Source organism: Ornithorhynchus anatinus, chromosome X1 (genome assembly GCF_004115215.2).
Source record: "Ornithorhynchus anatinus isolate Pmale09 chromosome X1, mOrnAna1.pri.v4, whole genome shotgun sequence".
Lineage (NCBI taxonomy): Eukaryota > Metazoa > Chordata > Mammalia > Monotremata > Ornithorhynchidae > Ornithorhynchus > Ornithorhynchus anatinus.
In genome coordinates, this window is record NC_041749.1 from 1,106,362 (window position 1) to 1,250,540 (window position 144,179).

A 144,179-nucleotide genomic window follows, 5' to 3' on the forward strand; every position below is an offset into this window, starting at 1 on the left:
TGAGATCACCCAGCAGCAAGCGGCAGAGCAGGCGTTGGAATCCCGGTCCTCTATCTCCTGTGTTCATGCTCTTTTCACTAGGTTATTTCCTATCGAGTTTATCTCATAACCCCATTAAAACATGTCCTTCGTCTTGTCACCGAGGAGTCACAGCATTTCATTTTTGAGCACCCACTGGGTGCAATTCACTAAATGTAAATAGTAATACTAGTGCTTGAAAAGAACAAAATAAGTAAGTGTCCAGTTCCCTCTCCATGTCAGAGGTCCTACATTTCCCACTTAGGATTCTTTTTCTTGACCACTTCTCTGCTAGAGGGAGAATTTCCAGTGCTCCAGTGATCAGGAGGCCATGGTTTATATGAAAGTCTATCTCCCCCTCTAGAGCGTGAGCTTGTTATGTGCAGGGAATGGGTCTGCTCATTCTCTTGGACTGCAATCTCCCAAGTGCTTAGTACAGTGCTCTGCACATAGCAAGTGCTCAATAAATACTACTGATTGATTGGGTTCTAGTCCTGTGTCTTTGCCTAGAGTTGGCTGACATGAGGGAAGCTTGCAGCAACTACTGAGATGACCAGCTGGTACCTCTTCTGCCTCTCTTCCCCTTCTAGGGCTTCCTCAGAATCCTCTACACATCAGAATTGTGGGTGGTCCATCCTGCATGCGAGTCATATCGTTTGGGTGATCCCTTGTGGGGCATACCCACTTGGGACTCCTTTATCCTGAATTGGGTCCCTAGATTTGACCTGGGCAGATCCTGGGCTAGCAGTTTGCTATATGGTAGGTAAATGGTTAATTCCAGGATGTGTTAAGTGCTTACTATGTGCCAGGGACTGTGCTGAGCGCTGGCGTGAATACCAGATAGACAGTTCAGACTTGATCCCTGTTGCACCGAGAGCTTACGGTCTGGGTGGGGGAGGGAAAATACTGGAAAAAACAAGTAGAGGCACTGTGGGAATTTGGAAATACAAGAATGAAATGCCAAGGGCACAAGTGGACAGGTGGATGGGATCAGGAGTTAGCAGGTCTGATGTTCCTCAGTCTTTCCCTCTTTAAGCTCAATTTGGGCAGAGAATATGTCTGTTTATTGTTCTACTGAACTCTCCCAAGCACTTAGTATAATGCTCTGCACACAGTAGGTGCTCAATGAATATGATTAAATATTCATTTAATGTGCAGGGAATGGGTCTGCTCATTCTCTTGGACTGTAATGAATGAATGAATGAATGAATGAATGAATGTCTCACAATGCCACAACTTTTCACATTCAAGTAATAAGGGATGGTCAGCTGTCTCTGACCCCCAGATCCTGAGGGGACAAGTAAAAGATGGTGCCGGACTGGGTTGATTGGAGGAGTGGGACTTCCTTGGTGATTAGGTGGGGATAGGGGAGCTGCTTTGCTCATTGATGACTAGAAATGAATCTTGCCTCAGATCACCAACTAACGTGAAGGCAGGAGAAGTTCTAAGGGTGGGAAATGATCTAGTAAAACTTTAATTCGCTCCATCTCCTGGAGCCAATCCAGTCCCCAGTTTGGACTCTAAGTCTGCCTGGAAGTTTCCACCAAAGTGCCCACTTTTCTCCTTATGCTCCACACCCTAGGTACTCTTTCAGGGATAACTGTCACCCTAAATGACATCAAGCTTCATTTAGTCTTCATTCATTCATGCAGCAGGGTCATTCTCCCCCTCAATCAGTTATTCGGCACCTAAGGATTCACTTGGCAGTTAGGTACTCAGAAACTGCACTGTGTTTCAAGAAATAAGGCCGCATTTTCTGGAAAATGGAGAAGTTTGAGATGGAGGGTGAGTTTAAGAGTGGCAGTTGTGAGGTATGCAGGGATTGAGGCCATTACCACCACGTTCAGGCTGGGGCTCTGGAGAGAGGAACACCAGCTGGAACTGGAGGCAGGATGAGGTTGGCACCGATGAGTTAAACAGTCAGCTGACTCTGGGTGAGTCTTCCTTTTTTACGGTATTTGTTAAGCGCTTACTATGTGTCAGGCACTGTACTAAGTGCTGGGTAGGCACAAGATCATCAGGTCCTACATGGACCTCACAGTTTAAGTAGGAGAGAGAATAGGTTTTGAATCTCCATTTTGCAGATGAAGAATCTGAGGTATAAAAAAGTTAACTGACTTGCCGAAGCTCACATAGCAGGTATGTGACAGGGCAGGGATTAGAACCCAGGTCCTTCTGACTTCCAGGGCCGGGCTCTGTCCACTAGACCATGCTGCTTCTCACCAGGTTCTGACCTGGGAAACTTCAATTTACCACCAAACTGACAGTTAGCTGCTTTCGTCACTTCCCCAAGGCGTCGGAAGACTCAGAGAGCAGCGGCCACGTTTCGTAGTAGAATACTAGCTGAGGAATATCCCTTTGGAAAATTTCATTTTCAAAGGCATCTCTGGACTCCATTGCAGAGTGTCGTAAATTAAATGGAAATCAGTCATATTTATGATTAGTTGTTAAAGTGTTGTGAGGGCTTCGGATTTATGACTCAGTGCTCCATTCAGTTGTTCTCCGCTCCTGCTCTAGCTCTTTCTACCCTATGTGGAATAAAATTTATATTTGTGGGTGAGATCATGATAAATCTTTTATGAATCACAAGTGTAATTTTAAATGGTTGCAGGCATGGAGAACTATGCCCATGAGATATCTGTTGTATTTCATGGGTTATGGCTTTGTGGAACTGGCAAAAACAAATCGCTTTGTATCTAACACAACTCACATCCTTCTTCAGTGTGCATGCCTGCCTTTAACCCCAGGGTTTGTGTCAGAGAGCCTGCTTGTAATGGGGCTGAAATCAGGGTGCACTTTAGAATATTCTCTTTTTTCTCCCTTCTTTTTAAATATGAAAGCTGTGTGGCCTAGTGGATAAAGCATGGGCCTGGGAGCCAGAGGACTTGGTCTCTAATCCCGGCTCAACTACTTGCCTATTGTGTGATCTTGAGCAAGTCACTTAACTTCTCTGTGCTTCAATTTCCTCGACTGCAAAATGAGGACTCAATACCTGTTCTTCCTCCTACTTGACTGTAAGCCCCATTAGGAAGAGGAACTGTATCTGAACTGATTAATTTGTATCTACTCCAGCACTTAGAATAGTGCTTGACACAGTAAATCCTTATCAAATGTCATTAAAAAATAAAAGAAAACAAAGTACCTCTCACCCAGGACCATTTCTCACTGAGTTAAATTGACATTGGAGAAGCTGTTCCCCCAGAGCTGGAGTTCTTCATGTGCCCTCTGACACTAATCAGTGGTGAAAGCCCAGACGAGCCATGAACGGTTAGCTTGTCCTCTCAGTACTACTATCTGAAGGCAAGTCCCAGACTCTTGACAGCCAACTTTTCTATAGTATACATTGGAGGAAGGATATTTTATATCTTGAATTCTAGTAAAATCATGTATTTTTCTAGCAGGGAGGAAATTAATGTATCAATCATGTTTCATTACTCTTACCCGTGTCTCTATGATCTTATGTACTCTGCAGTTAGAGAGGGAGAGAGAGCTATCACTCTCCCATTCACTGAGAACTCATAGATGGAATTCACTTAAATACTGCTCTCTATGAAGTGCAAAAAGAAAAGAATGAGACAAGGCACCCTTGAAAGAAAGATAAATATAATAACCAAAGTGAATTGTTGTCACTAAAGCGTTTTAGCCTGACATCTGTGTTGTCCGGGGCCCAGAGTTCACATTTAAGTTGTCAGCAGGAAGATGATACAGGGATGAGGAAAGGCAAGGATATTTATTCTGCATCCTTTGGAGAATGCTAAGTCCCATCATCTTTCAAAGTTACTCTCTCAAATACACCCCCTATCTTCAGCCAAGAGTACCGCACAAGGTCTCCACCTCTTGTTTCCAGGCTACCATAACGGGGCTTTCATTTTGCTTCTATGATTTCAAATGATCATTTTCCTCTATTCCCCTTCTCAGGCCTCCCATGCCAATATTACCTTTCCATGGAATGCACATGTCTGGATGAGAAATTCAGTCCACAGGGTTCATTACTCTGGACTGTAAGCTCACTGTGGGCAGGGAACATGTCTACCAGCTCTGTTGTATTGTACTCTCCCTAGCACTCAGTACTGTGCTCTGCACACAGAGGAGCAGCGTTGCCTCGTGGAAAATCACAGGCCTTGGAGGCAGAAGGACCTGCATTCTAATCCCAACTCCACCACCTGTCTGCTGTGTGACCTGGGGCAAGTCACTTCACTTCCCTGTGCCTCACTTACCCCACCGGTAAAATGGGGATTAATATTGTGAGCCTCATGGGGGATCTGAAGTGTGCCCAACCTGACAAGCCTGTAGCATTTAGTACCATGCCTGGAGCATAGTAAGTGCTTAGCAAACCCCATAAAAGAGCAGATGCTCATTAAATACCATTGATTGATTGTTTGATAGATCATTCATTCATTCATTCAATAGCATTTATTGAGCGCTTACTATGTGCAGAGCACTGTACTAAGCGCTTGGAATGAACAAGTCAGCAACAGATAGAGACAGTCCCTGCCGTTTGATGGGCTTACAGTCTAATCAGGGGAGACGGACAGACAAAAACAATGGCAATAAATAGAGTCAAGGGGAAGAACATCTCGCAAAAACAATGGCAACTAAATAGAATCAAGGCAATGTACAATTCAATAACAAAATAAATAGGGTAATGGAAATATATACAGTTGAGCGGACGAGTACAGTGCTGAGGGAGAGGGGGAGGGGCAGAGGGAAAGGGGTAAAAGAGGGTTTAGCTGCGGAGAGGTGAAGGGGGGTGGTAGAGGGAGTAGAGGGAGAAGAGGAGCTCAGTCTGGGAAGGCCTCTTGGAGGAGGTGAGTTTTAAGTAGGGTTTTGAAGAGGGGAAGAGAATCAGTTTGGTGGAGGTGAAGAGGGAGGGCGTTCCAGGACCGCGGGAGGACGTGGCCCAGGGGTCGACGGCGGGATAGGCGAGACCGAGGGACGGTGAGGAGGGGCGGCGGAGGAGCGGAGCGTGCGGGCTGGGTGGTAGAAAGAGAGAAGGGAGGAGAGGTAGGAAGGGGCAAGGTGATGGAGAGCCTTGAAGCCTAGAGTGAGGAGTTTTTGTTTGGAGCGGAGGTCGATAGGCAACCACTGGAGTTGTTTAAGAAGGGGAGTGACATGCCCAGATCGTTTCTGCGGGAAGATGAGCCGGGCAGCGGAGTGAAGAATAGACTGGAGCGGGGTGAGAGAGGAGGAAGGGAGGTCAGAGAGAAGGCTGACACAGTAGTCTAGCGGGATATAACGAGAACCCGTAGCAGTAAGGTAGCCGTTTGGGTGGAGAGGAAAGGGCGGATCTTGGCTATATCGTAGAGGTGAAACCGGCAGGTCTCGGTAACAGATAGGATGTGTGGGGTGAACGAGAGAGACGAGTCAAGGATGACACCGAGATTGCGGGCCTGAGAGACGGGAAGGATGGTCGTGCCATCCACGGTGATAGGGAAGTCTGGGAGAGGACCGGGTTCGGGAGGGAAGATGAGGAGCTCAGTCTCGCTCACGTTGAGTTTTAGGTGGCGGGCCGACATCCAGGTGGAGACGTCCCGGAGGCGGGAGGAGATGCGAGCCTGAAGGGAGGGGGAGAGGACAGGGGCGGAGATGTAGATCTGCGTGTCATCTGCATAGAGATGGTAGTCAAAGCCGTGAGAGCGGATGAGTTCACCGAGGGAGTGAGTGTAAATGGAGAACAGAAGAGGGCCAAGAACTGACCCTTGAGGAACTCCAACAGTTAAAGGATGGGAGGGGGAGGAGGCGCCGGCAAAGGAGACCGAGAATGACCGGCCAGAGAGGTAAGAGGAGAACCAGGAGAGGACGGAGTCCGTGAAGCCAAGGCGAGATAAGGTATGGAGGAGGAGGGGATGGTCGACAGTGTCAAAGGCAGCAGAGAGGTCAAGGAGGATCAGAATGGAGTAGGAGCCATTGGATTTGGCAAGAAGGAGGTCATGGGTTACCTTAGAAAGAGCAGTCTCGGTAGAGTGGAGGGGACAGAAGCCAGATTGGAGGGAGTCTAGGAGATTACTAGTGTGACAATTGCTTTTAATTGAGGAATAAACTCAAATTTCATTCAGTGCTGATTTCCCTGCTTTGGGAACCTAATCTAGAGAGAGGTGTATAAAATTTCTTCCTTTTGGGTTTCCAGGAAAAATCCACTAGAGAATTTAAGATCCCAGCAGGTGAGGTGGAGTTCTGAGTTTAAAATCTCAGAAAATTCTACCTGGGCAACAGTGACCATATTTTTCAGTTGCTGTTAACTGTAAACTTCTTGAGGGCTTTACTACTCGTACTACAACCCAACCCTTGCACTTGGCTCTTCTAATGCTAACTTCATTCATTCATTCAATCGTATTTATTGAGCGCTTGTATGCAGAGCACTGTACTAAGCACTTGGAATGTACAATTCGGCAACAGAGACAGTCCCTGCCCAACAACGGGCTCATAGTCTAAAAGGGAGAGACAGAATGCAAAACAAAACAGCTAACCTTCTCACTGTACCTCAATTTCGTCTAACTCACCACCGACCTCTTGCCCGCGTCCTTCCTCTGGCTTGGAACATCCTCCCTCTTCATATCAAACAGACAATTACTCTCCCCATCTTCAAAGGCTTGTCCAAGACACGTCTCCTCCAGGCGGTCTTCCCTGACCAAGCCCTCCTTTCCTCTTCTCCCAATCGCTTCTGCACCACTTTGACTTGATCCCTTAATTCTTCCCTCCGCCCCGACCTACCGGCTTTATGTACCTAACTGTAATTTTATTTATTTATCTTAATGTCTATCTTCCCATTTAGACTGTAAGCTTGTTGTGAGCAAGGAATGTGTCTGGTACGTTGTTATACTGTACTTTGTCAAGCCCTTAGTTCAGTGTTCTGCACACTGTAAGCACTCAATAAATACGAGTGACTGACTGATAGGCTGACTGAAGGCAGGGATTTAGTCAAATGGCTCTCTGGTACTCTCCCAAGCAATCAGCAAAGTATTCTGCATACAATAAGTGCTCAATACATATGATTGCTTGAAGAGTTGCCATTTGTGATTCACTAACATCTGGTCAAATTTAAACTGGTCCTAGAAAAGCCACAGACTCTTTTCTTGCAGCTCCCAAAGAAAGTTACTGGCCCGAAAGCCAGGTGTGCTGGAGAATGCAGGGGGTAGGAAGAGGTGACAATCACTGCTCCGGCAACCTGGACTATCCTAGAGCAAATTCCATCCTCGTGGTGTTCAGGGGCTCCTACAAAAGAATCTTGAAATGTCCCCAGTAAGATGCAGCTGGAATACCACAAAGATAGAAGCTTCAGCTTCCTGGCCTATTGTTCTCAACTAAATGTTTACCTCAGACCCTTTCAAATCCCTCTCTCCACTTAGGTAATGAGAGGGTCTTACACTACTGAAGCTAATTTACCTGCTTCAAGGCTGAAGGCCGCCTTTCCGCCTCTGGTGGGGACTCAGAGTAGGCGAGCCAAGATACAGGTGCGAGGCAAAGCATGAAACGAAATGTTTTTCTGGGAGACTTTTCGATTAAGGAACGGTTGACTTACTGTGGTACAAAGGGGGACAGTGAAGGAAGCCGGACAAAGGATCAAGCACAGTGCCTGCACGTCGACGGAATCCATTATCTGTGAGGCGGGCTGGATGCTCAGCCTGGATTGGGTCCCATCTAGCTAGGGTTGGGTGCTGTCTCATCTGCCCTGTCAGGCTTCTCTGGTGCCCCAAATTGCAATTTCAGGGGTAGCCCAGATAACGAGAAGGGCTTGCTGTGGAACAATCCAGAGACTCTTTAGCCCCCAGGCACACCTGATCTCTGTAGTTCATTGCAGGCTTTGTCTTGAGAGGAACAAACTCAACCTAACACTCACCCTGGGGGTTCCCTCAGACTCTGACACTGTTCCCCTCAAGTTGAGAAACCCGGCCAGGATCAGGAGGTCTGGTCCAGGATGACTGCATCAGATAACCAGCACAGAGGTGAGTGAGCAGTTATCCACAGGAGAGATGAGTCGTTTAGGCACAGGAAATCTCGCACCTGCACTTCATTACCATGGAAGCAACCTGGTTGGGAAATTTTTATGCAGACCTGCCACAGTTAAATTGATCGATTTCTCACACACATATGATAAAGGACCACTCGGGGAATAAATAATCCCAGAAATTATATTGAAATGTTAAATTTACCTTTTCTAGGCAGTTTTTGAAGTTAGCAATGATTTTATCTATTAGCGTTTACTGTGTGTCAAGTGCTGTGCAAAGTATTGGGCTAGATCACTACTGTGGCTTCATCTACCACCTTTATGCAGATGATACCCAAATCTACATCTCCAGCTCTGATCTCTCTCTCTCTCTCTCTCTCTGCAGTCCCGCCTTTCCTCTCGCCTTCAAGCCATCTCTACTTGGATGCCTTGCCATCAACTCAAACTTAACATGTCCAAAACAGAATTCCTATTCTTCCCATCCAGACCCTTTTCTCCCTCTGACTTTCCTATTACTCTAGACAGCCCCACCATCCTCCCTGTCTCACAAGCCTGTAACCATGACATTATCTCTCTCTAATTCAATCCACAGAGTCAATCTATTACTGAATCCTTTCAGTTCAAAATTCTCAGCATCACCAAAATCCGTACTTTCCTCTCCATCCAAACTGCTACGACATTGACCCAACACTTATCCTATCCCTCTTTGATTATTGTATCAGCCTTCTTGATGACAACTCTGCATCCTGTCTCTCTCCCCTCTGGTCCATACTTCACTCTGCTGCCCGGATCATTTTCCTATAAAAACATTCAGTACAAGTTTCCCCCCTCCTCAAGAATCACTAATGGTTGTTCATCCACCTACACATCAACAGAAACTCCTTACCATCGGCTTTCAAGTACTCAATCACCTTGTCCCCTCCTACCTCACCTTACTACTCTCCTACTACAATCCAGCCCACACACTTTACTCCTCTAGTCAACCTACTCACTGTACCTCTATCTTATCTATCTGGCTACCGACCTCTCGTCCATGTCCTGTCTCTGGTCTGGAACTCCCGCCCTCTTCATAACTAACAATTACTCTCCCAACTTTCAAAGCCTTTTTGAAGGCACATCTTTTCCAAGAGGCCTTCCAAAACTAAAGCTTCATTTCCTCTTTTCCCATTACCTTCTGCATCACCCTGACTTGCTCTCTTTATTTACCAGACCCACCTCCAGACCCACAGCACTTATGTACATATCCATAATGTATTTATTTATGATAATGTCTGCCTCCCCCTTTAGACTGTAAACTCCTTGTGGTCAGGGACTACTATATCCGTTATATTGTTATACTCTCCCAAGTGTATAATACATGCCCTGAAACCAGTAAACATTCATTAAATATGATTGATTACCTGGCTGATCCAAGTAAATTGGATCAAGTCCCTGTTTCACCCGGAACTCAATGTCTGAGGGAGAGAGAGCAGTTTTTATTTTTCCAGTTTTACAGATGAAGAAACTGAGGCCCAAATAAATTAGGTGACTTGCTGAGACTGAGACTCCAGACACCCAATTTTATTTTTCCACTGGGCCATCTTGATTTCTTCCCACTGGGAGAAAAGGAATTAGGTCACAGTGAGTAGCCCCTGGTTGTCCCACTCTCTGGAATAAGGGCCTGAAGAGGAGTTTCCTCTAATTCTCCCAGTGGTGCTGGGAGGTACTATTGATTGATTTGGTGGCCGTCTTTATCCATAAACCATTGGGAAATGATGTGCAGTGAAACCACACCATCACACCAGCGTGTTAGCAGGATGGGACAGACCTGGATCTTGTCCTCCCCAGAGGGCAGAAGTTTCCCAGGTACCTTGGGGGCTGTCCCAGTGGAAACAGAGATATTCCCAGTATGTTCCTCTTGTTTGACAGAAGGAGTATATCCTCTCTGCAAAAGAACTGGAGAAAATCTTCAATTTCCTCAATATTCACAGGCTTTCTCCACCATCATGTTTGCCACCATGGAGTGTTTTCAGTCAGTGGGAGAGGGAGGAAAAGAGCTCATTCCAACAACAGCTGCACACGGATGCACAACAGGGGCCTATGTGAGGTGAGTGCTTGTGAACTTGTGAAATTGTGAACTGAGAATTGTGAACTAAGTGCTTAGTCCAGTGCTCTGCACTAAGTGCTCAATAAATATGATTTACTGACTAAATGAGGAGCCCTCTCCTGGCTTTACTCCCCTGCAGTTGTCGAGTCTGCCTGTAGGTTTGGGTCATGACCAATCAGGCAGTCGGTTGATCAATCAATCAATCGATCAAATTTATTTTGCTCTGACTCTCTACAGAGTCCGGTATCAAGCCCTTGGGAGAATACAGTAGAATTAATATCAGTCAATGAACAATCAGTGATATTTATTAAGCACTTGCTGTGCGGTGAACACTGTATTAAGCACTTGCGAGAGTACGACAGAGTTCATTCAATCGTATTTAATGAGCACTTACTGTGTGCAGTGCACTGTACTAAGTGCTTGGAAAGTGTAGCTTAGTGGAAAGAGCACGAACTTGGGAGTCAAAGGTTGTGGGTTCTAATTCCGGCTCTGCCACTTATCAGCTGTGTGATTTTAGGCAAGTCACTTAACTTCTCCGTGCCTCAGTTACCTCATCTATAAAATGGGGATTAAGACTGTGAGCCCCACATGGGACAACCTGATCACCTTGTAACCCCCCCCCCCCAGTGCTTAGAACACTGCTTTGCACATAGTAAGCATTTAAGAAATACCATCGTTATTAATACAATTCAGCAACAATGAGAGACAATCCCTGCCCACAATGGGCTCACAGTCTAGAAGACTTAAGAGGAAGAGTTGGTGGACATGTTCTGCTTGGCATATACTAAGTGCTTAACAAATGCCACAATTATTATTACTACTGTCCACAAAGGTTTTCCATTGTTCAAAGGAAGGCAGACATTAAAATAAATTATGGATATGTACATAAGTGCTTTGGGGCTGAGTGGAGTGAATATCAAGTGATTAAAAGGTACAGATCCAAATATATAGGTGACACAGAAAGAAGAAGGCCTAGAGGAAATGAGGGTCTAATTGGGGAAGGCCTCTTGGAGGAGGTGTGATATTTAATGTTGGCATTTGTTAAGCGCTTACTATGTGCAGAACACTGTTCTAAGTGCTGGGGGAGATACAAGGTAATCTGGTTGTCCCACGTGGGGCTCACAGACTTAATCCCCATTTTACAGGTGAGGTAACTGAGGCACAGAGAAGTTAAGTGAGTTGCCCACAGTCACACAGCTGACAAGTGGCAGAGTCAGGATTCGAACCCATGACCTCTGACTCCCAAGGCCCGTGCTCTTTCCACTGAGCCACGCTGCAGTTGAGAGAGTGGTGGTCTGTCACATATGAAGTAGAAAGGAGTTCCAGGCTCAGGGGTGGGGGGTGGTGTGAACAAGGTGTCAGGAGTAAAATAGATGAGATTGAGGTTCAGTGAATGAGCAGTCAGTCAGTTGCATTTATTGAATGCTTACTGTGCGAGGAGAGGACAGTAAACAGACATTCCCTCCTTCCTTAAATCCGACAATGACTCTGCCCTACTTCAAAGCCTTATTGAAGGCACATCTCCTCCATGAGGCCTTCCCAGGCTGTCTCCCTTTCCTCTTCTCCCACTCCCTTCTGCGTCGCCCTGACTTGCTCCCTTTATTCATCTCCGTCTCAGCCCCATAGCACTTATGTCCATATCTGCAATTTATTTATTCGTACTGATGTCTGTCGCCTCCCCTCCTCCCTCCCCCCTCATACTGTAATCTCACTGTGGGCAGGAAATGTATCTGTTTATTGTTGCACTGTGCTCTCTCAAGCGCTTAGTTTACTGCTCTGGACTCAGTAAGCACTCAATCAATAAGAATGAATGAATGAATGAATGAAAACTTTCCCAAGCCAGTAGTCACCTTCCCTCCAGTTGACCTGAGTGCGAATTCCCATCCCTCCCACGAGGCCCTCCTTCCCAGCCAGAGACTGGGGAGGGGCAAGGAGAGAGAATAGCATAGGGTGACTGGATATTCCCTCTGCAACAATTCTTCCCTGCTGAAAGATCCCACCTTGGACAGGTCGCTGCCCAGTTTTGGATTCCGGTCCCCACAAATAGATCTGCAGGCAAAACTGTGTTTGAAAATAATTGTTCCTGCTATTGACTGATTGACTAATCTGCCACTTGCATCCTGTAAATGAAGCAGCCTTGGCTAATTGCACCTGACAATGGTTGATTGTACCTACAATTAGCCAATTGTTGTGCAGTCTTTGTACTAGTAGGTAATTGCAGGTGCTAAAATGTAGACCTCACCTTTAAAAATCTGGACCATTATCTCATTTCAGCCACTTACAAATATATAACATTCTTGGCAACAGATGGGAAAAATATATAGGTTTATCTATTGCATACCAAATGATGTTTGAATGGACAAGGACTGAATCCACCTTGCTTTTCTTTTCAATTTTTCTCCATAAAAAATTTTGCGATGAATAATTCCTTATTAGTTCAGTATTTATTTACATTATACTATTACGATAATGGTTTCTACTGAATATAGTTTTTCCTGGATATTTGTCAGTGATCATCAACGGAAAATAGTTGAAATATGGTGGGAACAATTTTTTTTTTGTAATTATTGGCATTTATTTAGGGGCAGAAACAGGACACTGTTACCACCTCTATAAGTAGTAGGTCCAGATTTAAAGAAGGTGTCGGTAAAAAATCCCTTCCCACTTTTCTCTTCCTCCCTCTCTATGTTTGGAGTCCTGAGGATCAATAAATTATATTTATTGAACACTTACCATGTGCAAAGCTCTGTACTCAGCACTTGGGAAAGTATAATACAACAGACTTGGCAGACACATTCCCTGCACATCATAAACTCACACTCTAGAGGGGGAGACAGATGATATAAATAAATAAATTATAGATATGTGCGTAAGTCCTGTGGGGCTGAGGGAGGCGAATCAACAGGAGCAAATCAGGGTGATGCAGAAGGGAGTGGGAAAAGAGAAAATGAGGGCTTAATCAGGGAAGACCTCTTGGAGGAGATGTGCCTTCAGTAAAGCTTTGAAGGTGGGGAAATTGTTCATTCATTCAATCGTATTTACTGAGTGCTCATTGTGTGCGGAGCACTGTACTAAGCCCTTGGGAGAGTTAATAATAATAATAATGTTGGTATTTGTTAAGCGCTTACTATGTGCCGAGCACTGTTCCAAGTGCTGGGGTAGACATAGGGGAATCAGATTGTCCCACGTGGGGCTCACAGTCTTAATCCCCATTTTACAGATGAGGGAACTGAGGCACAGAGAAGTTAAGTGACTTGCCCACAGTCACACAGCCAACAAGTGGCAGAGCTGGGATTTGAACTCATGAGCCCTGACTCCAAAGCCCGTGCTCTTTCCACTGAGCCACGCTGCTTCTTCAGAGAAGCAGCATGGTGGAGTGGACAGAGCACGGGCCAGGGACTCAGAAGGTCATGGTTTCTAATTCTGGCTCTGCCACTTATCTGCTGTGTGACCTTGGGCAAGTCACTTTGCTTCTCTGTGCTTCAATTAACCTCATCTGTAAAATGGGGATTGAGATGCTGAGCCCCAAGTGGGACAGGGACTGTGTCCAACCCAATTTACTTGTATCCACCCCAGCGCTCAATACAATTCCTGACACATAGTAATCAGTTAACAAATACCAAAATTTTATTTTTTTTAGGGTTTTCTAAATGGTATTTGTTTAGCACCTATTACGTACCAAGCAATTTACTAAGTGCTGGGGTCCTATATGGGGCTCACAGTCTTAATCTACATTTTACAGATGAGGTATCTGAGGCACAGAGAGGTGAAGCGACTTACCCAAGGTCACACAGCAGACAGAAGCGGAGCTGGGATTAGAACCTAGGTTTTCTGACACTTTTGACTGCATCCCACACATCTGGGTGAGGAGTGGGCAGACTCTGGCAGTCAGCTGTAAGTAATGGGTCAGGGCCAGTGGCCACCCTGTCAAGAGGGCCAGAGAAAGATCCCAGCTGACTTCCGACCCCAGACCGTTGGGGCAGTTTTCTTCTTCTGATTTACCTCTTTCTCTGGCCCTGCCCATCACTGATGTAACAGAGCAGAGAGGTCCATGAGCAGCTGCTGTAAGGTTCTGGGAAGAAAGCTAAGAATCCATCAGGTTACAGGATTATGAAGTGTTAGGGCAATCTTCTTCATCATCATCATTAGAGCATGGCTCAGTGGAAAGAGCCTGGGTTTGGGAGGCAGAGGTCATGGGTTTGAATCCCTGCTCTGTCCCTCAACTGTGTGACTGTGAGCAAGTCACTTAACTTCTCTGTGCCTCAGTTACCTCATCTGTAAAATGGGGGTGAAGACTGTGAGCCTCACGTGGGACAACCTGATTACCCTGTATCTACCCCAGCTCTTAGAACAATGCTGTGCACATAGTAAGTGCTTAATAAATACCAACATTATTATTATTATTATATTTGTTAAGCACTTACTGTATGCTAAGCACTGTACTATGTGCTGGGGGTAGATAAAAGATAGTCAGGTTACATATAGTCCCTATCCCACACGGGATTCACTGTCTTAATTCCCATTTTACAGATGAGGAAACTGAGGTACAGATAATTTAAGTGATTTGCCTAGGGTCACACAGGAGTCAAGAAACAGAGCCAAGATTACAACCCTGGGCCTCTGACTCCCAGGTCCGTGTTCTTTTCCACAAGGCCATGATGCTTCTTGTGGCTATCTAGTGGCTATCTGGTGGATGTGCTCTGTAGTCACTGCAGCGTGGCTTAGTGGAAAGAGCCCGGGCTTGGGAGTCAGAGGTCATGGCTTCTAATCCCGGTTCTGCCAGTTATCAGCTGTGTGACTTTGGGCAAGTCACTTAACTTGTCTATGCCTCAGTTACCTGATCTGTAAAATGGGAATTAAGACTGTGAGCCCTACGTCGGACAACCTGATTACTTTCTATCTACCCCAGCACTTAGAACAGTGCCTGGCACAGAGTAAGCGCTTAACAAATACCATTATTAATATTATTACTGGAGAAGCAGTGTGGTCTGATGGAAAGAGCATGAGCCTGGGAGTCAGAAGACCTGGGTTTTAATCCCGGCTCCACTACTTACCTGGTTGTTTGAACCTGGGCAAGACAATCAATCAATCAGTCAATCTTATTTATCGATTGCTTTCTCTGCACAGAGTGCTGAATTAATTACCTGGGAAACTACAGTATAACAGATTTGGTAGACACATTCCCTGCCCACAGTGAGCCACTTAACCTCTCTATGCCTCAGTTTCCTCACCTGCAAAATGGGGATTCAATACTTGTTCTCCCTCCTACTTTGAATGTGAGCTCAATTCATTCATTCATTCAATAGTATTTATTGAGAGCTTATTATGTGCAGAGCACTATACTAAGCGCTTGGCATGTACAAATCGGTAACAGATAGAGACAGTCCCTGACCTTTGATGGGCTTGAAGTCTAATTGGGGGAGAGAGACAAGAACAATAGCAATAAGTAGAATCAAGGGGATGAAATGTGGGATCTGATATCTTGCACTGTTAGAGGAGCAGCATGATCTAGTGGATACTGCACAGATCTGGGGTTCTGATCTCACTCCACCACTTGCCTGCTGTGTGACCTGGACAAGTCACTTAATTTCTCTGTGCCTCAGTTACCTCATCTGTAAAATGGGGATTAAGACTGTGAATCACATGCGGGTCAGGGACTGTAGCCAACCTGATTTGCTTGTGCCCACCCCAACACTTAGTATGGGGCTGCGTATGGGGCGCTTAACAAATACTACAATTATTATCATTAAGATTGGGAGCCCCATGTGGGACAGGGACTGTGTCCAGCCTGATTTGCTTGTATCTACCCCAGTGCTTAGTACAATGACTGGCAAAAAGTAAGTGATTAACAAAAACCATTGTCATTATTCTTATTCTTATTTTTATCATTACATAGTAATACCATTATTATCATTGTAATTATTGTTATTATTATTATCAATAACCTATTTTATGCCCATAGCAATCATAATCAATATTGGTTTTGAATGTCACCACTCTCGGTTTGAAATTTCAGGTTATCAGAGTCAACCATAGTAATTAAAAATAATCAGAGAGTAGCTCTGTGCTGGGGGTGGAGGGGTGGGGCAGGAGGAAGAGAACAGGAGTTAACTATCATTAGCATTACAAAACATAATGCCTTTAACAAGGAGAAGCCTTGTGCTGAATTGCTGTTAAACTGAACACTCCAGTTGAAGGAGGATTAGCTACTTACTGAGCAGGTTAGGTAGGGCCCTGGGCTATGACTGGACAGTGGCATGAATGAACCAGCAAGAAACCTAGAAAGGTCCCAGTTTAGAGGTCACTGAGCTCATCATCTTTAAAAAAGGGAGCAAAGTGAGAAGGACCAAAGTGTTTTCCAGGACTGGACTTTTTTGGCCAGACGTGGGAAGGGATAGCCTTCCTCGTGACTCTTTCAGAACTTTTCCTAAACTGGTCTCAGTGGAAAGAATAACAGTAAAAATAATAGTCGTATTTGTGAAGGTTCTTACGATGTGTCAAGCACTGTGCTAACTCATGGGGTTGATATGAGACCATCACGTCGGGCACAACCCCTGTTTATTGCCATTGTTCTTGTCTGTCTCCCCCGATTAGACTGTAAGCCCATCTGTTACCGATTTGTACATTCCAAGCGCTTAGTACAGTGCTCTGCACATAGTAAGTGCTCATTAAATACTATTGAATGAAAGGGTTGGCAGTCTAAGTAGGGTGGGAAACAGGCATTATATCACCATTTTGCAGGTGAGTAAACTGAGGTACAGAGAAGTGAATTGACCTCCCGAAGGTCCTCTGAATCTCAGAACCCAGGAATATAGTTCTTTCCACTAAGTCACGCTGTGTCTACAAGATTCAGTCCCCATCCAGTTGGAGCTCCAGTTGGAGCTTGGTCCAGGTGGATCCCTTTTATAAAATTCAATTCAGTGGGTCTTGATCTTTTCCACCCTGTGACACTGTGATGGCCCCCAGAAATCTCTTATTGGCCCTCTCCCGCTGCACTGACACCAGAACAGCAGGTTCTGTTATGGGAAACAGTTGATAAATTGGAGCTGAGGAAGTGGCTGGAGTCAGCCTCATGTCCCTGGGACAGAAGGAGAAAGGTCAGAGGTCACCCAACCTCTTCCAGGGATCTGGAAGAGGTCCTTATCTTCCCACCCAAACTTTGTCCTTCCCCCATCCATCACTGTAGCCAGCACCACCATCCTTCCTGTCTCACAAGCCCCTAACCTTGGCATTATCCTTGATTCCTCTCTCTCATTCAACCCACATATTCAATCTATCACTAGATCCTGTCAGTGTAACCTCCACAACATTGCTAAAATCCATCCTTTCCTCTCCATCCAAACTGCTGCCAAATTAATCCAAGAATTTATTCAATTCCACCTCCATTACAGCATCAGTCTCCTTGCTGACCTCCCAGCCTCCTGTCTCTCCCCACTCCAGTCCAGTACTTCACTCTGCTACATGAATCATTTGTCTAAAAAAAGTTCAGTCCACGTTTCCCCACTCCTCAAGAACCTCCAGGATTGCCCTTTCACTTCCGCATCAAACAGAAGCATCAAACAGAAACTCCTTATGGTCAGCTTTAAAGCTCTTAAATCACCTTGCTCCCTCCTACCTCACCTGTCTACTCTCCTTCTATAACCCAGCATGTACTATTCGCTCCTCTAATGCTAACCTTGTCACTGTACTTTGATTTTGTCTATCTGGCCACCAACCTCTCTCCCACTCCCTGCCTCTGACTTGGAACGCCCTCCCTCTTGACCCAAAAGACACTCTCCTTGCCTTCAAAGGCTTATTGAAGGCACTTCTCCTCCAAGAGCCTTCCTTGACCAAGACCTCTTTTCCTTTTCTTACACTCCCTTTATTCATCTCCCCTTCCAACCCCACAGCATTTATGTACATATCTTTAACTTATTTATATTAATGTCTGTCTCCCCCTCTAGACTGTAAACTCTTTGTGGGCAGGGAATGTGTCTGTTTATTGTTGGCCTTTACTCTCCCAAGTACTTAATACAGTGCTCTACACTCAGTAAGCGTTAAATAAATAAGATCAATTGTTAAATTTATTGATTGACCTGCATCCTTCAGACAGTTTTCTCTAATTGTCTAGTGCTTTTTCATTGTCACCAATGGTATTTATTGAGTACCTACTATGTAGAACATTGTACTGAGTGCTTGGGAGAGCGCAATATAACAGAATGGGTAGACACATTCTCCCCAAACAACAATCACTATTAATGTAATTACTAAGTTGCTCACCTATCCGAGGGCCAAGCGGAAGCTCTGGATATCAGTTTCAATATTTTTATAGTACACCCACTGTGTGCAGAGCAGGGGACTCAGTGCTGGAGAAAAATATAAAAGAACAAAAAGAAATGAATCCTCTCCTCGAGGATATTATCATTTTATTTGTCGAAAGGCAGTACTCCTCTCACAGATGATTTAAAGATTTGCTTCAGTGGAATGAGGTTTTTATTAAAGAATGGCTGGTTTTGGCTCATTTTACATGAGCTATCTGAGTCAATGCTCTATAATTATGATTCACTTATATGGGATGGAAGAATATATATTAAACACTTGATGAAATTACACAAAGTATAACAGGCTAATTTACTATAGATTCTATTACAGCGATGTTGCATTGGAGGTGATGATATGTTTGAGATGATGGAGAAAGGACATTTTTTGCTTGTAACTTGTAATTTACCGCTCATTCAAATACCATAAATACTAGTTTTGGCAAAAGGGAAATCATAGAATTTATCCACGATATGAAATGTGTGCATTTTCAGCTTAGTAAGAACAGTTGCAACTTCAGTGTATAATTGGTTTTTTTGGAGTTGGGTCCTCAAGGTCTAAGGCAAGACATGCAATTTCATGGAAGCTCCAGTTGTCCCATGAGCAAGCAGCAAAATCATCAGCTGTGTTGTCGACTTGCTTCCTCTACCCCTGCAATATTTGGGAGAACTGGATAACTCACTCCCTTCTCTCTCTCCATCTCTCCCATATGAAAAATGGGGATAATCAAACCTTTCCCAGACAATAAGAAGCATAAGAAGCAGCATGGTTTGGTGGAAAGAGCCTGGGTCTGGAAGTCAGAGGACCTGGGTTCTAATCCTGGCTCTACCACTTGTCTTCTGAGTGACCTCGGGCAAGTCACTTGACTTCTTTGTGCCTCAGTTACCTTTTTTGAAAAAATGGGAACTAAATCCTACTCCTTCCTCCCTAGAATGTAAGCGTCACATGGCACGGTCAAAACTGATAACCTGGTATCTACCCTAATGTTTAGAACAGTGCTTAGAATATAGTAAGCGTTTAATGAATACCATAATTATTAATTATTACTACGAGGAAATGGTAAAGAGCAGAATCTGACCTGATGATTTGTCCAAATGAGAAGAGCTAATATTATTCATGGTTTGTTCTCCATAGAACCCAATTGATATTTGTGACATGGACCCCATCCTAGCCGGCTGTGACTCAGATATTCGGATGGGGCCTATTCGACTTTCACACCGGAAGTTGTTTTCCTGCAGTTTTCACTTTACTCTCCCTTATCCAGGCCTTTCTTTCCATTAATCACACCCAGCTGCAAGCATTATTCCACTAGAGCAGCTCCTCAGCACTTATGTTTATGTGTTTCCATTCTTAGCGTCCTTAAACATTCTTTAAGTCCACATTATACCGCTATACTTATATCGTCTTGTCTGCCGTTTTTCCTGAACTGTCTCATGATCCAATTGTTGCCTTCCAGGAGGGTTCTCTGATGGTACCGTGTGACCAACTTTTACTGGGAAAAAAATTGTCGTGTTGTCCCACGCTGGAATCTCTAGCTCATGACCATATAACCCACCCCATACCCTACTTTTGCCCCATCCTGTCCTGTCTTGCCCCCTCTTTCGTCTCTATGATTGACTGACTGAACCCCGATGCTGGCCGGAAGAGCCCAGCCCAGTCTCCCTCTCTTGCTCAGCAGTGTGGGTAGGAGAACAGCGTGGCTCAGTGGAAAGAGCACGGGCTTTGGAGTCAGGGCTCATGAGTTCGAATCCCAGCTCTGCCACTTGTCGGCTGTGTGACTGTGGGCAAGTCACTTAACTTCTCTGTGCCTCGGTTCCCTCATCTGTAAAATGGGGATTAAGACTGTGACCCCCACGTGGGACAACCTGATTCCCCTATGTCTACCCCAGCGCTTAGAACGGTGCTCGGCACATAGTAAGCGCTTAACAAATACTAACATTATTATTATTATTACCCCAGTGCTTAGAACGGTGCTCGGCACATAGTAAGCGCTTAACAAATACCAACATTATTATTATTATTAACTTTAGAAGTGGTCATAGCATTTATTAAGCACTTCCTTGTGCAGAGTACCATAAACCCATTGTTGGATAGGGATTTCTATTTGTTGCCGAATTGTACTTTCCAAGAGCTTAGTTCGGTGCTCTGCACATAGTAAGTGCTCACTGAATACGATTTAATGAATGAATGCATGAATGACTAAGCAGTGGGAGAGAAAACACCGGTGGGAATTAGACAGGGACTCTGCCCCTCAGAAGGATTGTGTTCAGAGCATACTAAACTAGGCACTTGGAAGTTTACGATAAGACATGGTCTCTGTCCTTGAGAAATTCATGATCTAATGAAGAAGTTTTCAGTCTAATGCCCCAAGGTTTAATACAGGGTTTAGAATGCATAGAAAGCAAATAATATTAATACTAAGAAGGGGATAACTGCTGATGTCTTGTCACCTGAGTCTTCTACAAGTTGCTTTTCATTCAGTCGTATTTATTGAGCGCTTACTGGGTGCAAAGCACTGTATTAAGCACTTGGAGTGTATAATTCGGCAACAGATAAGAGACAATTCCTGCCCAACAATGGGCTCACAGTCTGAAAGGGAAGGCAGCATTGTTCTAATGCAGATTACTTCTTCTGAAACAATCATCATACTGCTACTGTCAAAGAGGGACAGCATTCTATCCACCAATGACAAGTCAGAGCATTTAGAATGATAACACTGGAGGCAGCAAGTGGTGAAAAGGCAAACCCATATCACCAGGCATAGTTCTCTCCATGCATGTAATGATAATACAAATAATAACAATAACAATAATAATGATAAAGGGATTTATTAAGTGCTTATTATGTGCCGAGTACTGTTCTAAGCACTGGGGTAGATACGAGTTAATCAAGTTGGACACAGTCACTGCCCCACATGGGGCTCACAGTCTAATCAATCAATCAATGATATTTATTGAGTGCTTACTATATGCAGAGCACTGTACTGAATGCTAGGGAGAGTTCAATACAGCAGAGTTGGCAGAAATGTTCCCTGCCCACAGTGAACTTACAGTCTAGAGGGGGAGATAGACATGATGACAGACCTAAATGAATAATTTATAATAATTTATAATATGTAATTTAAAGACATATGTATGGGGTTGAGTGTGGGGCGGATGCATATAAAATGCCCAACGGTCACAGATCCAAGTGCATAGAAGACCGAGAAGGGAGAGAGAGCTGAGGAACAGAGGCTTAATTCATTCAGTAGTATTTATTGAGCGCTTACTATGTGCAGAGGACTGTACTAAGTGCTTGGAATGTACAAATCAGTAACAGATAGAGACAGTCCCTGCCCTTTGACGGGCTTACAGTCTAATCGGGGGAGACGGACAGACAAGAACAGTGGCACTAAATAGAATCAGGGAAGGCCTCCTGGAGGGAATGTGACCATAATCATGCTTTGAAGGTAGGGAGAGTGAAGGGAGGAGGAGGGAGCTCTAGGTTGTGGAGAGGACTTGGGAAAAGGGTCAGAGGTGAGATAGACGAGATTGGGGCACAGTGAATAAACTGGTGCTAGAGGAGCAAAGTGTGTTGGGCTGGGCTGTACTAGGAGATCAGTGAGGAGAATCGGATTCGGTGAGCTGATCCAGCGTTGTAAAGCTTGTGGTAAAGAGTTTCTTTTGATCCTGAGGTTGGACGGACAGCCATTGGAGGTTCTTGAGAAATGGGGAGTCATGGATTGAACTTGTTCTAGAAAAATGATCTGTGCAGCGGAGTGAAGTAGAGCCTGGAGTGAGGACAGACAGGAGGCAGGGAGGTCAGCAAGGAGGCAGAAGCAGTAGACAAGGATAGGAGAAGTGCTTGGATCAGAGTGATAGCAGTTTGGATGGAGAGGACAATGTTATGAAGGTAGAACCTAAAGGATTTGGGAACAGACTGTTTGTCTAAGTAGGTAATTTACAGGTAATTACTCCCCATTTTACAAATGAGTAAAGTGAGGCCCAGAGAGTAATCACGATAATAACAGTATTTGTCAAGCACTTAGTCGGTGTCAAGCACTGTACTTAGGGCCCGGGTAGGTACAAGATAATTGGGACCCACCTGGGACTCACATTCTAAGAAGGAGAGAAAACAGATATTGAATCCCCATTTTGTCGATGAGGGAATTGAGACACAGAGAAGTTAAGTGATTTTCCTGAGGTCACACAGCAGACTAGTGGCAGAGCTGGGATTAGAACCCAGGTCCTCGGATTCCAGTCCTGTGCTCCTTCCACAAGGCCACTCTGATCCATTAAGTTAAGTGACTTGCCCAAGGTCACACAGCAATCCATTGGTAGAGCTTGGCTCAGTGGAAAGAGCACGGGCTTTGGAGTCAGAGGTCGTGGGTTCAAATCCCGGCTCGGCCACTTGTCAGCTGTGTGACTTTGGGCAAGTCACTTAACTTCTCGGTGCCTCAGTTCCCTCATCTGTAAAATGGGGATTAAGACTGTGAGCCCCATGTGGGACAACCTGATTCCCCTGTGTCTACCCCAGCGCTTAGAACAGTGCTCGGCACATAGTAAGCGCTTAACAAATACCAACATTATTATTAGAGCTGGTTGTAGAAGCCAGCTCCTCTAACTCCCAGGTCAGGGCTCTTTCCACTATGCCACGTTGCTTCTCATGTAGCAGAACAAAGCCCTGCACAACCAAAACAGATACATGGTTCTCAAAGTGAAGCTGATGATGGTATTTGTTAAGTGCTTACTATGTGCCAAGCACTGTTCTAAGCACCGGGGTATATACAAGGTTATCAGGTTGTCCCACATGGGGCTCATAGTCTTAATCTCCATTTTACAGTTGAGGTAAGTGAGGCACAGAGAAGCCAAGTGACTTGCCCACAGTCACACAGCTGACAAGTGGCAGAGCCGGGATTTGAACTCATAACCTCTGACCCAAGCCTGTGCTCTTTCCACTAAGCTACCCTGCTGATTGAAGATTGAAATGGACACTTTGGAAGGGGATCGGGCCACTAAGCTTAATTACTACTAGACCAGGTAGCAATCACTTTCTGCCTAGAGATATCAGTCAAACTCTTTAGGCTGAATGGCTGGTCTGTGACAGACCATGAAGGATAAAGGAGTTTATCGATGGTATTTATTGAGCTCCTATTGAGTGCTAAGCAGTTTGCTAAGCACTTTAGAGAGTACAACAGTAGCAAGAAGTTTACAATTAAATGGGATGACAGAGCAGAATTACTTAGAAATAGTGAAAGGAGGAGAAGGAACAAGAATGTATAAGAAGTATATAGGATGAATGAGCAAAATAAACAATTGAATGCCCAAAATGAGTGTTACGGTTGAATAAATAAGAAAACAAAGTATTCAAATGGACATGAACAATAAGGGTAAGCATAAATTAGACAAAAGCAAAGGGTCGGCGTTAGGTTAACTGGAATACAATCTTCTTCTTCAAATGCCTTCGAGTTGTTTCCAACCCATAGCGACTCCATGGACAAACCCTCTTCAGAATGGCCCATCTTCTGTCATTCTCGTATGTGTCTCCATAGAGTTTTCTTGGTAACGATATGGAAGTGATTTACCGTTGCTTTCTTCCTCTCAGTCAAAACTTGAGTCTCGGCCATTGCCTTTGATCAATGTTTTGATCACTTAATCATCTGCCTTTGACTCTTTCCCATATCCCATGCTTAGAACAGTGCTCTGCACACAGTAAGCGCTCAATAAATACATTTGAATGAATGAATAAATATCGCTGCTGCCCAGCACAAGTGAATCGACTTTGACGCTTTGGCTTAGACTATAATAGTGTGAATTAATTGGGGAAGGCTTCAGTCAAACAATCAATGGTATTTATTAAGTGTTTACTCTGTGCAGAGTTACTGTACTAAGTGCTTGAGAGAGTACAGTACAGTAGAGTTGGTAGACACTCTCCCTGCCCACAACAAACTTAGTCTATAGGATGAGCGCTTACAGTCTAGAGGAAGGACTTGATGAGGGCTTTGAAGATGGGGAGAGTTGTGGTCTGGAAATTTACGGGGGCAGGGACTTCCAGACTGGGAGAAGAGTATGAACATACAATCTCGCAATCCCGGTGTCATCCTTGACTCGTCTCTCTCGTTCACCCCACACATCCTATCCGTTACCAAGACCTGCCGGTTTCACCTCTACAATATCGCCAAGATCCGCCCTTTCCTCTCCACCCAAACGGCTTCCTTACTGTTACGGGCTCTCGTTATATCCCGGCTAGACTACCGTGTCGGCCTTCTCTCTGACCTCCCTTCCTCCTCTCTCGCCCTGCTCCGGTCTATTCTTCACTCCGCTGCCCGGCTCATCTTCCCGCAGAAACGATCTGGGCATGTCACTCCCCTTCTTAAACAACTCCAGTGGTTGCCTATCGACCTCCGCTCCAAACAAAAACTCCTCACTCTAGGCTTCGAGGCTCTCCATCACCTTGCCCCTTCCTACCTCTCCTCCCTTCTCTCTTTCTACCGCCCACCCCGCACGCTCCGCTCCTCTGCCGCCCACCTCCTCGCCGTCCCTCGGTCTCGCCTATCCCGCCGTCGACCCCTGGGTCACGTCCTCCCGCGGTCCTGGAACGCCCTCCCTCCTCATCTCTGCCAAACTGATTCTCTTTCCCTCTTCATAACCCTACTTAAAACTCACCTCCTCCGAGAGGCGTTCCCAGACTGAGCTCCTCTTCTCCCTCTACTCCCTCTGCCATCCCCCCTTTACCTCTCCGAAGCTAAACCCTCTTTTTCCCCTTTTCCCTCTGCTCCTCCACCTCTCCCTTCCCATCCCCACAGCACTGTACTCGTCCGCTCAACTGTATATATTTTCGTTACCCTATTTATTTTGTTAATGAATTGTACATCGCCTTGATTCTATTTAGTTGCTATTGTTTTTACGAGATGTTCTTCCCCTCGACTCTGTTTATTGCCATCGTTCTTGTCTGTCCGTCTCCCTCGATTAGACTGTAAGCCCGTCAAACGGCAGGGACTGTCTCTATCTGTTGCCGACTTGTTCATCCCAAGCGCTTAGTACAGTGCTCTGCACATAGTAAGCGCTCAATAAATAAATACTATTGAATGAACATAGGCTCAGTGGGGGATCATTGAGAGACAGTTGAGTGAGAGGGGAAGAATGCAAGCTAATGATTACTGGGTGGAGAAAGCCTGGTGCGAGCCTCAAAGCCAATGGAATAAACTTGGACAGTCTTGGATTTGGGGAGGAAAAAGCACCTAGCTCCTCCCAACACTGGAGGAGGAATATTGACCAGGACCTAGGAGAAGAATGCTTCTAAATGGACTCTGGCAGGAAAGACCTTCGGAGCCTGGAACTTCCTCCAACTGGGCAGCTTGCCAGGACGCAGCAGGGAACTCCCCTAACCCTTATAAAAAGCACAGTGGGATTTTTAATGACTGGAATAATGACCCTGTAATTCAGAGGCTTCGCTTGAACACAAGTCATTTCCCCAATTCATTCCCCACCCCATGGCACATTTCCTGGTAAGTCTCCAGACGTTTGATTTTAACACCTATTTTAATTTGGGTATTTTCTAATTTCAACTCTGTGCAGGCTGCTGCTACAGTGCGGCATCTCTTTCTCTCAGACAGAAGTAGTTTTGAGGAGACGATCGAGTTGACGTTAGTTTCGTGAGCACACAAATGGAAAAGAAATATCGGTGCTAGGCTTTCTGACCTGAAAGATGGAGTCAAGTAGAAAACAAATGGCAGAGGGATGATGGGAACAATCTAAAACTGTTATTATACAGTCAACGTGCAGAAATCACTCCAGTTCACTCCACTTGAACTTGGAGCTGTACTTCCCCAATTAGAGGACGAGCAATTGAGAAGGTGCTCAATGTTATAGAAGTGGCAGGGGGGGATGTAAGACCATACTGCTGGATTCTGAAGCTTCGAGACATCTGCTTAACTCTGAAATAGCCAGATTTCCCTTGCAGCATCTCCTTCTATGAAATCTTTTCGTATTTCTATGAAATTTCTATGAAATCAATGAAGGGTTTTCTGCTAGACTGTAAACTCCTTGTGAGCAGGGAACATGTTGGAATGTGTCTTTTATTGTTGTATAGTACTCTCCCAGGCAACAATACAACTATACTGTGTATAGTAAAGTGCTCTGCATGGAGTAAACACTCAATAAATGCAATTGAATGAATGAGTGAAGCAGCGTGGCTCACTGGAAAGAGCACGGGCTTTGGAGTCAGAAGTCATGGGTTCGAACCCAAGCTCTGCCACTTGCCAGCTGTGTGACTTTGGGCAAGTCACTTAACTTCTCGGTGCCTCAGTTCCCTCATCTGTAAAATGGGGATTAAGACTGTGAGCCCCACGTGGGACAACCTGATTCCCCTGTGTCTACCCCAGCGCTTAGAACAGTGCTCTGCACATAGTAAGCGCTTAACAAATACCAACATTATTATTATTATTATGTTGACCAACTCAATTATATTGTACTTTCCACAGGGCTTAAGTATAAGGCTCTGCACACAATTAAGTGATCAATAAATATGACATTGATTTTCCAAAAACGTTGGACTTGTGAGGAAGGGCATCCAGTTTAAGAGGATGTCCTGCCTCTGAGAAGCAACATGGCCTAGTGGGTAGAGGACAGGCATGGGAGTCAGAAGGACATACAGCACTGCTGTGTGATCTTGGGTAAGTCACTCAACTTCTCTGAGACTAAGTTACCTCACCTGTAAAATGAGTACATGAGGAACGTGGACTGTGCCCAACTTGATTCACTTGTATTTACCTCTGTGCTTAGTACAGTGCTTGGCAGAGAGTAAGCACTTAACAAATACCATTAAATTAAAAAAAAGGTGAAATTGGGACTGGAGCTCTCCTCCAGACTTTGGAGGAAGGTACAACACCTCCCTGTTTCGTAGGATGTTCACTTCCAGGGACAGATTAAGTTAGGGATGTGTTGGGGGTTTACAGCTGGAGGAAGAGCAAATACTTCTCTCAAATTTCTTATGGATAATGGGAGTTCATCTGAGGATGATGTGAAGACAAGAGAAACAGAGGAAGGAAGAAACAATCAATCAACTAATAGTATTTATTGATCACCTACTGGATGCAGAGAACAGTACTACTAAGCCCTTGGGAGAGTACAACAGAGTAAACAGACAAGCTCAATGCTCACCAGGAGTTTAGATTCTAGTCAGGGAGACAGACATTAAATAAATTGAATTAAGAGATTTTCTATCCAGTCCCACTGGATGGAAGTTTGAGATTGCAGTTAACCAAATTACGTTATTTGAAAATATTAATTTCATAGGTAACCTCATGTTTCTCATTCAACTCTCGTATTGATTCTGTTGCCAAATTTTGTCAGTTCTACATTTTTTATGATATTTGTTAATCAATTAATTAATTCATTGTATTTACTGGGCGCTTACTATTTGCAGATTTGTTATTTATTATTTGCATTTACTATCTGTACTAAGCACTTGAAATGTAAATTTGGCAACAGATAGAGACAATCCCTGCTCAACAACGGACTCACAGTCTAAACAGGGGAGACAGATAACATAACAAAACAGAACAAAACAAGTAGTCTGATGTATATATCATCAAGATAAATAGAATCATAAATATATACACATCATTAACAAAATAGAGTAATAAATATGTAAATACGCATAGTGCTGTGGGGAAAGTAAGGGGGAAGGGCAGAGGGCGGGAGAAGGGGGAATGGGGAGGGGAGGAGAAACAGAGAGAAAGGGAGGGCTCACCCTGGGAAGGCCTCCTGGGGGAGGTGAGCTCTCAGTAGGGCTTTGAAGAGGGGAAGAGAGTTAGTTTGGCGGATGTGAGGAGGGAGGGCATTCCTGGTCAGGGGTAGGACTTGGGCTAGGGGTCGACGGCGGGACAGGTGCAAACGAGGGAGAGGAGAGGAGTGTATGGGTTGGGCTGTAGGAGGAGAGAAGTGAGGTGAGGTAGGAGGGGGCAAGGTGATGGACAGCTTTGAAGCCAAGAGTGAGGAGTTTTTGTTTAATGCAAAGGTGAAACATGACCAGGGGAGTGACATGCCCAGAGCGTTTCTGTAAGAAGATGATCCGGGCAGCGGAATGAAGAATAGACTGGAGCGGGGAGACACAGGAAGATGAGAGATCAGAGAGGAAGCTGACACAATAATCCAGTCGGGATATTAAGAGAGCTTGTACCAGCAATGTAGCAGTGATTTCCTAAAACAACCCAACATGCGCACTTCACTCCTCTAAAAGCAACATACTCTATCTCATCCCCGATCTGTCTCTGACATCCTACCTTTGGCCTGGAACTCCCTCCCACTTAGTCATGGACAGATGACCACTCACCCCATCTTCCAAGCCTTATTAAAGGCCCATCTCCTCCAAGTGGCCTTCCCTCATGCAGCCCTTATTTCCTCTTCTTCCACTCTTCTGTGTCACCCTTGTACTTCATTCATTCATTCATTCATTCATTCATTGAATCGTTCTTATTAAGTGCTTACTGTGTGCAGAGTACTGTATTAAGCTCTTGGAAAAGTATAATACTTATATTTGCATGCTTTCTTCACCCCTCCCCTCGGCCCCATGGCACTTAAGTACAATCCACAATTCATTCATTTATTTTAATTATATAAATGTGATCAATCATGTTCATATATATGTTAATCATTATGTTAATCAATATTAATTTATATACATTAATATAGACTGTTAGCTTCTAGTGGGCAGGAAATGTATCTACCAACTCAGCTTTACTGTACTCTCCTTAGCACTTAGTACAGTGTTCTGGACATAGTAAGTGCCCAATAAATATAACTGACAGCTCGTTTTACCTCAGAGTTTGCAGCAAAGTTACATCTCCTTCCTCAGTTTTTCTGGTTCTCAGTGAAATTGCTGCCATAATAATGCTAACTTTATGAAACTTAAAAAATAAGTGAGCTACTTCATATGAAGGCCATAACTGCTTTGTTCAACCCAAGCGCTTAGTACAGTGCTCTGCACATAGTAAGCGCTCAATAAATACTATTGAATGAATGAATGAATGAATGAACTGCTGGATCAGAGTCTTTCAAAACAAACATTTGTTTCTCTAAGATGTCTAAGAGAAACAAAAAATAAAGAAACAAAACAATCCCTAATGATACGATATGGCAAACTTTGTTCATGTTATCTTCATTGGAAAATGATTAGCATATATAGAATGTTTCTTTACATTTCCATATGCTAGAACCTGCTTTCTCCCCCTCCCCCACTTTTGGCTTTAAAAAATTGTGCCTGGGCAGGTGTGTCCTGATGAGAAGGCCAGTTGGGGATGTTTTTGTAAAAATGAACGAGCACATTTGGAAGCTATGAAATCATAAAATTGAAAAGTTGCATCTGGCTTTTTTAAAGTGAAAGGAAAGACAAATGAAAGTGACATAATCCCAGCAAAACAAACACCCAGCGTTGCTGCTCTTCTCAATTAGTCCCCAAAGTAGATAAGATTAAAGAAATGCAGGTAAGACATGACTAGGAGGAAAGGGGAAAGCAGAATAATTTAGACAAAGAGAATATTCAAGTAGTGTAGACATTGGCCAAATAAACAGTAAAAGTGATAAGATCTCATTTTTCCTTTCCCCTAAATAACACTAAACACTAGAAAGAAAGGCAACTGTGCAATTCACTCTAGTTTTGCTGAAATAGTACTAAGGGAGAGAACCATATCATGCTTGAACCGCAGATGGCAAGAAATACATTATTTTAAATCCCAAAGGACCCAGGATTCTCACAATGGGATTCACATTTTTGAAATGCAGTTTGGAAACCACTAAATAATCTGCAGAATGAGACTTGGTAAATTGCAGGTTGGGAAAAAGCCATCTAACTTAAGCTTTTTGTAATATGGAACAATCAACATGTTAGATGAAATAACTGTGTGATAGCAGACAGCAGTTTAGAGAGGGGTTTGGCAAAGGGGCAAGGTAGCAGATTTAAAGTTAATATGATTTTGACCTACATGTGAGACATCACTTAATAAAGTAAAGCCCTAATCATTCCTTTCTAAACATCTCTGGTGAGACCTCACTTGGGGTACGGGCAGCCCATCACTGGCGCTTCATTATCAAAATCTTGAGGAGAAACTGGAGAAAGTTCAGAGAAGAGGAGCAAGAAATGATTAAGTAAATGGAAAGATTGATTAATGTGGAAAGATTAAGGGAAACCAAAGTGAATTCCTTGGCTAAGCCAAGACTGATAGAGGACGTTATGAAAAGGGCAGTGCACTTTAGAGAGGGTGCTAGTAGATTTAATGTAATTCAAGGAAATAGAGAAGAGTGAAAAGAGGAACCAAACAGCTAATCAGCAGAGAGGCTTCCTGATGGTTGACATTTTAGTATGGTAGACTAAATCCCTGATGAAAAGGAGGGATCTGGCATCTTGAGAATTTTATATCTCTGCTGGGAAGAAAACGGCACATGCAAGGAGTTAAATTCCAAATGACAAATGTCATCAACCTCTTGCAAATTTCATCAGCAGGTAAGGAATCCTTAACTACTCCAAGGAGCTTAGACATTTAGTGGTCATTATCCCTGGGGGTGAAATTCTGGGAACATGATGAGATATGCAGATAAATCAATCAGTTGGTCAGTCAAGGCTATTTATTCATTCAGTCAGTGGATTAAAGGAGCAACAGATTCCCAGACAGGTAACTTAGATTGGTAATTTATTATAGAGGAAGCTAGAGTGAATAAAATTAAAATACATTTAGAATGATATCAAAAGAAGAGAACTCTGTTGGCATGTGTAACACGGGACTAGTTAAGCCTATTGAAAAACAACTAATTTGAATGCAAGATTGCTTGCATCCCTTCCTTGATTGACCTGAATTACTCAAGATGAAGGCTCCAGTCCTACCATCTTTAGATGGGCCCTGGCTACCCATGAGGTTGGGTTTGGATGCAAGTAGATTTGGGGCATCAGAAATCTTTTCACCAAATGCATGTGTACAACACTCACCCACAGGTGAGCTGAAGATGTTAGTTGGAGGAGAGGATGGCATGACTGGGAAGGAAGGAGGACTAACTGGGGGACCTTTGGGAAGGACTATGAAGGAGGGGAAGAGCTGAAGGAGACCAAACTGAGGGGGATGCTCTTCCAGGCTGGTGGGAAAAGGAGAGAGTAGTGGGTTTTAGGTGGGAGAATTAAGAGTGAGGGACAATTAAGAGGTTTGCTTGGGATGAGCAAAAACTTTAAGGTGGTTATAAGGAGTGAGAAGGGAGCCAAAAGCCTTTAGGAACCTAACTTTTGTAGAGCCTGTAAGTTGATGATTATGTTTTTATTTTAATGGGAAAGCTGGGCAACATTGAAGGTAAAGAGGATAATTCTAGAGGTCAGTGACAAGTTGCATATAGCAGTAATAGATGGGAGGAAGGTTGCATTTCTGTGGTGATAGAAAAACTGGGGTATAGCCAAGGCGTGGGTAGAAGAGTTGGTACAGGTAGGGCAGAGAAGCAGCATGGTATAGTGGATGGAATAGTGGATGGAGCATGGGTCTGGGAGTCAGAAGGTCATGAGTTCTAATCCTGACTCCACCACTTTTCTGCTGTGTCACTTTAGGCAAGTCACTTCACTTCTCTGTGCCTCAGGTACCTCATCTGTAAAAAAGTGAGGATTAAGAGTGTAAGCCCAGTGTGGGTCAGGGACTTTGTCCAACTGGGTTAAGTGTATCTAGCCCAGTGCTTTGAACAGGTCTTGGCACATAGTAAGCACTTAAGTACCATTATTATTATTGTTATTCTGAGGAGAAATGAAGAAGCACAATTAGATGCCAATGAGGGAGCAACTGGCTTCAGTCTCTTCCCTGGAGCCAGTAGTTTGCACTCAGAGCTCTCTCCCACTGGAAGCTCTAGTCATTTCTTCTGTCAGTCTTGTTCTTGACTGTCTTGCTTCACCCTCCTACTGCAGATGCTGTGGAAACATTTCCATTCCCTCTACTTGATTATCTGGTGGAATTGAGATGAAATGTACTGTTTGTTGATAAATATGCATCAAAATTTATTTAATAAGAATTCATTTATATTGTTTATATGATTTATATGGGAAAAAACATGGCCTGGAGGAAAGAGCACAAACCTGGGTGCCAGGAGACCTGGGTTCTGATCCTGACTCCCCAACTTGTCTATTGTGGGACTATAGACAAGTCAGTTAACTTCTCTGTACCTCAGTTACCTCATCTGGAAAATGGAGATTCAATGCCTGTTGTCTCTTCTATCTGTACTGTGATCCCTATATGGCCCAGAGATTGTGTCCATCCCGATACCTTGTTACCTACCCAGGTGTTTAGATAAGTGCTTGACATGTAGTAAGGGCTTAATTAATAATGTAAAAAAAACCCCAAAACAAACAAACAAAAAGTAATGTATAACTCTCTCAACTTCTTCACTTCTTGTTCGGGTTCTTATTTCTCTCTGGAATGTTTTCCCTACTCAGGATACCCTAGTGTAACATTAGGCTTGCTGTTAAGGGCTGTGATGGTTAGCTCTATGTAACTGACTGTGCAGTGCTTCCTCCCTTCGGAGCAGCTCTACTAAGCTACTTTTCCAGGTGATGTTGTTTCCTTCACCTCCACCTTCCAGATAGCTTGTTGCTCCAGGTCCCAACTTGGATCCACATGCAAAGTTGACGTTAGCCAGCTTTGATTGTCACAGTTCTGCCAGAGAGACTGAAAAAATCTTAGATTGGTCCAGAGTAAATGGAGAATGATTTTTGCAGAACTGCATCATTGTGTCTGTCTCCTGACGGGTTCAGAATTTCACCAATTTACAGCTGCAGCCACCCGCAAATGCTGGTGGCTCTGTGCTGCCTCCCTTACCCTGCAGCTGGGACAGGGGACTTTTCCAAAGCCCCAAAGGGAAGTAGCTGAGGGGGCTGAGGGAGAGACTGTTCTAGGGAAGAAAGAGACTGGGCTGGAGGTTGTAGAAACTGGATCTATAATTTGGCAAATATGTGAATTAAAGTATTCTTAGGGCTGACTCTGTCAGCTTCAATGTCCATGGCTCAAAAGCATTATTTCTGTCTGCATGATGTGGTCCATGTTAGCCTTGGTTTATTAACTCATGGTATGTCTGCCTTTTTACAGAATTGGGTAGCACCCAGAACTTTCCGAAAGAATATTCCTTGCAAAAAAAAAGCTTTGCCATGCCAGCCTTTATTTTTGAACTAAAGTAACTCAAATTGACTCATATTTCAGCCAACCTTCCTGGGTATTACATCGATATTAAGTTGGTTTTACTCAATTAATTAAAATTCAAAAATGATGGACCAGTAAATTTAGTTAGAATTAATCATGCTCCATTGAAACAACTAACATCAAAGAAGTCAATCTCAGTTAGAATGCTCTAGATCAATCGCTCTGAAGGCAGGTCGACATTTTAGGAGCTTTCTGAACTGGGGAAGCAGCGGGAACTGGGGGAGAGAGGGCAGGTAGGGAAGTGCATGGAACCATTTTATTTGTTCAGCCCAGGAAGTTAAAATATTTTAAAGAGATGTGAGGAATGAGTGCTCCACTCAGCTCCACCCTGAAGAGATTGAGCAGGAAATGGAATCAGTTCTTAGTGCGAATGAGCTTGACTCTGCAGAAGGAGATTATGTTGGGAGGAGAGAGAATGGGAGGGGATGGGGTGGGGAGAGTTGGCTGGTGGCAGCAGCTGATAGCCCTTTTGTACAGGGTCAAAGGACAAACAGTCCTCTCTAAGTCTGGTTACATGTTCCATTATATTTCTGTAACTTTCCTTCAATGTCTCTGCTGTCCAGGACTCCCCACATGAAAGCTATTTATAATTTTGAACACTATCACATAAAATCCTGGTCAAAAATATTAAACCAATCATTAGTTTGCAGAAATTCAGGTTAGGCCACAGGATCTGCACAGACAGAATTCATATTTAGCATCCTCTACATCCTAGGTATCGCTGCCTCCTCCTACTGCTCCTCAGATTTCCGTTGAATTGCATGCTTGTGTATTCTCTCCTAGCACTTAGTACAGTACTCTGCACACATTAAGCAGGTGGTGGAGCAGGTGGGGGCATTCAAAGAGGGGGAGATTCTCTCTCCGGACACTGGCTGCCCTCTCGGACTCCTGAGCACTGTCAGAGTCCAAGGTGATAGTTAGCAAAGAGGGGTGGTGGCTTGGGATCTCACTACTTTGAACAGGTTAGGAAACATTTCTGGCATCTTGCAGTACACCTCTCAACAGCTCCAACTCCAAGCAGTAGCAAGTTGATTTCATCCCTGGGGTCCCAGGGCTAAGATCACGAGGGGCAAAAGACTTGAATTGACTGTGGGTATGGGGCAGCGCCAGGCAGGGGGAAAGGTTTTGTCTATGTTGTCTGTGCAGGTCCTCTTTACAGAATGGGACTGTGAGACCTCTACAGCTTCTAGGCATTGTTAAAAGGCTTCCTTAAATCTACAGCTTTATTTGAATGAATGCAGAGTGACTCTTGCCTTCCACTCGAGAGTTTCCTTCATCAGATCATAAACCAGTTAAATCCCCCGAGTCAGACACGTTGGAGGTCACCTTAATAAAGGCCCCCAACTGGAAATCTAAAGGACAATTAAACTGTCATACGAGGAAGTGCTTTTACCAACTCACTGTTTACTAGATGGCTCGTAGGGCGAGCCTCCCTTGATTCATTGATTTATACAGAAAGTGTAACCAGGCTGATGCTTTGCCACAATGTGCAGACTCAGGCTCCAGAGATTTGTTGTCCTTGCTGTAACCAGACTCATGCAGGATGTGGATGGAGAGGATTGTGCCTGACACAATGAAGTGTGTAATGATCCATTAGCCTCCTCTACACTTATGTACCTACTTAGACTCGCCCTCAGCATTTACGTATATACAGTTAGTCAGTTGTGCATCTAATTTGAATAGAAAAGGGATTTCGATATCTTCTAAATTCTAAAGGCATCGAACGGGATTGTGTGAGGCCATGTCACGGCACCTGGAACATAATGGTAATTGGCATGTTTTTACCTTCTTTTCCTTCAGATTGCCACCAACTTTCGCGGCAGTCTCTGTCCCCATTCCAAATTATAACTCAGGGCCATTGGAAAGGTGGAAATCACCCCTTTGTTGAAATGAGAATGAGACAGGGTCCTTAAAAGCCAAGTTTGGAAGGCAGATGTATTTGGCCGCTATGGTCATGACCTTTCATGGTCTTCAGGGCACTTAAAGTATCCTGTCTGCTGGTAGATGAGGGGGATGTAATAGAGGAATGAAGGAGTCGATGGTGCTCTGCCACTGTTTATCCTGCTACACTAGTCAGTTCAGTGGTATTCACTGAGCACTTACTGTGTCCAAAGCACCGTACCAAGTGCTTGGGAGAGTACAGCACAACAGCTTTGAAGAGTTACCACTAAGCGCTGGGAACTTCATCTGACCCACTTGTCAGCTGGCCCATTGGTCAGCTGCTCCACTCACTGGCAGTGTGGGACACTGGCGGTGTACACTCGGATGTTCAAAGAAGTTTGGTCTTTGGTCTCACCCATTCGGTTTGTTTTAGCTGTTGAGAGTTAATGCCTTCATGCCCATCATTCCACCAAACCTCCACAGGCCTAAGAGTGTGCTGGTCTCCCAGCGAGTACTCATTGCTCACTGGCTGCACAAAGCTGGTTCCTACCTGACTGGCTCAGTTCTTCCAGAGTTCTGCCACCAACCCCTTCAGAGACCGTTTCCCGGGATAAGTACTTTACCGATTTTGCAGCCACAGGTGATGGGTTAGCAATGTGCCATTTAATATCTGGGAGCATAAATGGGTCCACTGGGGATGATCATCTGGTCATTTATAATTTCTCCGCTACGTTGAAGTACTGAGGATTTCAAATGCAGTCCGATGGATGTAAGAATCTTATAATTGTACTTGTTATAACTATAATAATTATGGTACTTTTAAGAGCTTACTATGTGCCAAGCACTGTTCTAAGAGCTGGGGTAGATATGAGTTAATCAGGTTGAACACAGTCCCTGTCCCCCATGGGGCTCACAGTCTTATTCCCCATTTTACAGATGAAGTAACTGAGGCCTGGAGAAGTGAAGTGATTTGCCCAAGGTCACACAGCAGGCGTGTAGTGGAGGCAGGATTAGAAGCCAGGTCTTTTTGACTACCAGGCCCATGCTGTATCCACTTAGCCATGCTGCTTGGTGTATGGCAAGCACCATACTAAAAGCTGGGGTCCATGCAAGATAATCAGTTGGACACAGTCCCTGTTCTACTTGAGGCTCATCGTCTAATGTGGAGTGAATAGTATTTAATCCTCATTTTTTAGATGAGGAAACTGAGACACAGAGAAGTTAAATGACTTGCCATTGGTCATGCAGCAGACAAGTGGCAAAGCCAAAATTAGAACCCAAGTTCTCTGACTCTGAGGTCTACACTCTTCCATTAGGCCATGCTGCAGCACAAAATGAATTAAAACAGACCAAATAACTGCATTTGTATCACCACCATTTTCAAGGCCCTAATATTTAGTAAATCTGGAAATCCTTGATGACCTCTGGGTGTTACAAAGTATTGCAAATGTGTATTTTCTTACATCACATTGTGGTAACTGATCATCTACCCCAGTGCATAGAACAAAGACTGGCATATAGTAAATGTAACGAAATCCATTTAAAAACAAAACAAACAAAAAAATGGGGAGAGAGGAAAGCCCACATATTTGCAAACAACAGTCTTTTCTATCTGATGTCCTCTTCTCCAGGAGAGAGAAAAAAACAATTCGGTGTTATGCTACGGGTAAGCCTCCCCACCCCTGCCTCCCTCAGGGGAACTCAGACTTCCCTCAGCCAGAGATTAAGAACTGCACTGACCAATGAACCCGGGGCCCATGGGTAAGGTGGAAACACAGACGGGCTGCTGCTCTTTGGAACCAGAACTGTGCTTAGAGCAGGGAAGACTGTCAGGATTACCTTTTCGGGGCACTTGTACATGAGCGTAATCCTCTTGCTTTGGATTCTTGTGTTCTAAGTGCTCCTATTGTCTGGATCTACTTATAATCAATTTTGCTTCCCTTAAGGGTCTGTTCTCCCCACCCCCAAGATTGTGAGTCCCCTATGGGTCAGGGGCCCTGGGGTAATTCACTTATTTTGTATTACAGAGCTCAGCAGAAAGCCAGCATTTACTAAATACAATTTTTACTAGCACTACTGTTCTCCCCCATACTCCTGGCACTTCTCCCTTAACGCTATCCTTTTCACTGATGCCTTCAGGGGATTCCTAAACCTTCTTAAGGAGCTCATTAAAGTGCTTGATAACCCTTAAAATCCTTTATGCTAGGAAGTCCTTTATGTTTAATTCACTGGGGTTTCAACAGGGAAAATTTTCAATACCAATTAATATTATCCAGTAGAATAGAAAGGAGACCCAGCTACAGGACCATCTCTAGGAGGGTCAGGGCCTCGGGCCACTAATTGGGAGAAAGTCCTGTTGATCTGGGCAGAGAAGGGAAGGAACAGAAATTCTACCCTTAATTCTCTCTTCTTTCTCACTGTATACAGTGGAGGGACTCACTGGACACAGAGTTGTAGAGAAGAAAATGAGGCCGGATGCCCTTGAAGGCCAGAGACCTTATCTATTTTTAATCTAAATACTTTTTCCCATCTCTGAGTACCATGCTTTGCACATAATATATACTATTACCACTACAATTAAGAAGCCCCCCCCCCCCCCCCGAGCTTGGTGGAAAGAGCACAGGTCTGGGAGTCAGGAGAACCAGGTTCTAGTCTCAGCTCTGTCACTGACCTACTTTGTGAGCTTGGGCAATTCATTTAACCTCTCTGGGCCTCAGTTCCTTCATCTTTTAAATGGGGAAAAGGTGTCTGCTCTACTATCCTCTTAGATTGTGAGACCTATAGGGAACAGAGACAGTCTGATTTAATGACTTTGATTGTATCCCAGTGCTCAGTCCATAGGAATTGCTTGACAAATGTAGTAGTTATATCTTTATTTGTGCAAATACATTCCTCAGACTCTAAGAAGGTAGCATTGTCAGGAAGATTCACATTTGTTATGTGTGTGACTGAAAAGATCAATGCTTACTATGCATGCACAAGATGGTCACTTGTTAGTAATAGTAGTAAGCATTTATTAAACCCTTATTGTGTGCAGAGCATTCGACTAAACACTGAAAAAGAATGCAAACTTGGGAATTACATATGCTTCCTATGGGAGCGGGGGGGGGGGGGGGGGCACAAAATAAAAATGGGGCAATGGGGGAGAGAACTGGTGACAGACACATAAGGAGAGATGAAACCAAACATTAAAACAACATGAAACAAGAACCAAGCTCAATAGAGTACTGTGGCGAGAGGAGCAGAATTTCAAGCTTTTCATGTCTCGGAATCCACAATCACAACCGTAGCCCCAGTGACCACTCCAGGAGCAGGTGCCACAGTCTTCCCAAGGTTTTTGTGAAGGTGGTTCCAGGCCGTGGCTGCTTTTTTCTGTCCATCAGGGTGGTGGAAACTGTGGCGGGATGCAGGCTTTTTGTTGACACAGTTGACAGCCAGTGAGGAATCTTGGGGACAGTGTGGCGCTGTGGCAGAGGAGGATCCTGAAGGCCCTGGGAACTAGGCTGTGGGGTGGCTAGCACAGAGAGGATGCTGATGGAGGGGTCTAGGGCACAATCAGCAATGGTTTAAGTCCACCCAGGAGGCCCAGTGCTCATGCCAAGGTGGGAGCTGCATCCCAAGAGCTGCAATGGAGAGGTGGCAGGAACTGGCAGGACACTAGTGGAGAACAATAAAGTTCTCTATTGGGTGCGGTGAAACCTGCGATAGAAGTGGAACACATAGTCCCTGTCCCCCAGGGGTCTTGCTTGAACCATTTCATCTTATTGTTCTGTTATTTGTTATCTGGAGCCTCTGGTAATGTTTTCACTTTAGCCTCCTTGTGTCACGATCCTTACGAGAAGGAGCATGGCTGAGTGGAAAGAGAACGGGCTTGGGGGTCAGTGGACGTGGGTTCTAATCCCGGATCCGCCACTTGTCTGCTCTGTGACCTTGGGCAAGTCACTTCACTTCTCTGTGCCTCAGTTCCCTCATCTGTAAAAATGAAGAGGAAGACTGTAAGTCCCATGTGGGACAATCTGATTACCTCGTAACTACCCCAGGGCTTAGAACAGTGCTTGGCACATAGTAAGTGTTTAATACCATAACTATTATTAATTATTATTATTATGAAGCTTCTGCTCCAAAAAGGCAGCTCCTTTCTTAATTACAGTATTCCACGGAGGGTTATCTGTTATAACGGACACCTAGTTTTCAGCGGAAATGCAGCATTGTCTGAGGTTTTGTTTTACTATTTCCCGCTCGCTCTTGTCTTTTTCCCAATTTCAGTTCACCATACAGTGGTAGCTTTGATAACTTGCTGTACTCCTTGCTCCTCAAATGTCCCAGTCTAGCTCTGCTAGGGCTAGGAGACTGACTGCATTCCAGAGCTTCAGTGTAGGTGGTCCTCTTATTTGGCAAAACAACATTTTCGAGAAGTGTTCTGGACAACAGAGTGAAGAATGGTATGGACTGGAGAGAGAGAGGCTAGAAGCAGGATGATCAGTGAGGGGGCCGATTCAGTAGCAAATGCAACAATTATCATTATTGTTGTTATCATAATTATTACTATTGTCATTATCATTCACTAATGATGATGACTGTCATCAATGCTATTTATTGAGTGTTTACTATGTGCAGAGCACTATACTGACCGCATGTGAGAGTACAATAGAGTTGGCAGCTCACAACAAGCTTATAGTCTAGATAGGGAGACACATTAATATAAGTAATTTATAATTTAAATATCTTTACATAAGCAATGTGGGGTTGAGGGTGGGGTGAACATCAAATGCCCAGAGGTCACAGATCCAAATGAAAGAGATGGACTATGACAAGTGGCCAGGCCAACATGGTGGCAGATTGGAGCCGAAGGCAGTTTGGATGGAAATAAAAGGATGGATTCTGCGAATGGTGTGTATAGGAAAAGTTATATTTGGTGACTAAATGATGATATGGTGGTTGAAAAAGGGGGAGAAGTCAAGGATAATGCCAAGGTTATGGGCATCAGATATAGAGAGGGTAGTGGTAATGTCAGCTGTGATAGGAAAGTGAGTTGGAGATGCAGATTTTGGTGGGAAGGTGAGGAGCTCAATTTTAGACATACTGAGCTTGATGTGTGGGTGAGTTTAAGTAAGCGCTTACTACGTGCCAGGCACGGTACTAAGCACTGGAGTAGATTCAAAATAATCAGGTCCCACAAGGGGCTCACATTCTTAATACCCATTTTACAGATGAGGTAAATGAGACACTGAGAAGTTAAGCAATTTGCCCAAGATCACACAGCAGATAGTGGCAGAGGCTGGATCAGAACCCAAGTCTTTCTGACTCCTAGGCCTGTACTCTATTAGCCAAACTGCTTCTCGTGAGGTGCCTTCATAACTGCCACAGTCTGATCTTTTGCCTACTTTCCTGATGATGATGATGAAGGCATCTTTGAGATATGTGGCATCTCAAAAAGAGCTGGTGTCAGTATTTAATCAGGGTGTCCCTTCCTGGCTTGGAGAACTCAGCCGGGAAGCTATCAGGTCCGGGTACTTGGTCATTTTTAATGACTGCTGTGGAGTCACCTTAGTACAGTGCTCTGCATGCAGTAACTGATCAATAAATACGATCGAATGAATCTTCAACAGTTGGGGCCGTGGTATAGCACGTACAAAGATTTGCATATCTACGCAATCCTCCTGAGACTTACATACTTACTACAACAGATAACCTGGGTGCAGAGTGCAGGAGTAATAGCATGAGGAGATGGTAAACTGAAAAATAGCACAATCTGCCGTTGCTGACATTCCCACTGCCAGAAGCCCGTGCAACTGGGAGACTCCCAGAAGCCAGTGGAGGTGGGAACACTGGGCTGCTAGTAGTAATGGCTACAGCTGACATTCGTTTGCTTACCTTCTGCTGCCATGGCTGTTTCTCTGTTTTGCGTTGCACTTCTCATGGTCAGCATTGCCGGAAGCCCAGATTTTTTAGTTCTGCTAGCTTCCACGAGATCTGTACGGGAAAGCCTGAGTAGCCTCAGGTGTTGACCATCGCAAGGGTACTGGTTGCACCTGGCTCAACTTACCTAGTGTTTTTACCACCTCCATTACTCCATTCCAACCTGAGAGAGTGTGTGTGTGCAAGATAGGTCCTGTGAGGGTGTGTAGAAGGTTGTGTGTGTGTAACTGAGATGGGTCTGTAGCAAGCTGACAGAGGGTTAGAGGCTTGGCCCCTCTTTCCCTGCAGGATTTGAAGCTAGGAGTGTAGTGGCAGGGGGCATTGAGGAAGGGGAAAACAGATATTCCCTCCTCTCCACCAGGGTGATGCCAATTTCATAGTAGGTGGTTTGGGGCTTGGGAGGAGGGAGAAGGGCACGGGTCGCTCGTTCCCGTGTCCCTAAGCCAACCACCAGGTCTGGTCCTTCTGACCAGGCTCATCAGGGAGCCCAAGCGGTGACACGGGGTCCGCCTTTCATGGTTTTGCGTTCAGAGTAGTATCCAGCATTTGGAGGACGTCAGGTCGAGGAGACGGAGAAACAGCTGGATGGGTGGGATGGAAGCGGCTTTTTCTGTAGCCAACATTTGTTCTTGCTTTTTAACTGCAGCGAAAAGGTGGGGACTGATCGCTACATCTTTGGTTCTATTTAACCTCTAGCTGGGAATATGTGATCAATCATCCTATGAGCAACAAAAGACTTCTCCCCATAACCATAAATGATTTCCATGTGCAAATCATGGCTAATGTATGCTGTGCTCACAGGCGGGGCGTCAGGTTTTCATTTGGTGGAGCGACTTTCTGCCGTGGCAAAGGTCAACCCTAAGCAATGTAATCTCCACATTTTTCAAAATCTTGAGAAGAAACATACTGTCATGACTCGTGCGGAGAAGTCGGGACTCCCAAGCTCTGTTACTGACTTTGCGTTTGACTTGTGAAGTGATGTGAATTAGCTAAGTGGTAAGTCATTGTGCATCAGTAAAAATTAGAAAATACTACTGGTAGATGTGCACAGCACTAGGAAACCTTTAGATGAAAGAATTATTTGGGACCAAATGATTATAATTTCTGTCAGTTGCTGACTTCTATTTACAAACAGTTAATCATCTTCCTCCCCCTTCTGGATAAGCCAAAGAAATGGCTCCTAAGCCAACCGCAAGCACTGATGGAGGAAATCTGGGTGCCATGGAAATGGCACTTTTAGGAAAAAGTCAATATTGTCACCACTTCCAAAGAAGAAAAATCTTCTCCAAACCCCTTGTTGTCCAACTCACTGTCTAAAAATCCTTCCAAGGCTGAGGGAGAGTTCAGCCTCTTGCATTCCACATTGGCATGCACCTCAGAAATTTGGGAATGATCTTTCTTTTTTTTTGGATAATTCAGTTCTGAAACGTGAAACTCTCTGTGGTTTCTCAGTAGTTCTAAAGAGTTTGATGCATTTTGTTTAAAGTCATATTAAAAGGCCTCAACCCAAGTAAAACAAATCTTCCACTGGAATCCCCATTCCTAACAGCTCTGGAAGTGGAGTAGTCAAATTTGGAGCCATCGTGGCTTTTGGGGATAGTGTAGGGTGGGTGGATGGGGTGGTTTCGAGGTTGCTCACTGTCACATGCTTAGTAAAATATGTGGAAACATATGGACAGCTGATGATTCATCTCTATCTCAGATGCTCTGAAGAAAGCTTAGATATAAATTTTCTGATTTTCAACTCATTTGCTGAGACTTCTCTCTTAAAGAAGTTAGAGTTCATAAAGTATTAAAGTTAATAAGTGAAAAATTGATTATCAAGAGTAGTATTCCTTAAATATAAGTTCTTTTCCTCCTCCAGTCAAGATAACACAATAAGGGGAAAATCATATTTTCATGTAGAATTGCTCACTGAAATTTAGGTAGCTTCTTTAGAAGAGAATAGAATAATGAATATTATTTTCACAATCATAGGTCAGATGCTTCATTAGTCTATGCAGTAATAGAGTAGGAGACCTTATTTAAAGTCCAGGAACTTTTCCACAAATGGACTACAGAACTCATTTTTAAAAAATAAAAGTATAGGATGCAGCCTGGGAAATAAAATGATGACTACTAAGACAGATTTTAATGTTTTTTGCTCAGGGTATTTTGTCCCCGGTTTGGATGGCCTCTTGGCCTCCTGATTTTTGGGTACTAAGCCAAATGTTGAACTGAATTCAGAAGACTCTAAGTGATCGGGTTCCTCATGTCCTTCATTAGACACAGCACCTGGTTAATCACTAACCCAGATGCAACTTGCTTAAGATCCTCGTATTTGGTAGTTTGGAGAATGCTGGATCAGTAATGGGCTCAGGAACTGAGAGCTCTTCAGCTCACCAGAGATTTTGAACCACCATAATGAATCAATCAAATTTTAAAAAATATTAGTTAAGTGCTTACTATGTGACAGGCACTGTATTAAGCACGGGGGTAGGTAAACACTATACTGGTTGGACACAGTCCATGTCCCACATGGGGCTCATGGTATTAAATCTCCATTTTAGAGATGAGGTGACTGAGACCTAGAGAAATGAAGTGACTTGACCAAGGTCACACAGCAATTAGTGGAGTCGGGATCAGAACCCAGGTCCTTCTGACTCTCAGATACTACAATCACTCAATAGCAAATGTTCTCAAGCACTTATTGTGTGCTTGGTAAAGTACAAAATAACAGAGTTGGAAGACATCTTTCCTTTCCAATAAGGAGCTTACAATTTAGTGGGGGGAGACAGATATTAAAGTAAATTTTGTATATGATCAAATGAATCCATAATAACCTTCTTTTTATCCCAGATAATAATAATAATAATGTTGGTATTTGTTAAGCACTTACTATGTGCCAAGCACTGTTCTAAGCACTGGGGTAGATACAAGGTAATCAGGTTGTCCCACTTAGGGCTCACAGTCTTCTTCCCCATTTTACAGATGAGGGAACTGAGGCACAGATAAGTGAAGTGACTTGCCCGGGGTCATATAGCTGACAAGCGGCAGAGCCGAGATTAGAACCCATGACCTCTGACTCCCAAGCCCGGGCTCTTTCCACTGAGCCACGTGGCTGGGAGAGGGGGAAATACATTCCCAAATAGTGATGGTATTTGTTAACTGCTCACTATGTGTCAAGAACTGTTCTAAGCACTAGGGTAGTTACAAGCTAATCAGTTTGGACACGGTCCCTGTCCCACACAGGGCTCACAGTCTTAATCTTCATTTTACAGATGAGGTAACTGAGGCACAGAGCAGTTAACTGACTTGCTCAAGGTCTCTCTCACAGCAGACGAGTGGCGGAGCTAGGATTAGAATCCAGTTCCTTCTGATTCCCAGGCCTGTGCTCTCTCCACTAGGCCATGCTGCTTTGCCAAGACAAATCATTCAGGATGAACCTCTGGTACAGGAGTCAGGCCTTCAGCCCATTCTCAGAAAACTCAACACTTAAAAGCTTCCCCAAATCAGACTCTTCTAGAGCTCAAGCTCCGCCCCCAAAGTGAAAGCTAGTTTCCTCCCAAAATGTTGAGGGAGATCTAGTCTGAACCCATTTGTAACTGGCTAACACACAATATGAGTGCTTACGGGAAATAAGCACTTAATAAATTCAACCATCATGATTTTTTGTTATCTGGAGGCCTCTGCAAGTCAGGCTTGAGCTCACATAGCCTGATTGATATCAAATGATCAATCAGTGGTATTTACTGTGCAATCCCAATCTGTATACCCCCAGAATCATCCATAGGATTTGAACATGGAGTAAATGTTAAGTGGGTTGTAACTGACTGTTTGAGGGGTCAACATACAGAGCTGTTGTCATGTGCATGTTCTTATTTTTGTGAATCTGTGTGTCCTGAAATTCTACCCAGCTCTTACACGGGCATAACGGAAGCATAAAGATGCTTGGCTAAAATGAAGATATTGGGGTTGTCACCCATTCTTCCCACCCTGGAAAGTCTTTTCCCTATGACTCTCAGGGGTGACGCCTTAAGATGGGAGAAGTTGAGAAGGGAATGCAAAGTCCTTCCTGACTGGATGCCTGGAGCCTGAGTTTTCTCCATTCTTCACAGGTCTGTTTCCTTTTCCTTAGCTCAGATGGTATCTGAAACAATGTCTTGAGAAAGATCATCTGACCTCAGGAAACTGAAATTCCATTTGTGAATGTCAAGCCTCATGTCCCAGGACTGGTCCCCCGCTTTAAAAAAAAAAATCTCAACTCATAGGTCTGTATTATTTTATAATAGGAAATAATACCCAGAAGGGCAGATATCGATCACTGCAAGCTGACTTGATCGGTGTACTATCATTTCCCGCCTCTGTTCACCTCTAAGTGATTCTTGCCCATCTAAATTGGCCGAAAACCCAGGGGGCAGAGCAGGTTCTGACATTCAACTGAATAACCCAATTTCTACCTACTAGCGGCTCTTTCCCCACACACCGTGAAAAGGGCAAAACAGAAGAAAAACAAGTAAGATTAACCAGAGCCGGGCCAACTATTAGCGAAAGTCATTGTTTGCCTGCGTTTAAGGAGAAAAGAACACCATTTGGCAGCCTGGGGTTCCTGCCCCCCGCCCCCTCCCTCTGGCTGGCTCTGGCTAACCGTCATTGTGTGAATTGAGCTGTAAGGAGAGAGAGGGAGAAAGGCCAAGAGAGAGGGAGAGAGGGAGAGCTACAGTTGACCAGCATTGATTGCATTCACTGACAAGGGCTAATGGGGAGAGGGCAGGGCACAGCTGTCTGAGCAGGGATCCCATTATCCTTTGCTGGGTATTGATTCTCCCTGTGGGATGTTTCCTTTCTGGCTGTGTTAATTTTCAGAGTGCACATTTGCATGGCTCTTTCCTGAGAGGGCTAGTCAGAGGTACTCTGGCTAAATGGAATGGCCCTGCTTCTGCTTCCAGTGTACAGAGGCTTTGTCTGTGGGGACACCGCCTTACTCTAATTATGCTGTAGAATATGGCACAAGATCTATGCAGAACCGCATTACCACTAATGTACTTGCTGAAAGTGTGGAACAAATTTATCAGAAAACACGAGATGGATTTTAAAAAGTTATTTCTCAGCCTACAAAACAGTAGTCGTCCCACTGGAGCTCAATGCAACCCTGTAAACTCAGGCAGTGGTCTAAATATCAATTGTATTTTTTCAGCCCTTACTGTGTGCAGAGCACTGGACTAAGCGTTTGGGAGACTACAATATAACAGAGTCGGTAGATACTTTTCCTACTTATAATGAGCTTGCAATCTAGTTTATGGTCTACAGTCTAGTTTATAGTCTAAAAACTGGACTCCACTTTCCTGACTCAAATGAAGAGTTCAAGGATTTTCATTTGCCTGTGGATCCCCTCACGTGGTCCAAGATGATTACAAGCCAAAGTCTAGAGGCAAATTGAGTGTTTTCTATTTTACTGTGTTTTAACACATAATACAGCAGGGATTTTATATGTCTATATTGGTAGTCTGTGGTCCGGTTCCACCTTTTTACTACCTGTTCTTCCACTATGTTCAGAGGAAGCGAAAGACAATTGTAGAAGTTTCATCTCTTCCCCCCTAGTCAGACATAATGTATTTCACATTTCAAAGATGTCAGTAATCCTTGGAAGTACACTGAGGATGTATCTTCACACAAAAACAAAGTCAAGATGTGTCAACTGTCCATTTCATTTGATTCCTGTAGATGGATATTTGCTCTAATCTGATCTTTGGGCCTGAATTATCCAGTTTGACTGTTTCCAAGGATCAAATTGAGGTAAAACAGAGCCAGCTAGTGGAGAACCTTGAGGCCTGTGGTCAAAAGTCTTAATTAAATACAAGTGGAAACACAACCTTCTCTGAGATTTTGAGGAGGGGAGAGACATAATCCAGTCCAAGTTTAAGGGATTGAGCGCTGGCAGGGCCCTGTGGCAATTTCAGGTTTCTACTGGGTTTAGGGCTGAGGTCAAATGGCTGAGAGGAAGTAGAAAGTCAGAAATGTGGAACCCTTTATTTTGAGGAGAGGGCAATCTCTGGCTGCTTCTTTTTTTTCCTCTCTCCTCCAGCCTTACTGATGAGTCATGTCAGAGGGGTGGTGCAGCACATGGAGCCATGGGCATTTGGGAGTAAGTTGTTATCTGGATCATTTTATTTTTAAAAAATATGGTATTTGTTATACTATGTGTCAAGCACTTTCTCAGTGCTGGGTTACGAGCAAGTTGATCTCGGTGGACATAATTCCTGCCCTAGAGGGGGCTCATAGTTTAAGTTTTCTGGCCTTTTCTTCCCATGTAGTACACATAATGTCTTCAGTGTGTCAGTTCTGAGTATTTGGAGATGGCTAGTTGTACCCTGAATTCCTTTCCAGTCCCTCTCTGGGTAACCATGACAGACCAGCCATAATCAAATACTCGGTCAAACGTATTGCGTACCTTCAATGTATAGAGCACTGCACCTTATATTGTTGTATTGTACTGAGAAGCAGCTTGGTTCAGTGGAAAGAGCACGGGCTTGGGACTCAGAGCTCATGGGTTCTAATCCCCGATCTGTCATTTGTCAGCTGTGTGACTTTGGGCAAGTCACAACTTCTTTGTGACTCAGTTACCTCATCTGTAAAATGGGGATTGAGACTGTGAGCCCTACTTGGGGCAACCTGATTACGTCGTACCCTCCCCAGTGCTAAGAACAGTGTTTGGAACATAGTAAGCCCTTAACAAATACCATTATAATCATGATTACTACTCTCCTAAGTGCTTAGTATAGTGATTTGCACACAGTAAGCACTCAGTAAATATCATTGACTGATGGACTTGTATTAAATGCTCAAGAGAGCAAATTAGAGTTTGTAGATGTGATCCTTTTCCTCAAGGGGCTTACAGTCTAGCAGAGGAGACACAATGAAATAAATTTCAGATTGGAGGAAGTAACAGCATATAAAGATATGGATATAAGTGCTCCAATGAGAGGGGTTGTGAGTAATTTAAGTGCTTAACTAGCATGGCAGTGCTAAAGTAGCCGTTGGGGAATATATGGTGGGGAGATTAGAAATCAAATGGGGAGGGCTAAACACAAATGTGACATGAAAGGGAGATGTGCTGTCAGAAGGACTTTGAAGATGAGAAGAGCAGTAGTCTGCCAGATGTGAAGGAAAGAGGAGTCCCAGGCACGAGGGAGCGTGTGAGCAAGAGGTCGGCAGGAGGAAAGAGGAGAGCAAAGCACAGTAAGTAGCTTGAGAACAACAAAGTGTGCAAGCTGGAGAAGAGAGTAGATAAGCAGAAGGGAGAGCGCTGCTTAGTGCCTTAGAGCTGATGTCAGGAAATTCTTGAATGGAAAACCCCAATAGACTTTATCCGTGAATGTCTATGGGTAATCTCTGCAGGCCTATGGCTAGTAATCATATTAGGGTAGCGTAAATGAGGCAAGCCTGGAGACGGAGAGAATAACTAGGCACCTTTTCCAGGGATCTAAGTATGGTGGGATGACTGTGCTGTAAAAATGGAGATGGGACTGACCTGGAATTGTAACCAAGGAAGAATAAGCAGGAGTTGATTGCTGGATGCAGGAAATAAGTCAGAGATAGTTCCCAGTTTATACGGGAAAGGACAGGAAAACTGGTGTTGACAATGATGGGAATGTTAGGAAGAAGAGGGAGTTTAGGAGAATAGTGAACATTTTTTGAACTGGTTAAATTTGAGCAGAGATTGAAAATACCCAATGGGAGATATTCCTGAGGCAAGAAAAAATGAGACAAGATAATTGGCCAGACATCTATTTCTCTTCTGCTACCATGTTAATCCAAGCACTTATCCTATCCCACCATGTTTACTGCATCAGCCTCCTTGCTAACCTCCCTGCCTCCCATCTCTCCCCATCCCAGGCAGTACTTCACTCTGCTGCCAGGATCATTTTTCTACAAAAACATTCAGTCCATGTTTGCCCACACCTCAAGAACCTTCAGTGGCTGCCCGTCCACTTCCACATCAAACAGAAACCCCTTATCATCTGCCTTAATGCACTCAGGCAGAGTGGCCCCTCCTAACTCACCTCACTACTCTCCTATTACAGCTCAGCTCTCACCCTTTGCTCCTCTAATACTAATCTACTCACCGTACCTCAGTCTCATCTATCTCACTGCCAACCTCTGGCCCACATCTTATCTCTGACCTGGACCACCCTCCCTTTTCCTCTCTGACAAACATTTACTCTCCCAGCCTTCAAAGCCTTATTGAAGGAACATCTCCAAGACGCCTTTCCTGACTAAGCCCTCATTTCCTTTTCTCCCACTCCCTTCTGAGTCACCCTGATTTACTCCCTTTATTCACCCCCTGTCAGTCCCCTACATACATACCTGTATTTTATTTATACTAATGTCTTTCTCCCTCTCTAGACTGTAAAGTCAGTTTGGGCAGAGAATGTGTTACATTGCTATATTGCACTCTCAAAGTGCCTTAGTACAGTGCTCGGCACACAATAAATGCTCAATAAATAAAATTGAAGATTTGACTAAAATAAAAAGGTTTGGCTTCATTCCCCATGATTGGCAGATTAGTGAACTGAGGCACAGAGCATTTATACAACTTGTTCAAGGGAAGGAATCTCCAAAGAGGCTGTGAATCAAGTCATTTTTTCAGTCAGGCTCCTATTCCATTACACCCTCTGGCTCACTGGCAAGGTGACTGATCCACAGCTTTCTCCCTCTAGCCCAATCTGTAAATCTGAAAGAAAACCCAGATTTCTTTGACCTTCCTGGTTTTTGCATTAGTTTCTTGGCCAATGGATATGTGTGATATTCCACATCGTACAAAGGGCAGAAGGCTATAGTCAATCGAGCAAAAAGAAACATGTAGTGATTTAACCATTATCTTTTTATACCATAACAATGCCACACAAGTCTTTTCCTGGGGCTTTACCCTCTCTGGTCACAGTGACCTCTTTATTCATACCTACGTACGTACCTTTATTCATACCTCCAGGACCAGCAACAGTACCAGCTGGACCTACTGATTGAGGACAACTCTACAGACAATCACAACACCGCTATCTTCTTTACCTCACAAGACCGTGACCCTCGAATCATCTCTTCCATTCCACCCACATATTCAATCTGCCATCACATCCTGTCAGTTCTACCTTCACGACATTGCTAACATCCACCCTTTCTTCTCCATCCAAACTGCTCCTTTGCTGAACCAAGCACCTATCCTATCCCTTCTTGACTATCACATCTGTCTCCTCGCTGACGTCCTGTTTCTCCCTACTCCAATCCATACTTCACTCTGCTGCATGAATCATTTATCAACAAAAACATTCAGCTCATGTCTCCCACTCTTCGTAATCTCCAGTGGCTGCCCATCCACCTTTGCAGAAAACAAAAACTCCTTATCATTAGCTTTAAAGCACTCAATCAGCACGTCCAATCCTACAACCCAACCCACACACTCTGTTCCTGTAGCGCCAGCTTACTCACTATGCCCCAATTTCATCTATCCTGCATCTGATAGACACAAGGGACAGAGCTGGGGTAAGAACCCAAGTCTTTCTGACCCCCAGGGCTATGCTCTATCCACTAGGCCCGCCCCCCTTTCCCTCTGCTTTTCCTCCCTTCCCCATTCCCCCTTCTCATGCCCTCTGCTCTTCGCCGTTCCCCTCCCCTCAGCACTGTGCATATTTGTATTATATTATTTATAACTCTATTAATTTTGCTAATGATGTATATATATCTATGATTCTATTTATCTTGATGATATCTAACACCAGACTACCTGTCTTGTTTTGTTTTCTTCTGGTCTGTCTCCACCGTTTAGACTGTGAGCCCATTATTGGGCAGGGATTGTCTCTATCTGTTGCCGAATTGTACATTCCAAGAGCTTAGTACAGTGCTCTGCACATAGTAAGCACTCAATAAATATTATTGAATGAATGAATGAATAGGCCATATTGCTAGTGGTGGAGTTCTTGGAATATAGTTAAGTGCTTAATGAATACCGCAATTATAAATTATGATTATGCTGATGGGGAAATGCTGAGGAGCTAAACAATTATCACATCTTTCCCATAGCCTGGAACTCCCTCCCCTCCATATATGCTGGACCCCCCCTCTCTCCTCCTTCAAAGCATTACTAAGATCGCATCTCCCTATTTAGGCCCTCTTCCCCATCTCTCTCTTCTGTGTCATCTATAAATTTCAATGAGTGACATATGGATATTTGATATTCGCCCCAACCCCAATCTATTTATTCATATTAATGTCTGCTTCACCCTCTAGACTGTAAGCTTATTATAAGCAGGGAATGTTTCTGCTAATTCTGTTGTGGTGTGCTCTCCCAAGCGTTTAGTGAAGTGCTCTGCACAATTGATTGTTTGATTACAGCACTTCTTTCTCTTCCATTTTTAGGTGCGTAACTCCCTTTCAAATGTATGTTTTTTGTTTAACAAATTCTCAAAGTATATAATGGGTTATGGGAGCACACTCCTTATATCATGATAATTGTTTAGCTTCTCAACATTTCCCATAATCGTAATTTACAACTGTGGTATTTGTTAAGCACTTACTGTGTTCCAAGCACTCCACCACTAGCAGTGTGGCGTAGTGGATAGAGCATAGGTCTGGAAGTCAGAAAGACCTGAGTTCTAATCCTGGCTCTGCCACTTGTCTGCTGTGTGAACTTGGGCAAGTCATTTCACTGCTCTGGTCTCTGTTATTTGTAAAATGGAGATTAATAATAATGATAATTTTGGTATTTGTTAAGCAACTACTATGTCTCAAGCACTGTTCTAAGTGCTGGGTAGATACAAGGTAGTTAGGTTGTCCCACGTGGGGCTCACAGTCTTCAGCCTCATTTTACAGATGAGGAAACTGAGGCACAGAGAAGTGAAGTGACTTACCTAAAGTCACACAGCTGATAAGTGGCAGAGCCAGGATTAGAACCCACGACCTGTGACTTCCAAACCTGGGCTCTTTCCACTGAGCCATGCTGCTTCTCAATAATAATAATGAGTGATGGCATTTGTTGAGCACATACTGTGTGCTAAGCACTGTTCTAAGCACTGGGGGAATACAAGGTAATCAGGCTGTCCCACATGGGGCTCACCGTCTTAAACCCCATTTTATAGATGAGGTTACTGAGGCACAGTGAAGTTAAGTGACTTGCCCAAAGTCACACAGCTGACAGTGGCAGAGTCGGAATTAGAACCCATGATCTCTGACTCCTAAGCCCGTGCTTTTTCCACTGAGCCAGGCTGCTTCTCTAAAAGATTAAGACTTTCAGCCCCATGTGGGACAGGGACTGTGTCCAAGTTGATTTGCTTTAATCTCCCCTAGTTCTTAATAAGGTGCCTGGCACAGAGTAAACACTTAACAAATACCACAGTTATTATTATTTATATTATCTATTACGTGCAGGGGTAGATGTAAGGTGATCCAGTTGGACACATTCTCTGCCCAGACAGGGCTCACAGTCTAAGGGGAAGGGAGAACAGGTATTTAATCCTCATTTTACAGGTGAGGAAACGGAGGCCCAGAGAAGTTAAATGACGTGCCCTAGGTCACACAGCCGTCATGTGGTGGAGCCGGAATTAGAACCCAGATCTGCTGACTCCTAGTCCTCTGCTCTTTTCACTAGGCAACACTGCTTCTCAAAAGCAAAGAAGTCTGGGACATCAGCTGGAATCAAACCCTGGTTAACTGCGTAGAGGGTAGCTATGCTCGCCACTAAACCACCAACGCTGCAGTATTTGTGGAGGGCCTTGGAAGAATGAACCTATCGGTCACCTCAGAATTTGACTCAGAAACTCAAGGCCCAAGAGGTATACTCATCAGACGTTACCCAAGGAGACAGTGGTAGAACCCGAAATTAAACCGAGGACCTTTGACAGGCAATCCAGTATTGAATCTCAGGGTTTATGTAACTCCCTTTATGAAGATGATAGAGGTTTAGGGGTCAGGGATAATTGGATATGAGAAGTGTCAAGTGGAAAACATGTGGAAGGCTAGAGTGAAAATGATTGTACTCTGAAGTGGAGACCAAGAGAACTCTTTGTTCAGGTCACCTTCATTTTATTTCCCATAATTGTAACTAATAGCAGTGGTATTTGTTGAAACCCCGCTGAGTGCTGTGCACCAAACTACGTGCTTGGAGAGTACAATATAAAAGAGCGACATGTTCCATACCCACCAGGAGGAAGGGGTTTATATTCTAATAGGTGACAGGCAGAAAAGTTTTGAAAATAAGAGTATTCAAAATCAATATTTAAATGTACCAGTAAATAAAACTGTACCAGTAAATAAAAAATAAAATATGTAAGTTTTAGGATGGATGTAAGTAAGTAAATGATTGCTAGCACAGACTGAAGGGTTTGTTGCATTTGGGATTCTGGAAATTAATAGTTTGTTACCATTTGTTTTGGGCTGATGATATGGCAGACTTTACCTGGGGCTCAAGTGGACAAAATCCCATAAATATAAAAATTGGGATAAGGTAGAAACTGGCATGTGAGCTAACCTGTGTGGTTGGTTTTCTAATTTTACAGACATGGTTTAATTGGTACAATCTACAGATTTCACTTTCAAATGCTTCTAGATGAGGGAATCACAAAGGTCGCTACCTGGACTAGAACAGACTATTCCAAGAGTGAAAAGTATTGTGAAAGTCAGCCAGTGGTGTTTATTGAGCACTTATATTCAGAGCACTGGGCTAAGTGCTTGGGAAAGTACAAGGTAAGACAGTAGACACTTTCCCTGCCCAGAAGGAGCTTCCACTCTAGAGGGGGAGACAGGCATTAATAGAAATGAATAATTTACAGAAATGTATAAAAATGCTGAGGGACTGAAGGTAAGGTGAATACCAAATGCCCAAAGAGTATGGATCCAATTGTGTAGATGATATGGACGGGAGAGGGAGTTGGGGAAAAGAGCTTAATCAGGGAAGGTCTCTTGGAGGAGATGTGAATTTAATGAGGCGTCGAAGGTGGAGAGAGTGGTGGTCTAGTGTACGTGGAAGGAGAGGTGACTCCAGGCCAGAGTGAGGATGTAGGAAAGGGGTTGGTGATAAGGTAGACAAGATCAGGCTACAGTGAGCAATCTGGGGCTAGAGGAGCAAAGTGTGCAGGCTGGACTGTAGCATGAAATCAGTGAGGTAAGGTTGTGGATGGGAAAGCAGATGGTAAGGAAGTGGATGGGAATCCCCTGGAGGTTCCTAAGGAGTGGGGAGATGTGGACTAAACATCTTTTTTGAAAAGTGATCCATGCAGCAGAGTCAAGTATGGACTGGAATGGGGGGAGACAGGAGGTAGGGAGGTCAGTAAGGAGACAGATACAGTAGGCAAGGGGGGGATAGGATAAGGGCTCACTTCAGCATGGTAGCAGTGTGGATGGAGAAGAAAGGGTGGATTTTAATGGCGTCGTGAAGGTAGAACTGACCGGATTTGGTGACCGATTGAATATGTGTGTTGAATGAGTCGAGAATAATGCCAAGTTGATAAGGATGATGCCAATGCCTGAACTTGTGAAATAGGCAGGATAGTGATATTGACTACAGTGATAGGAAAGACAGGGGTTAAAAAGGGGAGATTTGGGCTGAGGCACTTTGACAGCTGACCTCCAGACAGCCCTACCTGAGCAGTGAGGAGGTTAATAGTGCCTCCTTCTTCATCTGAAATGTTTTGATATTCTCGTTGTGTTTATCACGGTCTTTGTGTGGTTATATTGCAGTATCTTTATGGAGTCAACAGTTTTGCCTATGTCCACCACCAACCTCTTAGCCTCCTTTGATGATGATGGTATTTGTTAGCGCTTACTACGTGCCAGGCACTGTACTAAGTGTGGTGGTGGTTACAAGCAAATTGGGTTGCACACAATCCCTGTCCCATGTGGGGCTGTTTCAATCCCCATGTTACAGATGAGGAAACTGAGGCACCGGGAACTGAAGTGACTTGCCTAAGGTCACATAGACAAATGGTGGAGCCGGGATTAGAACCCATCATCTTCTGCCTTCCAGGCTTGTGCTTTATCCACTATACCATGCCACTTACTAAGCGCTGGAGACTCCTCTGAGACTGTGGACAGGTACTGGGTCCTATTCATCCTGCATTGTGTTCCTTCCTCAGTGCATTGGGCAGTGCTTTGCGCTCAGGGGACACTCAATAAATACTACTGAATTGACTTCTCTGTGCCTCAGTTACCTCATCTGTAAAATGGGGATTAAGGCTGTGAGTCCCATGTGGGACAGGAACTTGGTCCAACCCGATTAGTTTGTATCTACCCCAGGGCTTAGCACAGTGCAGGGCACAAAATAAGAGCTTAACAAATACCATTAAAAAATCTAGACGGGAGAATCTGCACTATTCAACTTTCAGCTACTTTGATTAATGAGATCATATTTTCTGTGATAACATTTAGTAAATTACAATAATCTGCTTAAATTGCACACAGGGATCTAGTAGTTTTTTATGTTATTGGTTACGGGCTTATTCTGTGTCAAACACCGTTCTAAGCACTGGGATAGGTACGGGTCAATTAGGTTGGACCCTGACCTGCATGAAGCTCACAGTCTAAGTAGGAGGGAGAACTGAGGCACAGAGAAGTCAAGTAACTTGCCCAAGGTCACACAGCAAGGGGCAGGCCGAGTCAGGATTAGAACCCCAGTCCTCTAACTCGAAGGCCCATGTTCTTTCCACTAGACTATGCTGCTTCTCATATGTTTCCTATCGACTCTCACGTGTAAGTCATTCCTGAGGTATCGGTGCCTCGAAACCTGGAGGTCTCACTGAACACTAGGCAGAGATTTGATGGCAGAGAACCCTCGGGGACAGATTAACTCTTTGAGAATATAAAATTCAGGAATAAACTGAATCCAGGCATTAGCTCTGATGGATCCCAAGCTGGCCAATTATGGGGGAGTTTTGGAATTAAATCACCGTCTCTGAGGAGAGCTAATAACCCACTGGGGATCCAGATTTCTGAAATCAGGTCAAAGTAACTAATGTGCTAGTGTCAGCGCTGGGACATTCTCAAGGAAGAAAGGAAAATAAGCGAGGGAAATGATTACCACGGTAGATAGAAAAAGACTGTGAAATGTGAAATGAGAATTGGGCTTTGGTTTTTAGAGCAATACGGCATGGCTGCCTTGCCACTGGGTGTCTGGAAGGAGCAGACTACAGTGAGAAGAAGAGCCAGGGAAAGAATGTGAGAATACGTTTCTTTCTACAGAAACGCATTGGACATACCACCCTGCTCCTCAGTAATCACCAGTGGTTGCCTATCAACCTACGTAGCAAGCAAAAACTCCTCACTATTGGCTTCAAGGCTTTCCATCCCCTTGCCCCTCTTACCTCACCTCCCTTCTCTCCTTCTACAGCCCAGCCCGCACACTCTGCTGTTCTGCTGCTAACCTCCTCACGCTCCCTCATTCTCACTTGTCCCACAGTGGATCCTCGCCCAAGTCTTACCTCTGGCCTGGAATGCCCTCCCTCTTCATATCCGCCAAACTAGCACACTTCCCCATTCAAAGCCCTACTGAAAGCTCCCCTCCTCCAGGAGGCCTTCTTAGACTGAGCACCCATTTTCCTCTGCTCCTCCTTCCCTCCCCATTACCCCTACTCCCTCCCTCTGTTCAACCTACCCTCCCCACCCCACAGCACTTATGTATATATGTACATATTTATTATTCTATTTATTTTATTAATGATGTGTGTTTATCTATGATACTATTTATTTATATTGACGTTATTGATGCCTGTCTTCTTGTTTTGTTTTGTTGTCTGTCTTCCCTCTTGTAGACTGTGAGCCCATTGTTGGGTAGGGATTGTCTCTGTTGCTGAACTGTACTTTCCAAGCCTTTAGTACAGTGCTCTGCACACAGTAAGTACTCAATAAATACAATTGAACGAATGAATGAAAGATGAACAGGACATCTCCTCCAAAAGGCCTTCCTCGATTAAACCACTTTTTCCGTGGCTCCCTATCCCTTATGTGTTGTCTTTGCCTCTGGATCTGTGACCTTTGAGCATTTGACCCATCCTCAGCTCCACAGCACTTATGTACAGATCTATAAATTGGATACCTTGAATTATTTATTTATATTAATTCATTCAATCATATTTCTTGAGTGCTTACTGAGTGCAGAGCACTGTACTAAGCACTTGGAATGTACAATTCGGCCACAGATAGAGATAATCCCTGCCCAATAACAGGCTCACAGTCTATTTTAATGCCTGTCTCCCCATCTAGACTGTAAACTCATTGTTAAAGTCATCAGGTCATTCTGGGATTCTTGTCCCAAGCGGGGCTCCCATTCTATGGGGAGACATTCCCATTTTACAGATGAAGAAACTCAGGCACAGAGAAGCAACTTGCCCAAGGTTACACAACAGGCAATTGGCAGAGATGGGTTAAGAACTCAGGTCACCTGACTATTTGCAATAACCAGTAGGTCACATCACTTTTCAGTTGAAGATTGGGTCATGCTTTACATTACCTTGATTTTAGGTAAATTTGTGGATAAAGGAGATTTTCAAAAGTTGTAACTTTTCCTCTGTTTCTGCCACCTACATTTGGAGTGACATGTGAGGCTCAGGAGTGAAGGAATAGAGATTTTCTGGCTTTTTGGGACTTGTTGTCTCCTGTCGCTCCTCTGAAAAACAGGTATCACTCAATCAGTAGTATTTATTAAGGACTTATTGGATGCAGAGCACAGTACCGAGTGCTTGGTAGAGCACCGTAGAGTTAGTAGACACCGTCCCTGCCCTCAAGGGGTTTACAATCCAACCTGGAAGGCAGGCATTAAAATTATTTTCAAACAAAACCCCAAGAAAAGTGAATTTTCAAATGAGTGACTGCTTAATAAGGTGTGTACAGAAGTGTTACAGTAAGTGCCAAGGTCTGTTGTTGGTATGAAGTGCTGGAGTCGAAATAGGGTTGCAGAGAGGAGAGGTTAATCAGAGAAGTCTTCCTGGAGGACAAGTGATTTCAGAAGGCTATAGGGAGAGCGGTCATCTGCCGGATGTGAGGGGAGAAGGAGTTCCCTGTAGGAGGTGGGGTGTAAGCAAGGGCTCAGCTTTGGGAGAAGCAAGAGTGAGGCACAGTCAGTAAGTTGGCTTGAGATGAAACAGGAGTGAGAGCTGGGTTGCAATGGCGATGAAAAGCCCACTGTAACAACAGTATTCCCAAATTTGAAAACTTCTTTTTAGTGATAAAAGCTTTTTTTCTTTTGGGGTTATCCTGAAAATTTTAGGAAGCATTTTTTGATACACTTGTGCACTGAAGGGTCATGAAGTTCAACAGTGGACTTGGGGAATTCTTCTTGCAGGAATAATCAGAAAAAGTTTCGGGATGTGCTCTCTCCATTAGTTCACTGTTAGCTGAGAAGCAGTTCTTTATGAGCCTTTCTCAAATCACTGCCATCATGTCAGTGCAGAAGGGAGGGAATGCAGCTTCAGATGAAAGAATTTCCACATTTTCAGATAAAGTTCAAGGGAAAGTGAATATGAAAAGTAGAACTTGGGATATGAGCCGTTCAAAGTTGGGAAGCTGCTCTAATGTCAAAAATAATAAAAGAGTTTCTTTCATATAGTAGGCATACAATTACTGTATTATAAGTTTATACAAATATACACATAAATAATGAATGTTTTTATTTATTACTTAATAATAATAACCATGGTATTTGTTAAGTGCTTACTATTTTCCAGGCACTGTACTAAGCACTGGGGTAGTTACAGCAAATTGGGTTGGATGCAGTTCCTATCACTACTATTTTAATTATTATGAAATATATATTATACCTTTATATAGAAGATTACAATTCTACTACTATTTCAATTAGTATGAAATAGATAGTATATGGTATTAAATTGTGTTATTTGTTAAGCGCTTACTATGTGCAAAGCACTGTTCTAAGCGCTGGGGGATACAAGGTGATCAGGTTGTCTCACGTGGGGCTCACAGTTTTTTAATCCCCATTTGACAGATGAGGTAACTGAGGCACAGAGAAGTTAAGTGACTTGCTCAAGGTCACACAGCTGACTAGTGGCGGACCGGGATTAGAACCCATGACCTCTGACTCCCAAGCCCGTGCTCTTTTCACTGAGCCACGCTGCTTCTACATGTATGATTACAATGAATGCTATTGTTGGCTAAGAATAGAGAAGATTTGTGTTATTATGCTTCTGGATTATTATTAGCCTAAGAACAAGACAAAAACTTTTATTAATAAAAATTATGGTATTTGTTAAGCACTTACTATGTGCCAAGCACTGTTCTAAGCACTGGGGTAGATATAAAGTAATCAGGTTGTCTCATGTGGGGCTCACAGTCCTAATCCCCATTTTACAGATGAAGTAACTGAGGCACAGAAAAGTTAAGTGACTTGCCCAAGGTCACACAGCAGACAAGTGGCAGAGCCAGGAATAGAACCCACATTGTCTGACTCCCAAGCCCATGTTCTTTCCAATAAGCCACACGGCTTCTCTATGCTAACAGTGTCTACCACAGACTCTCAGACTCCACTAAACCATGCTCCTTCTCATAAGTGCTTCAAATCTATGTCAATCAATCAGGGGTATTTATTGAGCACTTACTATGTGCAGAGCACTCTACTAAGAGCTTGGGAGTGTACGTTACAAGAAAGTTAGCAGATATTCCCCCAGTCCATATCGCTTGGCTTATTTTTTTCTTCTTGATCTATGCATAATAATCCCATTTTCTGAGTTTATCCGAGAAGCTGTGGCTGAAACCACTGCTGCCTCGACCTCCCAGTAGGCGAAGCCTTCAGCTGAATGTGATTCATTCAGCTGTAAGAGTGGCCCTTTGCGTGGCTCGCTCTGGCTACCTAGCTCTGTCCTTGTTCAGGCAACTGGGGGACATCTGGTCTCTGGGCTGTTTTCAGACCATCTTTAAAAAGCTGCCCTGAGAATAGTTGGCTCGAAAAGTCACATGGAAGAAAAGACGGCAACTCTATTCTTAAAGTTCAGCTATTTCTGTATGGGCCTTCGGGTCCACATGAAGAACGAAGGCCGAAGGGCACAGAACAGCCAGGAAGGACACTGCTGCTGCTGGTGCTGCTGGTGCCCGGGCTTCATTCATTCATTCAATCGTACCTTTCGGGCTTCAAAGCTGGAGCTCGCAAAATACTACGGGAACTGCGAAACGAAGGATCCGGTTAGCTCACATCGGGGATGACCATGGTTTTGGTGGAACACAATGGATTCCACCCAGTGGTGAAAATCTGCGAGGACGATGGCTTTGTGAAGCTCTGGTCTGAATGAAAATTATCTGCAAATTTTGCTTTGAGGAGATAGTCAAGATCTCCTTGGGGAAGAAAATGAGGTCTCAGCCGATAAAGGTAGAGTAGATCTTTTGTTCTTGAAGTCTTGAGTTAGTGAGTTGGTGAATTTGCAGGGCTGGAATTGCACTGCGTTTTCTGGGGTCAGGGCTGGCTTGAGGCAAACGACTGGGGAGGAGGCCGTCTAGGGGTGCTGCGGCAGAGGGGGCCACAGCAGGAAGGTGGAGGCGGAGGGAAGTTGGAAAGCGCCAACCTCCCTCTCCCCTAGGCCCGAGTGGCACCCGTTCTCCCTGGGATGAGGGGTAGGATGAGGGATGGGGGATGAAGGGCAGGATGCCTAGGGAAAAGGCTCTAATGTGGGTGGACTTGGGATGGTCCCCCACCGTCCACCATCAGCCCATCAGACAGCATCGGCATGACCACTGCAGCTTTATTTGGGTCAGGGAGGCCATGACACTTTTCTGCCCACCTCTATGTGGCTTTGTTCATCTGAAAGCAGCCTGAAATAACAGTCAGGAGTTTCTGCCTGATGTGCAGAGTGGGATAGACAACCAGTGGAGGGTTTTAAGGAGACGCTCGCGGAACAATTTTTGGGAAAAATCATCATCCGTGCAGCCAAGTCAAGCCTGGGCTGGAGAGGGGAGAGGATGGAGGCAGGACGGTCAGCGAGGAGACTGATGCAGTACTTGAGGAAGAATAGAAAAATGGCTTGGAGCAGTGTGGAACCAGTTTGGATGGAGAGAAAAGGCTGGATTCTAGAGATCTTGTGAAGGCAGAAGTGGCAGGATTTGGTGTCTGACTGAATATACCCACTGAAGTAGATTGATGAGTCTAGGATAATGTCAAGGTTCAGGGCTTGTGAGACAGGTTAGAGTCATCTGTGGTGATGGGAAAGTCTTGGGAAGAAGAGGATGGGAAAAGAGGAGTTCTGTTTTGCTCATGTTGAGTTTACAGTGCCAGCAGATCATCCAATTAAAGATGCCCTGAAAGCAGGAGGATATTGTGAGATTGCAGAGGAGAGAGTTGGAACTTCAGAGGTAGATCTGGGACTCATCCACATAGAGATGGGAGTTGAAGCCTTGGGAACAAATGAGTTCTCTGAAGGAGTGGGTGTAAGTGGAGAACTGAAAAGCATCCAGGACTGAATCTGGACGAACCCCAGAGCTAGGGGTTCAGAGGCTGAGGAACCTACAGAAGAGGCTGAGAGACTATCCAGAGGGGTAGGAGGAGAACCAGAAGAGGACACTGATTATTTTTCTACTGCACTCTCCCAAGCACTTAGTACAGTGCTCGGCACACAGCAGATGTTCTATACATCCTGTTGATCAGTTGATGTAAATGATGTAAAGTACACTGTACTAAATATCACCTCAATGATCTGGTAGGGGTTAATGTAGCTATTAAGTGTTTCTACCTTACATTCAAGGAATATTTCAAACTCTGGGAGGATCTGAATGTCCTGTCTATAACTTCAAGTCTTTTATGTTTTAAATTAACGCACGCCCAATGTCACTGAAGCTAAAGGTAATTTCAGTAAACTGCTAATTTGCTGCTTTCATCCCAAGATGAAAATTAGAATAGTTGATTTTCTGCGTTATTTCAAGGAGAGCCATTGCTTTCACATTCTGTGATGATAATCAATCAGTGGTATTTATTGAGTGCTTACTGTGTGCAGGGCACTGTACTCAGCTCTTGGGAGAGTACAACACACAATATAACAGACACGTTTCCTGCCTGTAGTGGATTAAAGGGAATGATGGTATATATTAAGTGCTTACTCTGAGCCAAAACCACTTTGTTAAGGTGCTGCTGGGGTGATGATAAGATCATCTGTGGTGCCATCAACATCAGTTAACGTTTACTGTACTTGTTTTCCTATAGAGATGAAGATGATGGCAGCATAAGCCCAGTTCCCCAGACTTTTTAAATCTGAAATAGATGGACAACATGGACAAAATCTGTGAATAATTTTTATTCATTCATTCAATAGTATTTATTGAGCACTTACCATGTACAGAGCACTGTACTAAGCGCTTGGAATGTACATTTCAGCAACAGATAGAGATAATCTCTGCCCATGGATGGGTTTACATTCTAATCGGGGGAGACAGACCAAAACAATAGCAATAAATAGAATCAATGGGATGTACATCTCATTAACAAAATAAATAGGGTAATGAAAATATATACAAATGAGCACAGTGCTGAGGGGAAGGGAAGGGAGAGGGGGAGGAGCAGAGGGAAAGGGGGAAAAGGGGACTTAGCTGAGGGGAAGTGAAGGGGGGGCAGAGAGGCAGCAGAGGGAGAAGAGGGAGAAGGGGAAGCTCAGTCTGAGAAGGCCTCTTGGAGGAGGTGAGCTCTCACTAGGGTTTTGAAGAGGGGAAGAGAGTTGGTTTGGCGGAGGTGAGGAGGGAGGGCATTCCAGGACAGCGAGAGGACGTGGGCCGGGGGTCGACAGCGGGATAGGTGAGTATGGGGGACGTTGAGGTGGGCGGCAGAGGAGCAGAGGGTGCAGGGTGGGCAGTAGAAAGAGAGAAGGGAGGAGAGGTAGGAGGGGGTGAGGTGATGGAGAGCCTTGAAGCCTAGAGTGAGAAGTTTTTGTTTCGTGCGGAGGCTGATAGGCAACCACTGGAGGTTTTTAAGGAGGGGAGTGATATGCCCAGAGCGTTTCTGCAGGGGAGATAGGATAGGATATAATGAAACTATAAAATCAGGCAATAGGCAAAGCTGGTTGTGAAGCGAAAGGAGTCAAGATACTTTTGAAATCAGTATTAGTAATAGCATTAGAAATAGCATTAGTAATTGAGCACCACTGGGCAATGTGCTAAATGCTTGACAAGGCCCAAAACAAGTTCATTAGGGCATAGTCTGTATTCTACAAGACCTTGTAGTAAGAGATTAGGTAAGTGAGGTACATCAGAACATAGATTAACAGGAAGCTAATGAGACAAATTTTTTTTTTGCATTTCCCAATGGACGATGATCACTCACGTAATTGTTCCCAATGCCCCACACGCACACACACACACACACACAAGCACACTTCACTTAAAACACTCCCTGTCTATTTTTGGCTTCTAAGATTGACCTCATAAGACTGCCAACTTCCAGTGAACACTGAAAGCTAAGTGAATGTGTTGATTTTACATTCTTCTTTCTTTTTTGTTGTTGTTGTTGCTGTGTGTTTTCTTTCTCTGTATAAAATGCTGTGACAAATATTTCTCTGGGCATTATGGAGAGATAATTTGAGAGCGGGAAAAGGGTAGAATTCCAACAGAAAAATGAGCCACATGGTAACAAATTCATTGTCGTGATTCTTCAAAATAGAAATCCAATAGTAGAGAGCAAACATTTTGCAAATGATCAATGTCACTTTATTAAGGATCAAATTCAAAGAAGTAGTGACTTACAAAGGGTTTTCTGACTGCTTTGAATGGGGTAGAATATAAATAGATCCGAGAGAGACGAGAGTTCTGAGAAATCTGACAGCGCGGTAAACAAACGAGCAGTTTGCCTTCGTGACACAAGCCCTGGAACGCCGTAGTTATGATTTTGAGCTTTTATTGTAGGTACCGTGCCACCAAAATGAAGATTTCTCACATTACATCTCACAATGCGTGATGGGGACCAAACGAGTACAGTGTTACATTTTGTCTGTAAAGATTTCATCCTCGAAGCAAAACCACAACATCTCATATGGCGACCTGGCACTCTGTTCACGACTGCTTTTTGGAAGGAGAAAAATGAGGGGGTTGGAGCCATGGCCTGATACAATGGAAGCTAATGAATAGTGCAGGCTGCACTCGGGAGACGACAGTCAATTACCGGGGGTGCCAATCAAGTCAGAAATATTAACCATGGAAACCCGGGCCGATTTCAAGTTACACAGATGTGCTCGGGACTGGAGTCCCTACTTGGGAACAGCCGGGTCCGGGGAGGGAGAAGGGTTCCCGTGAAAAAGGCACACTGAGTCTGGGCCGACCGCTCCGGCAGAGTGGATACCGATGGGGTCCTGCGGTAGTGTTCTGGCAGAGGGTCCCCGAGAAGGAGTCTGGCTTAGTGGATACAGCATGGGCGTGGGAGTCGAAAGGACCTGGTTTTAGAGAAGCGGTGTGGCTCAGTGGAAAGAGCCCGGGCTTGGGAGTCAGAGGTCATGAGTTCTAATGCCAACTCTGCCACTTGTCAGTTTTGTGACTTTGGGCAAGTCACTTAACTTCTCTTGGCTGCAGTTACTTCATCTGTAAAATGGGGATTGAGACTGTGAGCCCCACGTGGTACAGGATCTGTTTGTATCCACCCTAGTGCTTAGTACAGTGTCTGGCACATAGTTAAGTGCTTAACAAATACAATAATCATTATCATTTTAATCCCAGCTCTGTCGCATGTCCACTGTGTAACCCTGGGCAAGTCACCTCAGTTTACCTCAGTTACCTCACTGTAAAATGGGGATTAATAATAATAATAATCCCAGCTCTGCCACTTGTCAACTGTGTGACTTTGGGCAAGTCACTTAACTTCTCTGTGCCTCAGTTACCTCATCTGTAAAATGGGGATTAAGAGTGTGAGCCCCACGTGGGACAACCTGATTCCTGTGTCTACCCCAGCGCTTAGAACAGTGCTTGGCACATAGTAAGCGCTTAACAAATACCAACATTATTATTATTATTATTAATAATAACGATTATGGTATTTGTTAAATGCTCACTATGTGCCAAGCACTGTTCTAAACACTGGGGGGGTGGATAAAAGATGATCAGGTTGTCCCATGTGGGGCTCACAGTCTTAATCTCCATTTTACAGAAGAGGTAACTGAGGCACAGAGAAGTTAAGTGACTTGCCCTAAGTCACACAGCTGACAAGTGGCGGACCTGGGATTAGAACCCATGACCTCTGACTCCCAAGCCCGTGCTCTTTCCACTGAGCCATGCTGAGTGTGAGCCCCATGTGGGATAGGGACTATGTCGGACCTGATTAACTTGTATCTATCCCAGGGCTTAGAATAGTGCTTGGCACATAATAAGAGCTTAACAAGTACCCTAATTTTTTTTTTTTTACTTCCCCACGGGACAGCATTCGCTCAATAAATACCACTCACGGGCTGGTCCTCGGAGCTTTGTTGAAAATTGAGGATGATCTAATCCGGCTACACCTGCCCGTCTAGTGCTGGTCACTCCCCCCGGTGTCCGCTCTAGTGCCTCTCTGGCTTCGGGACCCTGCCGGACCCCGCTGCCCTCTGAGGGGAGCAGAACATGCTGACGGACCCGAAACACTGGACAAGTAGGAGCTTCTCCCGACCGGGCCGAATCCTGTCCTCATTAGCGGGGAAGATTAAGGAGCTTGAAAAAGTCAAGTGCCTAGTAGCTTAGACAATGCCAGAAGCTGCTCGTCATAAGTAGCATCGGATTTAGGGGCAGAGGGCAAACCGTGGCCAGCGTGGGAGAAACAGACACAATGACAGGGTCCGAGAACACTTAATTACAGGCTGCCCACTGGAGAAGCATTTTGGTTGCAGCTGACAAATCAGGAAGCTGACAGACAGTTCCAGCATAAAGAGAGATCCTATAGGAAGTACGGTCTGGACAATGGCTGCGAAAGATAAATAGTACTGCTGTTCTTTGGGGTAAGCAACAGGTGAGAATCAAGATTGATCAGGACACGTGATTTGAAAGAGTCATGCATAATAACTCTTTCCAGAAGCAGCATGTCCTCGTGGATAGAGCAAGGGCCTTGGAATCAGAAGGACCAGGGTTCTAATCCCGGCTCTGCCACTTGGGCAAGTCACTTCAATTCTCTATGCCTCAGTGTCCTCGTCTGCATAACGGGGATTGAGAGTGTGAGCCCGAGGTGGGACAGGGACTGTAGCCAACCTGATAAACTTTATCTGCCCCTGCATTTAGTACAGTGCTTGGTGCATAGTAAATGCTTAACAAATAGCACAATTATTATTATTATTATAATGTTGGTATTTGTTAAGCGCTTACTATGTGCAGAGCACTGTTCTAAGTGCTGGGGTTGATACAGGGTAATCAGGTTGTCCCACGTGAGGCTCACATTCTTAATCCCCATTTTCCAGATGAGGTAACTGAGGCACAGAGAAGTGAAGTGACTTGCCCACAGTCACACAGCTGACAAGCGGCAGACCTGGGATTCGAACCGATGACCTCCGACTCCCTAGTCCGTACTCTTTCCACTGAGCCAGGTTGCTTTCCGCCTGGCACCTCCAACTCGAGATTTCCAAAACCGAACTGTTCATTTTTCCCCCTAACTAAGCCCGCTACTCACCCCCGGCCCTGACCTTTCTACCTCAGTCCATGACACCATCATCCTCCCCATCCCAGAAGTGTCCAACCTTGGGGTCATCCCGGACTCTTCTCCATCATTCACCTCTCACATCTAGTCCACTGTCAAATCCTACCAGTTATCTGTGCCCAACATCAGGTCCATTCCTTCCCTCCAACCAAACTGCCTCCACCCTGTTACAAGCTCCAGTCTTGGCTTGGCTAGATTAGGCTGTAAACTCCTCTAATCCATAAATTTCTTGCTGGCTGGAATCTTCATTTGTTCATTCAATAGTATTTATTGAGCACTTACTATGTGCAGAGCACTGTACTAAGCTCTTGGAATGTACAAATCGGTAACAGATAGAGACAGTCCCTGCCTTTTGACGGGCTTACGGTCTAATAATAATGTTAATAATGTTGGTATTTGTTAAGCGCTTACTATGTGCCGAGCACTGTTCTAAGCGCTGGGGTAGACACAGGGGAATCAGGATGTCCCACGTGGGGCTCACAGTCTTCATCCCCATTTTACAGATGAGGTAACTGAGGCACCGAGAAGTTAAGTGACTTGCCCACAGTCACACAGCTGACAAGTGGCAGAGCCGGGATTCGAACTCATGACCTCTGACTCCAAAGCCTGTGCTCTTTCCACTGAGCCACGCTGCTTCTCTAATCGGGGGAGACGGACAGACAAGAACAATAGCAATAATAGAATCAAGGGGATGAACATCTCATTAAGACAATAGCAATAAATAGAATCTTGTGTACTTACTGCACTGAACTGGGCCGCCAAGTGTTTAATTCAGTGCCCTGCACTGAGCAAGTGCTCCTCTCCTTAAACCTAACCCTCATAAATATGACTGATGGATTGACTCCTCAGTTGGTCTCTCTTCTTCTCCAAATCCTGCACTGGTTCTCTTTGTCTCTTTGCATCGGAGAAAAACTGTTTACAACGGGCTTCAAGTCTCTCCCTCCTTCCTCCTCTCCTCAAAGTCTATTCCCTAGCTGACTGCCTTTGTTCCCCGGAAGCCAACCTTTTATCAGCATCTCACTCCAGACTCTCCCACTTCCATTCTCCCACTCGCACTCTTTGCCCAGCTAGGAACTCCCTCCCCAGATACTCCCTCATGCGACAGACCACGGCTCTCCCCACGATCAAATCCCTCCTAAAATCCCACCTCCTCAACCAGCTCTCCCCTAATTTCCCATAGAGTCCTTTCAGCCAACATTAACTCTTGTGAATTTACACATACCCTCCTTAGTACTCACGAATGCATACATACTCATTTTGACAGTGTTGTAAACATTTTCATGTTATGCTTGTCTCCCCAGAATGAGCACGAACCCCCTGTGGACAGGAAATGTGTTACTTTGTTATTCCGGACACTCCAAATACCTTCTACAGTACACTGCACGAAGTGGGTGCCCAATAAATATTTCTATTACTACTGCTAATACTTCTTTTGATACTACTATTATGTTAAAATCATTTACAGATCGGAGGGAGAAGGAAAAGGGGATAGAGAGATGAAGGCAAATGGACGGACTTTTTTCCCTCATTCTCCCAAGCACTTAGTTCAGTGTTCTGCGCGCAGTAAGTGCTCATACAGTACCTTTGATTGATTTATCGATTGACTGAGTTTCACAGTCGCCATTTCCATTCTTTATGTGGGAGAATCTCAGAAGGGGATGACAGATAATTATGTCACGTGCAGGTGGTTTCTTCTCTAAATTTGCCGCTGATGCCATTCTTTTCTTGTGACCTGTCACCCCCTCTACACTTGTCTCTGTTCAGCTCTGTTGCATGAGCCTACCGTACTATCTTGCTGACACCAAGTTCTGGATGAATCATGAGTTTAATCACATGTGTTTTTGTTTCCAGTAAAATAGTTTTGATTTGCTGGGATTTTGCACCAATGCCTTGCAGTCTGTGAAAGCTGACAAGACAAAGGGTTTTAAGAAAGACTAGTTGAAATGTCCATGATAAACAATTAGTGACTGATGACACACCAAAATCCTGCCCTAAATGATCTGTCTCTATCTTCTTTTTTTCCTACACAGCAAAAGCGGGAATCTGACAAATCACAATTCCACTTTATACTCTGGTAACAAAAGCTTTGTCAGGCAACCTCAGGGGTTTTTGAGATCTCTCCCTTGTCTCAGGCCTTCCACGTTTGGTTGGATCATGTGTTTTCCCCTCGAGAGTGTCCGGAACATGCATTTTCCCTGCATGTTTGGCTGTAACATGTGTTTCCCCCTCATGTTTGGCTGGAATGTATGCCTACCCTGCATGTTTGGCTAAAAGGCATGTCTCCTCTGCATGTTTAGCTGGAACGCACAGCTAACGTAGGGAAGGTCCATCTGAGCACAGTGATATTTGTTAAGTGCTTATAATCTATGCCGAGCACCGTTCTAAGCCCTTGGATAGATACGAGGTAATCGGGTTGGACACTGTCCTCGTCCCACATGGTGCTCACAGTCTTAATCCCCATTTTACAGATGAAGTGCCTGAGGCACAGAGAAGTTAAGTGACTTGCCCAAGGTCACACAACAGAGAAGTGGTGAAGCTGGAATTATAACCTACGTCCTCTGACTCCCAAGCCTGTGCTCTGGCCACTAGGCCATACTGTTTTTAAGGACAAGAGCTTGTCGGTCAACCATGCATCCCTATGTCTGAAGGAACGGTTGTGCACATGCCTGTAGTATTGGACTCTGGGTGAGAGCTGCAGTGAGAGTTTTCCTTAAGCATGGAGTTCTGCGAGAACACCTCCCACAGTGCATTCTGGGTGAGCAGGGTGGGCCTGGACAGGAGCTAATCAAGGTTTTCCTTAGGCACGTTAGCCTTCAAATCACAGTCCTGAGGCTGCCTAAAGGTGTTGAACCCAGTGGGGACAAACCGTCCCTTCCCTCCAACATCACACCCCTAACGCTGCACTCACCCATCCACTAGTTACTCGGCCATCCGCCGTCGAGCAGAGGCCTTTCCTGACCAAGCCCTCGTTTCCTCCTCTCCCACTCCTTTCTGCATCACCCTTGTACTTAGATTTGCTCCTTTTATTCACCCTCTCTCACCCCACAGAATTTATGTCCATATCTGTAACATTCATCTATATTAATATCTGTCTCCCCCTCTAGACTCACTTTGGGCAGGGAACGTGTTTATCGACTCTGTTAGGGGTCCCAAAAGCTGAGTATGGTGCCCTGCACACGGTAAGTGCTCAATAAATGATGTTGATGGTATTTGTTAAGCGCTTACTAGGTGCAAAGCACTGTTCTAAGCACTGGGGGGATACGAGGTGATCAGGTTGACTCACATGGGGCTCACAGTCTTCATCCCCATTTTACAGATGAGGTAACTGAGGCACAGAGAAGTTAAGTGACTTGCCCAAAGTCACACAGCTGACAAGTGGTGGAGCTGGGATTAGAACCCATGACCTCTGACTCCCAAGCCCAGACTCTTTTCAGTGAGCCACCCTGCTTTTCAATAAATATGGGTGCTTGATTGACCCGCCCACAGCTTGGCTACCTCCATGCGCCTGATGCTGCTGCTGCCACTGCCATTCATTCATTCATTCATTCATTCATTCATTCATTCATTCGCTCATTCATTCAGTTGTATTTACTGAGCATTTACTGTGTGCAGAGCACTGTACTAAGCACTTGGAAAGTACAGTTCAGCAACAGAGACAAAACTTACCCAACAATGGGCTCACTGTATAGAAAGGGGGAGACAAACATCAAAACAAGTAAACAGACATCAATAGCATCAATTTAAATAAATAGAATTATAGATATATACACATCATTAATAAAATAAATAGAAGAATAAATATGTACATAGACACACAAGTGCTGAGGGGTGGGGAGGGGGGTAGAGCAGAGGGAGTGAGTCAGGGCAATGGGGAGGGGAGGAGGAGGAGTAGAGGAAAGGGGGGCTTAGTCTGGGAAGGCCTCCTGGAGGAAGTGAGCTTTCAGTTAGGCTTTGAACGGGAGGGATGCGTACTAGTTTGGCGGATGTGAGGAGGGAGGGCATTCCAGGCCAGAAGTAGGATTTGGGCCCGGGGTCGACGGTGGGACAGGCGAGAACAGTGGGCTCCTGTTGCTGTTTCTGACTATGGTCAGTGAGGACTGCACTGACAGTTGCATTGGATTCACCTTCCTCCTCCTGTGACAAGCAGTGGCATAGTACTAAGCCCTTGGAAAGTAGAATTCAGCAATAGAGACAATCCCTGACCACATCGGGTTTACAGTCTAGAAGGGGGGAGACAGACATCAAAACAAGTAAACTGACAATAAATAGAATTATATATGTATACATATATATATGTGTATATATATATGTATATGTACATATATATATATACACACATCAAAATAAGTAAACGAGCATCAATATAAATAAATAGAATTATAGAATTACAGATATATACCTATATACATAAGTAATGTGCGGCGGGGGGAAGGGCAAAGGGAGTGAGTCGAGATGATGCAGAAAGAAGGGGAAGCTGAGAAAAATCAGGGCTTAGTCTGGGAAGGCCTCTTGGAGGAGGTGAGCCTTCAGTAGGGTTTTGAAGAGGGGAAGAGTGATTGGTGGATTTGAGGAGGGAGGGCGTTCCAGACTAGAGGTAGGATGTGTATCAAGGGTCTACGGCGGGCCAGGTGAGATTGAAGCAGAGTGAGAAGATTAGCACCAGAGGGCCAGAGTGTGTGGGTTGGGATGTAGAAGGAGAGCAGCGAGGTGAGGTAGGAGGGGGCAAGGTGATGGAGAGCTTTGAAGCCAATAGTGAGGAGTTTTTTGTTTGATGCAGAGTTAGTTCGTTGATTCATTCATTTGATGGTATTTTTTGAGCGCTTACTGCGTGCAGACCCCTGTACTAAGCTCTTGGGAAGTACAATTCAGCAACAAATAGAAACAATCTCTGCCCACAGCGGGCTTACCGTCTAGAAGTGGGGAGGTTGATAGGTAACCGTTCTCGGGCTGCTCTGGATGTGCTTTTGTCGGGCATTTACTTTCCTAAGTACTCATCCTTTCTTCTTTATACTTTCTCTCTTTCCTTTTTAGTTTTTAAAGGATGGGAAGGACAAGACCCTAGGATTTAAACCCTTTTCGTAGGCCCCCAAGACATGGATGACAATGACGCTATAAGGATGTGTTCTGGCTGTCTGGGACTTTTCTAGGTAATTGGTAAAAGTGTTTCCCATAAGAAGATCAGTGAATCGGTCAACCAGATTTCTTGAGCACTGACTTTGTGCAGAGCACTCTACTAAAGGCTTTGGTGAATATAATATAAAAGAGTAAGTGAAGATGATCCCTGCCCACAAGCAGTTTTCAGTTTAGAGAAGAGTGTGGGGTGCATCTAATAAACACCCCAAGTTTTCTCTTACTACAATCCATCCCTCCTACTTCATTCCTCTCATTCCAGCCCATTCAGTGCCACTCACTGTTGTTCATTCATTCCATTGCATTTATTGAGTGCTTATTGTGTGCACAGCACTGCTCTAAGCACTTGGGAGAGTACTCAATAACAATAAACGGACACCTTCCCTGCCCACAGTGAGCTTACAGTTGAGTAATTCACTCCATGTGAGTCAAGTTTCCATTTTTCCCATTCACCAGCTTTTCTGGGCAATCACTCCAGGAAAACAACATTTGAGGTATTACACTCTAAATAGTCACCTTGTGAAGATATGACTGACATAGAAAAGATTTCACGCACCATCGACTCCTTGCTCTTGTCTGCAACTCCCTTCCCCTACGTATCTGACAGGCCGGCACTCTCCCCATCTTCGCAGCCCCACTGAAATCATAGTAATTAATTAATAATCTACTCCAGGAAACCTTCTCTAATTACCTTCTCACCCCAATACCCTATTTTCCCTCCCTACTGTCTCTCAAACTTGAGTATATATATATATATATATATATATATATGCCCTTATGTTTGGTTGCTTCCCTTCCTGGTAATTTATTTTAATGCCTGTCTCTTCTATTAGAATGTAAGTTCCTTGAAGGCGCAGACTGTGTCTACCAACAGTATTGTATTCTCCCAAGCACTTAATGCGCTGCTCTACACAAAGTATGAGCTTAATACCATCTATTGACAGATTAATTTTCTTTTCTGCTACAGATTATCCTTCTAACAATTTCAGTCAATTGATCATATCTATTAAGTGCTTACTGTACAAAGTGCTTGGGTGAGTACAAGGTAACACTTGATAGACACACTCCCAGATTACTCTTTCTCCTTCAGTTTTAACTCCTTTGTTCATTTTCTCTCATGCTATATTTCTCCCTATTACTCCCATTTATTGTTAACTTTCAATACCCAATTTTACAGACATTATTAAATTTTGGAAGGGAGTAAGGCAGAGCAACTAACACTAGCAATGGACATTTCTATTGAGTCACAAACAAGGCATTATCTGTTCTCATTGCTTAGGTCATTGAGATCATTTCTCTTTAATAGATTTGGATGGAGAACGGGGAGGAGATGGAAGAAACGAGTAATATTTCCATTCTGGTCTACATCAGCTCCTATAGGCACAACAGCTCTTACATAAGATTCTTTAATTTTCAAAGACAATGGCACTGAACTAGGAAATGATTATCCTCCATTATTCTCTGAGATAGATTTCGAGTGTTGTCACTGGCATGCAAGTTGAGAAGTCAGTAGGGCAGAACAAAATGGGACTTTTTATAATGATAGGTTGGGCCAATATGTACGAAACATGGCTATCTATCAAAATGTAAGCCAGAATAGGGTTGTGCAGAGAACAGAACAGTAGAATCCTCCCTAGCATTTTCCTTATTTGAATCTGAGTTCCCAAGAAAGTCAAAGTGCTGTTGTCATGCATTCTCAAAGGCAGTAACATAATTATCAAAAAAGCCCCCTAAAACTCTATTGTTACTTCACACTCCACATGCTAACAAAGTGCAAGTTGTAATTATCATTATCATTACTATCATGGTGGAATTTATTAATCCCTATTACATACTGGTGTAGAAGGAATACAATCAGATCAGACACAGTCCCTGACCTATACGGGGCTCACAAAGGGAGGGACAGGGAGGAAGGTGAGGTGCCATGATGATTCATTTGTCTTTCCAGAAATTTGAGGAATGTGTATCATTTCCTGTGTAGTGGAAGAGAACAATGACATGCCTTGTGCTCCACCAGAACAGGCAGGGAATGTGTTTTATTTTCCTGAGCTGAATTATGACGGTGTGAAGTGGCAAAAGCCACTGCAACTGTTTGATCGCTGCTTTGTGTTATATTGAGAAATTGCTGCCCAAACTACATTTAATATAGGCTTATTTGCTATAATTTATTCAGCTCCCCATAGATAATCCTACATCACAAATGAGTCCAGAGCATAAAGACAAAATGACCTGATCTGCCTCAACAGATCTCATAAAAACAAGATTCTGCTGAAAACTCATCTACAACATCCAGCCCTTTGAGCCAGAGATGGTGGGAGGACCCCTGGGTGGGTGGTTCCTGGAAATAATACCCACACGGGCAAGGTTCACGCAGAACAGTGTTCATATTTTAAAGCTTGGAAAACACAGTTGCAAATATGAGGAGCATCGTGGCCTAGGGGAAATGGCATGGGCCTGGGAGTCAGAAGACATAGGTTCTAATCCTGGTTCTGCCACTTGTCAGCTGTGTGACCTTGGGCAAGTCACTTTACTTCTCTGTGCTTCAGTTTCCTCATCTGTGAAATGGGGATTCAATCCCTGCTCTCCCTCCTACTCAGCCTGTGAGCCCCATGTGGGGCAGGGACTGTGTCCAACATGACTACCTTGTATCTATCCCGGTGCTTATAACAGTGCTTGACTCATAGTAAGAACTTAATACTACCATTATTATTGTTATCTTTATTATTATTACAGACATCAGTTCTGGGAAGAAGTTCACCAAAACACCAATAGTTTTTTTTGTTTAGAGTCTGCCTCAATTCAGAAAATTCAGGGAATTTTCCCCTATTAAGCCCAACCTGTCAGCCCAATCCACAATTCCTTCTATTAAAAAAGAAATACATTAATGATTTTATCTATTTGTACATACTGTCATCATTCAGTTCAGAATATTCACTGAGTGCTTATTGACTGCCGAGCACCGTACTAAGCACTTGGGAGAGTACAGTATATTAGAGGTGGTAGACATGATCCCTACCTATAAGGTGCTTACAGTCTAGATGGGGAAACAGACATTAAAAATAATTCACAAATAGAAGAAATGGCAGAATATGAGGATATTTCTTCAGTGCTGTGGGGCTCGGGTGAGTATCAAAGTGCCTAAAGAGTACAGATCCAAGTACATAGGTGAAGCAGAGAAGATGCTCAAATGGGTGGGGAAATGAAGCATTAGTCAGCAAAGGTCTCTTGGAGGAGGTGTGAATTTAAGAGGGCTTCAAAGGTACTGTGTGACCTTGGGCAAGTCACTTAACTTCTCTGTGTCTCAATTACCTCAACTGTAAAATGTGGATTTTAATTTTTTTAGCTAAATTGTATTTGTTAAGCACTAAGCACTTATATGCCCGGCACTGTTCTATGTGTTGGGATATATACGAGGGTAATGAGGTTGGACATAGTCCATGTCCCACATGGGTCTCACAGTCTTAATCCCTATTTTACAATTAGGGTAACTGAGGTACAGAGAAGTTAAATGATTTGCTCAAGGTCACACAGTAGACTAGTGGTGGAGCCGGAATTAGAACACAGGTATTTCCAACTCCCAGGCCTGATCTCTAAGCATGAGGGCATGCTGCTTCTAGTGGATTAAGACTGGAATTGGATTAGGACTGCTTCTTTGAGATTAAGACTGCAAGCCCACGTGGGACATGAACTGTATCCAGCCTGAATATTGTGTATATACCCCAGTGCTTAGTACGGTGCCTGGGACGTGGGAAGTTCTTAACAAGTCTTGTCTTATGCTGTCGAGTGGTCTCTGACCCACAGAGACACCACGTACACATCTCTCCCAGAATGCCCCACCTCGGTCTGCAATTGTTCCGGTAGTCTATTTATAGAGATTTTTTGGTAAATATCTGGAAGTGGTTTACCACTGCCTTCTTCTGCGCAGTAAACCTGAGTCTCCACCCTCGACTCTCTCCCAAGCCGCTGCTGCCCAGCATTGTGGAGTTTTGACTTGTAGCAGATTGCCTTCCACTCGTTAACCACTGGCCAAGCTAGAAATGGAATGGGTAGGCCTCTGCTTGACTCTTCCTCCTGTAGTTGAGACTGGTAGACTATGGGAAGCTCTCCAGGTATGATCCTGAGAGGGAGCTTTACAAGTACTCAAGTACCATTAAAAAAAAAAAAGATGAGCAGAGTCGTATTCTGTAGGATATGAGGTGGAGGGAATTCCAGGCCAGAGAGAGAATGTTGGCAAAGCATCGGCAGAAAAATAGACAAGATCTAGGTACAGTGAGTAGGTTGGAACTGGAGGAGTGGAATGTGCATACTGTGGACAGCAGACTGTCAGCCTGACATAAACCCTTTCACATGCACCCCAAGTACTTACTGAAGTGCCCACAGGCCTTGGAAGTTCTTTGCAGATTTTTGTTGACTGACTCATGCAGGTGAATTTGGAGCCCAGAAAACTCGAAGTTATTTGCTCTAAGTCAACCAGAGCAGAGCTATAGAACCCAGGCATCCTGACTCTCTCAGCTAAACCTGCAGCACACTTCAAATATAAACCTTTCTCCCTTGGATTTCTTTGGTTTGTCTAATGCCTTCAAAGAAATCACCAAACTTGGGGAAAATTTGCAATTTCCTTTTAGGGATATTGCAGAACTAGTGAACTTTGGTCCAGGTTTCTTCATGGAAGAATGAATGACTCAGTTAAGTTTCCGTCATGAATGATTGGGCCTAGAACAATCAAACCTGAGACTAAGCTTGCTTTAGCTTCATAAAGAACCCATGCTAAGATGAACTGAGTCCAAGTTTCGGGCTTGTTACTAAACCAGAAGTGCTGTGAGTTCTGCCTGGTTTCAGATTTCACTCTGACTGTTTCCCGCTGCTCTGGAATAGAAAGATAAGGAGAATGGCAATTAAACACCCACTGCTTTCATATACTTCCATGTCCCCCACTTCTCCCTGCCCAATACAAACAATCACAGATATATTCTTAGCCACTTCAGAACACTGCGTGGCTCATCCAGTAAAAGAAATCTTCCCGAAGACTCAGTAATAACCCCGGCAGCAAAGCTACATAATTTAATTGAATCAGTCAATCAATCGATGGTTTTTATTGAGCGCTTACTGAATGCAGAACACTGTACTATTGGCTTGAGGTAGTGGTAGAGTAGGTTCTAAAGGCACTGAAGTCATCATCTTTCTGGATCTAATCAGTCCATATACACTGACTGATCTCTTAGGCCCCTCTCAGGGTCACGCCGGGAGAGTTTCCAGTACTCTACCAGTCATGACTACAGGAGGGAGAGTCAAGCAGAGTCCTACCCATTCCATTCCTAGCTTGGGCAATGGCTAGTGAGTGGAAGGCAATCTGCTACAAGTCAAAACTCACCCGTGCTGGGGAGCAGCAGTATGGAAGAGAGTCGAGGGCAGAGACTCGTTTACTGCGTTGAAGGGGACAATGGTAAACCACTCCTGTATTTTTACCAAGAAAGCTCTATGGATACGCTACCAGAGCTATTGCAGATTGAAGTGGGGTGTTCTTGGAGAGATGTGTCTATGGCGTCGACGACTCGACAGCAGAAGACAACAACGGATCTCTTAGGATGACCATGCCTTCTACTTGTACGGAGTTTGTTTCTAACAGCCACGAGAAGTGTTTGGCACCTACTGCATATAAATAATGATGATGATGATGATGGTGTAGTTGAATCTTCTAGACTGTAAGCTCATCCTCTAGACTTTAAGCTCGTTATGGGCAGGGAATAATAATGTTGGTATTTGTTAAGCACTTACTGTGTGCAGAGTTCTAAGCGAAGGGGGAGATACAGGGTAATCAGACAGTCCCACGTGGGGCTCCCATTTTTAAATCCCCATTTTTACAGATGAGGAAACTGAGGCACAGAGAAGTGAAGTGACTTGCCCAAGGTCACACAGCAGACACGTGGCAGAGCTGGGATTAGAACCCACGACCTCTGACTCCCAAGCCCGGGCTCTTGCCACTGAGCCACACTGTATGTGGTACTCTCCCAGGTGCTTAGTACAGGGCTCGGTACAGAGTAAGTGCTCAACAGATACCCTTGACAGAACAAAGGACTGAGCAAATCAGGGATTATGGAAGAAAACAAGGCTGAGGTTGATGGGCCTAGGCAGTCTTCTGAGTTGGAACAAGGCGATCAGGACCCTGGTATTCATTGAGAATCACTGAGTGCAGAGCAGAGTACTAGCAGTGCTGGGAGTAAAGGAAAGGTAGCAGATGTTTTCAGGCATTTTGGTATTCTTTTGAGGGCACCCCCCCACATTCATGAAGCATGAAAAAGCTGGTTATTTGATGGGTCTATAACAACTCCCAATATTCCCTCCAGGCCCCAGCTTCTGAGGGGCATCATTTGCACACTGTGGTTTATCACAGATCATGGCAAAATCTATCTCAGGGTTTTCATCTTACCTCTGCCCGTGGTGTCTCTATTAAAGCACCTCAGTACCATCTGCTGTGGCATGTAAACTCCAAAAGGCCAAGGTCAATGTCTAGCCTAGTATTTTGTCCTGTCTACCTGGTGGGCATCATCTTCAACAGGACCTAAGCAGTGTTTACTGGGTGAAGAGTGTTATATTAGGAAGCCGGCTAGCCTAGTGGAAAGAGCATGGGCCTGGGTATCAGAACCCTGGATTTAATCTCAGTTGTATGACCTTGGGTAAGTCACTCCACTTTTCTTCTTTCTAAATGGTATTTGTTAAGTACTTACAACATGCCAGGAACTGTACTAAGTGCTGGGGTCGATACAGGCTAATCAGGTTGGACACAGTCCCACATGGGGCTCACAGTCTTAATCCCCATTTTACAGATGATGTAACTGAGCATAGAGAAGTGAAATAACTTGCCCAAGGTCACACGGCAGATAAGTGGCAGAGCTGGGACTAGAACCCAGGCCCCTCTGAATCTCAGGCCCATGCTCTATCCACTATAGATAGATGTATGAGGATGTATGTCCTCATCTGTAAAATGGAGATAAAATACCAGGTCTCACTCCTACTTAGACTGTGAGTCTCATGTAGCATAGGGACTGTGTTCCACCTGATGGGCATACAATAAGCACTTAACAAACACCGTTGTCATTATCATTAATATTATTATTATTATGATTATTATTATTACCATGATCATGCTGGTAAATAACAAGAGTCCTGAGGGCCTGACAACTGGGGTGGGGTGGGGGATGATCAGGGAATGTATTTTGGAGTGATTTTGAAAGAGGAAAGGGTCACGGTTGGCTGAAGCTGAAGAGGAGGTGGCATTCCAGATGGGAAGAAAGCTGTGAGCAATGGGTTGGAGCTCTAAAAGTCTAGAGTAAGGGATAAAAAGGAGGTTTTCTGGAAGTAGCAAAGAGCACAAACTGTTTTCTAGTGGTAGAAGACAAGAAATAGGGAAGAGTGTGTCAACTGAAGGAGAACCTGATGATAAAGGCGATAGAAATATGTCAAAAAATTGAGTTGAAATGGGTTTTGTACCGTGAAGTTGTCAACAAGTAAACAGTCTGTCTCCGGGGACTGTAAGAACCTTGTGGGAAGGGAACATGTCTACAAACTCTGTTACATTGTCTTCTCCCAAGCATTTAGTGCAGTGCTTAGCACACTAAGCATGCAATAAATGCCACTGTTGGATTGAGAAAAAAATTCCAAATGCAGCAGCCATAAAATAACTCAGATTCTAAAAAGAATGTCATTGCACTCTCAATCAGTGAATCGAACAGAGCAAGGTACACATTCCCACACACATTTTTTGCCCTCAAGGAGTTTACAATCTAGTGAGGAAGGCATAAAGATTGAAATGATTTATTAATAGCTGAATAAATATCTGGAATGTGCGAGTGCACTTAAATGCTGAATCCTATAATCCTGTACATAAACACTGAGAATGGCTTTACACTGACTATTAGGAGATGGCAGATTATTACAGGAAAGCTTCCTCGAAGAGCTCAGTTTTTAAATGATAGGGAGAGCAGTAGTCTGGTGGATCAGGTTGGGGTCAGAGAGGGAGGGTAAGGAAGAAAATTTCAGGCCCAGGGAAGAGAGGGAAACAGAGGTCAGCTGAGACAGTGAAGAGAGTGAGAGATATGCTAGGTGATTTTGGGAACATTACTGTGAAACGGAAAAGGTTTTTTGTGTTATATTATTGTGATTCACTAAGCAAAAATTCCTCAAGATATTTCAGCATCCGAATCTTAAATATGTTTGTAGATATTCACTCGTAATTGGGTGGCACACTACGGCAAATACATTTACTTTTGTTTATGTTTATTTTGTACCCAAAGACGAGATCAAAGAAGAGAAAAGGCCAAGGGAAGGAGTGATAAATTTCAATGTATGAGGAACTGGGAACATTCTGATTCCCTTCTTGAGCACGAGAGGATGGTCCATTTCAGAGAAGCAAAAGGCGGGAAAGGCACAATAAAGATTAGAGTGGATTACTAAAATCGGAAGCCCAGTCAAGGGAAGAAGAAATCTAATTCTGAAAAATGGGGCATGCTGAGGCAAGAAAGGAATGAGAACAAGAAGAAAGTTATCTTAGAAAATATCAGAAAGCCAAAGCCATAGGAAGTCCAGTCATAAAACACCAATGTTTTTTACTCAGGACTAGGAACTCATTGTTACTGAAATTTTTTATTGCTTTTGAAAGCTGCAAGATGGTAAGTAGTCATCACCCCTTATTTCCTGGATGACTTCCTGTTTTGAACCTTTTACAAATTGTGCAGGGCCCTCTGTTTAAAAATAATAACCTTAAACAAGCGGGTCACTGCCTGACACTCGTGTCTTCACTGTTCCAGAAAGTCCTTCATTTTTCTCTAGGAAGTCTTTGAATATTGCTGACAGAATGATATTTCACAATATGCCAGTAGCTATTTTTGCTTCTTATCATTTTTAATCTGTTCTAAAATTTGACCATCGGACTGGATTTGGGTTTTAAAGGTTTCTTTAAATGTCTCAACCCTGGAGTCTGTTTATTGGAAGGTCTAGTGGGGAATAATAAATAATAATTGTGGTATATTTTGACTTCTTACTATCTGCTGGGCACTCTACTAAGTACAAAATCATCAGGTCGGATCCAGTCCCTGTCCCCCATGGGGCTCACAGTCTAAGTAAGAAGGAGAACAGTTATTCAAATCCCACTTTGCAGATAAGGGGAAACCAAGGCCCAGAGAAGCTGAGTTATTTGCCTTAGGACAGGCAGCAGGCAAGTGGAGGAGCCGGGATTAGAACCCAGGTCCCCTTCCACTAATCCACGATACTAGGAAGCAGTAAGGAATATGAGAACTTCATGACAGGAAAAGATCTGGAATCTGTTTCACAGAGAAACAACCCAGGCTTGGAAGGGAGACACAATCACTGACCTGCCAGCACTTTTCCATATCTAATTTCTGTAATTCTCTGGAAATCACTATCCACTACAAGAAACAGATGTTGGCCGTGTAGACGGTGGATGGGTGGATCCATCTCCCTCCATCATCCCCTTTCACTGATGCAGGTTGCTGCTGCCTCCTTTATTTTTCACTCTGTGGCAGCTGAAGGGCTATTCATGCCCTTTCATTCATTTGTTCATTCATTCATTCACATTTATTGAGCGCTTACTGTATGCAGAGCACTGTACTAAACGCTTGGGAGAGCACATATAAGCAGACACATTCCCTTGATGACAACGAGCTTACAGTCCTGCCAGCTATTATGATGGATATCTCCCGATCAAAAGGAGGAAATCCGGGGTGTCACGGATTGGGGTTCACATGCGAGTGGTTTGTTGCGATTCGACCCAACAGGGAGGGGCACAGCTGGGAGAAGGCCAGTTTGACCCGGGATTTGGCCACAGGGAGAGACGTGCCAGAGCCTCTTAGGACCCTTCGGGCCCCCGAGAGGGAGAGTGAGGTGCTCTTCTGGTCAGGCCCCATTAGAACAGGCAGGCAAGCAGGGCTCGGTCCTGGGCGGAGCTGGAGAACTGCTTTAAATATAATCAATAAAAGTGAAATCTTACACAAGGCAGCGCAGTTTAGTAATTGCTGTTTTGGAACGCACGTCTCTGCAGTTATTTAGCTCAGCATTTCATCTCCAGCTGCAGCCCAATTTTTGCCAAATATAGATAAATGAAGTTAAAGTTATTGGCAACCACTAGTTCTGTGTCCCTGTTTTGAGTTTATAGATTTCATAGGAATGGCATGACTTTCTCTCTGCTGCAGTCAATTGTTCCTCTGCAGAGAGAACTTTTCAGTGGTACAGTATGTATGGCATTTCAACCAAGCTGGAAACTTTATCATATGGAAGCTGTCTCCAGAGACGGAGCCAGTTCCACTTCTGAGCCCTGGACGAGTTGAAATTTGGAGGTGTATGGAAGGCTGACACTGTAACTAGCAGACCATATTTCAGGGGTTTCTAAACTCTCATGAAATGCAGTAAGTATCTTCAGGCAGTCCTTTTCAGCACGTAATGTCTGCCGGTGAAGTGCTAATCCAGGCGCGATGTGCAAGAGCCCGAATGACATCATCCGTGATGACCAGATCCCCCCTCGGAAGTCTCTCCGTATTTGGTTTCACTCTTTCACCTCCGAAGAGCTGCTGCTCTGTGTGGCAGAAATAGCGTCCCGATCATCTATGCTAAAGATTTGACCACTGAGATCCCTTTTGAATTTGAAATCTAACGGTCTGGCTGCTCTCTCAGGAACTCCCTGGTGCGTTGTTTACTGAGCTGGGATTTCTCTGCTTTTGACCTCATCTCCCTTAAGTCTGATTCTATGGCCCAGTCTGGGGTGGGAGGGATTGGTAGAGGGAGTGGCCCATGCGCACTTAAGGGGGCATCTGAAGACTGTCTGCATGGATGTTAGCATGCAGTCCTGGAGGCTGTTCGGGTACCAAGTACAGCCTTAGATAGAGGCTGGTCCAGGGGCAGGAAGAGGTTCTCTCAGTAAATATTATTGAACATCAATCTGACTAGCCATTCCCCTCTTCCCACCTCACCCAACTTCCTACTGTGCCACGCAGTGGCATGACAGCGGGATTTATTCAAATAATTACCTCAACTGCAAAATTGCTCTTCCCCAACTTAAAAATTATTTTTTCTATCACGTAACTGTAATAATAATAATAATGATAATGGTGGTTTTTGTTAAGTGCTTACTATATGCCAAGCACTGTTCTAAGCGCTGGGGTGGATAACAAGGTAATCAGGGTGTGCCACGTGGGGCTCACAGTCATAATCCCCATTTTACAGATGAGGTAACTGAGGCACAGACAAGTTAAGTGACTTGTTAAAGGTCACACAGCTAAGTGGCAGAGCTAGGATTAGAACTCATGACCTCTGACTCCCAAGCCTGGGCTCTTGCCACTAAGCCATGCTGCTTCTCAACTATAAGTCGTGATAGATCTGGGCCCAGGAGGAGGAGCAGAAGGGTGAGAGTATCGTCAGTCAGTCAGTCAGTCAGTCAGTCAATTATATTTACTGAGTGCTTACTGTGTGCAGAGCACTCCACTAAGCACTTGGGAGAATACAATATATCAATTTAATAGACAAATTATCTGCCCACCCGAGCTTACAGTCCAGAGTGTGGCAACTACCTGGAGGGTGAGACCAAGGCCATGAATTAATTGAGTGCCCACTATATGCAGCATTTGGGAGAGTACCCTCTTCTTCTCCCCTTAACGTTCCTTCTCTCCTCCTTTCCTCTTGTTTTTTCCCCTTCTTATCCCTTTAGTGCTTCACTTAATCCTTTAATATTACAAAAATTATGTGAAAACTGGGACAATTCTGCAAGTAAATATGATGCAAGCAGATCTAAGTATTTAATGGTTGATTCATTCATTCACGGATTCAATGAAGAGTAACTGACTGACCATGTACTACACTACATACAGTGTGGAGAGTTACCAGAGAAGCGATGAGACACGTATCCCCTCTCAAGAAGTTGAAAATGAAGCAGGCGAGACAGGGTAAGCCCCCAAATGCAACCTGTGAGCAGACAAGATTGTCAATGTGCAAAGGATGACATATAAAAGATGCACATGTGTGCATATGTATGTACTTGTGTGTGTGTATGTGTATTTGCGTATGTATGTAACTGCTGTCTGCTTTGAAAGAAGCTGTTGCTGATCCTGAAACCTGATCCGTGGGGGCAGGTGAAGCCGGGGAGGCTGACCTGTGAATGACAAGTAAACTCACAGTGTGCCCACACAACGATAGTTCCGCACGCTGAGCCACTGGTGACATCAATCAATCCATCGATCCTATTTATTGAACATTTACTCTCTGCAGAGCACTGTACTAAACACTTGGGAGAGTCCAATATAGCAGAGTTGGTAGACACATTCCCTGTCCACAGCAACCTATCTGGTGAACACACTGGGCCATTAGCATTTTTGAGGCTACCAAGAATCTTGATTTATTGGGTACTTCCTGCTTCAGGAAAGCAAGTCCTCTCTTGATGGTTCCCGCCAGTCAGGTATGCCTGTCTGCTGGCACTGTAAGCTCACTGTGGGCAGGGAATGTGTCTCCTTATTGTTGTGTGGTACTCTCCCAAGTGTTTAGTACATTTCTCTGCACACAGTAAATTGAATGAATGTAAGCCCGTCAAAGGGCAGGGACTGTCTCTATCTGTTGCCGATTTGTCCATTCCAAGCGCTTAGTACAGTGCTCTGGACATAGTAAGCGCTCAATAAATACTATTGAATGAATGAATGAATGCATGGACTGTCTCCTAGTGAGGACTAGTATATCACATTGGGGGAGACTGCTTTTTCATGTTTTTAAAATGTTTTTTCTGCCGTCCCTGCTTGCATGCATCTCCTTTTGATTCACTCTACAGAAGTTGCTTAGGCGTCCCGCTGTCAAGGCTTTCTTCTCCCATGTCCAGCACAGCTGTGTTTCTTTAAACCTTTAAACCTTCCCCCAAAACTGGCGAGTTGACCATCCTTCCTCATGAGGATGGTGAAATGGCTCAAAAAGTCAGTTGTTTCTAATTTTTTTTTAAAGTGGTATCTGTTTAGCGCTTACTATGTGCCAGGCACTGTTCCGAGCTCTGGGGTAGGTACCAGCTCATCAGGATGGACACAGTCCATGTCCCCCATGGGGCTCCCAGTCTTAACCCCCATTTTACAGATGAGGTAATGGAGGCAAAGAGAAGTTAAGGGATTTGCCCAAGGTCACTCGACAGACGAGTGGTAGAGTGGGAATTAGAACACAGGTCCTTCCGACTCCCAGGTCCGTGCTCTTTCCATTATGTTATGCCACGTTGCTTCCCTTATTCTGAAGGTCCAGCTATTGTGCCCATGAAACCACGATCCAGCCCTACAGCTATGTCACCTTTTGAATAGATTGAACGAGGAAACTGTGGTAGCAAACTTAATGGCAGCTTGCTGATGTATGCTTTCAATCTCTCTGGTGCTGTACTGACCTTTTAAATTCTGTTTTCCAATTTGTCCGTCCATACTGGGGTGTGTGTGCTACCTAGGAAGGAAAATTTGGTGCCAGCTTTAAATTCTCAACTGAAAACCACATACTGAGTTTTTCCCTGTGCTTTTAAAACTCCTCAAGCACAGGAACTGAAGGAGCATGGCCTAGTGGAAAGAACATGGGACTGGAAGTCAGGAGACCAGAGTTAAGTTCCAGTTCTGCCACTCATCTACTGTATCACCTTGAGCAAATGACATAATCTCTCTGGGCCTCAGTTTCCTCATCTGTAATATGGGGTGACATACACTGTGAGTATTGACAGGGACTATTTTGGATCTTAAACCTTATGTTTATCCCAGTGTTTAGAGCATAGTAAGCTCCTAATCAAGTGAATTGATTGAGCTCTTACTGTGTGCAAAGCACTGTACTAAGAACTTGGGAGAGTACAGCGTGGCTTAGTGGAAAGAGCCCAAGTTTGAGAGCCAGAGGTCATGGGTTCAAATCCCAGGTCTGCCACTTGTCAGCTGTGTGACTGTGGGCAAGTCACTTAACTTCTCGGTGCCTCAGTTACCTCATCTGGAAAATGGGGATTAAGACTGTGAGCCTCTCGTGGGGCAATCTGATTGCCCTGTATCTACCCCAGCACTTAGAACAGTGCTCAGCACATAGTAAGTGCTTAACAAATGCCAACATTATTATTATTACTGCAATGCAACAGAATTAGTAGACGTGTTCCTTACCCATAAAGAGCTTACCGCTTGATACAGTATTGTTAATGTTATTAATAATAATCACTATTTTATTTGCATTGTACTCTCTCAAGTGACTACAACAGTACTTCGCACAGAGTAAGCATTGAATATTGTACTTTCCAAGCGCTTAATACAGTGCTCTGCACACAGTAAGTGCTCAATAAATATGGTTGAATGATTAAATGAATGAATGAATGAATAACTACTAATGAGGGAATTAGTGACAGAAAATTTAGATTTTAAACTGAGGAATATTATGTGGGGAGTAAAGAAAGTGGAGACTCTATTCAGCTGAAGAGAGGAAGAAAATCTGCGGCAAAAATATTTGTTGTAAGCCAATTAGAAAGATGCTTCTATTTTTTTTAACCAGTTTCCCAGCATTAACACTTCTTAAGGTTCAGATCCACAACATAATTGTTTAAAAACAGATTTATTTTTGTTTTGCGATTGGGATTGCCATTTTGTCTTTGAAGTCTAGGATTTTTTACACTGAAGAAAGAGTGAATAAGTAGGCATGTTTCAGTTAAGAAATGAGCAAAGATGGAAGGCTTTGATGAGTCGGAGTACATTTGACTGAGATTGAGGGAGAGAAAGAAAGCTTTTACAACCTATCCTCTCCGGTGTGTTTTTAGAGTTCCAGACTGAAGTCATCATCAAAAACTGATTCTTTGAAGAAACAGAAAAAAGGGGCAGATCAATGAATGACCTGATCTGCTAATTCTTGTCTCACTGATCCAGACAAGGTGAATTCATAAAACATGACATTTCCAGCAATAAATTTAGCATGGTAGGAGAGATTTTTAAGTGGTCGGTTTGAGGCTCTGCACTGCTGTGCTTGATGATTTTTCCTTTTCCCCTGGGATCAACAACCAACAGTCTAGCATTTTGCCCCAAATACACCCATAGTGCTCACAGTCGCCTGTCACATTTTGATACTTCTCCCATTACTTTATCTCTCATGTACTTCTTCACTTTTCTTCTTTCTCCTATCTATGATTCGTCTTAATGTCTGACTCCCCTGCTAGTTCTGCTAGCCCCTTGAAGGTGGGAATCGTGTCTTCCACCTCTTTTGAACTCTTCTGTGCTCTTTGTACAGTCCTCTGCATACAGGAGGTACTCAGTACATACTTATCAGAAGGAACCAGGACACCTGAAATTTGCATCTTTGTTATAATAATAATAATAATGTTGGTATTTGTTAAGCGCTTACTATGTGCAGAGCACTGTTCTAAGCGCTGGGGTAGACATAGGGGAATCAGGTTGTCCCATGTGGGGCTCACAGTCTTAATCCCTATTTTACAGATGAGGTAACTGAGGCACAGAGAAGTGAAGTGACTTGCCCACAGTCACACAGCTGACAAGTGGCAGAGCCGGGATTCGAACTCATGACCTCTGACTCCAAAGCCCGTGCTTTTTCCACTGAGCCACAATCAGTATGACTTTCCTCTTTAAGTCTCCTTTAGCAAATAAAGGAGATAAACTTTAAAGAATTTATTGATTAGCTCCTTAAAGAGGCAGTGGAGTGAGTATTAGGTGACCTTCACCATTGGTAGAAGCAAAACGAGGCCTACGGAGGGGAGATGGCATGAACTTTATAGACTAGGGCAGCCACCATCCCTTCTCTAAGCATAATTATGGTATTTGTCAAGCACTGCTCTATGAGGGAGCCCACCAAGTAGCTTGCCAGGTTCCCCAGGACCACCACCAGGCCTAGCGTGTGGTTTGGAGGAGCCCTCGGAGGCCCTGGTGCCCTGCCAGAAGCAGAGACCACCTGGACTGGCTTCGGTCAAGCTGGAATGACGGCCTCATTCCAAGATCCCCCTGGGGTAGAGAAGGGATCTGGGAATCTCCCCAGCTCCCCCCTCTCCCCACCATATGGGTTCTGTTCCTAGGCAGCCATGCTCAGCTCACTGTGTTTTCACCCAAGACAGCAGTTTTGAGGACACTCAAGCTACTGAAAAGAAGTATGGCCTAGTGGATAGAGCATGGGCCTGGGAGTCAGAAGGGCCTGGGTTCTAATCCTGGCTCCGCCACTTGACTGCTGTGTGACCTCATTCAAGTCACTTCACTTCTCTGGGACTCGGTTCCCTAATTTGGGGATTAAGACTGTGAGCTCCATATGTAGGACAGGGACTGTGTCCAACCTGATGAACTTGTATCTACTTCAGTGTTTAATACAGTGTTTGACACGTAAGTAGTGCTATTATTATTATTATTATTGTTAATAAGCACTGGGATAGATACAGGTTAATCAGGTTGGACAATGTCCCTGTCCCACATGGGGCTCAAAGTCTAAGTAGGAGGGAGAAGAGGCATTGAATCCCCATTTTACAGTTGAGGAAATTGAGACACAGAGAAGTTCACTGACTTACCCAAGGTCACACTGCAGGCAAGTGGCAGAGTCGGGATTAGAACCCAGATCTTCTGGCTCTAAGGCCTGTGGTCTTTCCACTAAGAAAGAATACCTTCTTAATAAACCCAGCTGAGGTAGAGGAGTTGTTCCCATATGTTAGAATTCTGACAATTTGCTCCTAAGAAAACAAGGTGCTTATTGAGGCCTGGCCATTTCAAAAATAGTTCAAATCAAGACTGTGGTCATCGCTGCAAGTAACTGGTAAGGGTGGTTTTAAAGCTTTCTCTGCCACATTCAATGCCTTCTGCCTTCTCCTTGCTGAGGGTCTCTAGCTGCCTCACGTTGTTCATCCCGTTTGTGTTTCAGAGAAATAAAAAGCTATCTCCTTGGCTTTTTCAAATGTCCTGAGTTTGCAAAAAAAAATTCCAGCTGCATTTGGTGGTTCCTTCTCTTTGCTCACATTCATCCCTCAAAGATGCCCAATAAATGAACTTTCCAACTCCCTGGCTAACTTGGCTGATGAGGGATTCGTTTTCTCCATAAATAATAAAGGAACTACATCTGGATCCACAGAAATTACAAATGGACAGATACAACATTTTTTACTCATCTCCCGGTGGTATTTTTCTCTTCTTTTTTTTCTTGCACATATCTCCCCTTGCCTGCTCAGATTCACATGTACTCCTCTCTCTCCTCCAAAGACTTTACACCAAAAATATATTGCCTCCTACTATACTCTTTTCCCCACAGCAGTGACCTTAAGGATACTGCAGCGTGGCTCAGTGGAAAGAGCACGGGCTTGGGAGTCAGAGGTCATGGGTTCGAATCCTGGCTCTGCCACTTGCCAGCTGTGTGACTGTGGGCAAGTCACTTCATTTCTCTGTGCCTCATTTACCTCATCTGTAAAATGGGGGTGAAGACTGTGAGCCTCACTTGGGACAACCTGATTACTCTGTATCTCCCCCAGCGCTTAGAACAGTGCTCTGCACATAGTAAGCGTGTAACAAATACCTTTATTATTATTATTACTGAATGGGCATTTTTCCTTCCTCTCTATCAGATCAGATGTGGGTAGGTAAATAAGTTTAGCATCCTGTAAATCTGAAAATCTGAAATCGTGGATAGATCCCCCATCTGCAAATCGGTCCCATTTGTTTAAAGCAGACTAGAAAATGTTGGACATGTGAGACAGAAAAAAACAAAACTTTTTATTAGAAAACACTTGAAACTTATCATGTGCAGCAGATGGAAGTAGAAAATGCAGCTCGAAGACAGTTATATAAATATATCCTTGATGTCTGTTTTGCTTTTCAATTTGCAGAGCAAAGTACAAAGGTGGAGTGGAGCTCCAGCCCCGGCTGCACTGAGTCTCTTGATATCCATTCCAGATGTTGGCTAGACTTTGTGGAGCCAGTCTTATGGCACTGGGGCTGGAGCAAGTTGTCTTTTCCTCCAGGTGTGATGCTTCATGCTGTTTCCACCACATGCTAGCCTGCCTTATCCAAACACACTAAGCTCCCTGACAGGCATCCGCCACCTTTGTTGACCCAAATTCACCTCTCCCTAGCTCCTCCCTCTCTCCCTCTCTCAGAGAGCCCGCAGACAGGCCCACTTTGTCCCTGCCCGTTACCCTCTCCCAGCAAAAGCACGATCCCAAAGTTGTCCCCGACTAATCTTCATCGTTGTGTAGCTCCCTTGGAGTAGCGTCTGGGTTCGGAGAGTGTCCGCTGGTTCTGTTTGACACTGAGGGTGTCTGCCAAGCCTCTAATGGCAGTTCTCTGTTTGTGCATGCTTGTAAAGGATTTTACCCTGTAATATTTTAACTCCCTGATTAAACATCGCTAAGCCTAGAAGTAGATCATAAATCTTGCAGGCGCCAACTTCATTTATCAGAATGTTAGTTAATGTCTAAGGGAAGTAAACAGATTACCGCAGCACTTATTACAGTATGGGGGCCCTAGCACTATTAATAGCTCCAGCCTGCTGGAAATATACCGTTGATCTGTAGTGCGAACCGTTTCCCCTGGCCATTTAAGAACAGAGGCCGGACCCAGGGTGCCGGCTGGCCTAAGGAGAGAAAGGGCCGGCTAGTTGAAAGGGAAGTCTGGAGGCTCCATCTCGAAGACACGCTAATCCCAACACGATCGTAGTAAGTGAACTTGCTTGGTAGGACATTGGAAAAGATTTTAGATATAGACTAGGAGTTTTAGGGTGTTGGAACTGAACAGACAGTGACTGTGTTTCACCAAAACTCTAAGACCCATGTTCTTTCCTCCGTGCTTCCGGCTGCCCCCGACAGTTGAGCGCACAGTGGTTGCTGGAATATCCCGAAACCATCTGTCCTCCTCACGTGTCCCAGTTGGAGAATTTCTGTTGCTCTGAGCAAACCCTCGCTGCAGGTGAGCTGGCTGTAGGGTAGGGACCTCCCTGCTGGGATTCTCGACTTGGTTTTTGATATTCAGAATGGTTCAGACTGCTCAGATGGCACGGCACAGAAACTCCTCAAGAAAGTGAGTATGTCTTCTCTTGGACAGGCTGTATTGCACGCATAAAGGACAGTCTTATAGACCTTGAACCTGGTGAGAAGGTGGATGTCCCATCCTGGCCAAATTCCATCTGTCAGTCTCCCACAATCACGTTGGCCTTCATCTACCTGTATCAGCGGGTATCGAAATTTCATATAATATTCGTTGTGGTATTTTTAAAGTGCTTTACTAGTTGCCAAACGCTGTGCTAAGTGCGGGGATAGATATAGAATAATCTCATCAGACACAGACAGGGATTCATAATTCATAATTCATTCATTCATTCAATTGTATTTATTGAATGCTTACAGTGTGCAGAGCACTGTACTAAGTGTTTGGGAAGTACAATTTAGCAACAGAGAAAATCCCTGCCCACAACGGGCTCACAGGGAGAATACATATTTAATTTCCATTTTGCAGATGAGGAAACCAAAACACAGAGAAATTGTGATTTAGTCAAGGTTACAGAGCAGGCATGTGGCAGAGCTGTGATTTGAACGCAGGTCCTCTGACTCCCAGGCCTGCCCTCTTCCCACTAGACCATCTGGTGAAAGTCTTTAATGTCATGTAGGCTTTTCCATATTGAAGCTAGTATGACACCGTACTTTTCTTCAGATTTCACTGATTGATTCATTCAATCATATTTATTGATCGCTTACTGTGTGCAGAGCACTGTACTGAGCACTTGGAAAGTACATTTCATGCTCATTCACGACGTTGAGATGACTGCGCAGTGAGTCTTAGTCATTTTAGATGGAACCACTGATTTAGTGCTCCTGAGCAGTGAGCACCTCCTCCAGAAACCCTTCCTCAATTAATTATCAATACCCTAAATCATAATAAGCCAAGAGTCAACCTCAGCACTTATGCACTTATATATACCCTCAGCACTTTGGGTGGTATATCTCTTTAATTACATTCAATTAATCATTTTGATATTTTATCGTGACATATTCACCATACTACATGTTTCATCATTGTTACTTGTACTGCTCCTCCTACTTGGAAACACTTTGGATTGTCTTCCTCCTCATTAGATTGAAGCTTCATGAGGGGAGGGGATGTGAATTTTGCTTCTGGGTTATTCTCAGTGTTTAGTATAATGTTCGATATTAGTAAGAACCTTAACAATTACCACTGATGGACTGACAGACTGACTGAATTGATCATGACCCTTACCTAGTAGTTCTTTATCTATCATTTGGGTTTTTTGTTCTCAGAATGCAGAGTAAACACCTTCCCAAAAGAGTTAGGAGAAGTGCATAGTGTATTCTGTAGCGTACTACCTTACCCAGTCTGGCTTGGGAGTCCATGGGGTTTGGTGTGAAATCAAGAATAAAATCACGACATTCTAGCAACCGGAGAACCTTACCAGGATTGCACTTTGGATTTCTCATTGTAGACTATAAACATCTTATGGGCAGGGATCGTATTTACCAACTCTGTGGTACTGTACTTTCTCAAACACTTAGTACAGTGATCTGCAAAGTAGTAAATGCTTAGAACCAGTCTGATTGGACAAAACCAAAATAGGCCTAAATTAACCAATACCATGCACACAAGAACTTTTCATTTTTCAAAAAGCCTGTGATGTTTCATTTGATAAAAGGAGAAGCAGAGAAAACCTGAGATTCCGCAGCTGGATGTCATTTCCTGTGGCCCAATTACTGCTTTAATCTTACAAGTTGGTGGCAACATTAAAATAGGGGAAAAAAAAAGAGCATTCTGCCTCATGATTCCAAGCACATGTCTGCAAAAGAGCCAAGCTGAAATCTTTTGGTTAGAGTAGTCAGCAATCTTTTCATAGAGTGGGATCAAACCAACCAGCTTAGCTTCACCAAGGAGCTTGCAGCAAATGGAAGGAGGCCGAAATTTTATAGCTTCCCTTCCCAACCCACCTACTGAAAACCAGGGAGGAGCAGCGCAAGCCCCTCCCTCAGAATCAATCTGTCCGATAAAACCAGAAACTTAGATCCTTTATCTCTAGAGATTATGAATCGTAGTATTATTGAGAATGATCGACTGAAGCCCTATCTCTAAAAGTAAGCCGGGATCTTTGTTAAGGATATGAGAGTAATGAATTACACAAAGGCATTAGAGCTCTGCATTCACAGAAAAGTGCTGAACCTTTCGATCTTTAGATTCAGACTGCAAGCTAAATTCTAGACTGAAAGCTCCTTGAGGGCAGGGAACGTGTCTACAAACTCTGCTATATTGTACTCTCCCAAGCCTAACCAATACCATGAAAAAGAGAAGTTAAGTGACATGCCTAAGATGACGTAGGAGGCTGGAGATAGAGGTCAAGCAATCGCTTAATAATAATGTTGGTATTTGTTAAGCGCTTACTATGTGCAGAGCACTGTTCTAAGCGCTGGGGGAGATACAGGGTCATCAGGTTGTCCCACGTGAGGCTCACAGTTAATCCCCATTTTACAGATGAGGTAACTGAGGCACGGAGAAGTGAAGTGACTTGCCCACGGTCACACAGCTGACAAGTGGCAGAGCTGGGATTCGAACTCACGACCTCTGACTCCCAAGCCCAGGCTCTTTCCACTAAGCCACGCTGCTTAATCAGTCATATTTATTGAGCTCTTACTCTATGCAGAGCACTGTACTGAGTGCTAGGGAGAGGCCAATAAGAGGAAAGCACAAGTTTCCTGGCCTTCAGAGCTAGGTTCCCGCTCTCGTCCATGCTGTATTTCCAAAGGAAGGGAGTAATTCATTAATCCCACCTGTGTATGCCTCTAAATCCATGCCCCTGCTTTGTAGTGCTTTGTGGCCTGTTTTCTACTGCGGACCCTGGGATACCCTGCCACACTTCCTGATGGAACACTGGAAGAAGTGCAAACACTCTCCTCCCCTCTGCTCAGGTCTGCAGAGGGAAGAGAAGAGAACGCCACCGGATGCCTTAGCTCACTTTGTAAGCAACCCATCGGGCAGAGGCTTTTGTCCTATAGAGTGGAGCCTCCATGCAAAAATTTGGGCCTGTGGGGCCTCTGATAACCTCCATGGGTCTCCAAGCCTATAGCAGAAGCGACATGACTTAGTGGAAAGAGCCCGGGCTTGGGCGTCAGAGGTCGTGGGTTCTAATCCCGACTCCGCCACTTGTCTGCTGTGTGACCTTGGGCTTCTCTATGCCTCAGTTACCTCATCTGTAAAAATGGGGATTAAAAAATGTGAGCCCCATGAGGGACAATCTGATTACCCTGTATCTACCCCAGGGCTTAGAACAGTGCTCTGCACATAGTAAGTGCTTAACAAATACCATAATTATTATTTTCGTGGTTGGAAAAGAACGCTCAGAACTAGCCAATGAAAGTCCTGTTCATGTGGGATCCTTTGGCGGAAGAGAACAGGCCCCAGTTGCTGCCATGTGAAGGAAGCCATATAGAATCAAAATGGCCTAGTGAAAAAAGCACGGACCTGGGGAGTGAGAGGACCTGGTTCTAATCCTGTCTCTGCCAGCTGCTTGCTGTGTGACCTTGGTCAAGTCACTTTATTTCTCTGCACCTCAATTTCCTCAACTGTAAAACTGAGATTAAATCCTACTCCCTCCCATTTAGACTGTTAGCCCCAAGTGGGACAGGGACTGTGTCAAAACTGATAAAACTTGCATCTAACCCGGGGCTTAGAACCGTGCCTGACACATAGTAAGTGCTTAACAAATGCAACCAGAAAGGGCTGAAATTCTCTTGGGATTAATACGTTTGCTAAATTAGTTTAATTTCCCAGTTCCTTGCCAACAAATTTCCTTCTAAATTCTGGAGCGGGATAGCAGTATTTGTGCCCCAGCCTTGATTAGGAACCTTGACCATAGCAAGGCAGACTTTAGAAAACTGAGGTCGGGCATGATCTCTCACAGACTGGCCGGCTCCTTTCTCTGGGAAAATCATACAGACTTTTTCAGCTGATCGGAACAATGTGTGTTTCCTAGTCCCTGAGCTAAGGGGACCAACCTCCTGTGGACTGCCGGTTTATTGTATGTAATCCAAGCAATAAAACAAGGGGAAAGGGGAGGTCAATAAAAGAAAAGAAATAAAATAAACAACCCTTTCCCACTAGTCCCAGCCCTGCAGAAAAAAAGAAAAAAAGACCAGGGCTCATTAATGGCTCTGCTCAATTTTACTGATCCGGGTGGGGCAGGTGCAAATGGATGCTTGTTAGATTGCCAACAGCTGTAGACTTTCACTGGTTTGGTTGATACTCTGCTCAATTTGAACTCCAATTCCAATCACTAAATGGTATTTATTGAGCACTTGCGGCGCACAGAACATTGCACTAAATGCTTGGGAGAACATTTATATCTATCTTCCCCACTTCTAGACTGTGAGGCCACGGTGGGCAGAGATTGTCTATTTTTTGCTGAATTGTACTTCCCAAGGGCTAAGTAGAGTGCTCTCCACACAGTAAGTGCTCAATAAATACGACTGAATGAACGAATGAATGAATGTATGAGAGTTCAGGAGCATTAGTTGATATGAACCCTAGAGGAATTTTCAGTCCAACAGGAAGGAATGCGCAGAATGGTTTGGTTGGTCAAAAGACGTAACAGGTTTGAAAACGCTCTGCCCAGCAGTACAATTCTCACTGCCTCTGTGTACATTCAAACCCCAACCTATCTCCTTTTAGCCAGGCCCAATTGTTCCCCATTTCAGTGGGCTGAGAGAAAACTGAGGAAATTATTATTATTAGAGTAGAATTAGTATTACTTGAACACTTACCATGTGCAAAGCCCTGTAATTATGTACTCAAATCCTTTTGAGAAGCAGCATGGCTTAATAGAAAGAGCACACGCTTGGGCGTCAGAGGTCATGGGTTCTAATCTTGCCTCTGCCTCTTATCAGCTTTGTGACTTTGGGTAAGTCACTTAACTTCTCTGTGCCTCATTTCCCTCATCTGTAAAATGGGGATTAAGACTGTGAACCCCACGTGGGACAACCTGATTACCTTGTATCTACCTTAGTGCTTAGAACAGAGAAGCAGCATGGTCATGTATCTGTATCTGCCCCAGTGCTTAGAACAGTGCTCGGCACATACTAAGCGCATAATACCAACATAATTATTATTATTATTGTTAATAACAGTGCTTGGCACATAGTAAGCACTTAACAAATACCATTATTAGTATCATTATTATTATTACTAAGTACTGGGAGAAAATAGGTGGGAATTAAACACAATGCCTGTTTCTCATGGGGCTCACCATCTAAAGGGACACAACTTCCTTTGGAACCCCCCAAAAATGGAATGGTAAAGAGAAGGAGAGTTAAGCCCTTTCCTTTAGTCTCTCCCCTGATTGCTTTCCAGGCCAGGAGAACAGTGAAACCTTTTGAGTTTGCTCAAAAACTGGAATGGCCAGTTCTTAAACTCTTAGACTTCCATGAATTTGGGGAACTACAGTAACGGCCGAGAGAAAGAGAGAGAGAGAGAGAGAGAGATATCCTTTCTACCAAATGGCAAAATTGTCCTCCCTGTCTTATCTGGAAACCCTAGATTGTGAGACATCAGTTAGAGGGAATTTTTACCCAGGGTTCAGGTTGCTGTGGCTCTCCTTTGAAATTTACTGAAGATAAAGCATGGCCTAGTGGACAGAGCATGGTTCTGGGTGTCAGAGGCCCTGGGTTTTAATCTCACTCTGCCACTTTTCTACTGTGTAACCTTGGGTTAGTCACTGAACTGCTCTGGGCCTCAGTTTTTTCATCGATAAAATGGGGATTAAAATCCTGTTCTGTCTCCCACTTAGACCTCGAAACTTGCATGGGAGAAAACTGATTAACTTGTCTTTACCACGGGGATTATTACAGTGTTTTACAAAGCAAATGAAAACAGTCATTATCGTACTAGGTGTGTCCATCTGCCTGACTCATCACCTACGAGATGGGGTCGTCTTCTGACAATCTCGAGCACAGGTTTCTGGGATAAGACTTGGTTAATACATTGGCAGTATCACACTTCAGCACATGGTAGGGTAAGTGTTCTTTTGAGACTGAGAGGTGAATGCTTTGTGTCTTCATTTCATTTTTATTGCTTATCAATCCTTTTATTAATCAATCACTCAATTATTGGGATTTATTGAAAGCTTACTGTGTGCAGAGCACTGTACTAAAGGCTTGAAAGAGTACAATATAACGGCGTTGGCTGGCATTCTGAGCCCACAAGGAGCTTACGATCTAGAGGAGGAGACAGACAATAAAATAAAGAAATTTCAGATATGTTCATAAGCGCTTGAGGGGCTGAACGTGGAGTGAATATCAAATACTTAAAGGGTACAGAGCCAAGTGCATAGGTGATACACAAAGGAGAGGGAATAGAGGAAAAGAGGGCTTAATAAGGGAAGACATCTTGGAGATGTGATTTTCTAAGCTTTGAAGGGAGGGAGAGTGTGGTGGTCTATTATATGTGATCGGAGAGGAAGTTCTAGACCAGTGGGAGGATGTGGGCAAAGAGTCTTTGGTGAGATAGATGAGATCGATTTACAGTGGGTAACTTGGTATTAGAAGAGTGAAATATGTGGACTGAGTTGTTGTAGGAAATCGGGTGAGGCAAGGGAGTAGGGGGCAAGTTGATTGGGTGCTATACTAATTATCATTATACTAATATTGATCATGACAATTTTGATATTTGTTAAGCGCTTACTATGTGCTAGGCTAGATACAAGAAAATCAGGTCTCACATGGGACTCACATTCTAAGTAGGAGGGAAAACAAATCCTAGTGGAGGAAATAGGATTAGGATAATAATAATAATGGTATTTGTTAAGTGCTTACTATGTGCTGAGCACTGTTCTAAGCGCTGGGGTAGATACAAGGTATCAGGTTGTCCCATGTGGGGCTCTCACTTTTAATCCCCATTTTTGCAGATGAGGTAACTGAGGCACAGAGAAGTTAAATGACTTGCCCAGGGTCACTTGGCAGACAAGTGGCGGAGCCAGGATTAGAACCCACGTCCTCTAACTCCCAAGACCGGGCTCTTTTCACTAAGTCATGTTGCTTCTCTAAGAACCAAGGACCAAGTCCTCTGACTCCAGGATTCGTGCTCTTTCCACTAGGCAACACTGCTTCTCTAGAAAAATGACCTGGGTAACAGAGTGAATTATGGACTGAAATGGGGAAGGACAGGAGGCATGGAAGTCAGCAAGGAGGGTGATGCAATAAATGATGCAGTAGTCAAGGCAGGATATGATAAGTGCTTGGATGAGTGAGGTAGCAATTTGGTTGGAGAGGAAAGGGTAGATTTTAGTGATACCGTGAAGGTAGAACTGACAGGATTTGGTGACAGATTGAATATTCATTCAATAGTATTTATTGAGCGCTTACTATGTGCAGAGCACTGTACTAAGCGCTTGGAATGAACAAGTCGGCAACAGATAGAGACAGTCCCTGCCGTTTGACGGGCTTACAGTCTAATCGGGGGAGACAGACAGACAAGAATATGTGGTTGAATGAGAGAGATGAGTCAAGGATAATGTCAAGTTTATGGGCTTGTGAGACAAGAAGAATGGTGGTGCTCTAAGAAACATGGCTCAGTGGAAAGAGCCTGGGCTTGGGAGTCAGAGGTCATGGGTTCGAATCCCCACTCTGCCACTTGTCAGCTGTGTGACTGTGGGCAAGTCACTTAACTTCTCTGTGCCTCAGTTACCTCATCTCTAAAATGGGGATTAACTGTGAGCCTCACGTGGGACAACCTGATTACCCTGTATCTACCCCAAGGCTTAGAACAGTGCTCTGCACATAGTAAGTGCTTAACAAATACCAACATTATTATTACAGTGATAGGAAAATCAGTGGGAGGACAGGGTTTAGGTGGGAAGATAACAAATGCTGTTTTGAACATGTTCAATTAGAGATGTCAATAGGACATCCAGGTAGAACTTTACTAAAGGCAGGAAGTAATGCAAGACTGCAGAGAAGAGATGTCACGATCAGAGAGGTAGATTTGGAAATCATCCACATAGAGATGGTAGTTGAAACCATGTGAGCGAAAGAGTTCTCTGAGGGAGTGGTATAATGGAGAATAGAGGGATTCCAGAACCAAGCCTTGAGGGATTCCCACAGTTAAGGGGTGGAAAGCTGAGGAGGAGCCCGTGGAAAAGATTGAGAAAGAATGGCCAGAGAAGTAGTAGGAGAACCAGGAGAAGACAGTGTTAGTGAAGCCAAGTTTGGATACTATTTTCAAGCAGGTGGAGGTGACCCAAAGTGTTGAAGGCAGATGAGAGGTTGAGAAGGATTAGGATGAAATAGAGTCTATTGAATTTGGCAATAAGTTCATGGTTGACCTTAGAGAGGGCAGTTTTGGTGGAGGGAAGGGGGCAGAAGCCAGATTGGAGGAGGTCAAGAAGCGAACTGGAGAAGAGGAAATGTAGACATTGGGTGTAGACAACTTGCTCAATGAGTTTGGAAATAAATGATAGGAAAGAGGTGGGATGATAACTTGAGGGAGCCTCAGAGACTAGGGAGGGCTTTTTTAGGATAGGTAAGATCATAAACAGTGGAAAGGAGCCATTGGATAGCAGATATTTGAAGACAGCAGTCAGGGATTGAAGAAGGGAGGAGCAAGTGTTTTGATAATAGGTGAGAGGAAAGGGGCAGAGGCATAGGTGAGGGATGGTAGATTTTGAGAGGAGGTGAGAGATCTCCCTTTAAGATACTGCTGGGAAAATTGGGAGAGTTGAAGAGGGGGCAAGAAGAGGGATGGCCTAGAGAGGAGCATGGGGATTTTAGGGAGATCAAGTATGATGATTTCAATTTTATCAGTAAAGTTTGTGGACACTTCATGAGAAGAAAGAGATATGGGGGTGGAAGGACAGAGGGTTTGAGGAGGGAGTTAAATGTCTGGAACAGTTGGTATGGAAAATGAGTATGGAAGTCATTCATCCAATCAATCATAGTTATTGAGTGCTTCCTGTGTGCAGAGCACTGTACTAAGCACTTGGAAAGTACAATTCAGCAACAGAGACAATCTCTGCCCAACAGGCTCACGGTCTAGAAGGGGGGAGACAGACAACAGAACAAAACAAAGCAAGTAAAAATGAAACAAGTCAATAGGATGGAGGTGTATTGTTGCTGGGTTGAATAAGGTTTTATTGTTATACAGTGAAATACATTCCTGTGATATGTGGAGAACTGTATTTTGAATAATTTTGGACTGAATTATTTTTTTGGATGTGTCTTTAAAAAGCTTGTCAAAAAAAAATAAATCCGAAATCAAATAAGCATCAAATTGGATCTACAGCTCTCAACAGAAATTCATTTTTGTAAGTCATGAAGTTAGCATTGACCACTTGAATGCATGGGTTGGCCTAGAAATGTTGCTTGGAAACACCATGCTAGCAAAGAAAACCAATATCAGGTTGGAGTCGTTCCCAGGAGGTTTGTTAGTGAGGATAATTTGCAATGGAAAAATCCTAATATCTGTTCCAACACTCTTTTCCCTTCTAGATCTTCTTTTTTAATTTTTAAGATTATTATTTGATATGGGGACTAGAGGCCTTAGTTTGCACTTAAATGCAACTCACCCCATTTTATAGCGTTGGAAGGAAATTGTGCGTCTTGATTGAGAAAGAGTTATTTTTACTATGCTGGCAAGATAACGAAGAGCTTTAGATAACTTAGATGGAGCTGATCTACCTCTCATCTTTGTTAGGAATGTCACCACTCAGGATCCAGCATTCATCCAGGAGAGCCATTGACAAGTGTATATGTGTGCTTTGAATTGAGAATGGTGCTTTCAGGGAATGTATTTTATTCATTCCTGGGCCTGAAAAGTCAGTTATGCCTCTAACCACCTCTTCCATACTGTGTGTGTTTAAAAATCAGTACCTAGGTGCTTTGCAACCTCATTTATTGTTTGTGGTGCCTAATGTTGGTTTTGATTTTTCTACTGTGCATCAATCTAACTTAGGTTAGAGCTGTGCTCTCTGCTATTGTCTCCAGCAGTCAACAAGTCTACCTTTCTTTGTATCTTTGAAATGTTTCATTTGACCACTTAGGTTACAATCTCCCTGCCACCCAGAAACCTCCCAGAAAGACCTGGGTATCATGTTGTCATTCTTTTTTTTTTAATAGCATATGTCTTGCAGAATTCCTAGGATAAAGAACTTTTAAAACTTCATGTCAAGTGACTTTTACAGGCTGAAGCCATGAAAGGGCATATTAAAGGGCAGGTTTTGAGAACTAGGCCAGATGCTTTTATCAACACCAGTTTTTCTTCACAGGCGACCTACCGCTTTCTTTTTGAATGATCTGTGGCTGATCCAGGGAGAATAAAGATCTCTCTGAACCACTGCCTGGTTCTGGCCCCGGACCCCAGTGTTTAGACGACAGGCTGAAAGGACAGAGAGCCTGAACTCTTATCCAAGTTCTCTATCCCGGTTCTGCCCAGAGGTTGGCCTGGACTGTGGTAGCCTTGGGCAGTGTTCTCAGTAACATCTAGGAGGGCAGAAGGCCCAGTGTGTTCACAGAGTCTGGAGCAGCCAGCCGGGCGTGCAATTGGGCAGTGGCCTCGGTGTGTCCACTGTGCCTGGAGCAGGTAATGATTAAGTGCTTATTCATTCATTCAATTGTATTTATTGAGCGCTTATTGTGTGCAGAGCATTGTACTAAGCTGTTGGAAAGTACAATTCGGCAACAGAGGTGATCCCTACCCAACAATGGGCTCACAGTCTAGAAGCGGGGAGACAGACAACAAAAGAAAACAAAATGAGTATTATGTACCACACCCTGTCCTGAGCACTGAGGTAGATATAAGTCGATCGGGTCAGAAACCTTCCCTCTCCCTTAAGGGCCTAAGTAGGCAAGAGAACAGGTACTGAATCCCCATTTTACAGTTGAGGAAACTCAGGCCCAGAGAAGTAAAGTAACTTGCCCAAGGCCATAGAGCAGGCGAGTGGCAGAGCCATGAATAGAACCCAGATTCTCTGACCCCTTGGCCTCTGCTCTTTCCATTAGTCTACTTCTCTGTCTTTTGACTTCTTTTTCTACATTCCAAATTTGGGTCAACCCTATTTCCCCTTTTAAATCAAAAACTCCTTGAAGGCAGGGATTGTCTAACAATCAATCATCATATTTATTGAGCATTTACTGAGTGGAGAGCAATGAACTGTTTGGGAGAGTACACTTCGCGTAGTTGTTGGACACGACGCCTGCCCACAAGGAGCCGATAACCTAGTGTTTTGTCACCTTCCACAGAACCCGGGTCAGATCTAGGCAAGCTTCAGCAATTCTGTTGAGAAGTGAATGACACTCTGGATTGACACTTGCTTCCAGGTGCAAATCAAGGATGGGTCTAGTGTGGGAGGACTGGAAAGCCTGAACGGTTCCATTGTGTTCCTTGCTGCTACTATATGGCAGGTGGGATTGGTCAAGACTGCTTTTTCTCAGTCCTCGTCAAACAGGAACTCCTTACCGTAACTTCTAAATGACTCAATTACCTTGTCCCCCCCAACCTACCTCCCTGATTTCCTACTAAGATCCAACCCGCACACTCTGCTCCTCTAATGCCCACCTACTCAGTGTACCTCGATCTCATTTGCCTCACTGTTGACCTCTCACCCACATCCTGCCTCTGTTCCGGAACACCCTTCCTCTCCATATCCAACAGACAATCACTCTCCCCACCTTCAGAGCCCTATTAAAATCACATCTCCTCCAAGAGTCCTTCCCAGACTAAGCCTTCATTTCCTCTCCGCCCATTCCCTCTGCATCATCCTTGCACTTGGCTTTGCACCCTTTATTCACCCTTCCCACAGCCTCCCAGTGCTTATGTACATATCCACAATTCATTAATTTATATTGTCTGTATCCCCCTCTAGACTGTAAGCTCACTGTGGGCAGGGAACCTGTCTACTAACTCTCCTATTTTGTACTCTTCCAAGCAGTAAGTACAGTCCACTGCACCAGTAAGTGCTCAGTAAATATGATTGATTGATTGAGTGGGGCTCCTAGCCAGAAGTGAATAAAGAGCATGTAGTTTGAGAAATATCAAGCTACCATGACACACTTGGCATAAATACCCCAAATTCGACTCTTTCCCAGCAGAACTCTGGCCCCAACACTGAAGTCCAGAGTTAACATTCTCTATGGTTTAATGGCGGCAAGAGGAGAATGTGATTGTCTTTTCCTCAATAAATGCAATTTCTAAGATTTAACCCAGTAAATTTCATGAGGATACAATATGTTTTTTGAAACTTCTCATTCCTTCTTCAGGGGAGATTAAAAATTTGCCCAAAATGAACTTGCATTTTCAGGTGGTTCAGCAGTTCAGCAGTTGTGTTAACTGTACAGCTATGTTTGTGTGCACAAGCATGTCCTACTTTAAAGAGACTGGGTCTGGAAGTCAGAGGACCTGGCTTCTAATCCTGGTTCTGCCATTTGCTGGCTGTGTTATGGGCAAATCACTTAATTTCTCTGTTCCTCAGTTACCTCATCTATAAAGTGGGGTTTAAAACCCTGTCCTCTTTCCCATTTAGACTGTGTGAGTCAGGGATTGTGTCTGGCCACATTGTCTTGTATTTACCCCATGGCTTAGTATAGCACTTGATTGTAACATAGTAAATACTCAACAAACACTATTATTTGTTGTTACTATTATTAGTCATACATTTGTTATATTTGCTTCAAGTGAGTCTTACAAACAACTAGTAAAGGAGTTAAAATACTGTTGGTTTCTGTCACAACATTTAATTCCTCATTTCTGAGAATCTGCTCAGAAGTACCATCAGCAGGAGAAAGAGAAAATTATAGTTGATATCCTTTGAATTTCGAGGTATGATGACATTAGCTAGAAAATCTATAACTAAAGACCTAGATCTGAGCCACATTAGCAATCATTTCATAGACAATGAGATTTCAGGGTCAGGAAATATATCCACAAATTATTTAATCAAAGTTCATTTCAAGTCTCACATGCTGTTTTACTACTTTTTTTTATGCCCCTTATCTCTGTTAGATTCTGAGATTGCTGCTGAAATCTCTTATCTCAAGCAAAATGTTTTCAACCAGCCTGAGAATAGCATCATCTTTATGGCCCATAAAAGAGAGTTTCAGAAAGGATTCCTAGCCTTGGTTTTTATCCTAATACATAGATATTCAATATTTTTTTGATTCCAGGTGGTTACCATAATTACTTTAACACATTTTAAGGAACATAGCAAGCACTTGACAAATACCACTAAAATCATCACTATTATGATTGCTATTATTATTTATTTCAGTTGATATGAAGCCTAGTCCCTGCCAATGCAAAATTGTAAGCCTAGGATGGATGTTTCAAACTTTGTGTTGGGTCTGTTTGTATGAATCAGTTATAGGGGCTCTGCTCTTTCCCTTGTAAAATGTTTATTTTTCAGGCTGCATATTCCTTTTTCCAAATCTTATTCCATAGCTCCTACAAATCTTCAAAAGTTTTTCTTAGGCCTTACTACTGCTCAACGTTGTAAATTATTTTACCAAAAGATGTGCTCTATAAAGTACTTTGGCAAGTCAGTCATTCATTCAATCGTATTTATCGAGCACTTACTGTGTGCAGAGCACTGTACTAAGCACTTGGGAGAGTGCAATACAACATAATTAGCGGACACGTTCACTGTCCATAATGAGACAATTGCAAAACATTTCTAATTTGGTAGAGTTACATCCTAACAGTCGCTGCTTTTCTGGGCTGTATGGAATTAATTCTATCAGCTCATATCTACGTTGGCCTAATAAAGTGGTCATATTCCAAGCCAAGTGCATTACTATTCGGTTTAATCAAGAGCATTGATGTGAAAGGGACTGAACAAGACTGGGCATGTGGGGCATCAGTAAGCAGATGGCTTGTCCTGAGGCCTACCCATTGGACCGCCCAGCAATGCAGCAAGTACAAGGTGTGAAAGATCATAAGAGCAGTTTGGAAAGAGCCTGAGGGGTGGGTCCCATTAACTTCTACTTATCAGTAGAGAGGCTTCTTTAAGATTTACCACCTGGGTCTGAAACTGGAACTTAAGATGCAGACAAAATGGATGCTTATGTTTCCTTAAGCGCGCTGCTTCTTTGGTCTAGGTTAGCACCAGCCACTGGATACCTCTTAGAGGGATTTATCATGAATGTATCCCTCCCAGACAGGTTAATGGAACACAGAATGTATTTCCCACAACTTTCCATATCCAAGCTCATTAGGTCAAAGTTCGATTGAACAATGGTGAAATAACAGAAGACATCCCCTCCTTTTGCGGTTCTACCAAGGGCATGTAGCTTCCTTATGCTGAACGTTCCTCATAGCCTGTAGAAAGGCAGGACAGTAAATTCTGAACTTGGATATGATCGGGCTGAGTGAACGTGAGGTCTCCGAGCTTCGGAGTCTGGGAAAGGAGCAAAAACACGTCTCGTCTTTTACGTGGCTCGGGTCCCTTGCCCTGGGATGGACGAGCTGCCCACAGCTGCTACAGATTGATTTATTCTGTGACGACGTCTGGGATTTGCAAGGAAAGAGGGCTCTGAGTTTAGGGTGTTTTGGGGACAAATTTAGTCTGTTTTCAACTCCCGCTGACTCATTTTTAGAATCTAATGCCTCTGGCAGATAAGGAAACAAGCTTTGCAGTGAACAGTGCTTTGGTTCAAAAGTTAAATTTAGCATTACGTGTCCATTTTGGTGACAGAAATAACAGAATCTTAAGCACCTGAAATTACCCATCCCAGTCTGAGAGACTCCTTTTTAAGAGTTACAGCTTGCTGATGTCACTATTAAAATAACACTTTATATGTGAGATGATTTGTAATCTTTTTCTTTTTAGTTACTCATTTCCCTTTAAGGCAGGGAATTCTCTCTTTGCTTGGAGGACTTATCTGTGGGAGACAGATATGTAGCCTTTGTTTTAAAGAATAGAGGCACCCATCGAGAAGCAGCATGGCCTAGTGGATAGAGAATGGGCCTGGGAGTCAGAAGAACCTGGGTTCTAATCCTGACTCCACCACTTGTCTGTTATGTGATCTCAGACAAGTCATTTAACTTCTCTATGCCTCACTTCCCTTAACTATAAAATGGGGATTAAGACTGTTAGCCCCAGGTAGGACAGGGACTGTGTCCAATTTGCTTCCAACCCCAGCGCTTAGTACAGTGCCTGGTACATAGTACGTGCTTAACAAATACAATTAAAAACCCCCCAAAGACTTTACATGGGAGAACATGTAGGTAGGACAATTTGCATAGGAATGGTGGCTTTCACCTGAGGTATCAATCAATCAGTCAATCATATTTATTCAGTGTTTACTGTGTGCAGAGCCCTGTACTAAGCACTTGGGAGAGTATAATGTAACAGAGTTGGTCGACACTTTCACTGTTTACAAAGAATATACAAGTCTTAAAGGGAGAGGCAGACATTAAAATAATAATAATAATGATATTTGTTAAGCACTTACTATTGCAAAGTACTGTTCTAAGCACTGGGGGGATAAAAGGTGATCAGGTTGTCCCACGTGGGGCTCACAGTCTTCATCTCCATTTTACAGATGAGGTAACTGAGGCCCAGAGAAGTTAAGTGACTTGCCTAAAGTCACACAGCTGACAAGTGGTGGAGCTGGGATTAGAACCCATGACCTCTGACTCCCAAGCCCAGACTCTTTTCAGTGAGCCACGCTGCTTTTCAATAAATATGGGTGCTTGATTGACCCGCTCACAGCTTGGCTACCTCCATGCTTTGAAGCTTTGAAGACGGGGAGGTCAGCCGTACCCCGGCACAACTCTGCCCTCCCCACCCCCCGAGACCCAAACTCAAACACACACCTTCATGTCCATGTATTTCAGAGCAAGGGTTTGAAGATAGAGCCATGTCCATGATGATCCTAAACAAGTCCAGAGGGACAAGAGCAGGGAAGCATTTGAATCTGTGACACACCACCCTGTCTGGGGACCACTAGGGCAACAGCCTACACAACTAATCAGGGCAGTTCTTTGGGTGACCCTGGCCTACATAAAATCTGGAAAATGAATCCACTTGGAATGAATCCAATGGGGAAGCAGCATGACCTAGTGGACAGAGCATGGGCTTGGGATTCTGAAGACGTGGGTTCTAATCCTGGCTCTGCCAGTGTGACTCAGTGGAAAGAGCCCGGACTTGGGAGTCAGAGGTCATGGGTTCGAATCCCGGCTCTGCCACTTGTCAGCTGTGTGACTGTGGGCAAGTCGCTTCACTTCGCTGTGCCTCAGTTACCTCACCTGTAAAATGAGGATTAACTGTGAGCCCCATGTGGGACAACCTGATTACCCCGTATCTATCCCAGCTCTTAGACAGTGCTCTGCACATAGTAAGCGCTTAACAAATACAAATACAAACTTGTCTGCTCTGTGACCTTGGGCAAATCACTTCACTTCTCTGTGCCTTAGTCACCTCATCTATATAATGGGGATTAAAACCACGAGCTCCATGTGGGACATGAACTGTGTCCAACCTGATTAGCTTGTATTTACCCCAGCACTTAGTACAGTGCCTGGAACATTGTAAATGCTTAATAAATACTACAAAAAAAATATGCCTCACCTTCTGATTTTCCAAACTCAATGATACATTCCCCAAGCCTCCTTTGTCTTCTTTGAAATTCTTTTCTGTTTCTTTACTGTTTTGCTAAATCAAAGAATCGTTTACCTGTAGTTCATGGTGCGTGGTATCATCTCAGTAGCTCATGAGAGTGCTTTTGTAATTGCACAAAGAGATTGAGGCTTTAGAAGTAATTAATGGCCTGGAAAGAATATATCTGTGTGGGAGGGGAGGTCTTGTAAATCTATAACAAGCCCCAAAATGTACATGATCCTAGTCTGTGTTTATGTCTCAGGAGTCTGGTGATTTGTAAGAAAGCATAGTTTTTCAGCATCATGGAACAGGAATGTTATCTTTATATGTTCTGTTCTCTACAGTTTCATTCTTTTCTCATTTAAAAGAAGCAGTAGGAGTAGGCAAGTTCAGCTATAGATTCACTTGTTATCCAGGAACTAACTCTCCTTCCCTCCTTTCTCTTTCTCTCTCTCCATATATATATATATATATATATATATATGCAGGTAGATAGATATAGACATGAATGTCACACATAGCAAATTCACTTTCATAATTTCCCCACCCTTGTTTTTGAGGATAAATTAATAACTGTTTTTTGTACCATGCAATTGTAACCAGAGCTAGCTGAGCTTGCAAGAGGAGCAGAAGACACTGCTAAAATGCCCTACTAAACTCTCATCTCCTCCAAGATGTCTTACCAGACTAATGGTTCATATCCTCCCTGGATTTGCCCTCAACTGCCTCACAATTGCATTTGAGTCCTCACCCCCTATACACTCAGGTACTCACGGCCCCTCACGCCCCACAGCACTTACATCTAAATCATCTGTTCTGTCGTCCTGGCTCATATATGCTTCCTTTCAGTTACCTATTCAGTAGCTCTTCTGATATCCTGCTTTTAAGTGGTCTCCTCACATGTCCTAACCAGCAAGAATTCCAGGACTTTGTGGTGGTAGAATTCCAAGACTGAAGAAATTTAGGACTCTACAGACTGATTCCAAATGTATGACTTTTTTTTAAGGTATTTGTTAAGTGTTTTCTAGGTGCCTGGCACTCCACTAAGCCCTGAGGTAGATACAAGCTAATCGGGTTGGACGCAGTCCATGTCCGACATGGGGCTCACAGTATTAATTCCCATTTTATAGATGAGGTAACTCAGACATAGAGAAGCTTAAGTGACTTGCCCAAGGTCACACAGCAGACAGTGGCGGAGGTGGAATTAGAACCCAGGTCCTACTGAGTCCTAGGCCCATGCTCTACCCACTAGGCAATGCTGCTTCCCATGACATTTAACTACACTAAGTCATTTTGTGGTTCCATACACACTGTCACAGCGTTATAGAAACATGATAAAGGGTCCATCTTCATGAAGTATTTATCTATTTTTGAATTCTGGAACGTATTCTGCTAGACTGCTTTTGCCACATCTTTTCCTTGTCAGTCATTTACAGTATTGGCCAAAGACTCTGTTGTCTAGGACTTGAATACTGACTCTGTTTTCTAGTGCTTGAATATTGACTCTGTTGTCTAGAGCTTGAATATTTAACTAGTATTAAAGAGACTCTTTACTTCATTACCCTTGCTATTGTTACTGGAAGCCCTTCAGGATAGTCTATGGTGGTTAATGATATATTTGTTTCTTACACAATTTAACCCAAGGAACAAAGGATTTGGGAATAATTTCCTTGGGCCTCTAATCACATCAAAAAAATTAATATGATGTGGAAAAAATGAGAGGGTTCCCAGATTCCAGAAACTTTAATCCCTGACTTTTCCCTATTTCTTTTAGGGCAGAGATCAGAGATTTCCTCATGTCTTTTCAGGTACAATTGCTCTTTCAAAAATGCCAGTTAGCACTGCACAGAACACTGGTCACAAGGCTATTTTACTTACTGCATGATGACTTTTCCGCAGTAACGATGATCCTACTTCAATCAATCAATTATTTTCCCTTTTCTATTTTGGAGACATCTGTTTTGAATTTACACTACTGATTCTTATGCAAATATTCACAGGTATTTAGTGTTCCTCTATCTTCTCCTCCACCATTCCTCTGCCTCTGCCTTTGCCCCAGGTCGAGATTCTATCTTTCATACATGCATGCATTCATTCAATCATTTTTATTAAGCACTTACTGTGTGCAGAGCACGGTGCTAAGGGGTTGGGGAAGTACAATGCAGCAATAAAGAGTAACAATCCCTGCCCACAATGAGCTCATAGTTTGGAGGGGTGGGGGCGAGACGAGACACATCAATACAAATTAACAGATATCAATATAAATAAAATAACAGAGCTGACCTTGCCCGGAGCATTTGTTCTGGACATTATGCTTGCCTGCGGGCTCCTCACCGTGTCCTCAAAGATGGGTACAGAACTACTCAACCTATCACTCCACTGAAGAGGAGCTATGGTGACCATCTTGGTGAAATTCTCGGGACAGCCAAATCTGCTTGATCGTGGCTTGGGTTTAAGGGCTGTCGGTAGTACCACATGTTTTTTTCCTGGTGAGGCCTTCCTGACCCCAAGTGATAGAACACAGTTGTCGGATCTGAAGTCTGGTGGTCTTTAGTTTCTGGTCACCAAAATCTAACCAGAGGCATGAGTGCCCTACTGGTCACCCTACTCCTGATTCTAAAATAAAAGTGGTTTGGGTTACAAGCTTGCTCAGACCAGACTACCCTCCTTTCTCCCTCCTAGCCTTGAGTCACTGGAATATTCTGGGTCAGGACTCGCTTTCATCCAATAGAGTGAAGCTCCCCCGCACCCGGAGCCAGAACCAAGTTCTTTTGAGGGTGAAGCTAAGGGAAATTTCCAGTTTGCTGTTGGCTAGGAGCAGTATGGTATGACTTTCTCTGGCCCCTGGGATCCATCACGGATGATCTCCACATGTTCTTATGTTTCCCTCTAGCCAAGTTATAACTAGGGCAAATAGGAAGTTAATCAATCAGTCATAGCAGCATGGGGAGTAGCATGGCCTAGGAGAAAAACTAGGGGCTTTGGAGTCAGAGGATGTAGGTTCTGGTCCTGGCTCCTCCACTTGCCTGCTGTATGATCTTGGGCCAGTAACTTGACTTCTCTGTCCCTCCTTTACTTCATCTGTAAATATGGAGATTAAGACTGTGAGCCCCATGTGGGACATGGACTGTTTCCAACCAGATTAGTTTATATCTACTCTGGCGCTTGGTACATAATAAGCACTAAACAAGAGCTGTTACCGTTATCCTGTGAATCTCTCCATCACTAGTCTTGGTTTCAATCTCTCCTGTGTATTATCAATTAAATCCTGATTTTGATCTTACAGGGTTTGTGAGTTGGGTACAATCATGGCTTCTAGGGCTTTCAAGAAGAAATGTGGAAGAGCTGCCTGCTTCCCTTGACAGGCAAGATACTACTCAGAAGCTTTCTGAACATGTTATTGAAGGATCCAGCCAAAAAGACACTATCTGAATCTCTCAGGCGTCACTCTAAATGGGACAAAGTAGACATTAAGTTTTCAGTAGAAAAAAATACAGGCAACAACACCAACACACCTATATTGCCTCCATTTAGTTTATAAAAGTGCCCAACTCCCAGAAATACTTTCTTCAACAACCATGAATGTTCAGACTGGTTTGTGAAATCACATGCGATGCTTCAAGTTAGTTCTTTCCACTCAAATCAACCATCTTGGTCTATAGTAATATAATGTCAATAATGATGGTATTCTCTAAGTGTTTACTATGTGTCAAACACTGTTCTATGCTTTGGGGTAGATACGGGCTAATCAAGTTGGACACAGTCCCTGTTCCACATGGGGCTCACAATCTTAATTCCCATTTTACAAATGAGGTAACTGAGGCACAGAGAGGTTAAATGACTTGCCCAAGGTCACACAGCAGACAAGTGGAGGAACCAGGATTAGAACCCAGGTCCTTCTGACTCCCGGGACCATGCTCTATCCACTAGGCCATGCTGCTTTCTACCCTTAGAGTAAAATTTTTGCCAAATATGATTTTCTTCTTTTTTTATTCAGTAAATGCCTGGGAGAGCATTTGCCAGTAATTGTTGTGTTTGTTAAGCACATACTCGGTACCAGGCACTATGCTGAGCACTGGGGCTGATAGGAGATAATCAGATAATACAGAGTTATTTGGCCATGTGTTGAATTGGGTTTTTGTTGGTTTTTTTTAGGATTTATTCCAGGTGAGATTGGACTCAGATATGGAAAATAATGAGTGTTGTTGGTAGAAGCTGGGTGTGTAATCACTGTCAGTTGTTAGCAGACTCCTTGTGTGCGATCGAGCTATCTGCAGCCCAGTGTTAGCGTCTGGGACTAATTGGGACATTGGGCATGAAACCTCAGTTGGAATATGGAGCAAAATCAGAAGTGAATCAAGTCGTTATTTCAAATACAAACTGGGCAAGAAATCCATTCTTCCTGACTTGTTCCTATTAGGGAGCTCAGACTCGATTCAGCTTGGCCTAGCATGGCTTTTACCTCCAGCGATTACATGCCACTATTACAGTGATTATTTTATAAATGCTAATAAACACTATCTGGAGTTAATATTTGCTCCTGAGAAACATTTGCCGAGAGCTTAGAAGACATTTACGGAAGATTTTGCCCATTAGGTTTGTGTACAAGATTTGAAATGCCAAAATCCTTTTAGCATCATTAATCAAAAAAATGCAATGTGAAAACAGTTGTACCTAATAAAGCTGTAATCTGATACAAAAATAGGCAAACCCTCAGGAATTTTAAGCAATAGGCCAAACACTGTCCATTTTAAATGAGTTCCAGCAATGCGGCTAGTGAATCACATTTCAAAAATGACCTTTCCTTTAAGATGCACTCTGTGTGCACATGTACCTGTAAAATAAGCGTCTTCTGTATGTACTCTGTGGGTATACGTGCACCCATTCGATAGGGTTTTGTGTTGTTTGCCTAGATACTTATTTTTAATTATAGTTGTAAACTTTTCTAGTAAATGGCTCTGACTTTGAAAGGAGGAAGGGATCAGCAAAGTATAGGGGTTTAAAAAACCGTTGGGTGGATGGGATATGTATATGCAGCAGGATGGATGGGATATTCATTCATTCATCAATTCAATCACACTTATTGAGTGTTTACTGTGTGCAGAGCACTGTTCTAAGCACTTGGGAGAGTACAATGCAAGAATTAGACACATTCCCTGCACAAAACAATCTTACAGGTGGGGGGGGGGAGGGAGAGGCAGCCGTTAATATAAATACAGAAATTACAGATATGCATTCATTAATTCACTCAGTTGTATTTATTGAGCAATTACTGTGTGCAGAGCACTGAACTAAGTGCTTGGGAGAGTACAATATAACAATAAACAGACACATTCCTTGTCCACAACAAGCTAACAGATTAGAGGGGAAGAAAGATATTAATATAAATAAATAAATTACAGATGTGTAGATAAGTTCTGTGGGGCTAGGGGCAGAGGATGAAAAAGAGAGCAAACCAGGGTGACCCAGAAGGGAGTGGGAGAAGAGGAAAAGGGGACTTAGTCAGGGAAGGCCTCTTGGAGGAGATGTGCCTTCAATCAGGCTTTGAAGGTGGGGAGAGTACCTCAGATGAGAAGAGAGAGAGTTTTCCAGGCCAGAGGCAGGATGTGGGTGAGGGATCGGTGGCAAGATAGAGGAGATTGAGGCACAGCAAGAAGGTTAGCATTAGAGGAGTGAAGTGTGCAGCCTGGGATGTAGTAGGAGAGTAGCGAGGTGAGGTATGTATTTATACGTATTTGCAGCCCCTAGATGCATGGGCTATGTAATAATAATAATAATAATGTTGGTATTTGTTAAGCGCTTATTATGTGCCGAGCACTGTTCTAAGTGCTGGGGTAGACAAAGGGGAATCAGGTTGTCCCACGTGGGGCTCACAGTCTTAATCCCCATTTTACAGATGAGGGAACTGAGGCACCGAGAAGTTTAGTGACTTGCCCAAATATGTTGCCCCTGGATGGATGGGGTATATGTATGTAACCCTTGAGGGGAAGGGATATGTATATGTATCACCTGGGTGGTTGGGATAGAAGCAGCGTGGTTTAGTGGAAAGAGCACTGGCTTGGGAGTCAGAGGTCGTGGGTTCTAATCCTGACTCCGCCGCTTGTCAGTTGTGGGCAAGTCACTTAACTTATCTGTGCCTCAGTTACGTCATCTGAAAATGGGGATGAAGACTGTGAGCCCTACATGGGTTGACCTGATTGCCTTGTATTTACCCCAGTGCTTAGAACAGTGCTTGGCACATAATAAGTGCTTAACAAATACCAACATTATTATTATTATTATCTACATATCCCCTTGGGGGAAGGGATATATACACATACCCCCCATGTAGATGGGCTTTTGAATGTACCCCTGAGTGGATGGGATTCTGTATATACCCTCTGGAGGGATGGAATATTTTTGTATATATCCCTGTGGATGGCATATGTAGCTTGTCATATGTAGCTTGTATCTACCCCACTGTTTAGAACAGTGCTTGAATATAGTAAGCACTTAAACAATAACATTATTATTATTTTATGTGTACATAGCCCCAGTGGATGGGATGTGTACATACCCCCTGGGTGGAAGTTTCTTATGGGTGGAGCTCATGGGATATGTACATGTAGCCCCTGGGTGGATGGGGTATACTTATGTAGCCCTTGATTGGATGGGATTTATATATGCCTCCACTGTTTGGGTCAGTTTAAACCTCTGGACGATCTAAAGTGTTGAAAGAAAAATTCAGGGAGTAGCTGGTCCCTGCTGTTCAAACCAAATGGGGCATTTTCCTCTCCACACCCATTTTCTCTCCTCTGTCATCACTGGCCTCTGGTCTCTTTCCCCTGGTCACTTGTGATCCTTGGTGGAGTATGAGGGGAAGGGTCTGGGGTAGCTTTGTTTGGGTGCAGAGAGAGCAGAGAGAAGCAAACCCCAAGCTCTTGGAGTGGGACTGCCTTATCAGATTTATCAGACTTGGCTTCTAGGGCAGTTCCCTTTCTTAAGCTCTAGGTCACTGAGGCCCCTTTTTTTCCCTCACAAAGGATGTGGCCTTTAGGTCAGAACAAGCTTGAGCTGGGCCTTGGGGAGGCTTAGTTGTCTTATGCTCTGAGAGGAAGGGAAATAATGGAGGATTTTGAGAAAATATTTACTGCACCCATCTCTATTATACCTATTTGGCACCTACTGAAATCCACCTAAGAGATGTCTATTCTCCATTTAAGATATTTATGCTGACTTTTAGGTTAATGTTTCAGTTTTTTGGATTTCCAGGGAAGCTGGTGGGAGTACAGTGTCAGGAGTCAGCGTGGGAGACAGAGAGCTGATTGAAGCTGAGAAGTTGTTCCAGAAACAAAAGATTCCCTTATCTTTCAACTGCTTTGATCATTTATTTCTATTCCTCTTGGGCATTTTACTTGAACTTTGAGAAAATCCATGTTGAGCTAAAGTAGTCTATACTTTTTATCAAAGCCCTTGAAATGTGTCCAACCACGATCCCCATAATAATATGTCTGGGCCCCTGATCTCAGACCCCAAAACCTTCAGGGGTTGGCAAATGATAGGAGTGAGGCTGGAGTGATCAGAGATGGGAGTGGAGATAGAAAGTGTTGTTCAGGAGGCAGCGAGGAGATTGGGGGAGGGAGAGAATGGGGGGTGGGGAGGTGGAGAGCTTGTGGTTGTGAAATGCCAGAGTATGAACAGTGGTGAGACCATCAGAGACGATGATGGCAGTTTGGGGATGGTCAGGAAGTCAGTCGATCACATTTATTGAGCGCTTACTGTGTGCAGAGCACTGTACTAAGTGCTTGGGAGAATACAATATGACTATAAACAGCCAGATTTCCTGCTCACAAGGAACTTCCAGAATAGAGGGGGGTGGTGGTAGTTTCAGAGTGAGGACTGTAGGGCTGTCGACAGTGAGAGAGGGTCGGAACGTCAGGGAGAAACAGAGATGGGTACCACGAATGAAGGTTGAACAAGAGAAGATTCGTGTTGGAAAGTCTGCAACTTTTCTTGTTGGGTTTGAGAATGAAACGCAGACTCTGTTCAGCTCAGAGTGATGTCTGGATGCCGGTAGGGGGTGTGACCTGCCCCATGGAGAGAAATGGAGAGCAGCAGTCCGGAATCCACAACACCCAAGTACACAAACCTTACAGAACAAACACCCTCCCCCTACCTTCGACTGTTTCCTCACCTAACCCCAGACCATGTGAATCATATTCTTTCTGGAAAGAACGGGGCATTTGCCTCTGTCCCAGCCTGTGTTTCCTTTCCTTTTCCCTTCTCCCAAGGGTTAGGGTTCCTCATCGCTCCAGGTCCTCTGTATGACCAAATCGGATCTGCACTGGGCCTTCTACAGCCTGATGTTCACGCCTAACCTTTTAAAAAGAGCAAGAGCATCCGGGAGCTAGTGCAGGAGACCTGCACCCATCCCCATCCCCATAGCACTTATGTCCATATCTGTAACTTATTTATATTAATTTCTGTCTCCCTTTTAGATTGTAAGAAACTCGTGGCCAGGGAACATACCACCTCTGTTGTATTGTCCTCTCCCAAGTGTCTAGAACATTCCCTCTTCAAACAGTAACTGCTCAGTAAATACCACTTAGTGACTGTTGGCAGAGTAGACTGAGCAGTTGGCCTACATGATTGCAATTCCAGGACATGTTTGTACTTTTTTATGGCATTTGTTAAGCTCTTACTATGTGGCAGGCATTGTTCTAAGCACTGGGGTAGATACAAGGTAATCAGTTTGAACACAGTTCACATCCCACATGGGGCTCCCAGTCAATCTCCATTTTACAGGTGAGGTAACTGAGGCACAGAGAAGTGAAGTACTTGCCCAAGTCACACGGCAGACAAATGGCAGAGCCGGAACTAGAACCCAGGTCCTCTTGATTCACAGGTCCATTCTCTATCCACTAGACAACACTGTTTCTCAGTTTTTCTTTAGATATTTTTTTTTTCTAAATGTCCCCAGAGTGGCTACAAAGTCTGAGACTGTTCTGACTAGCCTGGTACCTGAGCTCATTTTACCTACAGGTGTAATGTATGGAGTCTGTGAAAGCCTTGATGTCCTGCTCTGAGAAGGAAAGGCAGTAACACCTGGATAAGCAGTGTGGCCTAGTGGATAGAGTCTGGGCCTGGGAGTCAGAAGGACCTAGGTTCTAATCCCACCTCAGCCACTTGTCTGCTTCTTGACAATTGGCAAGTCACTTCACTTCTCCGTGCCCAAGTTACCTCAACTGTATAATGAGGATTAAAACCGTGAACCCCCACAGTGGGGGACGTGGACTGTATTCAATCCGATTACTTTGTATCTAACCCAGTGCTTAGAACAGTGCCTGACACATAGTAAGAGCTTTACAAATACCAGAAAAAAATACGAAAAATAAAATAATTTTTAAAAAAACACAGCCATCTGCGTTCCTCTTGTCTTCCTACAACTAGGGAAAAAAAATCCTAGTTTTCCATAAGGAATACTTCCCAGGAGGGCCTTGGGTGTTTATTTTATTGTCCTTCCAAGTCTTGGTCAACCTGGATTAGCTACGTTACCTAGAAATCTTCCCAACCCTGAGCATCCACTGTGATAGGGTGAGGGTTTGTAGATTTGGCAGCATCGCAGCTGTGAAGATGCTGGCTCCCTGCCACATGCATTAGAGCATGGTATTCACAATATTATTGTTAATGACCTGTCAGAATTTCCATGATAAACCCTTATTTTTCAGCAACATGTAACTACTAAAGGCAATTAATAGTATAGCCCTTCACTCCCTGACACTCTAGGGCAGTGTGATGCGATTCAGCCTTAAATTTGAATTTCCTTGCTTTTGTATATATAATTGGGATGATTTGAGTTATCAAAACATTGTTTTCTTGTGTAATTATGCAGCGCTGGGTCAGGGCACATCAGTTTCAAGCTGTAGATACCTGGCTTGTCTTTTATGAGTTAAAGATGAAATTCAGGTTCATTTCCACATTCACTAAATGCCGAAATAGTTTTTTGTTCTTGTTCTTCCCGCTGCTGTAAGACAATCATCGGCATTTCTCATCTTTCCCCTTGAATAGAATTTCGACAGCTTATCGCCAATTTGCCATGTGGTTTTTATATAAAGAGAGTACATTAGATGGACTTATTTCTTCATTTTATTTTACATTTTTCATTTTAAAAACATTATTCAAGCCTTAAATACTTTGCCCCTCCAAGTGAAGACACCTAGCGTTTCTCAAGTTAACAACAAAACACTGAGTAAAAAGTATGTGAATGAGCTACAAGACTGGACGGACGGAGTTTGTTGACAATCTAGTGACGGGCTAGGAACTTTCCTCTCCTTCGGCAAGTTTTCCCTTGTCTGAAATCTCTCCTTCATTGGCTATCCCCAGAAGCACCACTGGCCCTACAGTCCTCTGGCTACACATGTGAGAGGCCCATCCCAGGGGCGTTCCCCAGGGCTTCCGATCCAGCAGCCGTAGCTCTCCAGGCAGTTCATTTGACATCCAGTAAGGACACGTGTCTCACGGAGGTGCATAATGTCAGGTCCTAAAATCCAACCTCCTCCCCCGCTGTGAGCCAGCCCTCTATAACCACAAGCCCACCCACTGACAACCAGTCCTCCATAGCTGCAAGGTTCTCCTGGTGATAGCTAGCCCCCTATAACTACAAGCTCCATCAATGACCATCAGCCTCCCCAACCACAAGCTCCCTCAGTGTCAGCCAGACCTCCGTAAGCACAAGTTCCCCCACTGACTGCCAGCCCCCCATAACTGCAAGTTTCTGCTACTGATAACCTATGACTACCATCCCCCACTGACTGCCAGCTCTCCATAACTTCAAGCTTCCCTTAGTGATATCCAGCCTGGCCTTCTGGCAGCATCTCCCTGAGATGACTGAGTAATCAGCTTCCTGGGGATCGTCATTCAGTAGTATAATATTATTCATTCAATAATATTTATTCATTCAATAGTGTTTATTGAGAGCTTACTAAGTGCAGAGCACTTTATGCTCTCTGGAATCCTCCCCGGTTTCTGGGCTGCCTCCTGTGAGTTTCCTCAGGGACAAGCAGGGGGCTTTTTCGGGCACTTTGTTTTTGCGTTCTTAACTGCACAGGGAGAAACTCAGCAAAGTTTATTTCTTCCTCTTCTTTTGAGACAAATGATCGTCTCCTTCCTTCAAGCACACCAAGACCACACACCCAGCCTAAGTGGGGCAGCTGATAGCTCAGACACACACCCACGCACACACTCTCATATGCAAACCTGAATTCAGGGCATTTAAGTGCTTAGTACAGTTTTTTGCTCAGAGTAAGCTGGTAATCAATACTATCACTACTACTCTTAGAGTAGAGTATGGGCCTGGGAGTCAGAAGGTCATGGGTTCTAATCCTGACTCTGCCACATGTTTGCTGTGTGACCTCAGGCAAGTCACTGCACTTCTCTTGACCTCATTTACCTCATCTGAAAAATAGGGATTAAGAGTGTGAGCCCTCTGTCGGACAGGGACGGTTTTCAACCTATCTTGTATCTACCCCAGTGGGTAGAACAGTTCTTGGCACATAGTAAGCGCTTAACAAGTGCCATAATTATTATTATTACTACTTCTAAAGTCAAGGATCTCAAAAGACCCTGTGATTGTTGCCATTCAAAGACGATTTTTCTATGAATTGATGTACGCTCCTCCCTCTAGACTGTAAGCTCTTTGTGGACAGGGAACATGTCTACCACATTTGTCATATTGTATCCTCCCAAGCCCTTAGTACACTTTTCTATACACAGTAAGCACCAAATAAATACAATTGATTGTTGTTGGATTTATTTAAAAAAAAATGCTTCATAAAATTAGGGATAGTCTTTCAAAAACATAGTGCTATCTAAAAAAGCAAGACAATTCCTGTGATTTTGGCTTAAAAAGTAATCTCTGTGCACATATGCCTAATTGGACTATAGTCTATAGTTGAATTAACCAAGGAATTTCTATTATGCCATGTTCTGAAATTTAAAATCTTGGGGATTCAGGCCCTTATGGTCAGGTGGTTACACCGATTTGCGAAGGAAAACTACTGATGAGACATTTTGTCATTTCTATTTGGAAAAAACAAAACCAAGACATGAATTTCTACTAGGACCTGTAGCCATCTGGGCCAGAATACTCATACTTCTTCCTCCATTGAATGACTGTTGATCCTGCCCAGAGCCCTGTAATCTTCCATTCTATATTGGGATTGTGATGTTCTATGTTGGCTGAGAAGTGACTGATCTCATATGTCAGTGACACCACCCAAAACGAGTCAGACGTTCGAGTTTTGAGACCGATGGAATTGAGTGGTTGCTGTTTCCACATTCTCTTCAGCATTAAAACCAGGCCAAGGAAGAGCCATGGGGTCCTGGTGATGCATTAGGAAAAGATGATCCCGGAAGACAGAACCATTTCCAGAATCATAGCTTGTGTGAGCCTCATTCTGCATTTTACTGGGTCATAGTGGAAGTAAGGACTCCACTTATTCTCAGAGTGACCCTCTCATGGCCAGAGACTTAAAAATGAACTGTTTTTAGAGATGGTCACTAGTGCACCGTTCTCTTGGTCCTCTGGTGAATCTGGCTGCTTTCTGAAACTTGATTCAACTGGATCATTGTCCTTTCATTTAAATTAGTGAAAGTATAAGCATGGAGATATTTTACTGACAGAATTTGTAGTACTTAGTTGTGGACAGGGAACATGTCTAACAACTTTGTTATAGTGTACTCTCCCAAGTGCTTAGTACACAGCTCTGCACACAGTGAGCCCACAAAAAATATGATTGATTGATTGACTGAAATTAGTTGATTCCAATGACTTCTATAAATTATTCTTCTTCCCTTCCCAAAAGAGGAGGTACAGAGATATGATGATCATATTTAGGGCAAATCAAACCTGAAAGTCTCTGAAAGTCACACTCCTGATGCCGTTGGATTTTGTGATTCAAATTGCTCAACCCTAGCATTTCCCAGAGACAGTTCCTGTAAGATCTGGGATTATAAGGCAGCAAATAAAAAGATTGTAATTTAGTAATTTTCTTTGTCTGGAAAAGAGAAAGGGAGAGTACAGTATAGTACTCTCTCAGTATAGTTGGTAGACACATTCCTTGCTCACATGGAGTTTACAGTCCAGAGGAGAAGGAAGATGCTATTCAAGATCTTTACCTGATGTGAATGATGACAATTAACATTGCAAGTTTATGTATTGATTGGTCATTGGCTGCAGTGCACTGTATCAGATGCTTGGGGAATGCAGAGTGAAGAAGTGACATTTTCTCTAATTACAAGGAGCTTACCCTCTAAATGATCTGCAGGGGTTTACAGTCCTCAGAAAGTTTTCCATGACGATGAGGTGCAGTGTGGCCTAATGGATAGAGCAAATGCCTATGAGTCAGAAGTACCTGGGTTCTAGTCCGGGTTCTACCACATGTCTGCTTGGTTACCTTGGGCAAGTCACTTAATTTCTATGTGACTCAGTAACTTCATCTGTAAAAGGGGGATTAAAATCGTGAGCCCCAACCTGATTTGCTTGTATCCATCCCAGCGGTTAGTACAGTGCCCGGCACATAGTAAACTCTTAACAAATACCACAATTATTATTATTATTATTATTATTATGAGAATAAATGTGGGATCAGAGATGGGAACTCTAAGCTTGTTATGGGTGGGGAACGTGTCTACCAACTCTGTTGTCTTATATTCTCCCAAGCTGTTAGTATAGTGCTATGCACATAATAAGCATTCAATAAATACCTTTGATTTATTAACTGATTGGAAATGTGAGTATCAGATTTGGAGAATGAGGGTTAGGTGCAGGATTCCAGTCCAGGTGTACTTGGCTGGATGTGGCCTCTGCTTACCCTATCAGCCATTACTTTGTTTGCAAATCATCTTTGACAAATAGGGAACACGTCTCAATTCCCTCTAGCCAAGTGTGGTATGATAGAGAGACAAGTATGATTGGAATTTAGTTCACTGAGCAAGATGCTGTCCTTCAGCTGTCCATCAACTTTTCCATTTACTACTATGGGAAATCTCCAGCATCATCTCCTCCTTCCCCTCTCCTCCTCCTCTTTCTCCTCCTCCTCAGCCTCCTTCTCTTCCTCCTGTCCCTTTCCCCTTCTCTCTCTCTTCCTCCTCCCATTTCTCTCCCTCCCTAGTTACTTCAGTATTAATTAATTAATTCAACTGCATGTATTGAGCGCTTACTGTATGTAAAGCATTGTACTAAGCACTTGGGAGAGTACACTACAGCAACAAACAGACACATTCCTGCGCACAGCAAGCTCACAGTTTAGAGAGGGAGACAGGTTTTAATATAAATGAATAAATAAATAAATTACTGATCTATATATATATGTATATATAGATATTATATATAGATATATGCTATGGGGATGGGAGGGAGGAGGAAAAGAAGAGTAAGAGAGGTACCGAAGGGAGTGCTTCATACTCAATCCAACCATCACTAGTATTTGCCGAGGACTGTATTAAGCACTTTCAGAGTACAAGTGAGTTCATAGGCATGATCAGAGGGTGAAGAGAGTGGATTAGTAGGTGCTTGGTAAATGCCACTGATTGACTTGCTTGAATGTGTGAAGTTCTGATTCTGTTGGAATTAGTCAAAGAGATGGCTAATGCACAAAAACAGTGTTCATGTATAATAAAGAACTGTTTTATGTATAGAACCATTTATCAATTCAGGAATGTATATCTCTCTTTTATATCCTCTGTTTGGTTTGGATGATGTCAAATATCCCTGAACAATCAATTATTATGATTTTATAATAATAAAAATCACTATGCTTTTAATTCTAGGGCAATGCTACCACTGGCATTTCTCCATGATCCAAACGCTTAATCTCGGCGGGTTTTGAGCTTCGAGCCTTCAGGGGGTCACCTGCATTTCTGGAAAGGGAATGCCGCTGGTTACAGAGGCTTGACTAGGATCAGAAAATGGGAGGGAGGGAATAGATGAGGTAGAGATAAGAAAAAGCAACTTGGCTTAGTGGAAAGAATCCAGACTTGGGAATCAGAAGGTCTTGGGTTCTAATCTCGACTCTGCCACTTGTCTGCTGTATCTGCAGTGACTGTGTGACTGTAAAGCGCTTAGTACAGTGCTCTGCACATAGTAAACACTCAATACTATTGAATGAATGAACTTCACTTCTCTGGGCCTCAGTTACCTCATCTGTAAAATGGGAATGAAGACTGTGAGCCCCACCTGGGACAACCTGATTACCTTCTATCTACTCCAGGGCTTAGAATGGTGCTTGGCACAAAGTAAGTGCTTCACAAATACCACAGTCATTATTATTAGATAAGAATGGTAGAGATTACCAGAGGCCCAGAGGGAACTAAAAGAGGGGAGAGGTTTGGAAGGGAGAGAGGGAATAGGTCAATGTGCAGAAAGGCCAAGGTAGGCAGTGATCTATTTTGTTCTACACAGGTTTGAACCTCATGACACCTTAGGTAATGAGCAACCACTTCCTCCGATGGATTGGGGGAGGGCAGAGAGGGAAGCAAGAGAGAAGGAGGTGAGAAAGTGCACTGCAATCCATTTATCCACAGTATTTATTGTGCTCCTGCTTATTAATTCAATTGTATTTATTGAACACTTACTGTGTGCAGAGCACTCTACTAAACTCCTGGGAAAGTACAATACAGCAGTAGAGAGACAATCCCTGCCCACAACAAGCTCACATTCTAGAGGGGAAATGCAGAGCATGGTATTTTGGAATCCGGTAAATTCAAAAGAGTTAGTAGTTACAATCCACATGATCCCTGTTTTCAGAGCACTTACAATCCAGCAGTCTCCATATGAATCAAGAGCTCAATCAACCTTAAAGGCAACAGCAGGAGAATGATTCCTGGGTGGAAAAAAGGTAAGTGGAGAAAAGGGTTTTGTAAAAGTTGCTCTTCCCTTGCCATAATTAGAAGATATGCTGACCTCTTGGTTCTCATCTCCAGGACCAACATTACCTTGCACCATCTGGCATTACTGTATACTTGGTCATAATCAATCAGTCAATCAGTGGTATCTATTTGCTTAATTTTAGAATGGGAAAAAAAGAACAAACCTGATGGTGATCATTATGACGATGGGAGTTGTTCTGAGCTCACACTTATAAACATTATATTTATTTTTATAGCAACTAGACACGTACGCAGGTTTTGCTTGCAAAATGTGTACAGACTGAATTGAACACTTAGACAGAATGAATTGGAAATTGAAGAAAGATTTGAATTTTGAAGTAGAAAAGTTTTTGTCACAAGAAGTTGTCTTCAAGAGAATTCTGTCACTCCTTAAATAATTTCATAACTATTGCAAGTTTTTTCTTGAAATTGAGAATGCATATACCTTATCCCTGCAGTTTTGTTTGATCTTTGTCTAATTTTCTTTGGTGTATTCCCAAGGCTTGAATCTCAGATGGCGATTATGGACATCTCACCACCACACTGGCTTTCAAGGATATTGGATGGACTAGTGTAGCCTATTTTCAACTTTTTAAATAAAACATTCAGAAAGTGTCACACTGGAAGGAGTGAGCATACTCTTTCACGAAGGCATTCTTCAGCTCTCTCCCTCCTATTCCACTTCTCTGCCTAGTAGACTCCAGATCACCCTCCCTCTTCATCTGTAAAATAGCTGTCCATCCCACCTTAGACTGTGAGCCCTGTTTGGGACAGCGACTGCATCCAACTTGATTAACTTGCATTTTGCCCCAGTGCTTAGTACAGTGCTTGGCACATAGGAAGGGGTTAACAGTAACAACAATCATTATTATTCCACAGCTCACTTCTCACTGGGTCTCATTTTCCAAACCCTCCCAACCCTTTCTCCTGCCTCTATCTCCCTCTCCCTTTGAAACCTCCAGACCACAGCTCTCTCCATCTTCAAAGCGCTGCTGAAAGCCTTCCTCCTCCAGAAGACCTTTCCTGGTTGATTTCTAATCTCCTGAGATCACATTCTCCCTGCTATCAACTCTGCACCTTCTTGTAGCCTTTTGGTACCTACCTACCTACCTATTCTTTGACTAGCTATATTATTTGAACATTTCTTCCTTTTCCTCGTGTAATATTTTAGGTCTAGAGCTAAAGAGTAAGATCCTTGAGAGCAGGGTTCATATCTAATCTACTGAGGTCTCCCATGTGTTTATTCAGAGCTCTCTGCATATCCATGAATAGGATCGATTGGATAGACTGCCCATTAACCAACCAACCTAGAGGTATACCCAGCGCTTAGAACAGTGCTCGGCACATAGTAAGCGCTTAACAAATACCAACATTATTATACAGAATTTAAACTTCACATTATGCTTTCTCTCTCTCTCTCCTTTACTATTTTAATTTGCATCTTTGCCTGGCAGCTCTTTCTATAGGTCCAACAGATAGCAACAACTATCTTTTAATTTAATCTGCCACACTTCGATCCTCTGAACACGGCTGCTTCCATTTAGCACTGGATCTCTCTCGCCACGCACCCAACAGCTTTCAAACTGAGCTACACCAGAGAAATGTGGGTTTGTTTTTACCCTGTGGTTATAAAAAAAAACCATCCTGAAAAATATGGCCTTTTCTATACAAAAAAAAAATAAGACAGTTTACACTGTTGTGTAGCAAAGACCATATTTTCTCGTATTTAGGAACAAAGACATGTCAGGCTTTATTGAGCACATCACTAACTATATAACTAGCGTTAAACACTCTATTTGCAACTGTTGCTGTGTATTTTGTGTGTGATTATCACCCCTAGATCTACATCCTATAAAAAGATATTTCTGTTTGCTTAATTATAAAGCTCTTTATGAACAGGCTCATCTGTAAATAGCTTGGTGCAGCTGAAATAGAAATATAATTATAATGAAGGCAGATGTTTGTGAGATACTTCTCATGAAACTTGTTCTGAGTATACAAAGGAGAAATGTTGTATGCGAGAGTGTTGTCTTTTACTGGTGATGGGCCAAAGCCAGCAGCCAAGAATCTTAGCCCACAGGCTCAGTTTGGGGTCATCTTTTCAATTCCAGCGCTTTCCTCTACCGTTCCATTCCCGGAGTTGTGGGAAGGGATCTAGCAAGGTAAACAACGACTTGTTTTCTACTATATCTGAACACCGGGGAAATTTGGAATCTGGGCAAAATCTAGGGTGGAAACGGCCTGGAAGTAGTGTGGCCTAATGGAAAGAGTGCAGGCCTGGAAGTCAGAGGACCTTCGTTCGATTCATTCATTTATTCATTCATTCATTCATTCATTCAATCATATTTATTGAGCACTTACGGTGTGCAAAACACTGGCTTCTAATCCTGGCACCGCCACATGTCTGCTCTATGACCTTGGAAATAATAATAATACTAATAATGGTATTTGCTAAGTGCTTACTATGTGCCAAGTACTGTTCTAAGCACTGGGATAGATACAAAGTTATGAGGTTGTCCCACATGGGGTTCACAGTCTTAATTCCCATTTTACAGATGAGGTAACTGAGGCACAGGGAAGTTAAGCGACTTGCCCAAAGTCACACAGCTGATGTGGCAGAGTTGGGATTAGAACTCATGACCTCTGACTCCCAAGCCCGGGCTCTTTCCTCTAAACCATGCTGCTTCTCCAACTTTCCTGTGTCTCAGGTTCTTCATCTGTAAATTCGGATTCACTACCTGTTCTCCCTCCTCCTTAGACTTTGATCCCAAAATGAGACAGGGACTGTGTTTGGTCTGATTATTTTGTATTTATTCCAAAACTTAGTACTGTGTTTAATAAATATCATTTTTATTATTATTATTACTATTATTATTATTGTTGCTGTTATTATTACTTAGACTATGAGATTGATGAGGGATAGAAACTGTTTCTGAACTGATTATCTTGTATCTATCCTGGTACCTACCTAGTACAACGTTGGGAACCTAGTGTACTCTTACAAATAAGCTCCTACCACCATTGTTTATTATTATTATTATTAGTCCAAGAATGAGGAAATCAGGGCAACTGACCAATTCCTCTTGTTGAGCTCTGACATTTACATAATTAGTCCAGGAGAAAAGAGAGCTCTTCCATCCCTCCCAACTCTAGATTTGAGTTGTGCTGGAATCATAAGAACTTCAAAATAATGTTTTTTTATTACCCATTTATAACCTGGTTTTGGTCTTTGAGGTGTTTTTAATTTCAGATTAAGGAATGGCTTTGGGGAAAGACGTGTCAGGCATTTTCTGGAAGAGAGCCACGTGCCGCAGAGTCTGGAATTGAAACCCTGAGGATTGAGCCTCTGTGTCTCGGCACTTGGTTCGGATCGCTGGAGATGGGGACCAAAGGCGGTTTAAGGATTAGTGACTAATCCGGTTATGTGGAGTAAGTATTCAAGAAGAGAGAGCTTCAGATCTTACTGAATGTGCTTTGTGTCCTCTTGGATGTAGTGATTTCCTATGTTTTGCTCATGGTGAATGCCAAGCTAGTCCAAACTTATCAAGTTTAGGGGTGGAAGGGGAGAGTGTGCATCACACAGAATGGGAGAGAAGGTTGGGGAACCAGACCATTACAGGAGGATAGCGTGCCAGCCAATTTTTGCCCAGGGCCATTCTACCTTCTTCCAACTCCTCTAGTGGTGGTAGAAGTAAGAGTATTTATTGAGCTCCCACTGAGGTTGATACACTCTACTAAACACTCATGTGCCAGGCCCTGTCCTAAATTCCAGGGGAGATACAAGATAATCGGGTTGGACACAGTCCCTGTCCCACATGGGGCTCACAGTCTTACTCCCTATTTTACAGATGAGGAAACTGAGGCACAGAGAAATAAAGTGATTTGCCCGAGGTCACACAGCAGAGAAGTAGCAAAGCTGGAATTAGAACCCAGGTCTTCCGACTCCCAGGCTCATGCCCTTTCGACTAGGCCACATGGGCCTGGCTTTCCTTGGCTGGGACTCTTGAAATTAGCATGGAGGACTAAGTCCTCACCCCATCCCTCCTCCCCAGTGCTTCTTAGCCCCACAGCTTCTCAGTCAGTCAGTCAGTGATTCAATCGATTAATTCATTCAATCGTATTTATTGAGCACTTACTGTTTGCAGAACACCGTACTAAGTGCTTGGAAAGTACAATTCAGCAATAAAGAGGGCCAATCCCTGCCTACACTGGGCTTTCAATCAAGTGTATTTATTGAATGTTTAGGCGAAGGCCTAGAATGCTGCTCTTTAGGAAGAAGACATTATTTTCCAGGGAGAAGTGGTCTCTCCATCCCCTGGCCAGAAGTGAGTCTTCCAAACCCAGAGCTCCCAGAATGACTGCGGACCTACCCAGAGAAAAGATAGAGGTAGAGGCGGCTCTTGAAATGGCCTCCTGGGGAAAGAATCTGCCTCCCAGCTTGGGCTCAACTAACGGAGCATTTGTGTTCATTTATTGTACACTTACTAAAGGTTTGGGAGAATACAAGAGAAGCACTGTGGCTTAGTGGAAAGAGCATGGTGTTGAGAGTCAGAGGATGTGGGTTCTAATCCTGACTCTGTCCCTTGTCTGCTGTGTGACCTTGGGCAAGCCTCAGTTACTTCATCTGTAAAATGGGGATTAAGACTGTAAATCCCACGTGATATAACCCCAGTGCTCAGAACAGCGCTTGGCACATAGTAAGCACTTAACAAATACCATAATTATTAATAGGACTAGTAGACATGGTCCCTGTCTTCAAGTAGCTTAGACCCATTCAATCAATCAATCAATAAGATCTATTAATGATAGTCATGATATTAAGTGCTATGTTCCAATCATTGAAGTAAATTCTAGAATAGAACTAAGATAATCAAGTTGGATATAGTCCTTGCCCCACATGGGCTTCACAGTCTCAGGAGAAGGGAGAGCAGGTATTGAATCCCTATTTTATAGATGAGGAAACTGAGGCACAGATAAGTGAAGTGATTTGCCCAAGGTCACACAGCAGACATGTGCCAGAGCTGAGATTAACACTTAGGTGCTCTGATTTCTGGGCCATGTTCTTTCCTTTAGGCCACACTGCTTTTGACCAACCTGCTGCAAACTGAGCATGGTACTTAAAGCTTAAAAGAGAACAGTAGGTTAATAGACATGATATCTGCTCTCAAGGAGCTTGCCATTTAGCAGGGGAGACCAACACTAAAAAAAAATAATAATAATTCAGGTAGAAGTGATTATGTTTTGAGATATATACATAAGGCTATAATGGTTTAAGTGACCCAAGAGCTTAAGAGGCCTGGAAGTGGTCAAGTGGCAGTAGTGGGGAAAATAGAGAGAAGATGAGAGATTAATCAGGGAAGACTTCCTGGAGGAGAAGAGATTTCAGAAAGACTCTGAAGAGAAGCAGTGTTGCCTAGTGGAAAGACCTCGGGCCTGGGAGCCAGAGGACCTGGCTTCTAATCTTTGCTTCACCACTTGTCTGCTGTGTGATCTCGGGCACGTCACTTAACTTCTCTGTGCCTCAGTTACCTCATCTGTATAATGGGAATTATACTGTGAGTCCCATGTGGGACATGGACTGTTTTCAGTGTGACACAATATCCACCCCAATGCTTAGTACAGTGCCTGGCCCATCCTAAATCTTTACCAAGTACCATTAAAAAAAAAAAAAGGGAAGTGGCAGGGCAGATTTTAATTTGTCAAAATCTTGTGATACAAATGATCTTATTTTCAATAACCAATCAATATAATTGCTGTGATAACACTTTCCATTCCTTTATCCTTCTTCAATGAAAGAGCTTTTCCTGACAACTTGTTTGGGTACAGAATTTACAGTGCTTACTTACCTCCTTCTCTGCCACCCTGCTATCAACACCAGAATGTTTTTTTAAAGGCAATTCTTACTATAATTATTTTATTTGAAAATTGACTGAGACATCAGAGTTGGTTTCCCTTGAACCAGGCATTGAACAGCAAATCGATTGGACTTGGTGCAAGTTTCAGGGAGGCTTCAGGTCTCCTTCCTGATGCGCTTGTGAGATTTCACATGTTTTAAAATAGAAAAGAGGCTTTTGCAAGTGGCAAGTACTACCAACATTTATAAAATCCAAAATACCAAAGTTCCAAGAAGTGTTCCTTCCTCCCCAACTGGTGTCCAAAGGCTCTTTTGAGGTGGGAAAAGGGGCTTAACTGAGTTCTCACTATTCTAACTGGATTTGCCTTTTCCTATTTCCACTCTCCTTGGGTTGTCCAAGAGCTTGAAGCTTAGATTCGGCAAAAATGAGGATGAATTAGTTGGTGAGGTCCTTGGGGACAGGAACTGTGTCTCATCTCATAACTTTGAATCTACTCCAGTGCTTAGCATATAGCAGGGTGCTTAATAAATGCCACAATTAATAATGATAATTTGAGATAACTCCACTAAATGTGAACACGTTTTATTAATCATAAAAATATCTGAAACAATCTGTGGTATTTGTGGTTCTAATCCCTACCAGCAGTTCTCAACCAAATGGGAAGTGGTGAGCATCTTTTTTTTTCTTCAAACCTTTTTCACAAAGTTTGAATTTCAGGTCAAATTATTCCCTGAAGCCAAAGAGGTGAGAGACATGCAAGCCATTCCTGATGATTCTGAGATCAGGTGAGAAACTGTATCTGTGAGGAAAACAGAAGAAGAAAATTTTAATCTCACAGTTGCTCTTGATACAAGTACATGCTGCCTATTTCCTCATTTGGAGGTAACAACAGAATGCATTTTTTAAGTGCAAAAACCTCAAGGTACTTCCCTGCACTCAGCCACTTAAACTCTAAATAAATTCTCCCTGGGAAAATTTGGAGACCAGACAGCAAAAATGTTGATGGTTCCCCTCAGGGCCTCAATCTGTTCACAGGTGTCACCGGTCTCTGGGTCCCGGGTTTGGGGATTGGACTTTCACCCTCGGTATGAGCCAGGGTTAAATAGACCAATCACGCTCAGCCGATAAAAATGCAAGAGTCATTATTCAGTCGCCCACGTTGGCAGTACCAGAGGAGCAGAGGAGCAGGAAACATGCACAGAAAGAATAAGATTACCAACACGCAACACGGCAGTGCAAACCAGGGGTGGGGGGACATGGGCGGAAAGGAAGAGGCAATGGAAAAGTAAATAGGACAAAATCCTAATAGAGTGAGCAGCGCGAGGTGAGTGTGGTCTAGATACATTTTCTCAAACCCTAGCCTGAGCATGGGAATGATCTAGAAGGTGGCAGAGCTGACAGGGACAGTGTTACAGCAACAACAGTGATAATGATGATGGCATTAAGTGCTTAAAGTGTCTGGAGCACTTGGGAAGTTGTGAGGTTGGTTGCCTTATTGGAGCAGTAAGGTGTATTCAAAATGCAGGGATAGGATAACCCAAAGACAGAGCATTCATCTGCTTCCCCCCTTCCACGCCTCCCAGTCAGCCCTCACGAGGAATTGTGTGGCCTAGTGGATACAGCGTGGCCTAGTGGATACAGCACGGGCCTGGGAGTATGAAAGACTTGGGTTCCAATCCCAACTCTGCCAATTGTTTGCAAGTCACTTTGCTTCTCTATATCTTAGATTCCTCATCTATAAAATGGGGATTAAGACTGTGATCCCCATGTAGGAAAAGGACTGTGTCCACCCCGAATAGCTCATATCTACCCTAGCGCTTAGTTCAGAGCCTGGCATATAGTGAGCTCTTAACCAATACCATTTCAAACGTGGAAAAGTGTAAACAAATTCACCATCTCTCTCATACATGCACTCACACGGAGATTCACTTCCTGCATTGATGCCTCCAGAGGCTGCTCCTCAGAATGTTCTCAATATTCAAATCTTCCTTCATAATTTCATACAGGGACCTTCCCTGGTGGATGATCAAGAGGAGAGCTGCACAGTGAACACTACTTCCTCTTCACAGACCTGAAGAGCCAGTTTTCTGGCCAGCTGTGGCCTTTCCCCTATTCGGGAAGACCCGAAGACCAATGAAAATTTGCCTTGTTCATTCACAGTGAGGTAAATGCAGCCTTTGATTCCGCTTTCCAACAGATTTAAAGCTTCTTTTATACTACGAGGGCCCTGTCAGCCACTCCCATAAACATCACACATTGAGTTTTGTTGGGGATATCAGGAATTTTATTCAGTGTCAAAGAGAACTTTTATCATCAAAATCATTGGTTCATTGGTAAAGTGATATTGCTCACTCTCCTCATAAGTTTGGCAAACTAATGAAACACTTTGCAAATCTTTCTTTATTCTCTTCACGGAAGAAGCAGGGCCCAGCGAAAGCCCGTTGTTTAACCAGTTCTCTGTATGGAACAGCCATTGAAGTACACTTCATGCAGAGAGCAGAGAGATTCCTGTGGAAAAGTAGTGAGCTTTCTTATACATTTTTTCGTCAGTAATTGTAATATGAGAGTCTCCTTGGAAAGGGGCTATGGTGTTTTTGATTTGTGTCATGGTCTGAAGCACTGGATTTTGTTGGAACTGGTAAAATCTGTGAAAAACGAGAGGTTATAGAACCACATTCTATCCTCCAACTTCCAAAATATATTTTTCACTTTTCTGGACGCTCTTATCTTCTTTAAAGTATCTTCCTCAGTGACAGAGCAGGCTTGTCCTCTTCACCCCCTTCCTATTGGCAGGAGGCCTGTCCCCTTTGGACTGTAAATTTACTTTAGGCGGGGAATGTGTCTGTTACATTGTCGTGTTGAACTCTCCCAAGCTGATAGTACAGTGCCCTGTACACATTAAGAGCTCAGTAAATATGATTTATTGATTGATGGAGGTCCAGGGCCTTGACATCAGCCTTGACTTTTTTTAGGACCAGAGTATCTGATGGGGGAGGATGCGGCAGGGGACTGGTAGAGATTTTCTCTTTCATTCTTTTCCTTCTTAAAGCACATGGGGTCCCCGAGATTATTATCCTTCTGCTCACCGAGTTTGGGCCAGATTAGAGAGATCTTGTTTTTTTTTTTTTTTAATTTGGTGGACAGGGAAGGTTTGGGGTTTTTTCCCCCCCACAGCAAAGGTTTGGTGCTTACTATGTGTCAAACGTTGTTTTAAGTGCCGGGGAAGATTCATGTTTATCAGGTTGGACACAGACCCTGTCCCATATGGGATTCACAGTCTAAGTGGGAAGGAGAAGGATTCATTCTCCATTTCTGCAGTTGAAGAAACTGAGACATAGAGAAGTTAAGTGATTTGCCCAAGAATACAAGCAAGCAATTGGCAGAATCAGAATTAGAGCCTAGAACCCCTGAATCCTTAAGCTCAGGCTATTTCAACTAGGCCTCACTATTTCTCTGTGTCCAGGCTCCTGGTGTAAAGGAGATAGAGAGGATGACTGTATCCAAGTCACCTGCAGGGAGCTTAAGCAGGGGCCATCAGAGATGCCCATTCCAACGGGGCAACCGGGCAAAGGCCCAACAGCTGGGTGACCCAGATCCAGTCTGAGAGTTCCCTAGTGGGGTTGATTAGACTGAAAATGGTAGCCCTCTGGCCTGTTGGCTCTTAGGAGCTTGCCCCTTCTTTAGTCCTTATTCATTCATTCATTCATTCATTCATTCATTCATCTGTATTTATGGAACGCTTACTGTGTGCAGAGCACTGTACTAAGCTCTTGGAAAGTACAATTCAGCAACAAAGAGAGAGAATCCCTGCCCAAAATGGGCTCACAGTCTAGAATGGGGGACAGAGACATCAAAACAAGTGGACAGGTATCAATAGCATCAATATAAATAAATAGAATTATAGAAATGTACGCATATATATAATAATAATGTTGGTATTTGTTAAGCGCTTACTATGTGCAGAGAACTGTTCTAAGTGCTGGGGTAGATACAGGGTAATCAGGTCGTCCCACGGGAGGCTCACAGTTAATCCCCATTTTACAGATGAGGTAACTGAAGCACAGAGAAGTGAAGTGACTTGCCCACAGTCACACAGCTGACAAGTGGCAGAGCAGGGAGTCAAACTCATGACCTCTGACACTGAAGCCCAGGCTCTTTCCACTGAGCCATGCTGCTGTGGGGTGTGGGGTTAGAGGGTTAGAGCAAAGGGAGTGAGTCAGGGAGATGGGGAGTGAAGGAGGAGCTGAGGAAAAGGGGGGCTTAGTCTGGGGAAGGCCTCCTGAAGGAGGTGAGCCTTCAGTAGGGCTTTGAAGGGCTTTATGTTCCCCATTTAAAATCCCTGCCCCAATTTCACCCTGGGATCACAATGAAAAGTTGACACCATTGATACCCTCATTCTTTCCCCACCAGTACACATTTTTATGTTCTTTTGCTTCCCTCCCTCCCCACTTCCCTCTAAATATCTATCCACATTTCCCTCTCCCTCCCATTCAAGCACACATGTCTACAAAGCAATGCCTCCCTCTTCTTCCCACTCCAATTCACCTGAATACTCTCCTCTCCCTCTCACTGGCTATGAGAAAGATAGGTACACAAATAACATCTATCTTCACTGTAAAGTAGATGCTTTCATGTTTTGAGGGTAACTTGATTGCGGTGAACTTCTCCAAGATAATTATTCAGATCGGATTAGGTGAAGTGGGGGAAAGTCTAATGCCAGTGGGTGTGCATTCTGGAACTCTCCCTTTAACTCTGTCCTTCATCAGGATCTTGGACTTGGGCAGACTGGCAAGAAAGACCCAGCTTTCTCTTGGCTGGTGAAATGTCACGAAAAGACAGAAGAAGGATAGCTTAGGATGAGTGTAGTTGTCATGTGAGAATTCTCTTGTTGAGCCTCTACTCATTCATTCATTCAGTCATATTTACTGAGTGTTTACTGTGTGCAGAGCACTGTACTAAGCACATGGAAGGTTATAAAATAACAATCAACATACATAGGGCTCTAGGCAGAGCCCTGCTCAGTCAGTTACCCAGCAAAGTTTGCAGTTTTTTTATCTGTGCCTCTCACTGAAGATCCTCAAAGGTATTCTGAAAAAGAAGCTCTTGGTGAAGCTGGAAATGTGATACTAACGTTGACTCTGTCTCGTGACTGCGGCTCTGTGGACTCCGGTTTCTGATTTGGGTGGTCTAGCTCTCTTTGGGCAGGGATCGAGAATGGGAAGAGAATTCGGGCAGCAGGGCCCTGCCCCAGCTGGGCCGCCATCATCCAGCTAGGACAGCCACCTCCTCTCTGCTTCTACCCCTGCCTTACCGCCAGATACAGTGCTCCACTGGATGTGGATCACCTGGCCGTGGACACCAGACTGCATCTTGCGAGCTGGAGAGGAGAGGGGCGACCCGGAACCTGAAGGGTTGCGTTCCATTCCTGATGACCATGCCAAGGAAGAAGTTAAGCATTCTGCCATCTCACGGGGATACGATGGGTCCTCATTTCCAAAGCAATGTAACATGGCAAATGGCAGGCAGCCCCTGTGATTCATCACGAGGTTCCGGACAGATTTATCATCTGAGTTGCTAGCACGCACTTTTATATTTTTCCACTTTGAACAAACAGATGTCATTCCTATTTTGTATATTCCTTCTTTAGAAACCTATGAAAAAAATATCCACTTTTTGGGAAGGGACCAGAGTGTCTCTAAAATTTCCCCATCAGAAATTTGTCGGGTGCAGTCCAAGTCCTTAGTCCCAGGTCATGGACTCAATCAGTCTTAGAAATGAACCATTTCTGAATTCTGTCTTCAGGTACCCAAATTTTTTAAAAAGTAGGAATAATGCTTTTAGTGGAAACTAAATACATATTAATAATGCAGAAACTGATTTCTCTCTTTAAATATAATTGAACACTATAGGAATATTTATGGAAGGCAAGAAAAATCATATAGTCAGCTCACCAATTTTGCCCAAACCATTATCTTTTGCTATTTTTTCTTCAGAAGCGTATCACTGCTTTTTATCCCATTCTTTTTTTAACTTCATAATTAAATGATGTCTATAAAAGGGACCTGGTATATCATATTGAAAGAATGGATTAATATAAGGTAATAAGGTATAAGGTGAGAAAGGATCTTGTTGAAAGATTAGAAAGTTGGTATCCAATTGCTAGGAAGAGCAGATTGTGATGCTCCTCAATTATCTTTCAGTGGTATTTATGGAGTGCTTATGTTGTGCAGAGCATTGTGCTTAGCACTTACTAAGCACTGTACTAACTAGAAGGAATTACTGCAAATAAACACCAAAGGAAACTCAGAAACAGAGGAACCTGATGAAAATGTATCATCGCTCCCCTTCCAGAACTCGACATAGATGAGGTGAATGGACCGAAGGGAGATTAAAAGGGAAGATAAGTTGAAGTCAAGCCCTGCTACTGAGGTGAACCTGACTTTTTTAAGAGCAATGTAATGAAAGGACCTGCAATCCAGTTGGGAAAAAACTTTCCCCTTTCAAACACAAGAACAAGGTAAAAAAATGAAAGCCAGCGCTCATAATGGATGGAGTTCTGGCTAGAAGAAGGCTTAAACCAGAGTTCCCGGAGCAGAACTAATCAATTTCATGGCTAGCCCAAGAGCAGCTATTTTTGCTCCAATTTCTAAGCTGTTCCCTTTGCCTCTGCAGCCTTTCAAGGCTCTGAACAACTTTGCCTGCCTCAGAGAATGCTAATTATTGATTGTCCCTCAAAGCCTAGAAACTACCTCCAAAGATGGTGTCATCAAAATCCTTATGCTAATTGCATCAAATCTTTAATCCCAGGGATTATTGATTCTTACAATCAAATGTTAACTGCAGAAGCAAAGGTTAAAAAAAAACCACACACACACACACATATATATATGTATGTATATATATATATACACACACACAACCACAACTTCCCACACTAATTTCTCCATCTCTTGACAAAGACTTGACGAGTGTCAACTATTGATACTATCACGAATGGGAAGAGAATTTGGGCAGCAGGGCCCTGCCCCAGCTGGGCCGCCATCATCCAGCTAGGACAGCCACCTCCTCTCTGCTTCTACCCCTGCCTTACCGCCAGATACAGTGCTCCACTGGATGTGGATCACCTGGCCGTGGACACCAGACTGCATCTTGCGAGCTGGAGAGGAGAGGGGCGACCCGGAACCTGAAGGGTTGCGTTCCATTCCTGATGACCATGCCAAGGAAGAAGTTAAGCATTCTGCCATCTCAGGGGATACGATGGGTCCTCATTTCCAAAGATATATATATATACTGATCTATTCTCTTGTCACTCCCTAAACTTTCAGCAGCATTTTGAGAAACCTCTTGGGCAACCGACCCATTTATATGATGAAAGAAAGGTCCATCCAGTCCACTGCTCCTTCCCTGACAGCAACAACAAACAGTACTGGGAGGAGAGAGTGATGGTTGTTTTCCATGGCAGCATCAACTTTTAATTTTGGAAACCAGCCTCAGTTCATGCTAGGCCTTTCACCTCATCCATTTTAGCTGGGACAGCATATCAGTTGACAGGTTTATTATGATCAGAAAGAACTGCAATCTGTTGCTTTCCCTACCTGTAATTTATTTTAATGTCTGTCTCTCCTGCTAAAGTGTTAGCTTTCTTGAGGCAGGTGCTGATCTCTCCCTACTCTATTGAATTTGCCCAAATACTTAATAAGGTGCCTTGCACACAGTAAGTGCTCAACAAATACCAGCGATAGATAGAGTCATTGTTGATGTCCACAGTTTGCTAACCTCTGGGGGAATTTCTTCAACCCTGAGCCTTAGTAGCTGTAAATGCTTAAAAATATTACTGTTACTATTATTATTATTACTACTATGAGTCAAGCACGGTGCTCGGTGCTGGGGAAGATACAAGTTGAGCAGGTCCCCATCTCAAATGGGGCTCTCAGTCTATGGGAGAGGGAGAAGCAGCATGGCCTAGTGTATACAGCACGGGCCTGGAAGTCAGAGGACCTGAGTTCTAATCCCTGCTCTGCCATTTTTCTGCTGTGCGACCTTGAGCAAGTCATTTCTTTGTGCCTCAGTTACCTAACCTATAAAATGGATATTAAAACTTGTGAGCCCCACATAGAACATGGATTATGTCCAATCCACTTACCTCGCATCTACTCCAGTGCTTAGGATAGTGACTGGCACATAGTTAGTGCGTAATAAACATCATTAAAACAAACAAGCAAACAAACTGAACAGATATTTAACTGCCATTTTACAGATGAGGAAACTGAGTTTCGGAGAAGTTAAGTGACTTGCCCAATATTGCACAGAAGGTAAGTGGTGGAACTTGAACCCAGGTCCCCTGAGTCCCACCCCAGTGCTCTTTCCACTAGGACACATTTTCAAAGTTGTACATGTTTAAAGGTTGGGCTACCATCATCTTTGAAGTGATGCATTTCAAAGTTGTTTGGAAGATTCAAAAAAATTCATTTTTATAAAGTCACCTACACACCCAGAGCACTCTTTTAAAATTACTTGTAGAGGATTATTTGGGTGTAGGCTCCTGCTGTAAAGACAAGGTGCATGTTTCATAATAATAATAATAATAATTATGGTATTTGTTAAGCACTTATTATGTGCCACACACTAAGTGCTAGGGTATTCATTCATTCATTCATTCAATAGTATTTATTGAGCGCTTACTATGTGCGGAGCACTGTACTAAGCGCTTGGGATGAACAAGTCGGCAACAGATAGAGACAGTCCCTGCCGTTTGACGGGCTTACAGTCTAATCGGGGGAGACGGACAGACAAGAACAATGGCACTAAACAGCGTCAAGGGGATACAAGGTAATCAGGTTGTCCCACTTGGGGATCATAGTTTTAAACCTCATTTTACAGATGAGGCACAGAGAATTAAAATGGCTTTCTCAAGGTCACACGGCAGACAAGAGGCAGAGCCGGGCTTAGAACCCATGTGCTCTGACTCCCAAGCCCGGGCTCTTTCTTGCTGTCTGGTCTGGTTACAACCCAAACTGCACACTTTGCTCCTCTAATGCCAACCTACTCACTGAACCTTGATCTCATCTGTTTTACCACTGACCTCTCATCCACACCCTGCCTCTGGCCTGGAATGCCCTCCCCCTTCATATCTGACAGATGACCACTCTCTCCCTCTTCAAAGCCTTATTGAAGGCATAACTCCTCCAAGAGGCCTTCCCCGACTAGGCCCCCATTTCCTCTTGTTCCACTTCCTTCTGAGTCACCCTCGGACTTGGATTTCCACCCTTTATTCACCCCTCAGCCCCATAGCCCTTATGTACCTATCCATAATTTATTTATGTTACCATCTGTCTCCCTCTCTAGACTGTAAGCTTGTTGTGGGCAGGGAACGTGTCTACCAACTCTGTTACACTGTACTCTCCAAAGCTCTTAGTACAGTGCTTTGCACACAGTAAGCACTCAATGCACACAATTGATTGATTAACGGCTAGTACTGCTGCTCCCTCTGGGACTGTTTTTTGCCCAACTGTAATGACATGAATTCAGAACTGCGATGAGTTAGTAAGGGGCTGCACGTATTCATCAGATTCCCCACTGTTCTGCGTGAAGGTCGCTTTCACCTCCATTGAGACGTAACAATTGCTTCTTCTTGCACACTGAAACATCTGTGGGGTTGCAGTGGTTTCATGGATCACAACCAGCAGCAGGACTAGCTGTTGATGTCAGCTGGAACCCTCCATGGCCCCTGAGGCCAGAGCCCTTTCTGCCTCTCAGAGCACAACTCTCAGGGGACTGGAATAAATAGATCCATATTCTAGTGCAGTTGGCTACAGTGATTATATGATTCTTCCACAAGAGCTAAAAGTATAAATTTTATTAAACCACTCGAGCTTGGCATCTTTTAGTGCTTCACTGAAGTCACCGTGAGTACATTTTACAGACTGAAAAAAGAAAGACTAAAGTGCTTTGAGCAAGACCACATTTGTTCCAGTTCTGGTCATATCATCTCATTGTAATCACTGTAATCAATGGGATTTATTGAGCACTTACTGTGTGAAGAACACTGTACTAAGTGGTTGAGAGAGTAAAATATAGCAATAAACACATTCCCTGCCCACAGCAAGCTTACAGTCTAGAAGGGCAGACAGACATTAAATAAGCTTAAATAAATAAGCTGTAGATAAGTAAATAAGTGTGTGGGGCTGGGAAGGGGTATGTATAAAGGGAGCAAATCAGGGTGACTTAGGAGGGAGTGGGAGAAGTGGAAAGGAGGACTTAGTTAGGGAAGGCTTCATGGAGGAGACGCGATTATCTAGACTATAAGTGGGCAAGCAACATGTTTACCAAATCTGTTACACTACATTCTTCTAAGTGATTAGAATAGTACTCTCCACCCAGTAAGCCTTCAATAAATATGATTGATTAAATGAAGCTGATGATGATATTGATAATGATGATTTTTTTAGCCAATCCTCTACAAATCTTCTCTCCCAACATTATATAGTCCTTGTTTGTCTGTTAGCTTCAGTTTGTATAACAATTTTGCTCCAGTTTTCTCATTTTATCCTCCCAATATCACTGCTGGAAAGGGAAAGGTGGATTTAGAAGCCACATGCCCTAGTGGAAAGGGGCTGGAACTGGAAATCAGAGGACCTGGATTCTAATCCTAGATTTGCCACGTATCTGCTTTGTGATGTTGGGCAAGTCATTTAACTTGGTCATGGGTTCTAATCCCAGCTCTGCCACCTGTCAGTTGCATGACTTTGGGCAAGTCACTTAACTTCTCTGTGACTCAGTTACCTCATCTGTAAAATAGGGAATCAGTCCTACTCCCTCTACTTAAACGGTGAGCCCCATGAGGGACAGAGACTGTGTTCAACCCGATTAACCTGAATCTACCCCAGCACTTAGAATAGTACTTGTCACAAAATAATCACCTAATAAGTACCATTATTATTATTATTATTACTATTGTTATTAGTGTTATCCCAAAGTTAGCAAGAGTGATTGTACCAATAATTCAAACTCACCAGCAGTTATATTTGGCAACATATTTGCCTTAATTTTCCAACATGCTAACACATGCATTATGTAGCTGCTTTTTTCCCTGATTAGGCTGTGAAAGCAGAAATCATCCCCACAGAGCTTAGTACACTGCTTTAATATTAACAGTATTTATTAAGTATTTGTTAAGCTGTTTTTCAAGTTCCTGTCCTGTATGTCCTCCCAGTGTAAGAAGGAGGGAGACCAGGTGTTGAAAATGAGGAAACTGGGGCATAGAGAAGTTGTTTGCTTACCCAAAGTCATACAGGAGACAAGTGGCAGAGAAGAAATTAGAACCCAAGACTTCTGATTCGAGGGCCCCTTGTCTTTCCGATAGGCCAAGCTACCGTTCATTGCACACAATAGGTGTTCAGTGAATGCTACTGATTGATTGATTGCTGACTGTTTAGTGCTTTGCGTATAGTAAGCATTCAATAAAAATCATTGATTGATTGATTGATTGATGCACGTTGAAATTGAGCCAAATGGTGGTGTGCAGAATGACAGCTTGGCGGGGCAACTTGGCACTTGCATTGCACAGGATTGAAGAGAGTCCCATTCTGGCAGTCAGTCCGGGCAGCCTGACCAGCGTATCTGGGACCAGTGTACGAGGGACAGGGGAGCCTTGGGTTGTTGAAGCTGTTGAGTAAAGAAAAACTGATTCCTGGGAATTTTCTCAAAAGAAAGCCTGCCCCTGGAAAATCTGCAGGGAAATTCCCCCCCAGGTCACACCTTCTTCATTTACGGAAATGGCCGAAAACTGGAGTCCCCTGGATCTGCCAGCTTGCCACTGCCTGGGGACAGGGGGATCAGGTAGCAGCCTGTGGTATTGCCACTCCCGGACAAATACTCTCCCCGAGTGTTGGGTTGAGTCCACAGTGGTCATCTCTGAATGTTTTTTGTTGTTAGATCTCTGGAATGTCCCTCCAAACTGACATGGCGGTTTTCCCAGACCACAAATGGAAATGCAGGCAAAGACTGCTCCAGTGTATCTGCAAACAGCCCAGATTTTCCAGGAATTTCAGCCCCCAGCTGGCATTGTGGTTGGCTCATTGTGCTTGGTACCAGTTTGAGTGGGTAAATAGAGATCATCAAGTGTTGTTTTTTTCCATGGTCCCAGATGTGTGAATTTTTTAATTAGTTCTAATAATTGCCTTTTTTCAGTGGTTTCTATGAACAGCAATGAAGCACTTCTACTCTGTTTAAATCACATCCTCAATGAAATTCTACAGATCTGCTAATTATAATGGGTTTAATTTATTACTAGAGGAACAGGAAGTTTCATATTGTAGCCAGAAATGGACCCTGGAACAATAAAATCCCTCAGAGCATCTCTCTGTGTCCTGTCTACTCGGAAGATTTCCAATCAAGTTTAGGAGATCTTGTTGGTTAGTCAACAGAAATATTGAACTTCCTTCTCCTGGGCATAGACTACTCTCATTTACAGAGTCAAATCAGAAATCGGATCAGTCCCCTGGCAATAGAGTAAACTATTACCAATGGCTTAAATTAAATATTTTCTTTGGCATGTTTAACGCATGTTTGTCAGCTGTGGCATATGTTTAGTACTCCCTCTGTACTAAGCAATGTGCTAAGAACTAGGGATGATAAAGGAGAATCAGAGACAATGACAAAGATTCAGTTTCGTCCTTTGCTCCCTCAAGGAAGCATGGCCTCCTGCAAAATCACAGTCCTCTAGACTGTAAGCTCTATTCCTTGTGTTTGTTTATTGTTATATTGTACTCTTCCAAGTGCTTAGTAAAATGCTCTGCACACAGTAAGCACTCAATAAATGAGATTGACTGACTAATTTAGAGTTCAGAGATATGGGTTTAAGTCCCAGATCTGCTACTGACTGGCCTATTGTGTGACCTCGAGTCAGTCACTTCACCTCCCTAGGCCTTAGTTTCCTCACACGAAAGTGGGGATAAAATGAATCATGAGTCTGGTGGGAGAGAGGGACTGTGGTCGATCTGACAATCTTTTATTGACCTCAGCACTGAACACAGAGTAAGTGATTAATAAATGCTATCATCATTTCTCTCCTTATGACTATTGGGAGATTTTCCTGGTTTCTAGGCAGGTCACTGTTTTCTGACATTGCCTCGGTAACATGGCTCCCCATAAGGACACCTGTAAACTGTAACCTCCTGTACCATCGATTAATTGGTTGTTTGCTTGATTGAAAAAGGGATGCCATCACACGCCTACATCATCGAGTGAGGAGTTACTTGCCAGGGGTAGCCCTTTCTTAGCTACATCATGTGACTGGCAGGACCTGGCTGGAAACACATGCGTGTTTATCCTGCCTTCTCAACAGGATCTCAGTCATCCTGGAAACCTCTGTGGCTTTGAAAGTGAGACCCTGGAGATAAAGTTGGATTTCTCCCTACCAGACTGTGATGATGGTCTTCCTCACCCGGCTAATGATGTTGGCATTATCTGTTGCTTACTGTGTGACCAGCACTGTGCTAAGCATTAGGATAGATACAAGCTGATCAAACCAGATATAATCCTTGTCTCACTTGGAGCTTGTAGTTTAAGAGCAGGGGAAATCAAGTATTTTACCACCAATTCATAGATGAGGAATTGAGGCACGGAGAAGTTAAATGATTTGCTCAAGTTCATATAACTGACAAGGGGTAAAAATGGACTAGATCCTGGGCTACTGATTCCCAGACCAATGATCTTTCCACTGGGACACACGACCTCTCTCCACTGAATTACTTAAACATTAAGTTCTTTTCATAGACCCTTCTCCTTCTTCCCAGCTATAAAAATATTTTAGTGTCTATTTCCCCTGCTAGATTGTAAACTCTCTGAGGCCAGGAATTATAGCTACAAACACTGTTGTGTTGTAGTCTCTCAAATGCACAATACAGTGCTCTGGAGGGTCTGTCCCATTAGGATGTTCCATAACTACACACCTTTCTAATATGAACCGGCTATGATGATTTCAAACCATAGCAAGATAAAGACAAATTAGTGAGAATGATGATTCTTCTCAACTTAACAAAAATAAAATGGCTTTGTTTGCTTGTGAATTATATCCTACTGGATGTAGGAGTCCTGGATACCCTTCTATTCACCATCTACACCCACTCCCTTGGCGAACTCATTTGCTCTCCTGGCTTCAACTACCATCTCTATGTGGAAGATACCGAAATCTACCTCTTCTGTCCCATCCTCTCTTCTCTGCAGTCTCACTTTTCCTTCTGCCTTCAGGAAATCTCTATTTGGCTATCCTGCCAACACCTCATACTTAACGTGTCCGAAACAGAACTCCTCATCTTCCCAACTAAACCCAGTTCTCTTCTGGGCTTTCTCGTCAGTGTAGACAACACAACTGTCTCACAAGCCCGTTATCTTCAACTCATCTCTCTCATTCAACCCTCATATTCAATCTTTTAGCAAGTCTTTTGGTTCTACCTTCACAACATCACTGAAATCTGCCCTTTCCTCTCCATCCAAACTTCTACTATGCTGATGCAGACACTTATTATATCTGGCCTTGACTACTGCATCAGCCTCCTCATTGATCTTCCTGCCTCCTGTCTCTCCTAACTCATCATCACTCTGCTGTCTGGATAGTTGTGCATCCACCTCTGCATCAAACAGAAACTCCTTGGCCATCAGCTTTCAAGCTCTCAATCAGCTCCCTGGCTCCTGTCTTACCTTGCTGATTTCCTAGTACAACCCAGCCTGCATGCTTTGCTCCTCCAAAGCCAACCTGCTCACTGTGCCTCGATCTTGTCTATTAT

The 144,179-nt window shown here is 43.7% G+C and overlaps 1 non-coding gene across 1 annotated transcript; it reads left to right on the top strand.

Moving 5' to 3' along the window:
- The first annotated feature begins 77,278 nt into the window (after window positions 1–77,278).
- LOC114806862 lies at window positions 77,279–77,416 on the top strand. The gene has a single exon (XR_003754918.1). It is a non-coding gene; the product is annotated as a small nucleolar RNA SNORA7 (small nucleolar RNA).
- The last annotated feature ends 66,763 nt before the right edge of the window (window positions 77,417–144,179 follow it).